At 37.0% G+C, this 112,859-nt stretch overlaps 5 protein-coding genes across 15 annotated transcripts; 2 read left to right on the top strand and 3 right to left on the bottom strand.

Moving 5' to 3' along the window:
* Positions 1-2,098: 2,098 nt before the first annotated feature.
* Positions 2,099-43,440, bottom strand: NLN (neurolysin). Of its 3 annotated transcripts, none has more exons than XM_035553726.2 (13): positions 43,296-43,440; positions 31,501-31,757; positions 29,139-29,287; positions 24,516-24,623; positions 22,954-23,056; positions 21,845-22,005; positions 20,273-20,408; positions 15,359-15,725; positions 13,810-14,011; positions 10,609-10,795; positions 9,135-9,263; positions 8,458-8,601; positions 2,099-4,929 (listed from the first exon to the last, which is right to left on the bottom strand). In XM_035553726.2, the coding sequence occupies exons 1-13, from the start codon at positions 43,319-43,321 to the stop codon at positions 4,844-4,846; spliced, it is 2,055 nt and encodes a 684-aa protein (XP_035409619.1). In that variant the 5' UTR covers positions 43,322-43,440; the 3' UTR covers positions 2,099-4,843. The 3 variants fall into 3 exon arrangements, with proteins under 3 accessions (XP_035409619.1, XP_035409618.1, XP_035409620.1); XM_035553725.2 differs by having other exon boundaries at positions 2,103-4,929; positions 8,465-8,601; XM_035553727.2 differs by lacking the exon at positions 43,296-43,440 and adding an exon at positions 40,683-40,768 and having other exon boundaries at positions 2,103-4,929; positions 8,465-8,601.
* Positions 43,379-66,714, top strand: SGTB (small glutamine rich tetratricopeptide repeat co-chaperone beta). 3 transcript variants are annotated; one of them, XM_035553728.2, is made up of 11 exons: positions 43,379-43,583; positions 44,695-44,847; positions 50,401-50,504; positions 51,180-51,249; positions 53,924-54,023; positions 56,538-56,642; positions 59,550-59,688; positions 59,776-59,838; positions 61,888-61,925; positions 62,171-62,254; positions 63,239-66,714. In XM_035553728.2, the coding sequence occupies exons 2-11, from the start codon at positions 44,748-44,750 to the stop codon at positions 63,348-63,350; spliced, it is 915 nt and encodes a 304-aa protein (XP_035409621.1). In that variant the 5' UTR covers positions 43,379-43,583; positions 44,695-44,747; the 3' UTR covers positions 63,351-66,714. The 3 variants fall into 3 exon arrangements, with proteins under 3 accessions (XP_035409621.1, XP_035409622.1, XP_035409623.1); XM_035553729.2 differs by lacking the exon at positions 43,379-43,583 and adding an exon at positions 43,756-44,581; XM_035553730.2 differs by lacking the exon at positions 43,379-43,583 and adding an exon at positions 43,940-44,354.
* Positions 66,715-67,123: 409 nt separating this feature from the next.
* TRAPPC13 (trafficking protein particle complex subunit 13) lies at positions 67,124-91,595 on the bottom strand. Of its 4 annotated transcripts, none has more exons than XM_035553574.2 (13): positions 91,446-91,595; positions 85,128-85,196; positions 84,102-84,201; positions 83,195-83,279; positions 82,122-82,249; positions 81,871-81,943; positions 79,209-79,253; positions 76,162-76,179; positions 73,855-73,988; positions 71,198-71,396; positions 69,162-69,262; positions 67,541-67,691; positions 67,124-67,450 (listed from the first exon to the last, which is right to left on the bottom strand). In XM_035553574.2, exons 1-13 carry the CDS (start codon positions 91,489-91,491, stop codon positions 67,343-67,345), a joined length of 1,257 nt encoding a protein of 418 aa, XP_035409467.1. In that variant the 5' UTR covers positions 91,492-91,595; the 3' UTR covers positions 67,124-67,342. The 4 variants fall into 4 exon arrangements, with proteins under 4 accessions (XP_035409467.1, XP_035409470.1, XP_035409471.1 ...); XM_035553575.2 differs by having other exon boundaries at positions 67,125-67,450; positions 67,541-67,688; XM_035553577.2 differs by lacking the exon at positions 76,162-76,179.
* SHLD3 (shieldin complex subunit 3) lies at positions 87,673-91,550 on the bottom strand. The gene is made up of 2 exons (XM_035553579.2): positions 91,446-91,550; positions 87,673-89,304 (listed from the first exon to the last, which is right to left on the bottom strand). The coding sequence occupies exon 2, from the start codon at positions 89,167-89,169 to the stop codon at positions 88,414-88,416; it is 756 nt and encodes a 251-aa protein (XP_035409472.1). The 5' UTR covers positions 89,170-89,304; positions 91,446-91,550; the 3' UTR covers positions 87,673-88,413.
* Positions 91,596-91,765: 170 nt separating the features above from the next.
* Positions 91,766-112,638, top strand: TRIM23 (tripartite motif containing 23). 4 transcript variants are annotated; one of them, XM_035553511.2, is made up of 11 exons: positions 91,766-91,926; positions 92,647-92,809; positions 102,613-102,734; positions 103,535-103,813; positions 104,393-104,575; positions 105,245-105,460; positions 106,508-106,642; positions 107,755-107,884; positions 107,997-108,107; positions 109,041-109,165; positions 109,517-112,638. In XM_035553511.2, exons 1-11 carry the CDS (start codon positions 91,822-91,824, stop codon positions 109,694-109,696), a joined length of 1,749 nt encoding a protein of 582 aa, XP_035409404.1. In that variant the 5' UTR covers positions 91,766-91,821; the 3' UTR covers positions 109,697-112,638. The 4 variants fall into 4 exon arrangements, with proteins under 4 accessions (XP_035409404.1, XP_035409403.1, XP_035409406.1 ...); XM_035553510.2 differs by having other exon boundaries at positions 91,767-91,926; positions 104,393-104,584; XM_035553513.2 differs by lacking the exon at positions 107,997-108,107 and having other exon boundaries at positions 91,768-91,926.
* The last annotated feature ends 221 nt before the right edge of the window (positions 112,639-112,859 follow it).

The following is a 112,859-nucleotide window of genomic DNA, read 5'->3' as shown; positions in this document are numbered from 1 at the left end:
ACACCACATTTCTTCCTTCCTCCATGGGAAACTATTATTTATAGTATATTCATGAATAAAATACCGGTGAAACAAAAATCATCTCCAGATGTCAGGAAGAAGCACAAGCACTCAAGCAACAATATGATGCATAATTTCATGTTATTTGGCATGCAAATAAAAATATAAGAAATTCATTCAGAGACAAATATGAGCATGTCTTGTTTCTAAATCATAAAACAACAAAAAGCAATAGATAGTCTTTTATAAATCAGTGTACACTAAGCTATATGCCCTTTTCATTAAATCTTCCCAACATTCACCCCAACCCCTTCATAGCTATTGTCAGAACACCCTGCTCCAACTTCGTCCTTCAACCTACTGCATTCCCTCCTTTTCCTTCAACATGTGGAATCATATCACAGAATCGTTTGGTTTGGAAGGGACTTTAAAAATCACCCAGTTCCATTCTCCGCCCAGGCTGTGTTTGTGCTTGGGATTGCCCTGACCCAGGTGCAGGACCTTGCACTTGGCTTTGTTGAATCTGATGAGGTTCACACAGGCCCATGTCTCAGGCCTGCCCAGGTCCCTCTGGATGGCATCCCTTCCCTCCAGTGTATTGACTGCACCACACATCTTGGTGTCATCGGCAACCTTGCTGAGGGTGCACTCAATCCCACACCGTCCATATCATCAACAAAGATGTTAAACAGTGCTGGTCCCAATACTGACTCCCTCCTCTCTGCCCTCTGGATCCAAAACTGCACCACTTCATGGTCACCGCAGCCAGGGTTGCCCTTGAGTTTCACATTCCCCATCAGCCCATCATTGTTGGTGGGAATGAGGTGCAGCATAGCACCTCTGCCCAGCACTATCTAAACCCACCCAGAAATTGATTCAATCCTCAACACCCCAACACATTTAACTTCCACTCAGCACATTATCAGCTGCCAGCTGTCCTTTCTGCTCCTTACGCAACCAGGTCTACACTTCTAGAAAATTCCTCCAGGAGTCTCCACATAAGCCACGTACCACCCCCACCTCCTCCCACCTCTAAAGGTATTTGGAAATTATTTCGTTTTTCAGAGTGAAAGCAAAGATCTTGACTTTGTGATTCATTTCTTGTTGCAGTAATTTTACTTCTCCCACACTAAACGTCTACAGCCATCAGAAATAGTCACTGCCTGATTATCCATTAAAACAGGGTTTAACAAAATTGTTTGTCAAGCAAGATCAGCAGTTGACTGACCTCAATTACTGATTAAAATGAGTATGTTGTTATATTAATAGCATGCAACACAGAGCTCTCCAGATATGAAAACCGATTGTAGTGGCTCAAGTGATAAGAGTCAATACTCCACTTCATATCTACAAAGTCTCCCTCAATATATTCTTTATTAAGTCAGCATAATAACCAACAGCCACTGTAGCTCAAAGAGCAAAATTTAAACTTTTTCTCCAGATTCTTTTTAAAACATGGCTTGCAAGCAATCCTAAATCAGCCCTCATGCTGCATCTATATCAGATGACCAGCAGCAGGGATGGTGAGGCCACCACCTAGCCACCTTGTGACCCAGTTGCATGGCCAGCCTATTCTATCTTTTGCAGTGAGGAAGCAAAATGGGAAAGCCATTACCTGTTAATTGGCTTTTTAGTGCTTAACACAACTCTCTCCTGTGTCTCCCATTTCACCCTTTCACTTTCATTTGAAGCTTCTGTTGCCAAGTCAATTTGAATTGATGACAAAGGAAAAAATAATTATAAATAAAATGAAATTCTAAAAGATACATTACTAACTTGAAAATGCAGCTGCTTTTTAGACTAACATTTTAAGTTACTTTTTTTTATTACAGTGAATACTTCAAGTTGAGTTGGAATTAACACAGGCTTTTTATATTTTGAAATTGAATTCAATGGAAGCATGAGACCAGTAATTCTGAAACAAGCTGTTTTTTTTTTTGTTTTTTGTTTTCCAAATACCTATATCCTTGTGTGTTTGAACATATGTAATTGTTTCTGTGCAGTGTTAAAGCGATTAACACGTTTCTAAAACAGAAGATTGAGATCATATTTTCTGTTTTCTTTGGGGATTTTATGTCACACACTGGGAATAGTGTCAGAATAAGCTGTTTCATATACAGAAAAAAATTCATGAGTACAATGGAGAGATGCAAAACTAGAAAAGAGGTCTTTATCCTGGTTATCTCTTCCATTCCAAGATCAGGTCTTTACAATGTGAACTTGAATTTGATTTACAAGGCTCTCAAAAGGCAATATAAAAATTAGCAGACTAGCTTGATACATTACCACATCAAGACATACCAGAAACATTTCAGAACATTACACATTTGCTTTCCTGAGTGCAGTTTTAGCTGTAAGACAATCTACCTTAATTATTACCTGATGCAGAGCTTTGGAGCTGGCTTCCATAAAACCAAATTGCAGAAAATTGTATTCTTTGGGACAAGTACAGATCATACCACACATATTTGTGGGGCACAATGTAGTTTTAGTTTTTCTTTTCCGTACACAAATATCTGGCTGATGCTACTGTGTATCTGTACAATCATGTATGTGTTTCCACATACATGTAGGAGCAGATATTTTCCTCATAGCTTCTACGTACTTTGTTAAACACACACTCTAAAATGGAAAAATAAACAAGTCAAATTACCACCAAATCTACATCAGTACTGTTCTGTATTTAACTTTTAAATGTTATCTTAACTTTTAAATGTTATCACTACATATTTTTGTTTATAATTACTGCATTTGCAATTACCTATTTTACATGAGACTGCTGGTTTATGCAGAGAAAGGTCTCCCTCATGTGGAAGTCAATTTGGCAGCTCCAAAGAAATACCATGTCTTGTGTCTTAATAAAAATTCTGTTGCTTAGATTTGCAGATCATGTTTGGATAGTATCTCTAAACAACTTCTTACATTTTAGTTCATTGGAACTATCATTAAAGGGTGAATGGGAAAAAAAAGATGACAGGATTTGCAATAATTTTAAAAGCTTGTTTAAAAATAAAGTAAAATACTTCCAAATGCATTCCGACTGTAAAGAAGATTCATATAGGCTAAATTTACAGGTTTTATGATCTTGCACCCACCAGTTTCTTTAGCTTTCCTGTATAGCTGTTCTGAATACTGTTCAAGAGGTTCTCATATATGTGATTTTCATGTATCGCTTTTCCTTGACACTGCAGAACTGGAGTCTAAAACTGAAACTGATTATGAGAGTTAGAACTGACTTAATTATGTGCTTTGGTGAAACTACAAAATTAGTATGTTTTGGCTAAAAACTTCTGTGTTTCTTCACATCCATAACTAGTGTGGTTCAGAAATAAGTCCTGTCAAATATTCAATCTTGGAACAAAAAATAAGTAGAAACCAATGAAGTTCTTTTGCTTTACTCAGCTTAAATGCTTTAAAAGAAAAACACAAAAAAGTTTCAACTGAACATTAACAACCGTTGTTATTTTTCTCAAATAGATTTGACCTAAAGTGAATGCTTTCAGTTTTCTTTTGCTAGAAAAAAGAGGAAGGAGTCTTTTGAGTTTACCAGGCATATTTTCTTACTTTGTGTTTGAACAAATAAATAAATACCAACCACGTTTACAGCTATGAATCAAATGTCTAAAATATATTAGCTAGTAACCAAAGTTAAAGTTTGATCATAAAAAATGTTGCAATACCAAACCCAAAGTAAGGTATTACATCTAAAGACAAGAAAAGTGCAGTTCAACTAGCAATTTTGTTTTAGTGGTGTAAGAATTGGCATGATCTTGCAGAAAAACTTCAAAATAATTCCTCGATTACTTTCCCACTCCCATAGCTGAAACCATCAAATCTATGAAGTTGTTTTGTAGCACTTCTGCATGCCAGACTGGAAAGGCCCAATAAGAAAATCTTGTGTTGACTTTTACCGTTCCCACTGGGGACACAACTTTCCTTATACATATCTCAAAAATTTTCACAAACCAACCAAAACCATTATAATTGCTATAGTATATAACTTTTTAGTGCCAGTGATGGTATAGCTGGGAAAACAAAGACCTAACAAAGATCTGATTTGAGATCATCAACAAAAAATAAAAAGCAGTGGGAGAATTGAAAAGGTCATATTCTGAATGGTTATCCTCTATGTAGCTCAGATTATAGTTTTTATAATTATATAATTATAATTTTTTTTTTTAAGTTATACTATATAAATTTATAAATAATACAAGAATTTAGCATGCATCAGAATGAAATGTAAAAGTATTACACAAGTATGTCTGCTGTAAAGCTGTCTGGCACAGGTTCTCAGTCTTGAAATTTTTCATAAAGCTAGACTGAACCCAAATCATGATGAAATCAAACACAGTTCCACTCCATCAAAAACATTTGTGAGCCATAAATACAAGAGAATAATATAGAATATAAAGTATTATTTTTTTTTTTTATTGCTGGTAGTGTTCTTTTTATCCCCAGTTTTGAAATTCAATCACAAGACAGTTTAAGTGCATCTATTAAAAGAGAAACAAGGCATCAAATCCCCATGCTGATTAGCATTATCTCACATTAATTCCAGAAAAAAATTACCATCCAAATTTCTCAGTTTCAGCACATCTCAGAATTATTTTTTTTCCCTGTTGTGTTGAATTTTGTAGTCCTGTGCAATTTAAAAATCACATTTTTATTTATACATTTAAAAAATCATGAAAAAGCAACCCGATTTGCCTAAAGTGATACATAGTTAAGATGTGAAACACACTGACATTTCCAGCTCATTCCATACTTATATGCCATTACAGAGAAACCATAATTTTACTGAACACATAGTCCCTTACTCAACAGGAAAGCTCTCTGGCTTGGTTTACGATCCAAGAAATTTTGAAGCATATCCATCCCATCCAAAGATCCTCCAGGTTTCAAAATAAGATTTCTGTATTTCATTCCAGCCTGATAAAAGGTAAAGCAGAATGTTAGTATTTCTTATCTTGTAAACTGCCATTTTTCTGTACCTGTTGTGTATGTAAAAGTCTGAACGTCTTCTCTTTCCAGATTTTCTTAGTACCAAAACAGAATATACCACAAATATAACTTAGATCTGCTGGAAGAACTCAAGACAGGAGAAATTTAACCTATTCCCTAAGAAATCCTTTTTCTTGTGGTTTTACACTGTCCTAGAAGTTAAAATCACACAACTTGTCAAAGTTCTGGAAGACATTCTTCAAGGGCATAACATGACTGACAGGCAGGCAAAGAGAACCTAACATTCATTCTCTCTTAACTGATGATTTCTCTTTCTTTAATCTCTGTTTCAAGAACAGAGATGATACTTCAGAGACAAATAAACACAACACTGAGGAATAACATGGCACATATAAACATTTTATGTGCATAGCAATATATAATATCTATATACATACATATAAGCACATAGAATTTCCCCATTAAAATATATTGAAGTAATGGGAACTTAACTCTACTTACATTTTCAGTAAGAAACATTATTACTTCAGAAGGAAAAGATTCCTTTAAAAGGAACGATCTAAAAGCTTCTGAGACAGCAGTAAATTTAGACGTTCTTAACAAGATGTCATCTTTTGAAGAAAGTATCTGGAGAATTTGGGGCCTCAGACATAAGAATCCATGAGAAAACAGTATTTTTTCATTTAAAAGTCCTAGATACTCTTAATATTGAAGAAAACAATGTTCGTCCTTTCAGTCACTGTATACACACACATATACTTCCCCCACACGTCAAAGCTATGAGATTACAGGACTACACTGTTTCCTGATTGCTACTGTAAAAACAGTAAAAAGCATAGGTCTTTTTAACTGACAGACTTCCATAACTTAACTGCATTACTAATCGCATTGCCTGAGAGTACACATGGAAAAAAATAAAATAAAAAAGATAATACGTCACTGAACATTGCTAATATTTTGGTATTTGTGTTTGTTTCCTGAACATTAGCAGAATAGATTATATTGTTCCTTTTAGTTTAAAAGTGTTATTTGAGTAAATGTGATCCTTTGCTGTTGTGTCTCTGGTAAGCAGAATTCTCAGTTCTAGAGAGACCAGAGATAATTTCAGATAACGTGCAAGAACTGAGGAGTGTGACAATTAACAATGCTAAAGTAAAGTGTTTGTTGAAGAATTGTTATAGATACAGTCACTTAAACTAGTTTCTATAACTGTTGCTCGAAACAGGAAGAGACGTTTATTCTAACAGGAAGAGGTAAGCCAAATTTCTAAGAGTGCTAGTCATAATACCATAACTGTTCTCCTTTCCTGCTGTTCTAAAAACTAGTCTAAATCTAGATAAAATGAAATACAACTACAAAAATCTTACTGGTGTCTAGCATTTGTTTACATAAGATTGTCTGTCCCATCCTGTGGAACTGTATTACACTTACATGGAATGCAAGTATAAGTAACAAGTTAAAAGAGAACCAATTTAAGAAGATGGTATTGTTCTGAAGAGGGAGGGCAAATCTCCAGAGATCCTTCTGAAGTTACGTGAACACCCAAGCAAAGTGTGTGTGCACGCATGTAAGAGAGGGAGCAAGACATACACGTGTGGCCATGCTTTTATTTATGAGTGAGACCCTTCCAATCAAATAAGCAGGAGTGCTTATTGTCACATGCGCATGTTATAAATCCTGAGCACTTCAAAATCAACCTTGACAACCTTTAGTCATCTCTCCTCCCAAACTCTTCAGTTTACTTCCGGTCTTCATAAAACCTCTCTTTCCACAGTCCTTACTCACCTAATCACTGCCAGAGTTTTCTGGCCTCTACCCCATCTCTCCTCTTGGGATGTCTCTCTTTGTCCAGCTCACAGTCTAATTCTATTTTCTTTCTCCACCCTCTAGAGGGAGAGACATTTCTAGAAGTACTGGTTGCTGTGATTAGGAAAGGAAGGAATCAAAGCAAATTCCAGAGAGGAATAGGGAAGCTGAGTACTTTCTACTCTCTCCTTTACTTCTCTCGTATGTACATTTACTGAAGGGAAGAACTAGTGCTGGCTGCTGAATCCAGAAGACAGGTAAGGGAGGCAGGAAAACCAGAAGGTCTTTGCCATAACAGAGATGCAGCATCTTCAGTCACACGTCTAATACTATGCCTGAAAAATAAAAAAGATTGCCAGAATTGGCAGGACAACTAATCACATTATTAGCTGTCCTTCCTTCGTGCCAGAGGCAGAAAAGGCTGAAGAATTACACAACAGTAAAAAAAAGCCCAGTAAATCTAAAACCCATCAATGATTCCAAAGTCATTTGGGAGAAAAACTAAGGAGGAAAAAAATTGTGAGTTATGCTGTGCTGTGAAAGAGCGGCATAACTTCAATTTTCTAAATAATAGCTATATAAAAATTCCACACACTTGAGGCACCATTCATTGAAATAGAGCACAATTATCATACAGCTTTCATAGCAGAATATGCATCTGTACTTACAATGAAGAAGTGTTTTTTCTTTTTGACATTAAAGAAGTATGTGTCAATCAACGCAATGCAATGTCTTAAAAGTCATAAAAAAATATGACCCTGTATAATAACTGTATTAAAATCCAAGTTCTGTCCGAAATTTCAATGATGTTCAAAAGCAATTATTAATATAACACTTTTTTCTGTTGATCTGACCTTGACGGTGTACTGGGTCTGGCTGGGATGTTGACTTTCCCTGCAGCAGCCCATACAGTGCTGTGCTCTGCACTTGTAGCTAGAACAGCAGTGGTATCACACCAGTGTTGTGTCTGCTGCTGAGCAGTGCTGGCACAGCATCAGGACTCTCTCTAACCCTCCTAGGGGGTGGGCAAAAATGTGAGAAAAGAAACATCACCAGGGCAGCTGACCTTAACTAACCAAAGGGATATTCCATACCATATGATGTCACACTCAGCAATAAAAGGTGGAAAAAGGAAGAAGAGGGGTGGGGTGGGCTCTCGTTGTGAAAATGTCTGTCCTCCTCCTGAACACCGGCTATGTGCGTTGAGGCCCTGCTTCAAGGACGTGGTCAAGCATCACTCATTTGTGGGAAGTAGAGAGTAATTTCTTTCCTCTGCACTTCCACATAGCCTTTACCTGTTTTGTTTAGTTTTCCCTTTCCCCTTCCCTTTTCCACTTTCCCTCTTTTTTCCCCCTTTAGTTAAATTGTTAATTGTTTAGTTAAATTGTTTAGTCAATTTGTTTAATTAATAACAATCTTTCCTTAATAATTATTTCTTTTTTCCTTTAATTAAATCATCCTTATCTCAACCCGTGAGTTGTTCTTTCCTTTACTTCTTCCCCTCCTCATCTAAGGAAGGGGAGTGAGAGAGCAGTTGTGGTGTTCAGCTGCCTAAAACCACCAGAGAGAGGTAGAGTAGAAGTACTTGAGATGTTATCCCAATGGATCATAATTGTAATAAATTGTGGCTTTAAACAAGAACAACAAGAGTCTTCAGTAAATAAGAGTCTTTTAGTAGAAAGTATTTACCATGTACCTTTGGATTCATTATGCCTTCTTGCTTAAAGCAGCTGTAAAAGATGTCCATGGAAAACACTTCACTCCACAGATATCCATAGTACTGGCCATCATAACCACCAGCCAGATGTCCAAAAGTAGCTGGCATGTTTGTGCCTTGAAAAGTAGGTTCACATTAATTAATTTAAATCAAATGCAGTCACTTTTTTGATGTACAAAGTGCATCAACTTTAAGAAGAAATTAATAAGGAATTTGTATCAACTAATTTGAAACTTCTAACATAGAGGGTCTGAGTACACCTCCAGAAATACTGCCATATTCTGGTGATTAAAAAGGAAATTTTATTTCAATTTAGTTGCACATCCAACACAAATGTATCAGAACATCTAATGTGATATTCACATCATGCCACTCTAAAATATAACCTGAGAAAGTATAGCTTTATATTTACCTTCATCTTCCTTCAGGAGAGATCATTAAGATCAGACTAAGTTTCAAAGTAATTATTTCAGCTTCATAAAGTACAATCAACAAACAAATTCTTTTACAAACAACAACTTGGTGGTTTGTTGGTTTTTGTTTGTTTGTTTGTTTTGTTTTGTTTTGTATGCCAAGCATTATTGGGAAAGGAAAGCATGTTTAAATAAAGTATTAGGACATGCTGTACAGAAGTTTCATACAGATATACCTGGAGTTGCGGGAATTCCCAGAATCTCCATACAGTATTTGGCATATTCATCTGCTGGGTCAAGAGATGGCTTTGTGTGGAGTGCCTGGTCGACCTTGCTCAAAACAATTTGACGGAGGGTTAAATGACCTAATTGAATAAGAATATTTGATTATCTAACATCAAAGTAGCTGGAGTTTCTTTAGCACCTTTCGTTCAAAGATCTCAACCTACATTCTAAATTATTAGAATTTTAACTATAAAACATTTCCATCTGAACGCTTCAGTTAAAAAAAATAGATATTTTTAGTAAAGGAATTGTCATTATAAGCTCCATATTTTCAAATATTACTTTCCTTACAGATCAAGAACTAATTCAAGCAGGTACTTTAAAAGCAAATTTCAGTATTTAAAATTGTGTTCTTAGCTGTCTTCAATTTCAGTATACCATTTCATTCAGGGCTTGCACAGATGATGGTAAGTATACCTAATGACATTAACTAAGACACCTCAAAGAGTAGCAAGAACTGCTGCTGCTTTAGGCTCTGCTATTTTGAAGAAGCTAAAAGATATGAACCTCTTTCCAGACAAAATTCTCATGCAGCTACAGTGCCTGTACAAGATGGAAAGACAGGCACTTCTTGTTCAGGATAGGGAAGCAGTGCCTTGATGACATATATTGTACCATAAATGGTTACGGCTATGATTTCAGGGGAGCCCTGATTACAGGGACAGAGTGGTAAGAATGACAATGAGATGATGGCAATGACATTGGATTATGGTCTTGATTTGGAGATAGAGGTAAGGTGGTATGAGATGTAGAAAGAGAAGAGAATCAGAATCTTGGTTTGGGAAGGCAACATGCCTACTGGGAAGGTGGGGACCATGGACTGGATGTATTCTGAATGAAGTGTTCTGGATTCAGAAGTTCAGAGGCTGTTTGAGCAATGAAAGGCTACAGTGCTTTTGTATGGGATATGTTACACATGTTGAGTATAGTTGCAAGCAACTTTCATGTCTGTCAAGTCTCGTGCAAGTGAAATGTAAAATATACATGCAGAAAATCTGATACTTCTGTATTAATGCACAGTGTCTGCCCTGGGAAAATGAAAAATGGAAAAACAATGGAAACCCAAAATATTGAATAAGAGAATTTGCTACGTAAGAAGTCACATAGACAAAAACATACAGATATTTTAGTCCTTTGGATAGCCTGGAAAACCAGAGCTGCTGCTGTTCCTGCATACAGTGGTATCTGTCATCATAGCTTTTATTAATGGTTGTACCCAAGCAAATAAAACCAGAAATTATTAATCCAAAAAACTTTTTGAAGTGCTCACTTAATTCTTATTGGCACTGACAGTGATAGCATACACACAGAAAAGAAGTAACTGGTTTGTTATGTTTTACAGAGGATATTGTGTTAAATTTCCCACTAGTTTTTTTAATCATATATTTTTATACATATACTGGGTGAAAGAGAAGGGAGAGATACCTGTATTAGCCAGTCTAGAGGCAGCAAGTTTCTCAAGGAGAGCGTCTGCAACATGGCTCTCATCTTTATAATGTCTTGACATTTGTTGTAGTGGTTCTTTTTCCCACACCCAGTTCTCAAACATTTGTGAAGGTACTTCTACAAAGTCTGTTTCCACATTAGTTCCACTAAACCTTGCAAAATCAGTCTGAAAGGAAAAGCCGTTGTATTAAATGAAATTAGAAACCAGGGTTTCTAGAATAATATAAACTTTCAGAGACTGAAATTGAAGTGTTAGTCACAGGAAAAGGAATAATTTCATTTAAAAAATGGTATTTAAAGAAAGGAGGGCATAAATTCATATACAAGACTACTAAAAAGCAACAAAATAGATTATTCAGTAGTTATTTACTGCATTCTCTGTTATTGATTCTCTACTTCAATTTTCTTAGTATTACTCATTTCACTTCTTAGGTTTTGACAGAAGTACAAAAGTTTTCATGCTGAATTATGACAATGACATAATTTGTAAATTGTTATAGAACTGTCTTATATTACCCCAAAGTAGAAAATAAACTCCAATTATACTCTTGTAAAATTGTTTATTGTATTACAGTCTAATGTACTCATTCAAAGATTTTACTTGACCAACTTTTCCTTTTAAGCTTTTTCCTAACAACTGTCTTCATTCATAAGGCATATAGTTAACTTATTGCAGTTTTTGAGTCAGTAATTCATGGCCAGAAATAAATGAACTCTAGCAGCTTTAGTCATGAAAGGTCTCCAAATCTGACACTCATTTACTGAGAGAAGAATCTTCATTCTGAAAGCCAAGCACATTAGAGCTTTTTAATTTATTTTATTTCACTTTACTATTGTCAATCATTTCATGTTTAAAGCACACACCAGATATTAATTTTGAAGAAAGGTTTCATGCAGTTAAACATCTTCATAAAAATATGTTCTAAACCCAAAATATTCCTAAAAAAAAGATGGTCACTTTTGAAAGACACATGTTCAAATACCAACAGAAGTTATTTTGTCTCACTCTCAACCTGACTTGTAATAACTTTATCTCCTCTTGCCAACCCAATTTTTCCTTTTCAGCAACATTCTAATAAAACACTCCAAGTGCCAAAAGAAAAAAAGAACTCTCAGTTTCCCAACCGCACTCTCAAGGGGTGTACATATTCCACCGGGGAATAGATGCCCACAAGCGGAGTGGCTTTAGAACTTATTTTATTGCAGGGCTACCAAAAAAGGCACATATAATGTAGGGCATACATTGAACTGATGGCTATGTCACATGCGTATCATCTCACATCTTCAGAAGAACAGCAGAAAAGAAGAAAAACATTTGCCTTCATTTAAACTTCCTGGTTACTCCAATCCATTGTTGTAACAGGATGGCCCTTCTTCCTGTATCTGCTGAATAGCAGCTATGAAAAAAAGCTAGGAACCATCAGATAGAAATAAATGGTGATAGAAGTGGATAGACTAAAGGCAGGAGTGCAAGAGTTTGTTGGACACCAGATACCTTCATTTACCCATATGTAACTGTACCATGTTAATAAAAAAATATTTGACTCAGGCTCTTGATTAGCTCTTTCCCTAACACCATAAAAAGATCCATCCCCGCCCTGATATCTCACTTTCCAGCTGACCCCAACACATCAGAAGGAGTAATGTCCTCCAAAAGCTGACCTTTATCAGATGCTCACAGATTCCCACTCAGCCAGATCCCTCTTTACCCTTTAAAAGTCAAGTTTTAACATGCTTAAACAAATAAGCATATGAAACAAGATACTGCTTTATACATGCAAATCCCAGAGGACAGGATGTTCAAATGTGGGACTGAGAAGATATCTGCAGGTGTTTATACTAGTCCATTAAATGATTTACATAAAATACAACAGAAGCAAGCACAGTAGCTGCACACACACAAGGCAGCACAGCAGCGAGAGACACAATCAAAAAAAAAAAAGCCTCGCTGGGTTATGTGGAATTCCATAGCAAGTGGAGTAATACATATGCATTTGAGTTGTTGGATGGGTTGCCAAGAAGGGGCTCTGCAACACCCAGGCACCTCCTTGTTAGCTACCAAAATTTTGCACTAATGCTGAACATGTCTCATTTATAAACATCTTCCGGGTAGTCAAAAAGAAAGAATTGGTTTAATTTCTCAATTTCTGAGCTGAGAAACAACTGTCTTTGAGAGAGGATGATCATGTTTTCCTCAAATTCCTACTTCCAATATGATGCAAAAATATTTATAGCTACTTGTTCCTCAGTTTGCTTGAGCACAATTTCTTTAATTCTAGATTTAATATAGGGATTTTTATATATATGTTTCTTTATTTTGCAGTCCTAGGCTTTGGAATTGAGGTCAAAAATTAAAATTTAATGTGTACTGTATTCCTCCGATTTTTTGATTTGGTACTACTTTATAAAGACCACTGCAACACTACACAAAGTTTGGATTTGGTGGATAATGACGTGAATTGGTGAATGAACACAAGAGAGACTTGCCCCTCTCTCCGAAACATAACATTTTCATTAGGCCTACAAAAAATTCAACATTTAAAATTGAATGTGACAGAGGCAAGTAAAAATGAAACCAGGTATTTTATAACTTTATTTGCATCTTGATGCAGAATCTGCTGACTAGCTTCACTTAATTCTGGTCACAGTGAGAATGCTGACTGTCACATGGGGGAGCAGAAAATATAATAGCTCAGGCAAGACTTGCTTATGCTTTTGAAAGGAAGAATGATAGCTTTCAAGAGTACCAAATGCAAAAGTGCTGGAGTTAAGGGCATAACTACACGGATTCACGAATCATTTACACTCTTGGGAACAGCAAGCTTTTTGTTTCTAATATCTAGCATGCTAGTAGGAGTAACAAAAAGCCATCTGACAGCTGTAGTAACAGAAGTCACCACCAAGTACCCGCTTTATTTTTTGCATGGATCTATTTACTTGTCACTGGTACCCTCATGTTGCACATGCAAAGGTATGCATTCTTCTAAAAATGTTTTTCAAAAGTTATATTCACTGCTGTAGTTTTAAATGGAAATTTAAAAAAAGAAAGGTCACTTAAAAAATAACCAAAAAATGCATATATAGTTTACTAAAATAGAAACCACCAAAATAAACTTATACCTTGCTAAGAGACAGTGCAGAAAGAAGGAAGGCTTATACTGGAACTGAAACACCACTGACCTGTGCGCATATCTGATGCATTACATGACCAAATTCATGGAAGTAAGTCTTTACTTCATCATGTCGCAGCAATGATGGGCGATCTAATGCTGGTTTTGTGAAGTTGGTTACCAGAGCAGCTACAGACATCATTCTGCTTCCATCAGAGAGAAGACAGCCAGGCTGCAGACCAAAGCATGCTGCATGTCCATACTTTCCTTCTCTGTACAAGAAAATATATCAGAAAATATCTGGAAATCACAAGTCTGCTCACCAGAATGGAAAGGCCTACTCAGGAACAATGACAATGAGCTGGTGTCTCTTTAAAGCTTTACGTGAAAAAATTGTGTCTTTTCATTAGGATGATCATATAAAAGTTGGCCTATGACTCCTAAGAGTAACTAAGCTTAAGATCCTGTTAAGAACATAAGGGGGAAAAAACTTAAGTGTTTAAATCACACTAGTTTAAGATTCCCAGCAGCACTTACAAGAATCTGATTTTTACTCAAATGCTGGAAGAATACACACTTTAGACACCAATTCTATTTTAAACTAGTCACAAACTCTAGGACTGTCTTCTATCCTCTGAAGCAATAACTTCTCTTTCATTACAGAAGACAAAAGAATACAGTTTACTGTATCTTCAGTGTGACCCAAGTTTAAATAAGACTGATTTTGAAACTTCTGCCCTAAACCTAAGTGGTTAATGGGGTAGTGAAGGCAGAAAAGTCTTATTAACAAATGTCTTCAGAAATTCACGATATGCATAAAGGGGAGAACAGAAAAACAAGCGAAGAAGAAAACTCATGCCTATTTTTAATGTACCAATTTATGTACTACTGTATTCACTCACCTAACCTTCTTTACCCAGAGAAGCCTTAAATCAACTTATATTAAAAAATGACATTTACAAATTGCTGAAAAATAATTAAAAAACAGTGAGAAACAGTCAAAAAATAATACCTAAGAATAAATCTTGTCCAATTATCCTAGTCTCCTAATCTCTTATGAACAGAAATGATGCCGTGAACAGCTAAAGAAGAGCTACGGTGATCAAGCTGGAAGTACATTTCAAGGTGTGCTCAACAGGAATCTATTCTTGGTCCTGAGCTATTTGACACTTTCATTAGCAGTCTGAAGGCAGAACTGGCTACAAAATATGCATATAAAGTTTAAAGAGGAGCTGGGAGAAACTTAAATGCTTGGCAGATAGGAGTATAACTGATCTGAACAGACTAAAGTAATAGTTCAGCATAAATGAAAAATCAAACATGGTATTACAGTTGGGAAGGAGAAAAGTCCATGAAGGAAAAATGATGAACAACTGACTAGTCAGTAATACTACAGAAAATGAACAAAGTTGTAATGCAAAAAAAAAAAAAAAAAAAAAAAAAGTAAACGATCTGAAAACAGTCCAGAACAGTCCAGAGGACAACTTTATGAACACAGTAATAGCCTTACCAGTGGGACAAATATTTACTTCCAAATGCATTTAATTTCACCTACACCAGCAACCCACTAAGTTGAATTCCATTTTAAGCACATACATAAAACACTGGGCGATAATTACCTGGGGTAGAGGTCCAAATAGAACTGCCCTAACATTTCTCCTGTTGAGTTGTCCTTTACTGTATAAAGAGTAACACTGTCGTGCCAAACATGTGCACTTTCTACTCGCTCAAACACAAGTCCAAGCAGATTCTGGTAAATATTCAGTAAGCCTTCTGTAACAGCCTCAACTGGGAAATATTCTTTCAGCTTCTCTTGATCTATAGAGTACTTCAGCTCTTCTGTTTTGTTCATATAATAATGAAGATCCCATGCATTGATTCTTCCATCATAATCAAAGTTTCTTTCTTTACACTCCTTTTTCTTCAAATCTAGAATGAATTCTCTTTCCTTCTCAACCAATGGCTTTAGCTTTTTACTCAAATCATCTGAAAAAAAGATTGCCTTTGAATCAACTTGTGCATTCCTTACCATAATGTATATTCCTGCAAAACACACTCAGGTTTATACAGTATAACTTTAAGCACATGCCCTAAAAGTGCATTATAGAGTTTTCTATTTGTTGATTAACAAACAGCAAGCAAGCTGCTTTCTTGTCTTAATGAGTTTTAATGCAGGCATGTTATAAATAATACACAAATCTGCATAGGCCTAGCAGTACTATGAAGGGTTCGGGGAAATTTTAGACCTATTCAAAGACACCAGAAATGGAAAGAAACACTTGACGCATTTGTCAGAAAGCTTGTGTTTTACCTCATGTAATCTCAGTTCTCTTGATGTGTTTCTGCAGAAGCAGCTAAAGACTACAACTACTATTAGTTACTGAAGCATAACACAAAATTCAAACACTATTTTTTCAAGGACTTTTCAAAATGGATTCTGACCTATTTCTACCTAAGGTCCTATTAAAAAGCAAGAGACCAAAGAGTTCTTGCCTATATGATAGCTAGCTACTCTCCTACCAAGTATCAGTTTTATCCAATATAGCTTCTCTTGGACAAGAAAGGGTCATAGCACTATGAAAGCAATATATTTAATATAAAATTATTAAGCTTATTGAAGCTCTCATACAGTACATGCAATATTTATGTTATTCTTAGCATTTCTGGACTACCGAACACTTTTCCTTAAGAATTCAGGTTAATGGTCACTATTGGTATATAGAGAGTAAAATTTAGGTATTGCCTCTCCTATTTCTAGAAGGGCTCTAAAGCGCTAAATGCATTTACATGATTGATAAATACTAACAGTTTGCAGCTCAAATTATGCTAAATTCAGAATATGTCATAAGACAGAATGTTTTTCCTCCTAGCCATAAGATCAGCTTATGAACATTGATTGAAAACACGAATATGAGCCAACTAGGAAAGGTGCCCTCCTAGATCTGTTGCTGGAGAACAGAGAGGGTCTTGTGGGAGACGTGGCAATTGGCGGCCATCTCAGTCATAGTGACCATGAAGTGGTTGAGTCTAGAATTTATGGTGACAGAAGGAAAACTGTCACCAAAACTTTAGCCCTGGATATGGGGAAAGCAGACTTCAGGCTGCTCAGGGAACTAGTCAGCAAGGTCCCCTGGGAAACTACTTTTGAAGGCATCGGCGTCCATCAGTGCTGGTCAATCTTTAAGCACTGCCTCCTAAAAGCACAAGATCAGGCGATTCCAAAATATCGGAAGTCAGGCAAGCGGGGCAGAAGGCCAGCCTGGCTGACTAGGGAACTTCTACTGGAGCTTAGGCGAAAAAAGAAAGTGTACGGCTGCTGGAAGGAAGGTCAGGCGACAAGGAAGGAATACAGGGATGCTGTTCATGTTTGTAGGGAGAAAATTCATGTGGCCAAAGCTCAACTAGAGTTGAAGCTGGCCATGTCTGTGGGAGACAATAAAAAAGGTTTTTTTAGATATGTGAACAGAAAAAGGAGAACCAAAGAAAACATAGGTCTGCTACTAGATGGGGAGGGTCTCCTCACAGACAATGACATAGGCAAAGCAGAGACGTTTAACGCCTTCTTCGCCTCTGTCTTCAACACTGATGATGGGTTTCGGGACCCAGGGTACCGTGAGCTGGAGGACCATGACAGTGGGAATGACAAACTCCCAACTGACCCTGAACGTGTGCGGGATTTGCTGCTCCACCTGGATCCATACAAGTCCATGGGTCTGGATGGGATTCATCCCAGGGTGCCTAAAGAGCTGGCTGATGACATCGCGGGACCTCTCTCAATTATTTTTCAATGATCTTGGGAATCTGGAGAGGTCCCATTGGACTGGAAGCTGGCAAATGTTGTGCCAATTTTCAAGAAGGGTAAGAAAGAAGACCCTAGCAATTACAGGCCTGTCAGTCTCACGTCAGTGCCTGGTAAAATTATGGAGAGGATGATCCTTGAAGTTACTGAAGCGCACCTGGGGGACAATGCAGTCATTGGTCCCAGCCAACATGGGTTCATGAGGGGTAGGTCCTGCCTAACAAAATTGATTTCCTTTTATGATAAGATCACCCATCTAGTCAATCAAGGGAAACCAGCTGATGTGATCTTTTTGGACTTCAGCAAAGCTGGTGACACGGTTTCCCATAGGATCCTACTGGACAAAATGTCCAGCATACAGCTAAACAAAAGCATCATACGATGGGTGAGCAATTGGCTGACGGGCAGGGCTCAAAGGGTTGTGGTAAATGGGGCCACATCTGGCTGGCGGATGGTCACTAGTGGGATCCCTCAAGGCTCCATTTTAGGGCCAGTCCTCTTCAATGTTTTTACAAATGATTTGGATGTAGGACTAGAAGGTGTTTTGAGCAAATCTGCCGACAACACCAAACTTGGAGGAGTTGTGGACTCGGATGAGAGTGGAAAGGCCTTGCAGAGAGATCTGGACAGATTGGAGAGCTGGGCGATCACTAACCGCATGAAGTTTAACAAAAGCAAGTGCCGGGTCCTGCACCTGGGACGGGGCAACCCTGGCTATACGTACAGACTGGGCAACAAGATGCTGGAGAGCAGCCCCGCAGGGAGGGATCTGGGGGTTGTGGTTGACAGTAAGTTGAATATGAGCCAGCAGTGTGCCCTGGCAGCCAGGAGGGCCAACCGTATCCTGGGGTGCATCAAGCACGGCATTGCTAGTTGGTCAAGGGAAGGGATTGTCCCGCTCTACCCTGCACTGGTGCGGCCTCACCTTGAGTACTGTGTGCAGTTCTGGGCACCACAGTACAAAAAGGACATGAAGCTGTTGGAGAGTGTCCAGAGGAGGGCGACGAAGATGGTGAAGGGTCTAGAGCGGAAGACATATGAGGAGCGGCTGAGGTCAGTCAGCCTGTTCAGCCTGGAGAAGAGGAGGCTGAGGGGGGACCTCATCGCAGTCTACAACTTCCTCGCGAGGGGGAGTGGAGAGGCAGGTGACCTATTCTCCGTTATCACCAGTGACAGGACCTGTGGGAACGGTGTTAAACTGAGGCAGGAGAAGTTTAGGCTGGACATCAGGAAGAGGTTCTTCACCGAGAGGGTGGTCGCACACTGGAACAGGCTCCCCAGGGAAGTAGTCACTGCACCAAGCCTGTCTGAATTTAAGAAGCGTTTGGACTGTGCACTTAGTCACATGGTCTAAACTTTTGGGCAGACCTGTGCGGTGCCAGGAGTTGGACTTGATGATCCTTATGGGTCCCTTCCAACTCGGGATATTCTGTGATTCTATGATAATATATATGAACAAAGCACAGCAAATCATGCTGTTATGCTTGTATCTGAATATATATCAAAAAAAATAAATTAAAGATGACAATTAATTTGACGGACATTCTACCTCTACCACAGTAACCAGGAAACACAATATTTTTGAATAGAAATATACATGTTCTTGTAATAAGTTAAAGTTACAACAATAACTACTAAATTTTGAAGTGTCAGCTTCCAAACAAATAATTAAAAAAAATACTACATACGTCCATTTAGAATTACAAAAACATAGCAGAAAGGGTTCAAAATATTTTCACTGCACTTAAAAAAGAAGTGATTTTAACAATTATACATCAAAACTAAGCATAGGTTCATTGACAAATATGCGGATAATTGGTATTGATAAATATGGAGCTGAACTCACACAATAACATGAGAAATGTGACAGAATTACAGGTGAAGGAAGAGGTGCATTTAAACCTCTCTATTGTTGTATAAACACATAGGAAAACAAAAAAAATACCACCAAACACTTTATTGCTGTACTAAATAATTTTGGGGCCGCTGATTTATACAATATATAAATACAATCCTCTTCACCAAAAGGACTAACTGGTGTTAGGACACATTAACAAAGGAACACATACTATTCTGTGAAACTGTATAATTCTGGAGTGCAGAGGTTAACTCTGTGCACAAAATGGGCCCACTGAAGTGAACAGGATAACTATACATCTGTGCCATTAAAATTTTCAAAATATTTCAGGTTTCAAATAGAATTGCAGTAAAGGGCTTTTGTCTTCAAAGAAATCAAGACACTGCAGATATATAATTTTTTATACAGCTCATGGAAGCTGCATCATCATATACTCGAATCTTTTATTATACTTAATGCAGTTATATCAGTGGACAGAAAGAGACACTAAGGCTACATAGGCACAAAAAACCGCAGCTAACCTACGGTAATGAAAAGCTGCAAATGTTATGCAGACTTGAACTGAGAGAATATGCTTAGGCTGCACATGTAATTCTGGTTCCAAAATAGGATAACTGCATTTGGGGGCAGGGAAAGACACTACAGTTTGCCTATACTGACTGTCACAAAGCAGATGTTTTCAGATTTTTATTTTATGCTTCCCTGTCTTGGGGCAATTCTATCTGTACAGCTATGGCCAGAACAGAGGCAACAGGGAGTTCCTTTTCCACCTAAACATGACAGACACTATGACGAATTATGTATTTAAATTATCTTGGCTGAGGAGCCATGTTGCCATTCCAAATATAAGAGTATTGTTTATAAATAAGAACAAACCTAAGAAAGTTGTTACGTTATCTGTGCTCTTCGCAGTGTTTACCTCCAGGACAAAGTTGGCATGTGTATTATAACCAAGCAGTTGTGCTACTTTTGCCCTTAGTGGAAGCAATTGCTGAAGAATTTTTGTGTTCTCCTAAAAAAGAAAGGAGGCAAGTTTGTGAAGTGAAACTAAGAAAACTATGTTATTGAATGACTGTATGAAAAATACTTGTAACCATAAGGAACAGCACACATTTACAATGAGACACTTTGAGACATAAATATAGAATATCATAAGTTTAGCTAGATCTTTGTAATTTTTTATAGTCACAGCACTTAACTGCAAGCTGCTAGATGTCCAGTTTTCTAGTCAGAGTCATTACATTCCTTACTATAATTAATCTGTTTCAATTAATCAAACAATACACCATTTCTTCTGAGCGTAACAAACCTTTGACTGTTGCAAAGAGTTTATTTTCTTTGTCGACCATTTAAATGTAAAAGATAAACAAAAAGACAAAATGCTTAATTGCTTGTTAGTGGTTAAGACAGACTGCAAAGCCATTGTGCTATCTTCAAACCTTGTTTGCAAATTTCCCTCTTTTGCCATTCTGACAATAGCAGTCAGAGAAAAGGATCTGAAACACAAAAGCCCCAGGCACTGACCTAGATAAGGTGGAGGATCTCTGAGAGGCTTAAAACGTAATTGTGTTAATTTCCATTTCTAGAAAAGCGAGATTTCTCAGAAAAAAAAAAAAGGAAGAAATTTTTTTTTCAGGGTACGTATAATTGACTAGGTTTGAAGATTGTCCCACGGTTATAACAGTATATCCCTTTAATTCTGCTGACTTACAGCGTTCAGTTCTTGGTACCATTTTATCTTATCTTGTGCTCTTCACATTTCCCAGCATTTCAAGTACAAAAGCACAAATCTGCCTTTATTCTCTAATGGTTGGTACAATTGCCTGCTAAATGACAGTTCTTCTATCCTTTCTATCCTTTTCATCATTTTTGTACCTATCTAGGTGCCGAGCAGGTATCATGAGTATCAAATGAATTATTTGTAAAATTATTTCTTTTTTCTATAAGGTACATTACCAGCTATTTTTCAGATAACTAAATGAATCTTGTATAAAAATCAGAAATTTTTAACATCTAGTTAAAGATGTCCTCAAGATGCTGTGCATTAATTTTATATTTAATCACTTGCATTTCATAATTAAAACACATGCTCAAATAAACACTGTTATTCTGAAGAATAGGAAGTAGTATAGAAGCCATACTCAGCCAGACTTCTCTGGGAAGAAAGTGCCAGCAAGTAGTTACAGAACACTGTAGGAAAATGTGGCAGGTTGCCAAAATCCTACTGCTATTAACAGCACCACTGATATTTTAAGATACATACATAGGCACACAACTTCCTCTTTAGACATCAGAATAAATTGGAGCAAGGAAATATTAGAGATCATACTGGTAAGTTTTCATTTCATAGCGCTAGACAAACTACAGAGCTCAAATCTAACATCTGAATGTCCAGCTCCATTTTTCAGCTCTGTCATTACCCTGCAGAAAAGTCAATTTATGACATACCTCTTTGCATCTGGTGTTAAAGGCAGATTCCATTTTTCTCCTGGTTTCTGAAATGCAACACCTCTTCATAACAGGAAAATAGTGGGGATACTTTAAAGTAACTTTGTAATTGTCTTCCTCAGTCTTCTCTAAACTGTTAATAAAGTCATCAGGAAGGCCTTCTATAGAATACAATTTAATAAACAATGTTTACTAGAATTAACTAGACCACTCCCTTGTCTGTTACATTATTGTATTTGTTCTGCCTGCATCAGAAATACAACACTTCTTTTTGCTAACAATTTTTAAATATTATTATTTACTAATGATTGCTAAGCCAAGCAAAATACATTTTGAAACACTTTACTGGTGAAGAAAATAGAAATAAATGTAAGGCTACCAGACAAAAATAGATTAAAATTTAAAAAGAAAAAAAAATCGTGTTATTAAAGTACATCTTATGCTATGCCCTCCAGAAACTGAATCCCTAAATCCTCTGTCACATGAAAAATGTGACATTGGATATTAGATATTTCTTCACCCAGAGGGTGGTGAGGCACTGCAACAAGGTGCCCAGAGAAGGTGTGGACACCCCATCCCTGGAAGTGCTCAAGGCCAGGCTGGATGGGGCTTTGGGCAACCTGGTCTGGTGGGAGGCGTCCCTGCCCAGGGCAGGGACTTGTTACTGGGAGATCTTTAAGGTCGCTTCCAACACAAACCATTCTGTGATTCTATGACCTCTAGATCAGTTTAAATCACTTAAGTGCCTTAATTTCTTGCACGACAGAAAACTTTTTCAAATAATTTTAATGAACGTAATACCCAGTGGGGTATTATGATAGTGGAGAACTGACAAAAGAAGCAGTGATGAGTAATGGTATGGAAAAAACAGTAAGGCAGATATGTTCACTTCATGCAAGGCAAAACACTTCAGGAAGCACAAGTCTATGAAGAAATCTTAAACACTTGCAAAGAGTAATTTCAAGCTTACTTTGGGGAAGAATTAAAAAAGAAACAGAAAAGACTGGAATACAGCCAGAATTTCATTTGATCATTCAGTGGACCAAAAAAAGATTGCTCAAGTAAAACTGGAAGGCTGAAGAAATGGAAGGAACATGCATGGTACTCACCAAGTTCTTCCTTAGAAAATACAAGATATGTGTTTTCCTCATTCAGGTTCTTGTTAAAGTCTATACACAGCTCGCTCAACTTTTTCTTCATTGTCTTTATTTCCTGTATTGGGTATAAACTTAACTCAGTGGAAAAAAAAATGAATTGACAATTACCACTCTCCATATGAACAGAATTTAATTTTTCTAGTTATCTAGAAAGAATATTGTAGACTACTGTAGACTAGTAGAACACTAGTCTAGATAACTAAAAAATCTTCTAGATCTTTTTTCTAGATTTTTTTTTCTTCTAGATTGCTCTACTAGTCTACAGTGAGTACTAGCATTGGCCAAGTAATACACTGCAGGTAGTATCATACTTCACTCTCCCTCAGGCTCAGTTTTACCTTTATTTTGGTCTTGAGCAATCCTGTTGCCAATGAATCCTAGGTTGGGTATGTTGCTCTAACAACATCTCAGATTTCTTTTCAACTCTGAGAGGACTGAGCATGTAAACAAGTTCACTGAGCAGAATGTGCTAACATTCAATTATTTTATTTAATTTGAAATTTTAAGTGTAAAGAAAACCTCTAAAATCACTGAGAATCAAAGGACTAAAAATGGATGCAACTTGTTGAAAAGTACTTATTTGAATGGAGTACAGATATGACAAAAAAGAGAATAGCCATACAAGACAAAAGCATTCCAAATCCTTTTTAAAAATGCTGATATTGACCTACCTGAACCATTTTTTAATGTATTTTATAGCACGACTCTACTTCTTACAGGTAAGTTCACATGAACATAGTAATCAACAGTAACAAGAACAGAAAACAAATGAAAAATTTGGCATCATTAGTCAAGATTTTACTTAAATGTAGCTCAGCTATTATCTCCTTATAAAGTATTTAAAAATTCCTTCAAAGATATTGGTTGCCATTTAAGTAATGCAAATACACACTAAATCATATTCCTACTAACTCTAGAATGTGAATTAAGAATGATTATTTTCAACAAAGAAGGAAGTCTATCCAAGAGTCACAAATCTAGATTGTTACATAACATCAGCTTGGAATTTAATGAAAATTACACCAGCATCTCAAATGCTGACAATTTTACTTCATCATTTTCAGAAGAGACAAGTGCTTTTATATGCTCGAGTAAATCCTCCCTTAATGGGGTCAAGATTCTTAGTACTCCCTCTAAGTTACCTCATTTTTTTAGTCAAAATGCAAAACTCTTGGACTCATTTTACACCAATGGTTGATATTTGAAATTAAAATAGCTGTGTCTTCTCTTCCAGACAGACATCTGGAGTAAAACAAAACAAAACAAAAGCTTAAAAGTGATGATGCATTCCAATTCTATCTACTGAGTACAGTCAGAGTCTAACAAACTAATTTTGAAAACTTAAAATGATGGAAGTTTAAAGGATGTATATGGAACTAAGAACAGTTAAGATTAGAGTGGTTATTATGCAGGTCCAAAGACACAAAGTTCAAATATATGCTTAGAACACAATCATAATTTTACCCCTTCAACAATTTGTCCCCATTACTTTATAAACTAAGAAATATATTTACATTCTGCACTTCTTTAGGAAGATGGAGTCCATTTCTTTTTCCCACTTGAACCGATTTTTCTAGATACCGTTTTGTTTCAGGCTTTACATTTTCAAGATCACAGGTTTGCTGAAATGACAATATAGGATAATTTAATTTACAACACAGTGAGAGAAACATATTAAGCATTAGAAGGGTCTGAACAGAGTTCTTTAGAACACCACCACAGAAACAATACAACATCCCAGACTTTAGTGTGAAGGATTTTCCAAAAAGTTACCCTATAGTATTTTCACACTGACGTAGCAAGGTTTTAAAACAATTTTCTTTTATTAAATTTCTCAGTCAGAAGCAAGAACCGGAGGCGTGTTCTCTGTACACTTTACCGAAGTAGCAAATTTAGATGTTGTCGTAATAGCAAGCCCTTTTAGTTATTAGTGCCCTGCACTTAAACTCTTTTGTAGAAGTAGCTTTCTTATATATCATTAAATAGAAATCAGTGCCTTATGGTAATATTGAACTTCAAAACTTGGAGGGATTTTAAAAAATAAAAAGATTTAACGTATCTAGGGCTCACTGAAGGTTATCAAATAGCATAAAATTCAAGCTTTTGGATCTTCCTCTTTCAGAAAAAAGCAGTCAGTGGCAACAAATAACACAGTAGCTATATGTCAGGTTATGCCATTATGAAGATTCTCGAATGATCATTTTCTAAATCAACCAACAAGAGACAAAGCAAGTAAAGAGACAACATCCTGCTTGTAACAGCACATGAACCAATAATGTGAGGGTCTTCCTGGAAGCTGACAAAGGAATAACTACGTAATTCAGAAAATTGTGATTTTTGTCACAAATTGTGATTTTATTGTATTATTTTATTTTACATTATAATTTTATCTTCCACCATCTAAAAATGAACATCTTAACAAGGTATAATTTATAGTACTTGTTAAAAAGAACATATTCAAGATCATCTTTAAAGTAGCAAGCTGTTGGAATTAGTTCTGACTTGTCTTAACAACCCTCTTGTCAGCTTACCTACCTACAATTAATTCTTGACTACCATCTCTGAAAAGTAAGGACGTTGAAACATGCAAATTTTATGAAAGAATTACACAACTGTGTGCAAGTGTCAACTAATGATCTGCAAATTACCTCTCTTACTTTACGAGAAAAAATAAGAGAGAGGAACCCACTACACCTAGAAGTGTCAATGCTGTGATATTGAGCAGAAAAATATTTGATATTTGTAATAATTAGAATTTTCGCATGTTGTTTTTTTAATAGACAACCCATAATTCCAGGTGTTTGTTGTTTTGATTTGTTTTGTTTTTAGCAAAGACTAGTGTGATAGAGAAAGCAAGATTTCACCATGGTAGAAGTGAAAAATGCAGATACTGTTCACTACATTAACATTTAAATTGTGCTAACCATGCTGAAGGCTCAGAAATTAAATGGATAAGGAAAAAAAAAACATGGAGCAGTCTAATCTCCATAAAAAGATACTGCTTTTATTATAGTAATGATTAAAGACAGAGGATTGTGGAAAGTTTCACTGAGTTATGCAGGCCTTGTGAGGGATTTCTCAGCCTCAACATCAGAAATATTTGAAAAATGGAACTGACACACTACTGAAAATCTCCTGGCCTGAAATCAACAGAGTTTTAAGGCAGGAAGAAGGAATTCACAAATACTAATTTTAGGGCCTTACAGACAGTGAATATTGGCTCCTTTTAAAGCTAGGAAAGAGAAATACATTATGTTGGGAAAAAGGAAGTCTAAATTGGTGTTCTTCATCCTTCTCTTGGTGACTACATCTCTCTCTCCCATACACTTTACCAGACATCAGTTGTAAATAGCTTCTATTTTAATGATAGCCTTTGTGAAGTTTATTTTCAGCGTAGACATGATTAAGTCAAGAATAGTTCACATTCAGAAAGACCTGTCAGGTCTATAAGCCCTCACAAGCACCAAGGAACCAAGTGTGCTCTGCAGACATCTCTGAACTTCTGCATGGTCAGGATGCTCTCTAAGTCCAATGTTTCTTTGATGAACAACCTCTAATTTTGCTATTTACTGCTAATTTTGAATATACTACACATGAAATTTTGGAGTTTTCCAGAAGTATTAAAATGGTCATCACCAATGATGTTATACGCCATCTCATATTTGTTTTGAACAAGCATGCTACCCAATTCCATGAAGAAATTTTCAGGCAGAATAAGAAGCAGAACCAACTTAGAATATTGTGAACGAAAACTGCAGCAGCTGTTTACATCAGGCTGTTTCCTGAGGGTGTGTGGGTGGAGAAGATTGGCAACATTCTTAAGCATGCCTCTGCTAGCCAACATGTGCAGATGTTAGGAGTAAGAAAATTTAAAAGGACAGTTTCACTACCAAATTCACCTTTATTCCAGGTTTTGGATGCCAAAATTAGTTTTCTAAAGGGCAAGATCCAGGGCATACTTGACAACATAAATTGCAGAAATTTTGCAGAAATCTTTCCCCTTACTTGTGGGGAACAGAAAAAGGCTAGATTATTTTCACTTTTTTTAAGATAAACACAAAAACCTCACACACCTTCCACCATGAACACTACTTAAATAAAGTGGAACTTAGGATGAATTATAAACATAAAGTTTGAAAAAGAACTTATGAAGGTTTGGTCCTTACTGAAGGGAACAAAGACATCCCGGATATCACTAAGATTTGGCATATTTAGTCATCTGTTAGTGGATTGACTGCAGTATAAATAACATGGGAATGTGAGGGGCCTCATAATCCTCACTCCATTTTAACCTGGCCCCTGTAGAGTATCATGAAACTGAATTCACACAAAGAATTCAGAACTATTCATTTCAGAACTATTATATCCTCACTGAGGTGGTGAAATGCATGATTTAGTCAAAACGTTTTTACTGGCTTCTTTAAAATTATAACATGATTTCAGCAAAACATTTCTGTTTGTTGAAGTCCCTTTTTTTCTCCTCTCCAGGAACCTGACTTTTCAATGTAGAGTTTCTAACGGGAGAAAGTGTTAGAAGTTTAGCAAAAACTAACAAGAGCTTTGTATTGGTATTTGGAAATAGTAAGAGTTGATCAGTCCAGCACTGTTGGCAATTTCACATCTGTTCTACAACGAAAATGTTACTACTTTTACAGTTATTATGAAGTTGATATATGCTCTTATCTTAGTGCAGGTCGCATTTCCAGAACATTAATTGAACACTAAACATGCTCACATGCTGCAGTTAAGCCAAGTAAAATCTCAAAAACATTAATTGGAGATTTAAGCAATAATTGTAACTGTTATAAAAGTAAAATATTGCTTCAAAGGAAAACGAAGAAGGAATGCTTCAAATGAAAAAGATATAAAAAAATAATAGAAACTAATGCTAGTTAATAATAGCAATCATCTTCAGTAGCTACTATCAGAAATACCTGTAAATTAAAATTAGATGGATACACTGATATTATCCCTAAATGTGTCCTATACTGGGGGGGTGAGAAAATCACAAAAAATAATAAATACATATTAATCCATGTAATTAATAGCAACTGGTTGGGGGTAGGGAACCCAAGTCTGAACGTAAGGCACTATTTGGGCCTTAAGCATCATAAGGTCCTCAAAATGGGGCTATGAAATACCTACATATACACTTAAACAACAGTACTCAGTTAGAGGAAAACACCTGAAAATATGCCTAGAAAACACAGCAAAAGAAAACAATACTACTGAAAGGCACTTTAATAAGGTGTTGCTAATATTATTTTTGTTCATGGTCTACACTGCAAAAAGCACAAACAATGACTTCAAGAAATAGGGCTCCAAGGTATTACTAGCATAATGAAAAGCTGAACTTTTCATGATGCTAGTGATACCTTGGAGCCCAAACTACAAAATAAACAGTACGAATGAAGAATACAAGATGCATGGAGATGATCAATTAGAAGGGAAACAACAGAAACTCAAAGGGATAGAAACTAGTTCAACAGTATCTTTTGACTTAGTTTTACTTTGAGGCTTAAGCATCATATAAGGAGGAAGCTACTATGGGGTTGCCTATAATTAGCAGATCAAAAGAGATAACTTCAGAGGTCACTCCCTGTTACATGTTCTCAATAACTTTTATAACTTAAAACTCAATTTTAAAATTCTCAATAACTTAACATAGTTTTGGATACAAATTCAAAAGCAGTATAAGTTAATCTAAATACATTGCTATATAGCCTCTTCCTCCCTACTGGGTGATGCTTTGGGCAAACCAGCCCATGGGGATTAGCCAACAGAAAACAGTTCCTTTTATTTTTCTTGACGAGTTTCCTTCTGTGGGTTTAGCTTCCTGAACCAGTTCATTGGAAGTTTAGACAAATCAAAACTGCTGCAATGGAGAGAGAATGAAACACACACCTAAAGATGAGAGGCAAAGAGTGGGAACACCAAGTTATATTGACTCAAGGTTTTATGGCATGGGAACAGTTGAAACAGAGTGATGGGGACCTTCAAAAGCATTGTGCATATTAACTTCTTTAGATAAAAGTTTTTCACTTTATATAACAGCTTTTCAACTATTTTAGATAAATAGTTTTTTCATCTATTTTATCTACATTTCTACAAGTTATGCAGATATCACTGTGATTTACCTGCAAATAAACAATCTTCTGAAATACATCGTCTCTCATGCTCATCTCCACATCGAAATTAGAAAGCTTTTTGTCAGCTTCTGTACTTGCTAAGCGTACCTCTTTGTCCGGTGAGACATGCTGGGGAAAATCCAACATGCTTCTTTCCACTGTTTAAATAAAAGGCAATGAACACTTACACAGAAGGCTAGAAACATCACAGATAAAGAACTTCCACTCTCTTATGATATTTATAGAAGATACAAGAAAAAACGTACCCAAAGCAACCTGACAATCAGATCAGGCTTGAAGCAAATAAAGTGATTACAAATAATGTAAAAATGAATGGGTGAAGGGACAAAACTGCGTACCATTATGGCAAATAAACATTTGACAGAAACCATCTATTACCAAAGTTTAATTATCTTACCTTCATACTTCTACAAAGTCCATTGAAGGGTATACTAATATGATACGTGATTTTTGGAAGATGTACCATTTGTAAGTGAAGACTGACATTTTTTCATAGCTGGCACAAATGCTTCTATGTTAGTATTTAAAGTGAAATACTCTGATTCTTCCAAACATGCCCATCTGTCCTGAAGTTATTTTTACATTGGTATGAGAGAATAGTGTAAAATCCCCAATTCTTATATATGTTTAAGGAAAAATAATCTGGTAACCACAAGAGATGTTATGTATTCTGAACTTCTAGAGATCATAAGCTAATACAACATTTTATAGAATATTTTTCTGAGATTAAGTAAAACCTTACTTATTAAACAAATATTGCATCTTTGTAATGAATAGAAGCACTAAATAGAAATGAATTGTTATGACTAACTGAATGAACTTAATTAAAAACTAATTATCCCCCCACCCCCTTGAAAAAACATGTTTTAGAGTAACAATATCCTAGGACAATTTGCTGTAAAGCTTTTTAATTTTATTTACTCTTCAGTTGTTTATGAAGCCCTGAGATATTCTCAGCTCTTTAGAAACCTTTGGAATGCAAGCATGGGCATATGGCTCTTCTTAAAAAGCATTGGAAACTCTTTTTCCCCCTCCTGTCCTTCTGCCAAGGTGGTTCAAAACGACGAACTGAGTTTTAGCAGCTTCCAAGTAAAATCTAAGGCCTGCTGTCATATATGCTTCTTCAGATCATGAGTTTCAGTTACTGGAGTAAGACTGTTTTTCATGTACCTGTGAAAGGGATACACAGGACTTAAAAATCCAGGTTCCTAATGGAATCCTTGCTGTGGTAATATATCCTTATCATATGCCATGGGGTATTTCACAGGTAAGTCCTGGTAATTTTGCATACATCTTTGATGATTGGCACTACAAGTTAGATACGACCCACTTTTGCAATGGCATGTAGAGTAGAAAGTACATTGTGGAAGATGCAAGTCTCAATGGCTATGCTTAGAGGCTAATGGCCACTATTTTCTGAATCAAACAGATTTGCCTTTTAATTTAATTTAAAGCATAGAAATTTATAATGTGGTGAAAAGGCATACAATAATTGTACCAAATACATTGGTACAATTAAAACTGAATCTGACAGGAAGCTGTTTGGATCAAGATTACTCAGTCTTTCTGCCAGCATTGATTTCAGTCAATGAATTTGATATGCCCAAACAATAATTCTAAGTGATGTAAAAGCCACAGACTAATATTACAGTGCAATCGTTTGTGCTGCAAGCTGCTCTTTTTTGCTAAGTGAAGACTAGGCTCCAAGCCAAGGTGCCTGTTTTCAGCACTTCTGTTGCTGCAGCAGATTTTTTGAGAGGATTTAAGAGAACCTGACATTTTATTACACAGACTACTTTGGGGATCCCATGCAGCCACCACATGATCCATCACCTTTTCTCCACTAAGACCATATCAATCTTTCCATGGCTTTAATTGAATTGTTTGTTTCAGTCAGATTATACAGCCTTTGAGAAAGGCACTGCTTATCAAGCTTCAATGTAATACCTATCCCATGGACACTGTACTCTATACTGTTGCACTCTGTCCCCTAGTGGTTGTACTCAGTTTGAAAATAAAATACAACTGCGCAGAGCTTAACATGCAAAAAATAAAACAGGTGACCACTGCAGTTCTCTGGATTCATCAAAAAGATCAGCAACATAGTTTTTCTAATCCTTATTTTTGCCTCTAGATTAAAGTAGCAGAACTTCATAGCCGATCATGTTACACACTGCAGAGATCCCGAAAAATGACTATGACTGGAGGACCCTTAAGAGATGAGACTTCTACACATTCTACACAAGGACAGCTGAGATCTGAATTGTAAGCCAGAACTATCTTTCCTCATAGTTTCTTCATGTGCAGATGGAATGCACTATGGAGAGAATCACTGAAAGTATGCACTAACCTGCATATTCTACTTCTATATCTGCCAAGGCCCGTACAGTATTTTCATGTGTTACTTCTTCAATATCAAGCATCCCAACGCTGTCATATACATGCTTTGTCTTCCTGATTAGTTCTTCAGTTCTTGATCTAATTTGCTCTGGTGAGAGGTCCCATCTCAAAAGGTTTTGGCCTGATGCGATGTATGAAGAAGCCTTGAGCTGGCTAGTGATTTCTGCTCCTAATGTCATTCTCAACACAAGCCGTGGCCCAATGGACCTGAAATGAGAAAAAAGATCTTTACATAGGAAGACTCTAGTTGAAGATGTAGTTTATAGTAAACATCAGAAAAGCAGTTGACCTTTAATAATCACAGAATGTTTTCATTCAAGCAAGAGCAATGTCTTTTTTAGAGCCATGTATTTCTTGCCCAGCGGAACTATATATAGCCGTCACCCTTATCATTTAAGTTTAATTTAGATAAATCAGAGGTTTGTCTTCTACCTTTATCCACCTAGAGGATGAACAAGTGCCATCTAATATGTTTGGAGACAGAGATAAAAATTTTGGTATAGAAATAATAAAAATATATAAATATAAAATAGACAGGTTCAGTTACTACTCAATCTTCTATGAAAAACAGAATTTCAGTTACTGAAGCTCTACAGAGACAACCAGTATTTGCATTTTTGAAATTAGGAATAAAACCCACACAGTGATTTGTAGATTATGAAGACCAAGGGCTGCAAATATGTATACAACTAGATGAAAAAAAAAAGTAATTTGTTTGTGCTCACTTAACAAACAATTTTATATTTATATTGGATGTCTGCCCCATAATCAGCCATGGGAGGGAAACTTCTAGTTGCTACTCTGTTGAAAATTTATTCTCTTAATTGTCATGGATTTTATACAGATAGCTTCACTTTAGTGCAAGAATTTACATACTATTGAGCTGATTATAAAAATCAAGTATATTTCAGCTTTAGCTAGCAGAAAAGTTCACATACATAACTCATCATAACTGTGCAGTGCAATTACTGGCTGCCTTTTTACTAATTTTTGTGACAATACTAAGAAGATGTACCCTGGAGCAATGAATCCAAATCAAAGTTAAGAAAATACTGACTTTGAAATACTGACTCCCACACTCCCACCTCCATGGCCCAGAAAAGCAACACTCAGATTTGTTGTATGAAGGAGATATTTAGAGTCAGGCAGCTGACTGAAGTTGGGCTAACGAAAATCCATGGTCAACAACATATTAATCTTTAGAACACTGTAATATCTCAGTTATGTATGAATTATTTGCTGAGAGATATTACAACTTGACAGTAATTAAAAACTTGCATTCAAGGAGTAAAGCGCTGCGGTGTTTAGTATCATATGAGGATCAACATACACCTTCAGAAAAGCAACAAGGAGATTCTAGACCTTTGAGCTACTAAGGTCAGCTCTGGCAGGCAGAGACTATCTGCCTCCACGTTTCATTCACATTATATATATATGTAACTATATATATATATATATATAGTTACAGTAATGACAATGATTTTCAAACATAACTAAAGAAATATAAGAACACACAGAGAGAGCTCCCTACTAAAAGGAATGCTTACTTTACACTGTTTTATATGAAATACCTTTTCCTGTTAACACCAGTCATTGTGCATGAACTCATTTTATTGCAAAACCAGTCTGGTATGTGCATAAGTGCTCAAATAGGTTTTGGCATACAATACAGGGAGCATACATAAAAGGACAGGCAATTTTAGCCTGAAGGAAAAACAAAGCACAAGAGTGAAGTGCTAACAATCTGAGAGGAGCCGCACTCAGAGCTTGTATTTGAAGGCAAAACTTTTAATAAAAAGTCTTGTTGGTCTTTAACAAGAATTTTCTAGATATAGCTAACCAAAATTATTTTCATACAAGACATAAATGAAAGACAACATTCCTATCTTTATGTTGAGATTTTATTTCCCTTGTTACTACAGTTTCTTCAAATCCTCCCATACCAATGTAGACAAAATGCTTACTTTTCACTTCCACCGGCATACAGAAGTATCAGTGTCCAGCATATTGACAATTTAACTCTGAAAATGAAGCCTGGATAAAGAATATTCCTTCCATCTCTGCTTTCTCTCTCCAGTATGAATTCAGATGTGACATGACAGAATTACTAGCTCCACCACCAGACTACTGCAACTTGGAATCTCATTTAGAAGATTCTGATAGATCAAACTGCTTTCGTAAAAGCAAAAGGGCATGTAATAGCATTCTCAGAATGCAATAGTCTCTCATTCTCCCAAAATACTGAATTCTATCCTGAATCTACAAATCTATTAAAGAATAGTACTTAATTAAGTCTGCTTCCCACTGGACTGTGCTATGTCTAGTCTTTCACACATCACTAGTGCAGCTCTGGCACAACCTCATGGGTGCTGAAGGGGAATCTCCATAAAAGTAGTTTCAAGGCTCTGAACTCTAACTCCCTCCCCCCTGCCAGAAAATATCAGAAAGAATATAAAATGTGCCAAATTAAGGTCAAACTAGAAGTGGAACAGAATCAAAGGAAAACAATAACTCCAAAAGCATAGAAGTTGACAATTAAGCTAAAGTGCAGATACTCTTCTTTAAAGAGAACTTACAGCTTTCTATAATTCATTACCTTCACACAGACATGAAGAAAATGCAGCTCTGCCACTGACCAACAACATATTATCATAAACAACCATGAAAATAATCACAGCAACAACAGATTACATTAACTTCAGCTGTCAAAAAAGTATAATTAATAAAGTTGGACAAATTTAATTAATAAAGGGTCCCTAATTGCTGCAGAGCACTCCTTTTAAGCACCAAAAAAGATGAGACCACCTGATTTTCTCAGTATATTGGCTAGCTGCATTAAGGAATACACATACAAAATCGATAGCTTCATAAACGATTGCCATGAATGCCATCAAGTGATTGACTGTATCTGTTAGAGACAGCTAAACATGGAACAAAACCAGCTTTGTTTTGCAATGCTGACACCTTGTCTTCTCCTGCTGATACTATGAAGAAGTCATTCATATAGATTAACAAAGCCAGCATAAACTCAGAAGGACCTGCAAGTCTTTCCATTTGACCAAGTGAATGGAGGCTTTCAAGAACAGTAACATAACATTTCAAGTAAAAACAATCAGGACATGCAACAATAACATGAAACTTCAAATAAACATGTAAAAACACCTGCTGTTACCTTCCTACTAGTTGAGCAGACTCACATGAGATTAATGAAAAACAAAATGCAACTAAAGTATACACACACGTGAAAACTCAGTCTTGCTATGTCTTTCAGTGGATTAGTATTTCATATTCTTTATCTACATAAAATTGTAAACCAATTCAAATATATAGTAAACTTCAAGTATATAATAAAAGTGATAATTTGTTTTATTTGTTCATGAAAAAAGCCAAGACATGTCAGATGCAAAATTAACAATTAAACAGACTATAAAAAGAAACAAGAAATGAGAGCATAGCTAAAATAATGAATGTTTAAAAATGATTTGCAACTATATTTGTCATATTATTGGAGAGAAAATATTACTGTAAATTGTACCACTGAGGAAAATTTTAACTTCTCAGATATAGCTTGGAAAATAAATTAAATAAATTATATTAATTATGGTAGGCACCAGATGCAATAGCAAAGAGCATTTTTCAAGAAGTAAATGAACCAACATGCTGCAATTATTATATAAAGGGCTTGCATTTCCGTTAATGGCAGCAACATTACAGAAGAGCCAGCCATTCCTTGGACTGAGCAATCAGAAAACAGTTCAGTTTAAATTAGAAGAATAAACAAATGTAGGTCCATAAATAAGGTTATGTGTATTCTGGGTAAAGTGTTGCTAGAGTCTGTAGTGGCCAGTTCAAACTGTTTCAGTCATTACACTCAACTTTCTGCAGTGCTGTGTAGGACTGTTGACATCCCTGGGTTAGGGATAAGGTCAGTTTTCAGCAGCAGGGTGGGCTTAAGACATTCCTCTTCCTTCCTATTCCTCCCCCTGCTGCTCATTTCTGCCTTTGTGCACCCCTGCATCTCTGATGGCAGAGTAACTACTGGTAGGATCGTACCTCAAAGAGTCACGGTACCATACAGGTGAAGAATGAATCACAGAATGGTTTGGGTTGGAAGGGACCTTAAAGATCACCCTGTTACAACCCCCCTGCCATGGGCAGGGACACCTCCCACCAGACCAGGTTGCCCAAAGTCCCATCCAGCCTGGCCTTGAGCACCTCCAGGGATGGGGCATCCACAGCTTCTCTGGGCAACCTGTGCCAGTGCCTCACCACTCTCTGAGTGAAGAGCTTATTCCTAATATCTAATCTCAATTTACCCTCTTTTTCTCTCTCCCACTTTCCTGTAGGCCCCCTTACGTACTGGAAGGCCCCTGTAAGATCTCCCCGGAGATTTCTCTTCTCCAGGCTGAACAACCCCAACTCCCTCAGCCTGTCCTCATAGGAGAGGTGCTCCAGCCTCTCGATCATTTTTGGGGCCGTCCTCTAGACCCACTCCAACAACTCCACGTCCTTCTCACATGTGGGGCCCCAGAGCTGAACACAGAGCTCCAGGTGGTGCCTCACAAGAGCAGAGCAGAGGGGCAGAATCACCTCCCTTGCCCTGCTGGCCAAGCTGCTTTTGGTGCAGCCCAAGACACAGCTGCCTTTGAGGACTGCAAGCATGCACCGCCAGCTCCTGTCAAGCTTCTCAGCTACCAGTATTCCCAAGTCCCTCTCCTCAGGGCTGCCCTCTAATCCCTCATTGCCCAGCCTGTGCTGATGTTTAGGATTACCCTGACTGAGGTGCACTTGGCCCTGTTGAACCTCATGAGGTTCGCACAGGCCCACCTCTCAGGCCTGCCCAGGTCCCTCCGGATGGCATTCCTTCCCTCCAGCATGTCCATCGCACCACACAGCTTGCTGTCCTCCACAAATGGACCAAAAAATGGAATGGGGTGGGGGGTTTCAGCTCATCACTTCCATCCCGTATTTGATGTGTGACTTCAAAACAGTTGTGCTGGCTTAAGGATCAAAGGAGTGCCAACAGCCACATAAGCCTGCACTACTGCTAGAGGATACATGTGAAATGTATGGGTTTAGTCTTGAGGTCTTGAGATGATTGCTGTCATTAATGATAATTTCTACCAAAAGCTGTACAAGTTGAATAATAACTTAGTAGTTATTATTAGTAGATGACGCTTAGTAGTGACTTCTAAAACAAGATTTTAAAAATGAAAACAGAGCTTCTAAGTTACAGACCACAATCACTGCTATTTTTGCTAGAATGCCAGGTAATTTACTTTGCCAACAAATCTACAATTTGATTACTTGCTGCTTCTGGAAAATATAAATATGATTTGATTTTACTAAGGAGGAGGACCTTTATAATATAAATACCCTATTGCATTAGAGTATTGTGTTACTCTATTACTGTATTGGAATACTCTATTACAGTAATATAGTGGCCAATGTAACTGCTGCAAAGACAATCAATGCAATTAAACTTACAGGTTGACTTTAAACTTGTACAGTAAATACTTTAAACATAATAAACATTTATGTCAGACTGTTTTTGTTTAAAAACAATTTTCCACATCTGGAACATGCCAAACAACCCTTTGTAATAAAGCACTACTATAACAAAATAAGAAACTACAGTCTATGAAGCAGAATCAGCAAATGTTAGCATTAGCTTTAGAAAATACAAATACAAAAATCTGCAACCTTGGTCACAAGGTGCTCCTACTACTGATGATCACTTCAAAATATACTCAAGATTTAAGTCTTCTGTCTCATTTACCTCTGACTAAGTACAGATAGCTTTGATTCCATCCAAGACTCTTAAATGATAGTTTTCAAATCAATCTTTACCTAAACAGTATTAGTTACAATGATGAATGAGATCTTACAAACTAATAAAATATATTTTAAAATGTATTTCTGGGAAACATGCATACAGACAGGTTTATTGTACATACTCATAGATCTGACAGTTCCATATATCCATATAAATATAAGAGTATATCAGCTTAGTGTAGGATGGAAAACTACATCCTCTGCTGGTGAAAGGTCTGGTATAACAGCTTTGGGGATAAAGGGAAAACCAAGACAGAAGATTAAAAAAAAAAAAAGAAATTAAAAAAAAAAGAAGGAAAAAAGAAAAATAAAAAAGACAGAGGCATTAAGATGATTTAGCACTGAATATATACTCCTAAAGGTTTGTACATATCACCTTGAAACAAAATGGAATATTACACTTTCTGTGCACTTCCATAAGTAGAAAAGATGGTTCTCATCTTCATAAAATTATCAAAATGTGAAGGTTTCTTACACACAAAACCACCAGATAAAATGTCATCTTCTAGTTTTTGAATATTCTAAGGGAAAAAAAATACAAAGATGTTTTTCTTGTTGCACCTTATGTACACTTTGGGGGCGTATTCCCAACGATGCAAATGGGAGAAGATTTGGTAATCACAATAAATAAATTTATTTTTCAATTAGTAATTTACTGTATCAAGCTTTGTAAAAGCTCTTAATTTAGAAATGAGAACAGCAACAGGATCGTTCTTTCTTTTGAAATAGCAGCTCTTAGTTAAACTCTTCCTTATCTTACAGGCTGCAAGAGAACCAACACCGCATGCTGGAAGCCAGCGTTGTGGACGTGAAGACCGTTTCATCAGGAACAGCAACTAGCATTCTCACGGCCTCACTCGGTGTTTTATCCCCACCTAGCGGTCATGTTCAAATGAAAAAAAAAAAAAAGTTCCAAGGCAATACAAGAACTGACAGTTTGCCGCAGGAGCAATTATTTAATACCTGAATAATATTTCCCTGAGAGCGTTACCAAACATATATAAACAATAACAGACAGTCATGGTGTAAGTAAACCATTACAACAGCTAAGGCTCATACTCAGTGGAACATAAGGCTTTCTTATTTCCTTTAAGTGAAGACCTATATAATTAAAAAAAGATTTCAGAAACAAACTACAGTCAGTATTCAGTAACAGCTAATATAGTAGAGGATGGTACTTGGCCTCTGTTCTTTGCATGGATTTTAAGAAAAAATTTTATAGACTAAAATCTTTGTACTATTTAGCCTAAATTCTTGCTTGAATTCTAAACACGTCTCCACACTGTTTCAGTTTTGACTCATAGCTTCAGACAATAAGTAATATTTTTTTTTTACTTCAGAGTAAAGAAAGGACTAAAATTAAGGAAAGTCAGCAGAGCACTGAGTAAACCATGGCAGAAAAAGGGAAAGGAAGAAAAAGGGAAAGGAAGAAAAAGGGAAAGGAAGAAAAAAAGACAGAACAAGAGTTATATCAACTCAAAGCTGACTGAGCTAATTGGAGGGGAAGATGGGGGGCACATTATTTCAAGTTGGCAAAAGGAATGAGACCACAACCCCGGAATTTAAGTCAGCACTTTTTCCCCCTGGACAAACACATTTGAAATCATTATTACAAGTGTCTTGAGCAGTGAATACATGCCTTGAATTCTTGGGCCCTTTTCCTTAGAAAAGTACTTGGCTTTGTGTCACGACAGAGTTTGGCACAGACAGAACTCAATATGGCAAGAGGACAGTTTGCTTAGTATTGCTGAATTTTGAGTTCCATAACTGTTACGAGAAACATTTTTTTTCTTAAGCTATGTTTGATGGAATAGAAGAAGATCTAGAACTTTGTAACGCTAAATAATTCATTTTGTCATTAAATCTTTCAGAAAAGATTCTTTGCATCTCAGATCACTGTAAGCTGTGTGTTGATTACACTTCTATAATAGATGCACTTTTAGCTCTTAAGATCAATGGAAGTTAAAAAAGCTGCAAGTTACATGATCACTTTAAAACCTTTATTGAAAAATACATTTCTCTCAGTTCTACTTTTATAATCTTATTATCTGGCAACAAATGTTTACTGGTTTCTCTGGTAGAATTAACATCAACAACAGTAAAGTAATTGAAAAATGAACTCTTGGCTAATGAAAAATGCAGACCATAAGCAGGAATTCATACAGGTGCATAATGTGTTATGTCTGCCGCAAATCCCTAGGCAGTCTTACTGTACTTGCATCCTCTATCCCTGTCCCCTCAACAGTCCTTAAACAAAAGCAATTCGGAAACTGCTCTGACTGACTTTTATAGGAGGTGACTTCCATGCAGTAGTCTGGAGCGGACCACGCAGAAGGTCAGGGTTTCTGCAGACTGCCTCATCTCCTCTCTCCCCAATCCCAGCATTCTGGTACCCATCATTGTTAAAGTCTTACTAGGACCGCTAAACTGGGCTACAAATCTAGCCTGTGAACTGAACCCTTATGGTGTCACTGTAAACTTCCAACATACCACACTTCGGTTGGAGAATCTTAGAAAGGAGCTGAGAGACTTTTCAACACGTACGTGCAGACTGCAGGTGAACTGCTTAAATTACACTGAATGTGATGCAGGAGGCACTCATCAAGAGTTAATTTGATGATCCTTGTGGGTTCCTTCCAACTCAGGACATGAGTCATGATTCTATGATCAGGGTTATCTTCTTGCTTGGTTCTACCATCAGGTGAACCATACAAAACACAATGGAAAAAAATATTTCCAGCTCTCTCTGATACTGCCGCATAAGCATCTAACAAAGGTATATCATACCTGCTATGTAAACAGCAAATGCATGCTATTTAGTGCAAACACCACACACTGTTACAAGGACAGTTCAGTACTTGGACAAAATCATACAAAGCATTAAGAACAGTTTCTTGATTCCAACTGAAAAACAAGTGGTACTGCAAGACAGAAAAAAAGTATTAAGCAGGGTTTGTAAACATAAAAGCTAAATACATTTAAAGTGTACTGCATCCTTTTCTACAGAAGGAACCCGTGACTCAGTCTATTGGAATTCTTTGAAGGACTCAAAATAGACAGAGATCAGTCTACACAGCTAGTGTAGTCTGTTTGGCTTTCAAAGACTAATGAAGAGATTAGCAAAGTTACATTTACTCATGACAATACACATGAAATGTCAGGAGTGAGCAGAAGTGGAAGAGAGAACAGAACACAAAGATTTATTATACCACTCTGTAACATGTGAAGCACAAAGACACTATGCGCAGTTCTGCTCATCCCAACAGTTATAAACTTCCTCATCTTCTGTTCTCCCACCTGCCCCAAACCTTTTCCTCTTCTACCAAGTCATGATGAGTCAATACTGATCAGCTGCAGTGAGAAATTAATTCCATCCAAAGAATAACTAACTAGATGGGGATTCTTCAGCCTGGACAAAAACAAACAAACAGAGGAAGTATTTAAGAAATTTATACAATCATGAAGAGCATGGAGAGAATGAACTGTGATGAATGTTCCCCCTATTACTTCTGACACAACTAAGAAAAAGATCAAACGGTCTTAGGAAGCTTGTTCAATGTAAAAACGCACTAGTGGACTAATTTTTGTACAAAATCCTAAGGCAAATGCTTTTTGTGTAGGGAAGTCCCCAGAACCTAGACTACAACAAGGCACAGGACTGTTCTGAAAAGTTACTGCTGCATGTTTGCCTTGTCTTATGTGCTTTCCTAGGCATCCTGATCCTGACTTCTGTGGGAAAGAGGACAGATTTTTGAAATAATCCAAACCATTGAAAAGAAATTTTTCCAAGCCAGACATTTCACAGAATCATACAATAACCCAAATCAGAAAGAACCCACAAGGATCATTGAGTCCAACTCCTGGCTCCACATAGGACCACCCAAATATCAGACCAGATGTCTGAGAGCATTGTCCAAATGCTTCTGGAACTCTGTCAGGCTCAATGCCATGACCATTGCCCTTGGGAGCCTGTCCCAGTGCCCAACCGCCCTCTTGGTGAAGAACATTTTCCTCACACCCAGCCTGACCTTCCCCTGTCCCTGCCCCATGCCTTTCCCTCAGGTCCTTCTGTCTTCGTAGAGAGAATGTCAAAACAGTTATTTCCTCAAAAGATGTTAATTTCAGTGCTTTTTTTAGTGTGTTCCAACCAGTGCCCTACAGGACAAATTCAGACCACAAAATGCTTATGAGGCTGACATCTTTGACTCAGTAGGTCCAGGGAACATTTTGCTCTGCAAACTCTGCTGAGCAGCCAAATTGTTTCTCTAGAGCCTGCTGCAGTTAGAAAGGTGGCGGCTGTCACTTTTGTCCACAGGAGACCAGTGCTGCTGGGGTACACAGATAAGGTTGTGCAGTCTGTGGAGCACAGGGAAAGTGAAAGATGTCCTGTGCTTCCTGTCTGGTCCTTGCCATCGCTGGTGTTGGACCTGACATTTTAAGGAAAGCACACACACACTAAGGCAGTAAGTATGCTATAGGAAAGCGACTACAAAAGGTCTTCCCAGTTCTATGACCTCCATCCCCATTCCCTGCTCCTCCTCCTGCCTCTTCCCACCAACCCTGTTTCTTGCCAGTTTACTTCCTTGTCAAGAGAAAAAAATGTGTTCAGATTCTCCTTCCAGAGACAAAAATCTAAAATTAGGTCTTAAATAGAAATTCTCTTTCTTCCAGACCCCACATATATCTATTTTGCTACTCAAAACTTTATTTTGAAGATTTTGAAAGAAAGTCTTCAGAATTCTTGAATCCTGGAGAATCATTTTAGGACAATGAAATTATTTAAATCACACTTCCCACTTTATTTTTTTTCCATTACTACTAATATCCTCAAAGAGTAAATAGACTATTGTCACAACTTAATTAATCTATGTGTTAGCCTGCTTTTTTCCTACGCATTTTACCGAAAATGTTACTCCTTGAATCTTTCAGATTCTAATAGGAAAGGTGCTCAATTAGAAATAGCATCCTTCCACAAATCTGCCCATTTTAACTAAAATAGTCAAATGTTTAGTCAATGTAAGATATGTTTGAAACTTCCTAAAAACTGACATTTGTATCTCACGTTAGCATTGTGAGTGTGTTTGCTATTCAACATTTCTGCAGCCATTTGCTTAGCTTTGGAAAATCAGAGGTCTCTATTTGACATCCAGGATCACTCTTTTTTTGAGGGGGAGTGGAGGGGGACAATTACTTGGTTACACTCAAATGATGACTGACAAAAATAATGCAATTAACAAATTGCAGTGATCGTTCCCTGATGTACTTACAACACGTGGTGAAAAAATAAAAATCAATGCCTAAATCAATACCCAACGCTTCCTTAGTATTTAGGAAGGGGGGATCTTTAGTTTCCAAATGCAAATTGGAAAGATTGATCTTTTAATTTTTCTCTGAAGGAATAACTTCAATCCTTCAAGCACTCCATTTCTTTCTTTTTGTCTGAAAAATCTGCAGGAGAAATATGGACAGTCAACACAAAACATGGAGAACAGCGAAAATGCCTGTACAAAAAAAAAAAAAAAAAAAGGATGCAAATGTGCGTTGGGGAAATAAAGTCTTTGTGCACTTAATCTGACAGCAGAGAGTCGATCAACTGATTCACAACCGTAGGGGAAGGGAGGATTACGAGTCCTGTTTGCCCTGGTTCCCCCCGAACAAAGGCAGTGAGGTGGGACGGGAACTGCCGTGCCCCCGAAGCCCACGGGAGCTCGCCCGGCTCCCTGCCGCAGCCCTCTCGCCCCGCGTTCCCCGCAGGACCCTGCTGCCCACGATGCCCGGGGGAGCCTCATGTCGGTCCCCAGATCCTCCCCCGAGGGGACAGGGCACGGCTGGACGCCCCCCATCTTGAGGCGGTGACCCACGAGCCCCCCCCTCCCCCCCCCTCCCCAGCCCCGGTGCCACCGCGCCTACCTGCGAGCCGCGCGCAGGGCCAGCATGGGGGGCGGGGCCGCAGGAGGAGGAGGAGGAGGAGGAGGAGGAAGAAGAAGAAGGAGGAGAAGAAGAAGGAGGAGAAGGAGGAGGAGGAAAGGCCAGCTGCGCTCCCGCAGTCACTGCTGTCACCGCCGGCCGTAGGCACCGCCACAGCAGCCCCAAGCATCCGCTTCCGCCGCCGCCTTTCCCCTCCCCGCCCAGCGGCGGCGCTGACAGCGGCGGGCCCGGTTCAGCTTAACCCGGCTCGGCTCGGCTCGGCTCGGCTCGGTAAGCGCCATGCTCCCCCCCCCCCCCCCCCCGCCGTGCGGGCGGGCCGCGCCTCCTCCCCCGAGACCCTCTGCCGTGGGGCCGGGCCCGAGGCGGCGCCCGGAGGGGCCGAGGGGTACGGAGGGCAGAGGCGGGGTGCGGGGGGGTCGCGGAGGGGGGCTCGGCCCGGGGGGTCTGGGGGTGTCCGTGGGGTCCAGAGGGGCCCGGGGGGATGCGGGGAGACCCGGGGGATCCGGGGGTGTGGGGGGGCTGGTGTTGGCTTAGCCCTTCCTCGGCGGGAGCCGCCTTCAGCCGTCGCTGCCGTGGCAGGGAAGGGGCGTGAGTGACCGTGAGTGTGACCGTGAGTGTGAATCTGAGTGTGAGTCTGAGTGTGAGTGGGGAGGTGGGAGATAATCCCCAGTGGTCTCGGCCCGGTTGTGGCCAGCCTGCGTTTGAGGCTCCCCCGTAGCCTCCCTCCCCACTCAGATCAGGGGGAGGTGGTGCCAGCCTGGAGCCGGAGGGTTTGTGGAAAAATAACTCGGAAAGTTGGAGGAGACGAGGTTTTCCCCAAAGTTACGTAACTCCGCCAGTGGGACGGAGCCACCCGTGTCACGGATCGCGAGTGTGCACCGAGGTCACGGCGCTACAGCCCAGCGAAGGCGAACCTTTCTGCAGCACCGTGTCGGAAAACAGAAGGGCGCGTATGGAAGCATGCCTCCTTACGTCATTGCATCTTTCTGTCAGCGTGGATTGTTAATTGATTACGAGTTACGTGTGTGTTCCCGCTTCGAAGTGCGTATGTCTTAGGAATAAAAGCCAAACTGCATCCTTCAGAAAAATAAGTTGCTGAATGATCCTCGGTGACCTCTCCTGCAGGAACGAGCCTGAGGAAATCTGTCCTCTTTTGCTCATAGACTAGAGGATTGCAGGATTCCCCTGTAACGCTTACAATTCAATGGCTTGTTTCAAGGCACTGCTTTATTCGGCTTTCTCATGAAGGATGATTTTTCGTGTTTTGGGTGCGTTTCTTACTGAGGTTGGTGGGAAGCTGGAATGCTTTAGGAATTCACGACTGGGCTCAAAACATACATCCTGTCATATTGTAAAGCTTTTCTTCCTTTTTTTTTTCCAGAAATAGGAGATCCTATTCTTCTTAAGACATAGGAGAAATTCAACAATTTCAAAATGTCATCAGTGAAGCGCTTGGTTTATGCTGTCATCCATTTCTTGAGAGAGCAGAGTCAGATAGATACTTTCACTCCAGATGAACAAGAAAGCCTGGAAGGTAAGTGATGAAGATAGTAGTACATGGGTAGGTACTATGCATACATATGTTAAATTATTTGGTGTATATTGCCAAATATATTTCTACAGTGTATAGAAAGTAACTGAGGTGACTTAACTGAAACTGCCACAACATATTATATGAGAATAAATTATGATCTTAGTATTTCTGAGATAACTAATTTTAAAACATCTCTAATTTAAAAAATGCTCTTAAGTTGTGAAATTATCTGAATTTTAAGTGACAGATAGTTAATACTTTGAACCACATCAAGTTAGACAAAGCCATAATGCAAGCCATGGGAATGATTTGTGTATGTATCCTGCAACTTTTTGCCAACTGATTCATTTTCATTTTACTTTTATGTTTAATTTCCTCCTGTATTTTGTGTGTGTGATGTGAATAACCATATATTGGTTTTGGCATATGGGAAGAACTCCTGTTTCATACTTAGAAAAATTCTGGGTAGTTTATGAGGGAAATCTAAAAGAACCTAGGAATGGGGAAAATAAAATAAATGCTTTGCATTGCTTTTCCACATAAATAGCAATTCCAAAGAGCACATGGTAGCGAATATTTTCAGTTTAGTATATACCATCTAGCAACAGAAGACATGGCCACAGGAAGATGGACTTTTGTGTGTATTCTTCTGCCAACCAACAGAGAAAGTGAGACATTCACTAACGTTTGAAGTGTCTTCCTCCTTCATGTTGTTCTCATTCCTTTTCTCTAATTCCTGGACACTCCATGGGAGGCATTATCACAATGTGGAATTAAGCAAGAGAAGAACAAAAAGATTCTTAATTCTGCAATAAGCTTTTCATAGCATCTATTTAAAAGACCTGTGCACTGTTCTAAGTAGTCTTTGGCTGTATGACTCAATGGGAGGAAGAACTGGAGGTATAAAGAGGAATGCTAGAACTACCAGGGCAATAAACAACATCCAGGGAGTCGATTATTGAGTTTCCTGAAATTTAAGGAGTTGAGTCTGAGAGGCATAAGCTTTAAAAGGGAAACCTGGAATGTTCTTCCTTCTGCTGTCTGTTGCTTTTACAGGGTAGTTAATTATTTACCAATGGAAGCAAGAAATGGACATTTGTAGCATGCTATTCAAAGGATATTCCACAGATTGGGTTTGTACACTTGAAAAATGATAGTCATCTATGAATTTAACCAGTATCAGGGTATGATGGTACTCCGATAATAAATTTCTGTTCAGCTGATGAAAGAAAGCAATGATTTAATATCATGAAAGTATTTCATATAAGGGGAGACAACAATTTTTCCTTTTGTTTTTATAATAATGCTGATAAACATTGGGTTATGCCTGTGAAGGTTTACCTGATTACCTGTTGCAGAGCAGCCTTAGCCAATGTTTATTTGAAGGAATTAAAAATTTTAAGATTCTATTTTCTGAACAAAAATATTATAAAACCTCACTTGTGCTTAAATGCTGATATGGAACTTAGCATTTTAATACAGATACGAAATCCTAATTTTAGAGCTGTACCCTGCCAGAAGTTTGGTACCATATGCTATGTGTTAGAGGATCGGGGCAAGCATTCTGAATAAATGAGTCATTTTAGTTGTGCAAAATATCTTTATTGCTTATGGAATGGCAATAGTCTGAGTCTTACCCATTGAATTGGCTAATGTCAGGTGAAGACATAAGGGATGAAAGAATTTGACTGTTGTTTTTCGTTGGTACCTTATGTATCTTCGTGAAAAGATAAAACACAGTATGATAAGTATCTACACCAAGAAGTAATTTAAGTAGTTCCCATTCCCCACAAAACAACAAAAAGATAGAACATTACAAATAAAATTGAGACCTTATCGAAATATAAGTCTAGCATGTATTCAAACTCCTGCATTCTGCATGTTTATATTACAAAATGATGTCAATGATACTGTAATTTTCCTCTAGGAATTTTGTGCTTACATAATGAGTAAAAATGACTTAATTTGAGAAATCAGAGTAATCGTAAGGTAGACTGGAGAAATATACTCTTCTGCAATCCAGGATCCAGAGAAGTGACACAGATCTCTGTTCTAATGCTCAACCCTATTGTATGAATTGGCAACTTGACTTCTTCCAAGTTATACTTGAGACAGGGTATTTAAATAGCAGTTGCTTCCCTTTCCTATTGGCAGTATCTATAAGTTTTTCCTGTCTGTAGCACCTGTTTCTGTGGGACTAAAGCAGAAACTCTCTACAAAGTGCGCAAGGCTGTGATTTATTTTTTTTTCTGACTTCAGAGATGATTGTACTGCAGTGAGTCCTCAAAGGCAGAGTTCTCAAAACTGTGGAACATACCCCTTAAGGTGAGGTATGCGTGTAACACTAGAGTTGGGGGACAGTTATGTGTAAGATGCAGCAAGCTGACACTGAGCACTAAAGGGGCCTTATGTCATGATTTAGCCCTGGCAGGCAGCTGAGCACCGCATAGCTCACTCTCCCCAGGTGGGATGGGGGAGAGAATCAGAAAGGTAGAAGTGTGAGAACTCAGGGGTTGAGATGCAGACAGCTTACTAGGTAAAACAAAAGCTACGCACATGAGTAAAGCAAAACAGGAAATCCATTCACTACTTCCCATCAGCAGGCAGGTGTTCAGCCACATCCAGGAAAGCAGGTCTTGTCATGCATAATGGTTTATTGGGAAGACAAATGGCATCACTCCAAATGTTCTCCCCTTCCTCCTTCTTTACCCCAGCTGTTATTGCTGAGCATGACCCCATATGGTATGGGACATCCCTTTTGCCTGCCTGGGCCAGCTGTCCTGGCTGTGTCCCCTCCCAGTTCCTTGCTGGCAGGGCAGCACGAGGAGCTGAAATGTCCTGGGCTCTGTGCAAGTACTGCTCTGTGACAGCTAAAACAGCGTTGTTAACTCGCTGTTTTTCATCAAAAATCCAAAACACAGCAGGTGTGAGCTTCTCTGAAGAAAATTAACTCTATTCCAGCCAAAGCCAGGATACCTCAGCAGCCCAATTAATATTCATGATTCAGCAATCAACAGCTTGCAAGTCTGCTGTTATGCCTTGATGTTGTTCACAGCTTGTGCATGGACAGCAAAAGATCCTGGAGCTGTGTGGCACTGGGGATGCTGAGCTGGGCTCCAGCACAGTCCACATGCTCCTGTTGTCACATAGTAGGTGTTTGTGTGAGCCCCAGATGTTCTCTGAGCTGTTCAGTGGGGAGGTAGGGATCTGCACTGGTTTGCAAGGTGATCTGTACAAGCTGTGGCAACTGCCTAGGTCTCTGAAAGTGTATGTGATGGTGGAGGTAACAGGGAGAACAGATAACTTTGGCCTCATCGGCGAATAGCTCACATGGTGCTGTAAGTCCTACACAACTTTCTGATGACTTTGAGCCTGTGGCAGCTAACAGTGCCTTACTTAAGTAACAGCACAGTGAGATACATTTCTGACAAAAACGTATCTTCACCCCTTTGACTTTACTGGGCCAGGTTTTTACTTGAGTGTGTTAAAACAAGGTAGTTATTGATCTTTTCATAACTTAATATATCATCTGATTTGGAAAAGTTTCAGCTTTGGCAATGTATTTTTACACAGGTTTCTATCATTGGCTTACATGTTAAGATGTGGCTGTTATTCTAACCTATGGATTCATCCCATAAGACCTCTTATTTTAGTTGTACTTTTGAGATATTATAAGGATTATAAGTTCCATTTTTCAGTTAGGAGAACTAAAGACTTCGCTGTAACAACTGGTTATTTATTTAATGGAAATACTTCCTGATAATGAAAATATATTCTGGATTCTTTTGCTTAAGCGTGATTTGCACTACTGCACTTTGCAAAAAATCTCCTGTCAGATAAAGGGTTATTGTTATAGACAATGCCTTAGAAAGGTAAAGATTGTACTTTGAATTCACATAAAACTACAAATGAAGTGAGGCATTCAGGAAAGGGAATGTCTTCAGGTGAAAATAAGTTTGAGGGAAAAAGGGTAGGTATATTTTGGGCATTAGCTTCCTATTAGGTCATGTAAAGAAAAACTAGACATGCAGTTCCACTGATTTTATGATAGACCTGACAAGGAGTTCTGTTAATATACCATTCAGAATTTGGCATAATCAGTGCTCACTTTACTATAAGTTTTTCTACATAGCAGGAGGTAAAGGAGTTTAACTGAAATCCTTCACCACTTCTACTGAGTAATTTAGAATGGGGCAAACTGATGTATTTTTAACACTTATAGGTTATAGGAGCAAGTTGTATGTGTATTTAACCATTCAACTACAACATTTAACCAATTCAACTACTGTTACATATTATCAACTTTAATTTTGTGGTACTAAACATTTTCTGAATAATTTCTATTGTATGTTATGAGAGTTTAAAAAAAATACTTGTTCAAAGTTTAACTACTTATTTTACAAGTTTACTTTTGTCTGTTTTGCTCAGCTATGGTGTAGAAAACAGGCTCCTCAAACTGGCCTTACTGTTGTTAACTTTCAGTAATTTTAATTTGAGATCAGTGTTGGGGTTCCTTATAATTTGAATTCTTATTGGAGTTACATTTATTACATTAACATTGGAGTGAAATTCATTTTAGATTCTAAGATTCAGTTTTTACTGATACTTAGTTTGAATTCAGCTGTCCTCAGTTATCTCTAGTTCAGGTTAAAAATGTGGTATCTATAAAATAAGACATAAAAAATCCTTTTTTGTGCTCAAACTACGCTTTATGAAGATTCTTTGTTCCTCCTCAGTTTTCAGTCTAAAACATCTAGATGATATACCTCAATGGATGCATTCTACTGCATTCTCAAGATGATAGGGAAAGTATTGATACAATTTGAGATAGTATAACTATCAGACTTACAAAACTATATATTACTAATTGCCATTCATCTTATTTTGTCTGGAAACGTGATGACATTTAAAACTTCATTCTGGTACTTGGTTACTTTTTTTTAGAATTGCTTCATGTGAGTGTATGTAGATTATTGCAGGATTGGGAGAGCCATTTAATCCTTATACAACAGAATGTGTGAAAGGATACTGTAGATATATTGTCTTACAGGATAAAGACTAGTGATTAATGAAGCATTTTATTAATAGACAGTGTCTTCAACTGAATATATTTTACTTCAGAAAAGATAAAATTAACAAGTATCCCACATTTATTCTGTAATTAAAGATAACCCATTTTCTTCTGTTGTGTCATACAAACTTTAGGCAGCTTGGCTGTGTTTTGGCGTGGGTCATGTGATGCATACTTGTATTTTGAGTTGTCATACTTTTGTTAAATACTTTTATTTTTATATTAAAAAAAATCAAATGATTGAGAGAATTGAAATTAAAATTATAAATTGTTTTAAGAATAATGTTATAACTATATAAGATTTTGTATAGCTTATAGTCAGTTCTCTGTGGATTGGGTAGCCTCTTTATTTTACGATGTCTTTCAAATTGCTGCTCTTACTAGCTGAATAAGGAAATGAATCACAGCTTTATAAATAAATTAATGAAATTAAACTTCTGTTGTGAAACTGGTGACCTGATTTTTTTTTTTTCTCTTGTAAGTTGCAATTCAGTGTCTGGAGACTGTTTTCAAGATTAACCCAGAAGATACTCATCTTGCACCTCCACAGCATTTGATAGAGATGTTCAGAAATTCTTTCCACAAGGTAAGAATTTAATTTAAATTCTAGACTTACTCTGCCAGTATATGATAAAATTTTGTATTGTATACAGAACCTTGAAGTGCTATGTAGGTCAAAAAATGTGAAAACTTAAGGAAGATGGGAAAAGATTGAAATTTCCATAAAAGCTGGCAGAACAAGAATCTTTAAGGCAGTGGGAGGAATTAATTTGAAGTAGACAAGGACAATTCAATGTAGGATGTTACTGAACGGTGGATTGTCTAGTTCTCACTTAAAGGATTTTATCCCTCAGTTAATTGATTAAGCTCATCAACTGTTTTATGATGCTTCTCATTCCCTTCTGGAAATAATTTAGTTGTTCAGTTTTAAAAACATACCCCTAAGTGCTAACCTTAAAATGCTAAATTTTAAAATCCATGCTAGTAATATGTGTTATCTCTGAGTTTCTAGTACAGGAAGCACAGAAACCACCAGGGATTGTAGAGACTTATCAACTGTCTTCTTCTTGGCTTCCTTAAAATGTGTGATGAGCCGTAAGGTTTCTTTGGTACTAGAAAGCAAGCTATCTTTCTCTAAGTGTTTTAGTGATGTTTTAGGTTTTATACTCTGCAAAACAGGAGATCTTGTTGATGGAATGTTGTCCAACCTATAATTAGGGTTTGTATTTTAATGAAAAAGTATTGTTTTGTTTACATACAGAATGACATGCTGCCTCTCTCAGATTCTTTACCAGAGGATATTGAAAAGGCGGACCAACTGAAGGATGAAGGTTTGTAAATTAACATAGAAATAAGCGTCGTGTGCTCTGAATAAGACTTTTCTGGTTATCATGGATAGTGATAGTAAAGCAGCTGGACTGGGCAACACAACTCATCACATTTTTTCCACTGGTGATTGTTATTTTGTAAGGGGACTAAGTAACTTGGGCCATTCAGGGTCTAAGAAAATACCTGCAGCGCTTGCTGTGGTTATGGGACTGTAGGGATATCCAGTCCTTTCTAGGTGTGGATATTACAGCAATCCATGGTCTAAATTAATGTCTTCCATCTTCTCATCTGGCAGTCTTCAGATGTGTTTGTGAAATGGACTAAGAAAACAAAATGAATGTGTGCTGTGTGTTAGTCTTAGTGTGGTGATACTAAAGCAATTCATGTTTCTACTGAAAAAAAATAAAGGGTCTGAACTTTGACAAAGGGCACTTGAAAGTGTTGGCCGTCAAAAGAACTAATAAGCAATTTGGGACTGCTCGAAATGCTTTTGGTTAACTCCCATAATAAATTTAAAACATATCCTATTTTTAAATGCTGCTCTCTCATATTAGTCCTTTTCATTTTCACATAAGTTTATCTATCACTGGTATCAGGCCTGTCAGTTTTGAGTATTGTTTGCCTGATCTTAGTGAAATAAATTACATCAACTTGTTGAAATCCATTTGAGCCTTATCTTCTACAATACTATAATTCTATCATTTTGTGGTTTCTGTCTGTATGTCCTTACTTATGGAATAACTTCACACACCTTTTCAGCCATCAGCCTGTACCTCCTCCACCCTCAAACTTGCCCTCTAGAAATGGGCTAATGAAGGGTGAAACGAAAACAGATTGCTCAGTTTTCTTTCTTGGTTGTTATGAAACCTGAGTGATGTACCCTCCAGACTAGCAAATACTTGAATTTACTTCCCTGCCCATGTATATCACTTGACATTTTGCTTAATGTAAGCAATGCAGAGTACAGATTATATGCAGGTTTGTGGCTTAATCCTAAACAGAGCTGCTTGGTATTACCACAGTATAAATTATAAGAGTAGGTAATACTTCCATTGTAAAAGGACATGCACTCAAAAGTATAACCATTTGTTTTTTTTCTTAATATTTTTTTGTCCAGCGTTAAAATAAGCTATTACTGTTGCTTTTTCTTTTGTCTGGGATTGCCTAATCTGAGCAGAAATAGGTCTATCTGTTCTTCTGTTTTCCTTTAGCCAATTTTGAGCTGCAGAGAGAGCAATATTGGTGCCCATTGAAACTAGCTCCAACATAGCCTTGTATCTCAGGTCACTTTTGTTTCAGAGCAGTATCAGAAATTCCAGCTTTGATGATCATCAATAACAGTTTTGTTTCAGAAAAACGTTAACTGCTACAGTCTTGTTGAATGCAGCTACCTCGTGATGCTAAACTGCCAGTAGGATTTAGTCAGTAGTCAGTAGTAGGATACAGTCTAGTGTATCACTGTTAGAAGAGGTGATTTTGTAATATATTGATGATACTTGGTTACATAAATCTGATTTTGTTTAATAAGTGTTCTGCAGTCACAAATAAATGCAAATATAATTGTTTTCAGTTAGTATTGTCACCTAGAACTGCTTGCTCCACAATCTTTCTGACTGAAATATTCTAGCATTTGCTTGTGCAGTTATAACTGTAGTAAGTTACAGCTGTAGCAACCTGTTGACCTGTCCCTTCTCTTGCTTACTCTCGGAGAGGGTTGAAATATTATACCAAAATACAAGGAAATCAGTGAAAGTCTGTTGTTTCCTGACATCATCTTGACATTGCTGAGAAACCAAGACTTCTGCAGGATCTAGCAAGCCAAGGATCTATAGCAGTGGCACCTGGGACAACCTTAGACTCAGGCACTTTGAACTAGGACTTTTCTTGTAACAAAGAAGTAGAGAAACAAAGAAAGAAACCACCACGAACTCCTTGTGTCAGGGTGGAAGAAATATGGAAGGTATCTTTCATTTTGAAAGAACTTACTCCAAAATTTTCTTTGCATAGAGAAGTTACTTTATTCTGCCTTTTCACTGTAGTAGACTTAAAAATATCAGGTATGAAACTTTATTATTGAGTAGAAGATCAGAGCTTTGATGGTAAGAAATTTCACCTCTGAATCACTTTAGATTGCCTGTGCTATATATGCTTTTCATTATCTTAATAAATGAACTATGTGACAACATCACACAAGTGGGGCTTGTGTGCTTGGTTTTTGCTTTTATCTCCCATATTAAATGAGTAGTTATAGGGAGATTTTTGGTAGATGTGAGACCAGAAGGGAATTAACATGTAGCCTATTGGACTACGAGGCTTGAAAAGTTAGTTAAAACTGATGAATTTGTATTAGAGTGGAACTGCAATTACAGTTATACTTCTCAACAAAGGGATCTTCACTGAACAGCAGAAACTATCTGGAAAGTGTGGAATAGGGAAAAAAAAAGAAAAAAGAGAACAGGAAGGCGTATGTGGTGGACTACAATGTGCATAATGAATTTTACAGACATAATAGATAGTTCTATTTGCTTTATTCCATGCCAGTTGTATTTAAAAGAACGTATCTTGCAAAAGTGCCATCAGAACTGCCTTATTTAGAATAATATAGTTTCTCTACTTTTTTTCATACATAATGATGTGTCTTTTAACTACTTAAGAGCTTCTTATAATTTATTTCAGGTAACAATCATATGAAAGAAGAAAACTTTGTTGCAGCAGTGGATTGTTACACTAGGGCTATTGAACTGGATCCAAACAATGCAGTCTATTACTGCAACAGGTAAAAGCAGAATAATACACACTTTTTATTCCCAAACTTAATAAACATTATTTTAAAAATAAAATATGAGGTAGATCAAAATAGTGTGAGGCTATTTAACGCGAGTTAAGTGTGAGGCGGAGGTTAACAAATTAACATATTAATGTATTAAATTTGTAACACATCTAAAGCAAACGTGAGGTAATTCGTTGTATCTATATCAGTAGGTGTAATACAGGCCTTAAAATTATTTGTAACACGATGTAAGATTTTTGTAAGCTAGGACATCTATATTAAATCATATGTAGGCTGTGGTTCCCAGTCTGTTGAGAGTAGTAAGAACCTTTTTTTTTTTCTTTCGATGGTCTAGTGATTCAGCTGCTATCTCTGTCACCTATAGTATTGACTTCACTTGGAAAAACTAGTGTTAACGTGTTATAGCATTTTGGGGATTTCAAAGATCGTATAAGTACTCAGCATTTTTATGCATGACCTGTTGGAAAAATAAGAAGACTGTGTTGTAGTTTCATTGTATAATTATTTCTTCAGTGTATTATTGACATTGGACCAGATGAATTCTGGAAGGGCATGTTACCCTAGCAGCAGCATGCACTTTTAGTATACTGCCCTGAGGACCAACATAAGAACAAAAGCAGTGTAATCTATGAGCCCTGCTGAAACTGCCATGCCTCTAGAGCTCCTTTGCTCTTCACTCTTCAGTGCATCTGTTACCAGAAGGACTTATTGAGTGCAGTCAACCTGGCCTTGTGGAAGTGTACTCTATGGATTTTTCCTTTTTGGGGGCTGTGCTTCCATTACTGCAGAGTTTAGTTTGTGATAAATGCAAGTATATGACTCAGTGTTTCATGGCAGGCATAAAGAGAAAGGGAATGCACAGCGTACTGATACTGTTTTACATCTTTAAGAATGGTTGCGTAAGTGATTTTAGGTATCAGATGTTAATATAAAACCTGATTCAAACGCCTCCCCAAATAACTGAAAGATTCCTCAGTAGAACAAGCTTTGGAACCAAATCTATACTTGTCAAAAGAGTGAAAATACTTCACTCTTTTCTGTGCTACATCATCACAGACTACATTTGTGAGCACCAAAATGAATCTTGATGTCAGTGTGCCCAGTATTGTATAAAGTTACTTAAAAGAAGACAGGCAGTTCTTTGGAGTTCTCAGAGGGATACAGTATCTGAATAAAGATAGGCCTTATCTTTATTTGAGCTAGCTTGGAATCCATCAAGAATTACCACCTTTAACAGCATTGCTTTTTGCTTACAGCAGTGGGGTAAAGAGAAGAGGTTAGATACCGTTGAAATGGTAACTGGCCACACAATTTTTTTAAATATGGAAAGAACACTTTCTGTTCAAACACATGAGAGACTAAGCATTGTCCCCAGTTCTTATCCACAAACGTTACTGGCATCTACAGAGCTAGACAACTGTTACATAGCCTAAAAATTTAAAAGCTATAAGTAGTCCATTCAGAAAAGATTTTAATCAAAGTCAGAGAAAACATCCAATTTGAGGTTATCACAGGAGAAGGGATTGAATACAGTGATGATTGTAGCATCTAGTATTCCTAATTTAAAAAAAAAATAGTGCTTCATGCAATGGAAATATTATCATTTCTTCTATAGCTTTTTAGTCAAAGAAGAACTAATTAGAGTATTTTGAGACTTTTCAAACTGGGAAAATTTTGAGTATTAGTTATTACAATTGCCTTTTTAGTTTGGGGCAAGTCTTTAACCTTATTGTATAAATAACCACAGCATTCGGTATTTCTCTTGTGTGGAGATACAATTTTAATTTAGTAATTCAGAGATTAAGAAGTGTCGTCCCAATTTATTTGCAAGCATGAGTTTTGCTGAGGTACAGTTATGCATGTAAAAGAAATATTGCTTCAGTTCAGAATTGGTGTGAAGCTGTTATTTTCCTTGTGATCATTATCCTGAAGTCAGTTTCAGAGAGCAAATGGGATGGTTCATACTGAAAGGCAATTCTGTGCTTTCTGAATCACAGACATAACTGCTTTAAGGAAAACAAAACAAAACAAAAAAAAGAGCATTGAAAAATCACTGTATTCCTTCAAAATGCAATAAAAGTATAGTCCATATTGGAAAAGTGCAATTGTGTAGAATACTTCTGTTTAAATAATGATTTAATGTCAGCTAGTAATTCAGAGTTTCACTTCATGCAATAGGTTTTGTGATGTGTTTTGTGCATAGTCATATACTAGGTATGAAACAGTTTTAGAATAATTTCTCCTTTGTGTCCTGAAAGGTGAGTCTTTGTTCTCCAAAGCCGTCTAGCAATGCACCTAAGCACGGACCTAATTCAGAACATTTGCTTGTCCTGCTTGAGTGAGGAAAGTTGAGGCACTGCCTAACTAATAAATAATAAGTCAGTAAGACAAAACATGTCTAAAGTCAGTAACTGACATGCAAATACTTAAGCTTTTTTGTTCTTGCTGTTACTGTATTTTGACTAAACTCTCTCTTTTCCCCTCCACGTTTCCTCCTAGGGCTGCTGCTCAAAGTAAACTCAACAAATACAGTGAAGCAATAAAGGACTGTGAGAGAGCCATAGCAATAGACCCGAAGTACAGCAAAGCATATGGGAGAATGGGGTAAGCCAATAGAAATCTGAGTAAATGCTGAAGGCCCACATGTAAATCACCATACATTTTCTGAAATAAATGGAGCTATGTTGTTTTGCTTAACTGACATTCTTGTCCTGAAAGTGTAGCAATTTTCTAAAGATGACCCTATCATGCTGTCAGCTTTAAGTTTTATATCGGTGGTTGATTTCAACATTTTCATATCAGACTTTTTCTGTTAGCCCTTTTTTTTTTTAATTTCAGTTTATCAACATTGTAAATTTAGGAAGTCATGCTGTGTTTTTCTTTTTAATCTCCTACCTAATCATGAGTTATAAAAATTATGCTGTTGGAAAAGTGAATCTGTTGATGCTTAGAAAACAGAATCCTTAAAAAAGGATTTCTGTTAGAAAACAGAATCCTTAAAAGTACTGGGCCTTCAGTGCTAGCACTTGAGGCTTGATTTTTCTGTTCAGTAACTGTCAAGAAGCAGATATTTGGGCAAGACTAAGCTATGTCCCGTTAGCATTTTTCCCTCAGTCCTGTCTGAGTGGTTAGCAGATTTGTCCTTCTAGGCAGAGGGTCTGATGAAGTGCTATCTAAAAATGTCAAGAATGTTCTCCTAAATGAGATGTCTACTTGAGTCACGGGACACTCTTCTGAGATGTGTAGCTTTGCATTGTCAATAATCAAGCATATTATGAAGGCGTAGGCTGAATGCTGCTTCAGGCTTTTGGCTTTTGTGGTTTTATCTATACTACTAAATTAAAAAAATGCTTAGGATTGTTCTTTGGGGTCAGCTGGCACAAAATAGCCTGTGTCTATATTATTAAAATCTTGTTTGCAGTATGGAGTGACCACATCCAAACTGCCTATTGCTAAATTGCCTTGGCCTGTGTTAACTTCTGAACCATGCCCTAAAATTGTTTGGGCTAGTTGGCCAGGGACAAGACCGTGCCAGGGGGCATTTATTTAAGATCAAAGATGATGGAATTCTGTCATTTGAAAACCTCCCCAGACAGAGTTTATTTTAATACTACAAATGTAGCCTATAAGATCATCTACTGCATAGCTAATTCACTTTGAAATTTTAAGGACTTTTGAATTTTTGTCCTATATAACTCTCTTTAGATTGTTTCTATATATAGCAGAACCCAAGATCCCCAGATTTCAGTGAAGTAGAGGGAAACCACAGGTTGATTTAATTGGAAATGGGAGGTTATTTTAGAATTTTGGGTGTAAGAGCAGTGTACACTTTGATAAACAGTGTAAGTGGGATCATTCTCAGGTATTCTCAAGCTTCTCCTTTTTTGTCTGACTGCTTTAACACAGGATGTATTCTTAGCTACAGGTTGTTGCTTAACTCAGCAGCTTGAAAGAATAATCTATTTGGCACAGGCTGAATGAGGAAACAGTGCTTGTTTAGTAATAACGGGAAAAAAGTGCAGAAACCATCTCAAAAAAAAAATCCTTATGAGAAAGCTAGGATTTCTGACTGCATTAGAGAGGCACATCAGCTTTTCTGAGGACTTCATGGAATCTCTGTATGTGTTGCAGAAGGGAACAGAAGTGCCACAGAAATATGCAGAGATGGGAGCAGTGTAGACAGTTAAAGACCTGCTTCCAGCATGACTCTGAGAGAGCACTCTTCTGGGTAGGAGGTGGGTCTGAAATTGCGAGCAGAGAAACTTGCCTGCTCTTCTGAGTTGTGTGTTCCAAGAAGCGGAATTTAACACGCTTTCCCCATAAATAAACACAATTGCATCACAGAAATACCTGATGGCATTTCTCCTCTAGTCAGAAACTATTTCGGCAAATTAATGGGCCAAAAGGGAGAACGCTGCAGAGCAACTGTGCTAAGGGAGAAAACATTAATATTGCATGGGTTCCTCCAGAAATTTTACTGGAAAACCCTGGATTTTCGTACTGTTACTGAGTTTGTTATCACTGAGAGTAATGACTGTGACTGATGTGTCTAACACTGAGCTCTCTTGCCTTACATGAAGGACTAAGGTCTGTTAGTGGGTATTAGCACAGGCTTATTATCAACACAGTCTGTATATCTATCTCAGCACATACTAAAGGGAAACTGGAGTACTAAATAGAAGTTGAATGTAGGTTACACAGATCTTTCACAAAATGTGGAAAAAATTGGGTTAGCTTTGAGATCAGCATAAATTGAATATATAGCAGAAGGCAGAACTGAAACTGCAACCAGATGGACTTCTGGCATAGCTCAAAGAAAGATAATGCTTTAAATGTAGGAACTAATCAAATTTGAAAACAAACATTGTTTCAAAAGTAGTAGATAATCCATGCTGTGCTCTCCTGAGCTGCTGGAGAAGAATCTTTTTCAAACGATTAAGTAGGCTTCTCTGACACGTGGGTTTCTTACAGATATTGCTACTATCCTGTGTAACCCATTTGTCAAGCGGTGAAGCAGAAGGTCCAAGAGAACCTTGCAACTGATCCAGTGCAAAAAGCTGTTAGACTGAAACTTGTGGTCCTACTGTTTGGTTTCTTGAAACTGCACAACTTACGTAAAGAGTATCTTCATCCTACTTACCTTCTGAATATACCCTTCTGAATAATGTATTGGATCAAAAGAAATGGAAGAAACATTTAGAGGAATTTCTGAGCTCATGTTGGATCCAGCTTGTGCTCTAAAACAGAGACTAAATCACTTGATAATGGCAAAGAGTTTTTTAATGCAACTTGCATACATACGGATGCAGAATGAGTTCCTGAGGGATCATCTGTTCTACTACACTAAAGGCTTACTCTAAGCAGCAGTGGCACAACAGCAAAACTTCTTTTAACTTAGTGCTTAAGAGAAGAGTTAGTTGTGAGATACTGTTTTACTTGGAGCAGAAAAATCTACCATTATCTTTTGATAGTCATGTATGTTCTACCCAGGATTTCTTTATTTCACATTAGGTTGGCTCTGACCTCAGTGAATAAGTTTGAAGAAGCAATTACCAGTTACCAAAAAGCACTGGATCTTGATCCAGAAAATGACTCTTACAAGTCAAATTTGAAAATAGCAGAACAGAAACTAAGAGACATGTCCAGTCCTGTAAGTTAGCTCTGCATCTATTTATTAACAATTGTTTTAACTGGGACTTTGGAGGTAAACTTACCTTCAGTTTTTACTTGTTTTTAGACTGGAACTGGACTGAGTTTTGACATGGCAAGCTTGATAAATAATCCTGCCTTCATTAGTATGGTGAGTATATTTCAAGCTTTATGTTGCTTTTAAGACTGAATTCTTAAGAACAACTCTTGTTCAATAACACAAGGGATTTTAATGTTTATTATAATGGACAATAGTTGCACTATGCTGAATTTAATTTTTTCAAAGGCATTTTACACTCAAACCGAGAAGTGGAGGATAAATCTCCTCTGATGCCTGTCTGATTTCGAACTGATTCTGTCCTACTTATGAACAATGATATGTGTAGATAGCTATGCTGTTTTTACAGATGGAATGAACAGCAAAACACTTGTCAACAGTATTGTGGAAATATCTTTTCTATTCGCCACATAATAATTAACAGTGAATACAAAGATAATAAATGAATAGCTGTTAAGAAGCTGTAACAGCTTCTTAAATGAATAGCTGTTGTTTCAGATGCAGTCTACCAAATGCTGAAGTAACTTCCTGGGGAGAACTACCCAGAATACCTTTTTGTTCTTACCTTTTCAAATTCTCCCTGACATCGTTAAGTGTTTAATACTTCAAGAAATGCAAAAATAGTGAATGTAAGTAACTCATAATGCTTTCCTTTACTTCTAATGTGCTGGCAAATTGTGATTTTGTCCCTCAATAGTTTTCTCCATGCATGGTTGTCTGACCCAGTTTGTATGAATTAACTTCAAAGAATGGAACTTGAAGGAAAAAAAATGCAAAAAATATTTATTTTCTTTGAGATTCCAGTTAAAACTTTACTACCCTTCTGGTAGCTTCTCTAGGGTAGGACATTTCAACCAGTGCTCCCGCATGGAAAACAGATCAATGCAGCTGATACTGTGGTATGGAGATGGTAAGCAAAGGAAGAAGCAAGTGAATTCTCCAATGGCATTAGTGATGAAATAACACTGGAACTCTGTGTACAGCTTCACTGGCCACATGACTTACTCAGACAGTCTGCATCTGTTTAGAGTCGAAGATGTACTCCAATGTGGAGCTATGACGAAATGATTGTTTGTATCATTTCCAGAAGATGCCAGATCAAATGAATAGAACACAGGGCATTCAGCCAGGAATTAATTAACAAACTTTTCCTGTGGTGGTTGTGATGGGAGGTGGGGGTGGCTTTTTTGCTGGTGGTGGTTGTTGTTTTGTTGTTGTTCTCTTAAGGAAAAAAAAGTGACTTACTGATCTCGAGAAAGCTATTTCTGGCCTCCTTTTGAGCCAGATCAAACTGTTACTGATGGGAGAGAGAAAAAATCCTGTACTTCCCTCAGAATTGATCTTTATTTGGCATTTTTTTTATCCAAATGTTGACTAGAGAAAACAGATGACTTTCGAGAAGTTGTATGGAGATATATTGGCCAACTGATATTATGCATGTCTGGTTTTTGTATTACATTTAATAAGATAGTGAATGAGCAGATACAGCTTCATGCTTGTTGATTTCTACAGCCACTAATTTCTGTAGGAATTACACTGCTAACTTTAAACCATCACCTGGCTTATTCAGTCGTGTCTATCCCTATACACTCTTACACTACAGTAAACACAACAGAATTTTTGAGGTACCTTATGAATGAGAAATATGAATAACCTCATGCTTACTACAAAGTAAGAAGATAGACAAGTTATCAAAGAAGATACACGTTACGGCAAAACCATAATACAAAGTAAGTCCACAATCTGGTTTGTCTCTGTAGTCTCAACAGCTTATTCTTACTAGTAATAATAGTTGGAAAACTGATTTATCCAGTTGGCAATCAACAAAACACAGACCTTTGTCTAAAAAGCCCTACTGAAAACCTTAGTACCTAGAAGTCTTATGTTAGTCTTTTTTTAGCTTTAGAGTACAGGGTTTTATGTTTGTCTTGTTGTCGTATTTTTCATGTCCAGTGAAAATTTGTTGTTTAACGTATTAAAAAAAAAAAAAAACACCTTTCCCTGCAATGATTATTTTTGTTTGGGACCATTCAGCTTTGTGGACATAAACTTACCTTGATTTTGTAATAAATTGTAGAATTCCTTCAGTGATACCTAAGTAGTTAATGTGTTATAATTTCAGCTATATATTATCTATTCTAGGCAGCAAGCTTAATGCAGAATCCCCAAGTTCAACAACTGTAAGTATTAAAATGAAGTACCATTAAAACAAATATCTTCAGGGCTTCGAATTAAAAGAGAAAAGGTAGATGGTACTGAATTCCTGAAAACTTAATCTTGTTTTTGCTTACTGTAAATAGAACTACTGCAGTTTCTTCTTCTTACAGCTTAGTTCCTCCCAGCAATTCAACAAAGAACTACAGTTTATTGCTTACTGTAAAGGTTCCTGCATACCCCAATGCCAACACTGTGCTAACTGTTCCAGGATGTCGGGGATGATGTCAAATGCCATCGGTGGCCCTGCTGCAGGTGTTGGTGGCCTGTCGGATTTGTCCAGCCTGATCCATGCGTAAGTATTACGAATCACACAGTTTACTGTTACATTTGTAGAAACATTATTGTGCATCATCTATTTAAGAGGGATAGTGTCAGACCAGTTAAACTGTGGCCTTTACTCATTGTATGCCTGATTATTATTAAAACAGATCTTAAAGACTTTCCATCTTGTTTGTTTGCATTGTACATTTCCATCAATTGGAGTGACCGTGTGCTCAGTTTCACTTTTTAGTTCTCATGCACTGTTCATTTTTCAAATGCCACCTATTAAAAGTGCTACTGGAAACCTTTAGTTGCTTATACATTTGCTTTCAAATTGTATTCTATGAGTCTACTCAGTGCAGGTTGCAAGAAGTTCTAAAGTTTTCTCTTGACTGACAGTGCTCTGGCATCCCTCCATTTAGACTGAAAGGGCTTCAGGGAGCTAAATATAATAGGAGTGAGTTTTACAAAAGCCAGGACCCAAATCTTTTAATACAAGATAACAATGATGCATCTGGAAGAGTCAGCACACTTCAGGTGTACTTCAGTGTAACTGTATGCATGCTTTCTATTAATGACCTATGGCTCATAAATACGAGTTGCCACCCTCATCATGTTAGTTTTTCTAGAAATACAGGAAGTTGCACTTCAACTAGAAGAGTAGTTGCCTTTAACTACTGGAGTGCATTCTCTCAAAGAGAAGGGAGCAAATCATTGGAATAGATTTGTTGCCAAATTTTGGGTTTAGCGAGTAAGGTAATACTTTTCATGTTACCAAGTAGATGCAGTAGTCTGAAAGAATTAAGACCTGATGATTAAGATCCTGTTTGGAGAGACTTTAAGTAGATAGTCATAATACTACAACTAACTTGCTGTATAGTCTTAATCAAGGTGTCTTTAGTCTCAACTGTCATATAGTGCAGCTTTCAGTTACATTTGGATGTCTTACTTTGTTACAAAAGCTGCCTGTCAATTTTTTTCACTTGGTGATTTTATTTACAACTGTTCAACACAGGGGGCAGCAGTTTGCACAACAGATCCAGCAGCAGAATCCAGAGCTTATAGAGCAACTGAGAAATCACGTCCGGAGCCGATCTTTCAGCGGCAGCACTGAGGAGCATTCCTGACTTAAAAGAAGGCATGTGAATTGGAATGGTATATAACCTCAAAATGCATACCATAGTTAGTGGCAAAAGCACCATTGTTAACTCTTCTGCTTGAATAGAAGACAGAAAATTCTTTGTGTGTGTTTGCAAACAATAATAAATCTGTTAAACAGATCTATTGCACATAACTTGGAACATATCATTTATGTATACTTAATCCTCTGAAAATTAATACACTAAATACATTCAGTGGTCTGTTAAAATCCCTATGTACAAGTCATTTTCAGTATGTGCATTAGATTGATCTCCAGAGGTGTCCAGTGTCAAGGAGTTTTGGAGTGGGCTGACTTTGTGTAACAACTTAATTCTAAAATCCTAGTGCAAAAGGCATGTTATTCTGATGGTGAAAATTGTTACAGCTGTAACTCCCTGTCAGATACGCTATTGAAACAATAGATGCATCAGCCCTTCTGATGTACATCTGATGTGCCCTTCTATAATGAGCATAAATCAGTGTTGGAGTATATAGCGTACTTAAATCGCATGTCTGAAATCTGCTTATATCTGTGGAGGGGCCGTCATTGGTACTCTTCAACTTCATTTGGCAGAAGGGAGGGAAACGATTGCGAATGAAGGAGTACCATAAATTGTAGATGGAAAGGATGGAAATCCTGAGTAGATACCACAGATACCAAAATGCTACTTGGCTAGGGAAAGGAAATAGCATTAAGAAGTTTCAGGTACCTCTACTACCATGTACATTCTCAAATCATCATAGTCGCCCTGGAGGCTAGCAGTGTGGCACTATTTTCGTAGGGATGTCAAACTGTATTACATTCTGTATGTATGCAGGATTTAACATAAGCTTAACAGTCATAACTATAATAAGCTAACACTGATTCAATGACTGTATAACTAGTATTGAAAACTTATCCCAAAATAGCTGCTTTAGCAGGATTCTCTTTCTATTCATGTGTGATGAATCACTGGCCTGAACAACGAAGGATTTTTTTCAGTTTCATTGTATGTATCTCCTTTAAGCAATGGGTGTGTGGTCAAGCTAAAGATTTTTGCCGTCTTTGATGTTTCTATTTCATCTTTTTTTTACTTAGCACATCTTATTCTGAAAGAAACCACTGTTTTTCTGTATTTTTATTATATTACCTTTTCTTTTTAATTCTGCCTGGTGTTCACATTCCTTTCTGCTACAAGGTACATATTTTTGTCTCCAGGGGAGTTCTCAACACTCACAATTTTCTTTGCATATCAAAATTGATTTGAGGAGCCTGCTTTGATTCCTAAGACAAAGTGACCTCTGCTGGCCAGTCAGATTGGAGACAGTATGTGGACGAGTAAAACAGAGACTCCCAAATGGAGAAGTACACAGGAACTCCTATACTTTGAATTGGATATAATACATATTGTGTGGTCAAAAAAAAAACCAAAACACCTCAGGTAGTGGCAAATAAAAGATGGGGACTAAGTCTAGGACTTCAAATGCTAGTTGTGCATCTATTGTATGAGCCTTCAGCTATTAAGAGAGGAAAAAATGCAGCTGACTCCAACGGAAAATGAACAGAACTGGTGAATACACAAAACCCAGGAAACTCGTATCATCTTTTGAATAAAGATGTAAAGCTTAAAACAGCAACTTCAAGACATTCATAGTTTCACCAGGGCTTGCCTACATACAGCATTGAGATGCTTTCTTTTTTTAATTTCCATGTGTTGCTGTAGCTGCTTTTCTGAGGCTGTAGAGATCTTTAAGCTTCACATTAAATACATTTCCAAATAAAAACTTATAACATCTGATGACAAAGAAATTTATTCTTAACATGATCTTTTATCAGAGGTAGTTCAGATTTTGAATCTAACTTAACTGTGATTTCAGTTTAGTCACAGTTAAGAGGCCAGGATACCATTTACAAGAAGGGTCAGTGGAGGTGCAAAGTAGGTTAAAGCTACTCTACAGACATTACTTGAAGTAGTGTGTTGTGTCAGGAGAGAAGCATTGCTCCTAGCACCTATCTCTTTGCATTAATCTTTCTGGTTCCTCTTATTTTTCTTTCATATTCTCAACTAACATGGGTCCTACTAGCTTTGATGAGGGGAAACCAGTTAATCCAGAATGGACTGGACAGCACATCAAGATCTCTCACACTCAGTTTATGCTTGCTTTGACAGCAAGCTTCATGTAGTCAGTTTTCTTTCTAATTCAAAACAGCAAGAGTGTCAAGAACCTCTTGAGAACTCCATAAGAACTACAATGATAATTGTATTATAAGACGTAAAATCTGCTGTAGAAGTTGTACTGTATTCCGTAAACATACTTTTTTCTTTGTAATTGTTCACATGTGCAGCCCTATAGCTTACTGTATTTATGGGATAACAATCCCTAAGGTAAAATGGAATTGAAGCATTGGTTAGTTGTTTGAACTTAAAGATGATTTCAATGTAATTTTGCATACTAAAATACTGTCATGTTTAGGTTTTAAGTCAGTACAGATCATATGTAACCAGAACATTCATTACAATGATGGCATTAGCTGACCCTTTTGGAATGCGCTACAATTAGCATAATACTTAACTTGTAAACATTCTTTGTTTCTTGTATATTAACAAAAAGGGCTTTATAGCCTCAGTAAAAAGAAAGACGGCGTAACCAATAACAGGAGCTGTCATGGTGTGCTTTTCCATTGAAGCCAGGAACAGAGGGATCATTTATGCTAAAATCTATTTTGCCTTGAATAGGTTAAATTGTTTCACAAAGTCATGCAATACGTCTCAATCACAGGGTGAGGAAGGAATCTTTTCCTGTGTGATAACTGCACTTTTGTTTTGCACTAAAATTTTTCATTCTGCTTGATCAAGTGGTAAATCCCAATCTCAGTAAATACTACTTTAATTTAAGGTCAGTTACAGTTCATCATTTTAACTGAACAAATATGCATTTATCACCTAACTGGTTTTGTATCATTACTGTTCCATCAGTATTTAAGTGTGATAATGGTTAGAAAAGAAAGTGTTTTGCATTCCAGTTGTAAATTCCTGTAACTTGCTTGCATGGAAATATATTCTAAGTATGCCTGATCAGAGAAACATCTAATGAAATACTCAGCGTAGAACTTGTTTCAGTTGCAGTTTTGGTTTTGTAATGAGTATAAAGTAGACTCATTTGTCCTGAGACAGAATTAAATCTGCAAGTTCTGAAAAAATCATCATAATACCGTTTGAAGCTACAGATAGTCATACTGGCAAAATGCAACTTGGCTACCATTTCTGTATCTCTCCTACCTCTTACTACCACATGGTCACATCTCCTTCAATTTGTGTCAACTTAACTTGAAAACAGATTATAAATAAAGTTATTTACATTTTTTGCGTTGATGGCTTTACTGTTTTAGTCTGTTGGTACAACTAGAATAACAGATTATACTGTGTGGTTTTTTTAATACCTTTTATGTTGTTTGGTATGCATTTTATTAAATGTGTAAGGTATGGTTTCAATTTTTTTTTGTATGAGCTCATCTCCTTAATTTAGTTAGCTGGTCATAAATTTATCTAATATATTAAAATTGAAAGATTCTGGATATAGGTAAGTCTAAAATAATTTACTTGTCCATAAAAGGTTAGTTCCTTCACCCTGAAATAGTTTTGTCAGAACCACAATTTAATAACTTCACATATTTTTAAAATAATAACAGCAGAGTGCTGCTATTTGAAAGAAACTGCCTATGAATCTTTCCCCTCACCCAACATGACATTAATGCAAAATAATTTGCTAGAGCCACACTTTTTTCAAAGGCTTTATTTTCAGTAAATAAAATGAATATGCATCTATTTAAATGATTTTAAAACATTCAAAAAATGCTTAGAGAGAAGTTAAATAAGCATACTTATGATGATGAATACATAGGGAGTTTTTGTCTTTACACCTTTTAATATGATTCAACTGCAAAAACATCAGAAGTTGGTCCAAAAAAAAACCAAACCAGCAGGAATAAGATTTTTCTTCAGCTTTCTTGTTTGACTTTTGAAGAAACTACACAGACTTGTGCAATATCATCATACTCATATGTTCTCTTCAAAAATGTGTCTGTAAGTCTTAAGCCAGAAACACTCTAGAAGGGGAAAAGATGTATAAGAGTTATTAGAATTACTAAGCTTATAAAACAGCTATTTGATAACAAAGCTATGCCATGAAGACTTACTTGTAATCCCTGCACTGAAGACAATAACGTAAGTGCAAGATGGAGAGATGTACTTGGGTGCAGCTTTCCAAGTTGTCTTCCTGAAACTCCACACCAGTGGATGGAATTCGTATTGCACATTTCTAAAACCAGATCCATAGTCCTTTCACTGCTAGAGGAAAAAGAAAAACAAGAATAAACCTGTGGGCTATTTTTAAGCATTCAAGAACTGCAGACATGTAATAGCTAGATTACTTTATTATTCAGGTTGTTGTTAATCAAGCACTTAATAATTTATATAATTACAAGAAGGCAAGTAAGGTATACTGTGATGTGCCCCAATTTATTTGCATATACCTTTGGCTGATATATAAGTTTTCTGTCATGGATTCAGTTATACCAGAGACCATAATACTAGTCACATTTTGGATGGCCTTCAAGATTTTCTGGGAGAAATAACTGCAGACCAGGTATTTGCTTTAGTCCCTGGCTTCAAATTTTATTTAGAATTACTTTACTTAAATATCACTCTTGCAACCCTTTTATAACAGACTACTGTAGATCATAGTGTAAATACAAAGAAAGTCAAAACATCGATAAAGACACACAAAAGACTACTTTGACAACGTTCAGCAGACATAGGAGTGGTACAGAACTAGCAGTAAAATCAGACTGGATACAAATGGCATTTATTCTAACAAAAATTGCCTGTAGTTTAAAAACAAACAAAAAGCCCCAACAACTACTTAAGAACTAAGAGGACTTTTGATGTAAGTATGCAATTTAAGCGTGAAATCTTGCATGATATTGCAGCCAATTCCACAGAATTCTACTACTGATTTTTGACAGTCTCCTAATTCAAATAGTATTAACATATAATGGTGGAAGATTTGTTCATTCATTTAAAATCACTGTAATCTAAAAGATATGTTTAAAGTAATGAACCAACAGTTTGGTGTTACTAGAATTCATAATAAAGTCCAGGTCTGAATTGTTTCACGAGAAATCACTGAAAAATTGTCCTGGTTTCAGGTAGGACAGAGTTAATTTTCCTCCTAGTAGCTAGCAGGGTGCTATGTTTTGGATTAGGATGAGAAGAGCGCTGATAACATGCTGATGTGTTAATTGTTGCAGAGCAGTGCTTACACCAAGCCAAGGACTTTTCAGCTTCTTGCTCTGTCCTGCCAGCGGGCAGGCTGGGGGTGCAGCAGGAGCTGGGAGAGGACCTAGGACAGCTGACCCCAGCTGGCCAAAGGGGTATTCCATACCATCTGACGTCATGCTGAACAATATACAGGGGTGGCTAGCCGGGGGGGGGGGTGCGGCTGCTCGGGGATAGGCTGGGCATCGGTCAGCGGGTGGTGAGCAATTGCATTGTGCATCACTTATTTCATACACATTATTAGTAGTAGTACTATTATCATTATTATTATTATTATTATTTTCCTGTCTTAATAAACTCTATCTCAACCCACAGGCTTCACTTTTCCATTTCTCTCCCCCATCCCAGAGAGGGAGCAGGGAGGGTGAGCGAACGGCTGTGTGGTGCTTAGCAGCCGGCCGGGTTAAACCACAACAAAAATGTAATGGCCACAACTTACCCACTCAGGAAAAAAGCATAAGCATCACGTGACATCATTACCTGCAATTTGTTATTTTACATGTAATATCAAAAGGTTCTTCCAGATTAACGGTGTCTGGTATTGTCTCCAGAGAAAGCCTTACATCACCATAACCAGGTGCCTGGGGAGGTACAAGAATGCAGATTTCTCAAATGCTGGCTAGCAAAGCTGGAGTTGTTACTATTCAAGTTTTCATTTACTGCAACAGGCTTAGAATAGCAGGAATGTGAAGACAGGAGGTAACTCTTCGTGCTTTTGACTTATTCCCATATCACAGCAGTGCTCCATCTACTACTGACCATCACCGTGAGAGATTTAACAATGCATTCGACAAGCATGATCTGCATATCAAGGATGATGACATTATTTATACGGAATGATACACACTTAAGTTTTTCATATAATTCACATCTTCAGAGACCACATACTTATATACTGCTCCTGAAAACATCAGTGTCCATTCTAAGACCTCTCTATTAGATGGATAACAGAGAAACTATGGACAATATTAGTATAGTTTTCCTGCATTAGTCCTTCACTCTTCTTTGCCTTTAGAAAAAGCATCGTTCCTAAGAAATTAGATTGTTCATTCTCCTTGCCATTTCAGTCCCCCAAGCTTCTGCCAAAATAATCAGCTGCCACCAGTAAGAATGGTGCATGATATTACACTTTGAAAATCTAAAGCAAGCTACTGACTTGAATCGGCCCAAGTTCAGAGTAACTAGGGTTTGTTAGTAAATAACAGGGAATGTATTTGGCTCTTGACAAAATTTGATAGTTGACAATCTCCACAAATAATAGATCCTAAGGCAAAAACAAGGGAAAATTTTGTCCTGCCTGACAAGCTGTAGTTGTGAAGCATGCTCAAATTCAGCAATAAATAATGCTGTGGTAAAAGTTACATTTACAACTTGATTAAAAGGCCAAAGAGGCCCCCAAAACCAGTGATTTGACAGCTTGTGAACAGTTTTTAGTTATATTTGGCTCCTTACATACTAAAGACATATGGCATTTTATAAAGCATATTAAATTATACATTAGAGACAGTAGAGGGATATCAAAACTGACAAAGAATTTCCTATCAGTAGAGCAATGAATGTAAGTTTGGAAACTTGCAACAAAGAAATGTAGTTAGTGAATTCCAAGAGCAGTCCACAAAACCAACCAAATTACGTTAAGTAGAAGATTCAAGATACTTGTTTCAAAAGTACATTCCTGACCTGAAACAGGTAATGAAAGAAGTAGTGAAAGTAATGAAAGAAAGTAACAGTACAGTAAAATTCTGTGCCTGTGAGGGAAATAATGGTTGTAAGGCTGGTAAATGGATTAAGAGGAAAATGACAGAAGGTGAGTGGAATCTAGACATGAAATAATCTGACAGCACTCAGAAGATAAAACAATGTGAGGGAGAAATTGCAAGCTTGAATTTATAAACTCGTAAATCAACCAGATACAATAGCCTGAATCAAAACTACAGATATGGAAGTTGAATATACTATATATTCTATACGTAAAAATTACTACTCAAAGAAGCTAAAATGTCTGAATGAATTAGGGAGCAGACTTCTGCGTCAAATGTTGGCATACATAAAGGAGTTCTTTTATCACTGCTTTTCAGTTTGCTGCTGAATGGCATCCAAGAATTTATTTTTATTCTAATTGAAATATTTTACTACACTTGTTATTGATTCTGTCAATTCAAGTGTACAAGCCACTAAGTTACATTGTTCAGTGCTGTGAAGAAAAGGAAAAGACATGTTATGTATCGCAGAATAAATCCTTAAGAACAATAAAAAGTTGCCATTCATAAGAACAAAAGGAATACTTTTGTTCAGCTACAGTTCCTCCAAGTAGTGCTTCTGCCACACTTCATAGATCAAATGTGTGCTCAGTATTTGTATCAAATAACTTTCCCAAATATACATAGACGTGAATTCAGAATGAGGTCCACAAAGTAAGCAGCTTGAACTTTTCCTTTGAGACACTACTGAATTGTTCAATAGGTTCCCTTAAAAACGGATGCTCAATTAAACCAATGCTTAAGTTAAAGACTTACCATTCTTTGGAGTTGGCTAGTTTGCAGCCTTCCTCGTTCACCTAGATTCGTTTTCCATACGATGTCTAGTTTTCCAATCACTGTTACACCTTTTATTACTCCAGCTTTCTCTGCAAATTCCTGCTTTGGTTTTAGGCAGTATAAGTATTGACGTGTATCCATAGGTTGTAAATAAGTCCTTGAGCCAAAAGTGGACTCGCTGAAACAAATAACATCGTGCCTTAATTTAAACACTTATTTTTAAGAGGACTTAAAAAGAACCCTACGTTTCTTCTCCATTCTCCCCAGTTTTACTGTGTGTGTGGTATTTTATTCTACATCATTCTAGTCTACATTCTATTTTTTATATCTTCACAACAGAAAACAATTATACAATTTATGTACATCGAAAGGACCATTTGTAGATAAGAAGAAAGTCATCTCAGCTGAGCCAGAGGAAACTGAGGTGCAAATCCACTTTGCTAAATTACAGTTTATTATCATCTGGCATCTTAGCATTTGAACAACAGTGCTTGTAATTTTTAAAAAGTAATTTAATCTCATTAGTCAAGGCTAGTATACATCTCTGAAAAAAAAAAAAAGTAAACCACAATAATTGTAATTTAGAATTGTATGTTAGAATATTGATTTAATTATGTCAAAAAATCAACTGTAGCAATGTTTCATCTACCTCAAACACATACACTAAACTTAACTTCCATTTCTGCCTGAGATACTGACGGACTGAGACACACAGGTAAAACAAAGTGCAAAAACAGCTTCATTATTTCACGTATTTTTAACCCTCATTAAGAAGATCAAGAAAATCACTAAAAAAAAAAAATCAAAAACAGCTATACAGAAACTGAGTAAACTGAGTATCTGATCTAGGGAGAGGCAAGCACTGGTACAGAAACAAAAATGAATCTGGATGCCAACTCTGATTTTTGCATTAATTTGGAGCTTACCCAGACAGATGAGAGTAGAAAAAGCAGTTGCTGTAGTTCAGACTCCCTGTGCGTGTTAGCATTTTGAAGTAAACAGTTCTTCATTTTAACAACGACAAGGAGTTTAGAACTTACTCATGGAATGAAATAATCCAGAAAATAAACACTTAAGAGGTATATACCGAGGACTGTATATCCCTTGTGGAATGGATTTTATGGCAAAGGGTCATATAGTCTGCTTTACAAAGCTGAATACATTCATTAAAGTGCTATTAAAATGCTGAAAAATTAGCATTAAAAGGCCAGTAGTATAATGGAGCTACTTACAAAAAACTAAGTTTACTGCTTGAAATGTGCTGAAATGTTACTTAATGAACAGATCAGGGTACTATCATATAACCTGAAGGCAAGGACAACTGCGAAGATTAATTAAATTCAGTTTCAGCTTCCTATTTTTTCAAGAGTTCTTTCGACTGCATACTCAAACAGCAGTTTAACCATCTTCTCAAACATTAGGAAAAGGGAGGAAGGTACTCCAGATGCTGAGAACCAATGGTGTTTAGCTTCAGAGCATGAGGAAAGCTGGCATGTAAATATGATATTCTTAAGAAAAACAATCCCTTCCACAGACCACAAATGAACCTAATACCAGCAGCTTATTCATATTTCAGTGTTCTTCTCAGCATTAAATCTTTAAAGAAATAGATAATTATGACTGCCAGGAAGTATAGAACTTATTTTGGCGTTGAATTTCAATTCATCTGAAACTACTTGTGACAAGAACTTGACGCACTGCAATTTTATGTAATCGCTATAGGCTCTTCCATTTTTTAAGCACAGACCTTTAAGTTTTTTCCATCAAGACTCACAGTCCCCTCAGTATCTTACAAAAACATTTTGTTTAGCCTCCCTGGCTCCCTCATTCTTTAATCTTCTCTCTACTACTGCTGCCAGCCTTGATAAGGTTTTCTTAACTGCTTAGATACTAGATGGCAGTGACCACCATGTGAAATTTGATCCACAAGTGCAGAAGTGTAGCTCATTCACCACATTCATTACATCTCAGTATGAAAAAATCAATTAATTCTATGTCTTTCTAAACACTTCTGCTACGTAAACTGCTATCTGGTTCCTTTCCAGTGAATCTCAGACTCTCACAGTCTCACAAGCTGATGATACTAAATCAGGGCAAGAAACACTACAGTGGACACAAACACTTTGTATGAACGGCACTCCACTATGCTGCAGCTGAGTGCTTTGACAGTCAGGGAGAAGACAGAATTTTCACTTTAGCCCCCACTACATAGCACCCACACTACACCTCCTCAAAACAAAAACAAAAACAAAAACAAGCAACTGCAAAGCACAAACAGCCAAAGTTGACCTCCACCCAGACATTACAAGCTTTTGTGTCCTCAACGGTTTTACTGCTAAACATATACATAAACAGATCAAGTCAGAATCAGACAGGGGCTGAATTTTTTAAAGGTGATACTGCAAAATATACTAGGTAGATACTAGGTAGAATTACAAAGTTTTAAGAATAGTTTCTATAAAATTAAAACATTTACAGCTGAATTCCTAACAGAAATTTGACCTTTTTAATCAGGCGAAGAAATACAATCCTACAGTTACAGACAACTCACTAATTGTAATGCTTGTAACTCATGAAATCACAATAATGCAAAGTTTCAAAGCCAAATACCAACTAATTTCTGAGTATCAACATACCTTTCCCCTGCTGTGTCAACTGTGTTCAGTTCCGCAACATTGTACATAATGGATGGCTCTAAAGAAACCTTCTCCATAAACATTGGAGAGGTAGTGATATTCTGTATCTGAGCTTCCAGAAACACTTCATCTGTCTGAAAAAACAGAAGAGCAAGACCATGAAAATGTGATTGATGTTATTAAAAAGAGAAGACAGTCCTATTGTTAAAAAAAATAAGTCATGTGTGTTTAGTTCATGCCTGCAAATCAAATTAAAGTAATTAATGCAAGAAAAACCTTAATCCCAGTTAAAATTAATAGGAGCAAAAGTGTTAGTCAACAGATACCGTGCCAAACAATGGATGTGGGATAATTTTTCTATGTTCTAGCTATTGCTTATTTGTAATACTTCAGATTGCCACTTCCCAAGACTTTCACCAACTCAGTAAAAACTCAAGTTATAATACAAAATATTAAAAGAAAAAAAAAATAAGGAATCGCAGTGCATATTAATGCCATGCCATGCCAGATTACTAGTGCCTCAAGCTGTGTAAAAAAATGTAAAATACGTGTGTTTTGCTTGAACTGAAGTATAATAGTTCAGGTACATGCTCTGAGATTTTCTCATTATTTTGAAACATTTATGTACCAGCTAAAAAGCTGGTAAAAAGCCTCCTCTCTCATCAGCTTCATCATGCCTATGGTCACCAGCATTATATGCATCCATCAGTTTAATTGGTGCTCTACCTTCAAAATGTCCTATAGGACACACCTGTGCAAATGAAGCTAGTGCCTGAAGATGGTATACAAGTACCAATTCTAGCACAGGAATGAGAGGTACAGACATTTTAACTCAATAAACTGAAAAATCATGAAACTTGAGGTGTTTTTTGCCTCATTGCTTCTGTGGAATTGCAGACCATTAAAGTCACTTTGAAGCTTTAAAACCTCAGGATAGAATAATTATTGAAGGCTCAGTCTACTAGAAATATAAGCCCCTGGAGAAGTGCCAATTATTTAAAATTAAAAAAAAAAAAAAAAGTGTTTGTGGAAATACCAAATCTGTATTTCCAAAACAGCTATTGATAAATACAATTACAACCAGTTTAGGTGTTTTATTATAATTTCAAAAGATGTATTTTATGAAGAAGATGGAAGGAAGCTTACAGTTTCTTTTTAATCATTGTAAATAAGTGACGTCATTATGCTAATGAATTCCTGCTTGTAAATTACAAAATAGAACTCTGAATTTTATTACTCTCAAAAGGCACTGTATCACAAGGAGAAATACAGAATGGTACTGGAACTATACATTGTGCTTTACAAACATGTTATGCACTAATCACGTGTATATACATATAGGAATGAAAATTGTGCAAGCTTAACAGGTTATGGACAGACCTCGCACTTGCAGAAGGAGTTGGAAATACCCCCAACTAAAACATGGCTCCTAGTAGTCATTACTACTAACACCACCTAGCTGTCACTTAAATTGGTATTGTTTATATCCCATAAATCCATTGCTCAAAATCTCCATTAACCCAGGTTTTAGTTGTTTTAATGCAGCAACCATAGGCAAAAATTTAGAAAAAGCTAGTTTGAAAGGGAAAAGAAAAAACAAGCAGCATAATGAAAAAGCAAGTTAGCTTCATGTTACTCCTCAGTTGTTTAAATATCACGTTTTTTAAAAGAAAACAACAAAAAAACACACTTAAGTACTTCACAAGAATGCAGCTTGCTTTAATACAACGCACACCTTAAAGTGAGATCAGACTGCTGAAGTACCATACTAACTCATCGGCTGTTACATGCAGTTAAAAGTCAGAAAGCACAGCTCCAGCCTGGGAAAGGAAGAACATCCAGCCGCTGCTCTCTCCTCAAACCCACTGTCTCCACCAACTGGACGGGAAAAGTTCTGTCACAGCTCACACAAGCAGTGCTGTAGTTAAACCTATGCTTCCAGGGTTCAGTACCAATAAGGTTTTAAAAGGGATTAACTCCCACTTTCAAATAATGAATCCCCTTGTCCAGTTAAAAAGGAAACTTCTGTGTCATCAAATTTTGGTGAGATGTTTTATAGAACGGCCCACACAAACAAGAGTTCAAAATAATCAACTTTTAGTTTCAACAATGGGTATTAAAGAAAGAGCTAACCATTTAAATGATTAGCTGCACATATGCAGGACAGATGACAAAACATCAGTTCGTGATATGCAGAACAAACATTGCTTTTCCATTATGTTTTTAAAATAATGTCAACAACAAGCACAGAGACAGACAGACAATTAAAAAAGCATATATATTTATAAAAAAATAAATAAAAATTACCACAGAACTGAGGTCACTCTAATGGGAAAATAAAAAAGAACACATTAGAGAAATTAGGGTTAAATGTTAAAGAAAAAGGAGGCTAACTTTCAAACAAAATGCATTTCTGCATTTTTTTGCACCATCTAAACAAGAGAGCATTAGTAAGACAGAAATGTAAATTAAAATGGATGCAAACAAAGATGACAACTACATTTCTAATAAGTTGTAGCTAGTATTGTTACATGGTTTACTAGCTTTGCTTCAGATTTTACTAACTGTAAAACCAATCCAAAATAGAGCCTAGGGCACACAAATCACACATAAGGCATGGTAGAATATACTGATGAAAAAAAAAAAAAAAGAAAAAAGCAGTTAGTTTTAGAGCAAGTTTAAAGTTTGTCCTCAGTTTAAATCCATGCAATCGGTTGTATATGAAATGGAAAAACAGTCCTTGTCATTTTACAGATAATGTGAAGTATTTGTATTTTTAAGGTCTCAAAAATAAAAATTGAGTGATAATGGGTTCTAGCAAAGCGACAGTACTACAGATTAAAACAAGATTTCAGATAATTTAGCTGGGAAAAAAAACTTTTTGGGGGGGAATAGCCATCATTCAAAAAGAAACCAACATTAATTGCAAAATTTGTTTTCTTAATTGGCTGTGCGTTTGTCTCCCTTGTCTTGTTTGCCAGAACAGAACCTTTTATAGAGTCTTTTCGAAGGCACACCAAAGTCAGTGAAGCACCTTCTACAGACTGTGGCAGGTAATTCAATCACAGGATTGCTGCAAGCTAGGATGACAGGGCATGCATTCGATACACAGATTTCAGTGACCACCATGATTTGGATGTTACTTCAACATGAGCAACAAGCAAGAAGATTAAAGTTCAGCGCTATTTTTTGTCTTAGAAAGTTGAAAAAAATTTACTAGAAATTGTGATCCATAATTTTAGTGACAAATTTTATGAATTGATAGCATCACATTTGTAATGCTAATGATAATGGTTTAAAACCTTTAAAGACCTTTAGTAAATCAGTAACTGACACATACGATTGTTTCCCTTCCTTATTCCCAAATAGGAAGGAAATTCTTAAATTCTTAAAGTTCAGGATGATGGTGTTGGTGTTTCTGACAGAAGTGTAACAGTACATACTATATGTACACAATTACTTTATTATTATTATTTTATTCATCTTCCGCCATCACAACACACAGCAGCACTTTATATACTTTCAGAAGTGAAATCACAATCAGCTTGCTAGGCAAATGAAAATCTCTCACTTAATATCATCCACAATGTTGTTTTTTTTTTTAAAAAAAAAAGTTTTAATCAATCATGTGAATACTATGATAATGGCAGTAGCATAAACAACCAGACAGAAAGAACAAAAGGCAAAAACACGGCCTTTTTAAACCTTTACGGATTAAAAATAATAATAATAAAAAAAATAAAAAACACAACACCACCAGCTCAAACGCCACAGCTTCTCATGAATCTGTATCATGAGAAATTGGTTGCTAATTGAAGAACAGACATACTTTATTCAGTCCCTTATCAAGGCCAGACAGTAAAACATCTTTTCAATAAAAGAATAATTTTGATTTACATCGAGTCTGCCCAAAATTTACTTTAAGTGGCTTTTATTTCTATTTTTTTAGGAAGTGTTCCAGTACAGAACAAAATTTACATGTAAAGTACAGGGAGACAGCAACATTTACTTTAAGATGCCTGTCCCTCTTTCACCCACCATCTATTTTCCATCTGCAATAAAATCCATGGAGAAAATGGAGTTTTATCTCGTTCCCAAAGGAATTACCTTGTTTTTATATCACAGCAGAAGATGTTTCCAGATGTTCGCATTTATGGATAACACCAGATCTATGAAGCACTCAACTACTGGTACATGGTAATATTCTTACTCTGCTCAGGTATCTCACTCTTAGTAAACCTAAGAACCGAAGCCTGTAGCCTAATGTAGCCAGGTATTTTTAAGAACACATTTCCTTCCTTTTCCTCTGTACTTCAATATTTATTCATGATCTACAACTCCCTCTAAATAAATCTCTCTATATTAAATGGCTCATGATCTACATGCTATTCACTCTCAACAGAGAAAATCTTGATGGGGAATTTCCTATGCAATGCCGAACATGACAGATCTTTGCACATGGAATCCTCATTTGTAGATGAGAAATTGTCTGCTATTTCTCCCTTCTGTTTTCTCTGTTGATATTGTTAGGAAGGGAAAGAAATATACTTTTTGTACACTCTACAACAAAACTGTTCACAGAATCATAGAATCATTAAGGTTGGAAAAACCTCCAAAATCATCTGGTCCAAACGTCCTCCTACCACCAATATCACGCACTAAACCATGTCCAACCATGTCCAACCTTTCCTTAAGCACCCCCAGGGACGGTGACTCCACCACCTCCCTGGGCAATTCAATACATATATATGCAGACAATGTCTAAAATTGAAAGTAACGATGTATGTAATTTGTAAGAGTTTCCACTATCAGCATTACTTTCATTTACAATTCTTCCTGGAAATAGCTGTAGACAGCTATACCTAAGTATGTCCAAATAAATATTTACTATCATTTAGTTTTGCAGTACTGTCACAAACCTAAAAAAATAAATTATGTTACAGAGAAGTCATATTTACATTGGAGAAAAATAAATTTAAATTTCCCCAGTCTGGTAAACTATTGATTGTTTTGCATACAATTAATCTCCCTTACAGTAGGTAGTCTATCAAACTAAAAATACAGAACATAAATGGAAGTATTTGAGATTATGGGAAAGCAGAAAATATGAAAAAAAAATCAGTCAATTGCATTAAGGTCCTGGCTTAGATACCATCTCCTTCCCCCTTCATCATAAATATATCTGTGTTTAAACTAATGGCATAAACCCACCACGTAAATGTTTCACTTCAGAACAGATCATCTTGCTAAGAAATCTGGTGCTTAAGAAGTTCTTTGAATTTTACCCAACCACCTAACATGAAATAACAAAAAAACAAGCATACCAAACCCAAACACAAATAGCTCACACTTACCTCTGCATTGTAGAATTTGGTTTTGACATCTAGTGGTTTGAGAACCTGAATGAAATGAAAAAGGACAGATCAACAGTTGGTTTCTCAGTCAACTCCAGCATAAACTGTTTATAAGTGTCAGGATCTCCATTGTGTTGATTCTGTTATTTTGATCTTAAGCAGAACAGATGCATAAAGGAAGACACAACAGAATCAACTCTGGTAAAACCTCACAATTAACTATATTCTGCTTCTTATTAACAGACTTGGCTGCTTTGTTACTTTGAGTAGCTTTCTCATATTGATAAAAAATACTGCTCCACTGTCCTCTTAAGAAATGAGACAAATACAATGCAGTGAGCAGAATATGTCTTTAGAATAACATTACATCCACCTCATATCCTGAAGTGCTCTCCGCTTGCTTTCAAGTGGGAACAAGAGCAATGTAATATTTACAAGTCCTTCACACCATTTTGCAGCAAACAAATGTTGCTGAGGACTTTTAAAAAAATAAATGAAAGAGAACTATCCATATGATTAGTTTAAGCGATGAACCATTACTAGCCTTGACTTCCTTCTTGAAAGTACAATTGTTAAAATTATGAAGAACTGAAAAAAAAAAAAAAAACCCACACATTTTAATCATGTAAAATTTGATCTACAGAAAACAAATAGACTACCAAAAGGGATAACTAAATGCTGTGTTTTAAGTGCTTGAATTTTGTGCATAAAGCCACTACACTTAAGTCAAAATAGTTAATATATATGAAATGGATATATGTTGATACAACTGAAAGAAATAAACTTCTATTATACTTGTAAGGAAACAAGTTTAAATTATCTTGCTGAAGACATTTATTCTGCTTCACATATGGAAAAATTTATTTTACGTACAAATAAGTGTACTGCATCCTAAGAGATGCCTAAAGTTCCAAGTTGTGAACAAAGTTTCTAAGTTTTTAGCCCTGAAGAATTCAAGGTTAAAAAAGAGTCTTCACAGAGAGTTCTGTATAAAAGGTAAAACTGTTCAAATCTTTCCAGTAACAATTACTACCTCTCTCTGTAGCCAGGAAAAAAAAATTACAATTTTAATTTATATGTTTGTCAGGTTTGAAGGTTGTTTTTTGTTTGTTTTAAGTATTCTTCTTATTATTAATTTCTCTAAATTTTGATGTTTTCTATCTCTTTCTGACAAAGTCCTTCTGTTCATTCCAGTAAATTTCAAGTGGCGTACTAGTAAAAATCAAATAATTATTTTAATGTTCCCAATTAAAAGAAAACAAAACCCAACAACAACAAAACTCTAAACATAATCATAGGAATCCACAGGAACATAATGGTCTTAATTAATCAGTGATAGCTCTAGAAAAAATAGGCATTATTCATCAATATTAAAGCACATAACTGCTAAAAAAGAAGCTGTTTGAAAGCAAACTGTAACACCAGTTCAACCAAAAAGAGCCTAGGAACTATAATGGAAAAAGGTCAGCCTCTGTCAAACAGTAAACATTTTTATGTTATAAAGTAGCTGGTGGCACCTCTCTCACCAAGGAGCCATCAGTTGCCATTGTAATGTCACTATTCAGTTGTGTTTAACATTTTTGTTTGTTTCTTCTCACATTTTGTAGCTAGCATCTCCACGCCAAATGCAAAAAATAACAACCAAAGTATTACATATTTTTCTTATAATGAATCTGAGAGTATTTATAGAACAGTGACAAAGTGATATATCTAGTGATATTTATACATGTATACACACACACACTTTCTGATAATGTCTTATACTGCTTTCTTTAAAGGAAGAGTTTCAAATTTGACAGATAACTTGCCTGAGCTACTCTGAGATTAAAGTTGACTGTGTTTGATTAAGTTATAAATTATATAGAAATTAAAACATGCATGTAGACCCCTAAAAATGTTTCCAAATAAGCAACTGTATCGAGTGTAAAGGATTTTGAATTAAAATTGACAGTCTTGAACTAGGTTCTACCAAGAAGTTTAAGTAGGGAAGAGAAGATGAGAACTCTATGAAAGAATCCAAAAATTTATTCAGTAAAGCACATCACCTAATCCTCCTTTATTATCCCACAGTTATCCAAGTCCCAGTATATTTCTCTAAAAATAAACATCCATTACGTATACAGCTAAAGTACACTTTCCTGCCAGAACCAGTCCACAGATGATAGTACTTTCCTGCTTTCATCAGTTATTATAATCAAGTCTTGAAACCTGTGTGGTGGAACAAAGGGTTTCAACTCCATCAATTACTTCTACTGATATATATATACATAAGATACAATATGTTAGAATTCTTTTCTTATTTTCCTTTGAAAAAAAAACCATTATGTTCCATTTTTAAATGGTTACATACACTAAAAGAAAAATCAAAATTTTATAATCTAAACTCAAAGGTTAGAGGTATTAAAAGTCAGACTGACTTGTTTTGTTTAAAAATAATCATAAAGCTGGCTGCTATGAAAACATCTTTTTAAATTAATTTTTCTTTCTGAAATGTTTACCTGCATGGTAATTAGAAATCCTCAGTTCATTCAAAGTTCTACCAGTTCTATTTCAAATGTCAAATATTAGTATGTAACAATGCTTTTAAAGGATCAAAAGTTTTAAAATTATTTTCCATATCTACCCACTTATTACAAGTAGACTAGAATACTTTGTACAATACCTGAAATTTGAAGAACTTTCTGAAGTACATCTTCTCCCCTGTCTGCGTAGTGTAACTTACTGCACAAACTAAGCTGAAAGAAACATTTTTAAAAATAATTTTGAGTTACTTTAAATTTTGCACTATATCAAAGCAGAAATAAAATACCATGCATGTGCTGCAGTTTCTTTTAAGCCTTATTAAAACTCTGTAGTGCTATAAATAAATAAATAATCAGATAAAAATGCAAGTCAGAAGATTTAAAACCTTACATGTGTGTTCCTATTTCCTTCACTTCATGATGAATCACATCATCAATACAACAGTCAGGTTTAAGTTCTGCCACTGCAGCACTAGAAGCTGAAAGATTCAAACGCTGAGAACTTGTCTGAAGATCAGCCTAGGAACAGAAAAACGAAGCACTGGTTAGAACTACAGCTGCTTCAGGCAATCTAAGAAGAAACAGCGTATGCTGAGAAGTCTTAGGTTTCACTTAGGGTTTTGTATGCTTTTATACACAAAATACAACAAAGGTAAGTTACTTGTCAAAGTGAAAGACAATTTCTAAAACATATCATAGAACTACAGAATGGTTTGGTTTGGAAGGAACCATAAATATCACCCAGTTCCAACCCCCCTGCCATGGACTGGGACACCTCCCACCAGACCAGGTTGCCCAAAGGCCATCCAGCCTGGCCTTGAACAGATGGGGCATCCGCAGCTTCCCTGGGCAATCTATTCCAGCACCCCACCACCCTCTGAGTGAACAACTTATTCCTTATATCTAATCTAAACCTACCCTCTTTTCGTTTAAAACCATTTCCTTTAAAACACAGCTTATACAATCTCCATTTACTTTTGAGTTCCACAAATTCTAGAATTTCTGTTCTCAATGGATTATTTGTTCAGCAGCAAATGCAAAAAATGATGCAGTAGGAAAGAAGTCATTTGAAATATAAGCAAAATACACGTCAATACATGCCTTAAAGAGACTTTATGTCAAGGATTGGATGACCTTATTGAAAGTGCAAGTAAAAATACAAATTCAATTTGTTTTGACTGCGGAAGTTTTGCTACACTAAATCTCCAGAGAAGCTTTACAACTTATCCATTTTTTGAAACAATCCTATCTTTTTATTTTAATCTTAAAAGATTTCTATCATCACTTCTATTTTTATGTATTTTTGTTTCCAGGGATATTTTCTGGGTCATAAAAAGAATCGACGGATATTTCTTAAAGTCTGTGTATAAAACATGTTAAATGCATCAGATATTATCAGAAAATCTATTTAACTTTTGTGTGTTTTTTTCAATAAACCCAGTATATAGATTTATCTCTACATACCTTCACCAGTATGTCCTTGACAACTTGGTTACTGTCATTATGTACACTTATGTAACTGGAAAACGTTTCTCCCAGAAATATATTTCTGTGATTAAAAAAAAAAAAAAAAAGAGTATGTTTAGCAACAACAACAACAAAAAAAGAATATTTCACTAAAGCCCCTTTAAATTCTTTTTTATTCGTTTATTCTAAGCTGTTCAGCAACCTTGCCAATGTCAATTACTAGACCCAATTCTTAAAATGCTACAAAGAGGTAGACTGTGAAAGTCTTAGAAGAGACTTACATAGAAGTTGCAGTAAACCCTGCTCAGAGTACTCCTAGTCAAATACTGTGCTTAAACTATATTGCAACAAGCTCTATTATGGGAATCCTATTTGCTGTAGTTACAGAGCTGCATCAGACACAGTAATTAAAAACATTCTAATTTCTTTTATATATTTCTAGTAAACAGCAGGCAACAGAATTCTTACTAAAATTCAAATATAAGAAGAGCTTAGGAGGTTGCCAGATCAAATCCTTTAAGTATGTTGGCAATTTTACTCCCATTCTTCTAAATGTCATCCTAAGAGAAAATTTCATAAGAAAACAAACGTATCAGCACACACAAAAATCTGTCAGTATAAGCCGTGGTTTACAGTAGTGTTTTATGTCAGAAATTCATCCAGAGCTGTAAATTTATTTCAACTTTGCATACTTGTTATATTCAGTCAGGCTACAGACAACAAACATTAGGCAATATACATTTATATGTTATGTCCTGTTATAAATCAAGTTCCTATTTTTAAAATGATTGAACATTTTATTGAATAACAATGATATTCAAAAAGAAAGACAAGTAATAATTACATTGCTGTTAAATGAATCCTACAACTTGCGTGTTAAATGTTACAACAAATTCATTCTTACCCAAAATTTTGAGGCAAAGTCAGCATTTCTCCTAGCATCAAAGCTTCTGCTCCTTCTACAGTAGAAGGATCATCTTTCATGAGCTGGTTAAATAGATTACCTGTGGAAATATCAAATTACTAGTATCAAATACATGCCAAGCCTAAAGCTTTGCCTACATTTAAGATATGACACAATCACTTATCTAGATGTAACTTATATTTGGCATACTTATTTTACAAGCAACTTATTTATTCAAATCTATATGACCTGCTTATAAATTATAACCTACTTCCAGGCATTTGTGTCCAATAAATCATTCTGTACACATGTGGAAGGGCCTAATCCCAAAGGCATTCTCAAATTACAATTAACCTTTAAGGGAAATTCTGCCTGAATAGAGCATATTACATAACAGAACTAATCAGTCTCACTTATTTTTTTTCCCCTGCTTGTTTTGCATTTCCACACAGCCTTCTCTTCCTGGATCTTTCTTTTTCTTCTTTCTTATACTTGGCTTCTACCTACTTCTTGCAACTACTGCTGAGGAACAACCCAGGAACTTCTAATTCATGACTATACCCCAAGCATTATGCCATTTGAAAGCTGTGATTCTTGCAAAATCATTTGCCATAAAACATTAATGCACTGGTTACAATTAGCAGGGCATTTTCTTTCTCCAGATGAAGCAGATACTAACACCAAACTTTTGTTTTCTACAATTACACATTTCTTTTATAGTTGTTTTCCATTTTAAAATAACAGCACGCTCCTTAAGTCACAATAGCATCTATAGGGATAATCTTAGTATCTCAGACTTTGAGTTCATGTGTGCAATGTAATTACCAAATTTTCAAAGCTGTAGGTCAAGTGTTGTACAGTGTACCTGGGCATTTTCCTGCAGGTATTGCCAAAAAAAATATATTGCTGTTTCAGGCTACTTTCTCTGGGATGTCTTAAGACTCCTTTGATATCTAAGTCTCAGACACTCACATTGGTTAAGCCTGGCAATGTGTACACAATAATATGTCAGTACAGAAGACATACCTGGCAAATCTCTCTCTTCACAAGTCACCGGAATATTAGTGAATAAGGTAGGTTTGGTTAGCCTCATCACTGCAAAATCAGAAAATAAACCATAGGTCAACGAAATGTTTGTTTATTTGTTTGAAGTATAATTTTGTCTTGTTCTCCTCCTACATAAACAAACAAACAAAACCAAATAAACAAACAACAACAACAAACACCAAGCCTCAGCTTGAATGATGGTAAGACCTTTTTAGATCATCTGGTCATTTTTAATACAACAAATTCCCTTGTACCCTGAGACCCAAGAGCATCGGTGATGTTATTACGCCCCCCTTGGCAATCTGATGTGCTTAAGGTCTTATCTGTTAAAGTGCTTTGTGGACTTCAGAAGCAGTACAGAAGTTTACAGAACTATTCTAGGCTAAAAGTCTGTCCTATGATCCTGGTTGCTATATAACTGCACAAAATGACTAACCTGGACACTTTCAGCCATATACTCCAGGACATAAAGAATAGCATTTACATACTAATCTCCACAAGATACACAAGTCTGAGACCCCCGATTATTTACACAACTGTTTTTTTTCTTGTGATCACAAACTTTAAGAGGAACCTACTTACAAAACACTCTTTTATCAATACTGACAAAATCAAAATCACTGAGATCTTGCTATTAAAAAGACTCTAACTCCCTGCTATTAAAAAACAAAACAAAACAAACAAACAAAAATGAAACCTCTATACCAAGAAAGTGGTATTTTCAAAGGCTATTTCTCCTATGAAGACAGGCTGAGGGAGTTGGGGCTGTTCAGCCTGGAGAAGAGAAGGCTCTGGGCAGACCTTAGAGCAGCCTTCCAGTACCTAAAGGGGGCCTACAGGAAAGCTGGGGAGGGACTCTTGGTCTGGGAGTGTAATGACAGGGCAAGGGCAAATAACTTTAAACTAAAACAGGGGAGATTTAGATTGGATATAAGGAAGAAATTCTTTACGGTGAGGTTGGTGAGGCGCTGGCACAGGCTGCCCAGAGAAGCTGTGGATGCCCCATCCCTGGAGGTGCTCAAGGCCAGGCTGGATGGGGCTTTGGGCAGCCTGGTCTGGTGGGAGGTGTCCCTGCTCATGGAATTAGTGGGCTTTAGGGTCCCTTCCAACACAAACCATTCTGTGGTTCTGTTTTAACTCATAACACTTAAAGTTGCATGATTTACATTTACTTTACGTATTCTTAAAGAATTCTTAAAAAATTTCCTCCCTACTCATATAAATCAATGTTCCCAAACTTGCATATTCCTTCACATGAAAGCAATCATATGAAATTTATTTGCATACAAGCACTTGCAACCTGAGATGTTGCATGTGATATGAATATGAAAAAGGCACTAATTCATTTTTCTTTTAAACTTATGAAACATAAAACCACATTATCTTCTGTAAAGTAAAACAAACAAAAAAAAGGGATTTCTCATGAATGCAAGAAGTTAATCAACAACCTTGCACCAAAATATGGACTGTGCTTTTACCTTCATCGTACACCTTATATGCTGTCTTATACGTCCAGTCAGCTTTTGCTATTTGCAACTACGTAAAATATTCTAGTGTTTTGATATACATTAGGGTGTAGTGGGTTGTATTGGCTCACAGTAATTTATACTATCACCCAGCAAACCTACGCAAGTTAGTATTGACATGAAGAAACCTCAGTTTTCACATAAAAGATAATTATAATAATGATAATACATTCTCATTGATATGGCGAAAAGTTGAAAAGTGTGAAGTCTGAAGGCCATGAGGTAAATAAAAATGCACAGAACAGAGTAAATGGAGAACCTCTGTCAACACTGAAAATCAAGGAGATACCGAATTATATGTGCATATTAACTAAGCATTTCTGGAATAGTTCAAAAAAAATTTTTATATTGCACATTGTACTATTGCTTGTACATCGGTGCTACCCAAAACCAGTAATTCTATAGAGAAACAAAATGTGGCATTCAACTTTTAGTACATTATAGTTTCCAGCTGAGGTGTGCCCAGCAAACACTGTGTGTATCATTAATATCATCATTTGTATACACCAGCCAAGTCAAAGCAGCAGAAAGCTGACAGCTACTACTGAACAGTGACAGTGATCTCTGCTCCAGTTTAGAAGGATCATAGAATGACAGAATATCTTGAGTTGGAAGGGACCCACAAGGATCATCGAGTCCAACTCCTGGCTCCACACAAGACCACCCCAAAATCAGACCAGATGTCTGAAAGCGGTGTCCAAGTGCTTCTGGAACTCCAGCAGCTCAGTGCTGAGACCACTGCCCTGGGGAGCCTGTCCCAGTGCCCGACCACCCTCTGGGTGCAGAACCTTTCCTAACACCCAGCCTGACCCTCCCCTGTCCCAGCTCCATGCCGTTCCCTCGGGTCCTGTCACTGGCCAGCAGGGAAGAGAGATCAGCGACGAATGAAGTCAAAACACATAAATTAAGATATGTACATTTTTGTATTTAATGGGACTACCAAAATAATATTAGAAAATATTAAAAAGTATTTTATCCTTGCAGGACTACCTATCATCTCCTGCTTTTCTTCTCACATCCTAGATACAAATATAAAATTAAATAAAATCCTAATTACTCTGCATTCTACTCCATTATATTTTTTAAAATTCTGACAGCACAAAGTAACTTCATTAGTACTGTCCTTAAGATCAGAAAAATAATTTCAGTGAAATAACTTGGCTATACAAACTTTAAAACTAATAATGACCATTAGTTACTCCAGCCATAATTTTGTATCAGTTTTGCTAAGCGGTAATATTAAATCTCACACAAACACACCAAATGTCAATACAGGATGTTTAGCATTCAGTCAAAGTTTAATAATACATGTCAATGACCCAAATTTAGAGATAGCCTTAGATTTAAACTACAACAAGGCACGTAATGCCTACAATAAATTATTATTATTCTAACATATGATTGTCATGCCAAGAAAAACACAAGTAAAGTTCCAAGGGAATTATTTACTTTTCTGGAAAAATTAAGTGTGGAAACTTAATTTTTTCCTTTAGACAACTGAAGTAGACAAAAGCTACAAAACAGAGTACTAAACCAAATAAATGTACTAATCTTATTAGAACCATTCATGAGTTTCCTGGCAAAACAAATATATTATTACAGCTTAAAAATTGTAGCAAATTAATATTAAATAGTTTTCTGCTTGTTAATTCATCAGTTGTTCTAAAGTTTATATATTATAAGCTGCTTAAAAACTCTAGTACTTCACACAGCAATATTATTATGAAACTACTGTACATTTATAAACTAAATATAATTCCAAATTTATGTACAAGTAAATTCATTTTATCAGTAAGACTCAGCTTCTCCCTAAGAATATTTCTAACATATTCACAGTATAATATATCACAGAAAATCCATATCTCTCCCACAGATCTTTGGATAGTAGCATTGCAAGACGGCAGTTCATTATGTTTGATGAGTCTGTTCAATTTTATCCAGACGTCCTCCAAGTTCTGATTATTACAAGTAGACTGTTCGATTGTCCACTTTGCTCTATAAAATGCATGCAGTTTTAGTCTTTCCAAACTGTTTTGCAGTTCTCGAGATAAAGGAAGAATCTTTTCTTTAAGCTTAGGGCTATGGACAGAGACACTCCAAGACCTTTTCAACTTTTGTTTTCCATTAGATGGTGGTTCTCCTTCTCCTTGATTATCCAAGTTAATTGGTCTGTGAACATTTTGTGTTTGGATTAAAGTCTGACCATGATTCGTGTTAGACTGAAACTCAGGAAGATTTTTTGTGCAGTCATAATTAGGAGATCCTACAATGTATTCTGAGGGTGAAGAAAGTTGTTTTAGTTCTTCTGCTTCTTCAGAAGAAATAACAGGTGGTTGCTTTTTTGGTTTGAGGGGAAGTCTGCACAAATCAGTTGGAAACCAGGGTGTAAATCTTGGTAACTGACGAATAGGAAAGTCCTTCACTGCCGCTTCTGCAATTTCCTGCAGTTCTATTAGATCTCTCTGATGTGGTCGATAATGCAAGACCACTTCCATGCTTGTACAGTAGAAAACCACTTACTCTTAATAAAAGGAACAGTCTCTTGATTAGGATTCATAAATCTAGACTGAAACATCTTATTTACAAGAATTTCCTTCCCCCGTGCTGCAAAGATCAGTGGAAAACAGGACCTAAAGCAGAAGTATTATAAAAAAATAAGATACTACCATATTACAAACAACAGTGCTAGGATATTTTGTTTTGTTTTGTTTTGCTTTTTAAAAAAAAAAAAGAAAAGAAAAAAAAAAGATAGATCTAGATATCTAGGTATAGACATATATATGAAAACATTTCTACTTTACCCAGGCTGACTATAGTAACTGTATTTCATCATTGCCATCATAACTTCACTACACCGAAAATTACCCGTATGAGCACTGTTTACTCAACAGCATCCCTCCCAAGACTAATCCTTTTACTGTTACCTTCTCATACCTATCCACCTGTCATTATTCTTGCTACATCTTTTTTTTTCTTTTTTTTTTTACCATCACACACCTCAGAAGTTCTCTCAGATATCCAATTTTACATATTAAAGCAATAATTCTCTTTTCCTAGAGATTCTATTCTCTGATCCCAGAGACCATTTACTAACAAGCATGTATCAGGTTATGAAGTAAAATTAAAAACAAGAAATCATTTAAAAGCTTATCATCTTTAATATGATATACCACTACCTATTTTATCAAACTCATCAATCAAAACTGTTATTTATTTAACCAAGAATTCTCCTTCAAAAACATGCTAAGTCAGGGCATATAAATGAACTAGCAAATATACTATGCATTACAAAAACTCTTCCTCAAATAGTACAGACAGATGTAGCAGTTTTTAAAATCTCAGGCTAACAGGGAAGTGTTATGGGCAAGCTTAGGTTGTCTGCTTTTCTTCCAGCTCATATCAGAACTGCACGTTCGATTTTGATCTCAAAGCTTCCAAGTGATACATGCAGCTATTCTTTTGGAATAATTTACAGACACAGTAAGTTCTTGAAGACTTTATCCTCTGAAAGTGTCTGTAATTTCTTTCTTTCATACAATGACTATATTAAATTCAGGGGAGAAAAAAAAAAACAGCTACACATACTACTATGAAACATGATATAATATGCACTAAAACATGCCCTCTCTTTCTCTCCAGCTTCTCCCCTCCCCCTAACAATTTTGCAATCATTTAAGGTTCCCTGCCAAACATCAGCAACATACACTAACATCAAATCAATAAAATCTAGCATTGCTTAGTCATTGCACTGTCAATATATATATATAGTTTTACGTAGACAAAATGCAAAGAAATTCAGATACCTTTCTCATTTCTATTTGCAAAATCTACGGCCTGGGCACTGTACCAAATTCAATACAAAGTCAAGTGTTCAAGTGATACCTCATAAAAACATCACAGAACGTGTTCCTTTGTATTAATCACTACCAAAATGTACTTGCAATGGCACCTGACATTGTTTCATGTTCTCGGGGGTTTGCTGTTGATTTTTTGTGTGCATGTACATGTGTGAAAGCGGTTGTTGAATTACGTTTATCACTGAATTCACTGAATTACGAATTATCACTGAATTACGTTTAGTTAACAGATTTCACTGTGAGACGCTGACACCGTAAGAACTGTCCCCAAGAATGCTGGAAGGTAGAGATCGGGCAGAAAATGGATGCTGACGGACGCTTTGCACCAGCACTGTGTTATGCATCCGAGCAGTCCCACTCGTTTAGAACACACACACAAAATTGAGATTTTAACTATTTATTGCTACTACCTAATGAGGAATATTTATTTTCAAGCCAAGCATTGTCCAAGAAATAGAAGGTATATTTTACTTCTGTTGACTGAAACAAGGGGCAATTAGACTCAGGCTTTTTGGCGTCTGAGTTACTAATGTACTGGTACCCTACTGCCAGTTGGTATGACCAGCTTCTCTGCTGATTATTTATACCACGATTTTCATGCGTTATTTTAGTATAATAGTATTATTACTAATAATTCTGGGAGGCACACGGGGGCCATCCACTTCTCTATTTTCACTACCAATAACTCTTGAATCAAGGACACAAACCCAATATCCACTCGTTGAGGCCACACGCCTCAAATTATGAGGAAAAAAATAACTAAACTAGCGAAAGGAGACCTTTAAAGCACACAAAGAAAGAAAATAAAGGCTGAAACCCTCCCGACCGCCCCTTGGAGCCAGGCCCTGCCGCTGAGGGCGGCCCCCGAGGGCCTGGCTTGGGGCCCGTGCCCCCGGGCTGCGCGGCGCCGGTACCTTTCAGGGCCAGCAGGTGCTCCTGCTTGGGCTGCGCCACGTCCATGGTGCCCGCCGTCCCCCCGCGGGCAGCGCAGGCCGGGCAATGCCTGCGCCAGCACCGCTCAACCCGGAAACGCCTGGCCTGCCGTCACCGGCACGGCGGGGGGGACTACAACTCCCAGAAGGCATTGCCTCCGCCCGCCAGCTCACAGAGGGGAGTCGGGGAGGTGCATCGCCCCGCGTTGCATGACGGGAGGTGTAGTCCTCGAGGAGAGCGGCGCGATGGGAGCTGCGGTTGTCTGGTGCGAGTGGGCGGGGAGCGGTGCGCATGCGCACAGCGGGGCGGTGCCCTCAGGGCGGCGGCCGGCCCCTTCCCGCTGCCCGCCCCCACAAGATGGCGGCGCTGGCTGTAAACAGGGCCGGGGCAGCGCAGGATGGAGGCCGCGCCTCCAGCACCGTTGGCGGCGGCAGCCGGGGCTCGGCGGGAGCCGCCGTGAAGGTGAGGCGGGCTGTGCCCTCCTGCGGCCGGCCGGGGTCGGCGTGAGGGAGCTGCGAGGCCGGGGGAGGCCGCCCCAAAGCCGGGAGCTGTCCCGGAGCGAGCAGGCGTCGCATCCCCGGGGGAGGGCGGCCCGGCGGGGAGACGCGCGGTTATCTGGCACTGTTGTATTACGGGTTGTCTTGTTTTTGTTTTTTTTTCCTCACGGTGATCGATTTTGCTCTTTTTGTCAGCCGTTTAAGGTGTTCTTCTCCCCCCCGCTGTTTGTTCCTGCTACCTCGATGCTGCGTTTGTAGCTTCATAAGTGGCTGGTTTGGTATGACTGACCTTTTTACGCGGATCAGATGTGAATAGAAACTTTCTCCGCCAGCTGCCTGTCTGCTTTGGCAGGGTCTTGCCCCTTGTTTCTTTTTTTTTTTTTTTTTTTTTTTCTGTAAGGAAGCATCGACTTTCTTAGGTGTGCTGATTGACAAGTGGGCTCTTCTTGTGGTGGTGCATGAAATGAAGTGAACTAGGGGTGATCTGGCAGGATGCTGGAGAGTTCTGGTCTCTCTTCTTCTGTTATTCTTATGATCATTCTTTATGTGTCAAAATTAATGAATCAGCCTATCTGCTGTGATTGCAGAAACTGTTATAAAATAAAATGTGTCAAATGGCTTATTGTATGAAGTCTTCCCCTTTTCATCAGCTTGAAAACAAATATGGTCTCTTCTTAAATTGTAGGTTCTCGAGTGTGGAGTCTGTGAAGATGTGTTTTCTCTGCAAGGTGACAAAGTTCCCCGACTGCTTCTGTGTGGCCATACTGTCTGCCATGACTGTCTTACCCGGCTTCCCCTTCACGGCAGAGCAGTTCGTTGTCCTTTTGATCGGCAAGTTACTGAATTAGGTAAGGAAAATTAAGTCTAAAGTTCTTAAAAATGGTCAGCCCAGGATATTTAGAGTACTGTGAGGTTGTACCAAAAGCAGAACAAGAACTGATTTCTGTTACAGGCCTGCCTCCAGACGGTTGTATACTTGGTCAGAATCTACAATTTCTTGCTTCGATTCTGCTGAAAATTGATGATGTACAGTAAAATGAATAGCTAGATAGCATATGTAGATAGTGCACAGGACTCAATAATATGCATGAGCTAAATGTGTTGGCTTTTTTTTTTTTTTACAGTGGAGGACATTCCTAGTGATGTACTTTAATATTTCCAATTAATAAATGTAGTATGTTCTTTTTCCTTCAGAGAAGCTTGTAGCACTGTTAAGCATTAGTGAGATAGGTATCTCAGAAAAATGAAGTCCTAAGTTTTTTAACATTATCTTCTTCTTGAACTTGGGCTTACAAGCTTCATACCTTAAAGCATTTTTGTAAACTTCTATTTACAAAGTGGCCAGTCTATTTTAAGCTAGCATTTTCAGGTTCCTGTGTGGGTGTTGTTTTTCTGTTATCCTAAATACTAAATAAGCTATGCAATTAAATAGATTTTCTTTGACAAACAGTTTTGTCTAGATTCATGATGAAGTGATATACGGGAAAGTATCAGTAATACAAACCTCTTTTTAAAATATAGAGTAGTTCTAAATATGAAGTAACTCATACTGGAGTTGTCAAGTTTGAAACTCATACTTTGAACAGGAATTTCATTATTGTGGAAGTGTATGCAGTGAGTATTTGAAAGCATAAGAAAGCTTTTATCCCACAGTGGGAGTTTATTTTAGGCAAAGATGACACATGCTTGTAATTCCTTTAGAATAGGAATTGCTTAGTGAGCATAGGGTTACAGAGAAAACAAGTTATCAGAAGAATTTGTACCAAGATGAACTTGTTTATAGAACTGGCTACAGTAGCTTTGAATACCACAGTGGGAAAAGAAGAGTTGGATGGAGGAGAATCCTCAGAGTGAGAGATCTCTAGAACAGTAGTCTGTGAAAGGAATGTATAATTATCAAATTAGCTTGAATAAGAATTTACTTTGAAGTGAGAGAATTTGCTAGAGTGAGACGAAATATTAAGGCACATTCTGGGACACTTTCATGGAAACAGAAATCAGGAAAAGAATTATCAGGGTCATATATCATATGAAAGAGGAGTTTGGGGTGTGGGGGAAGACAGCAGGAGGGTATGTGGTTAAAAGAGTTACAATGTATTTTATATTTTATCTATGACTGTACAGCTGAAAGTGTGCTCTTATGAGGAATAAGTTAGTGCACAAGAATCAAACTTGCTCTTGTGAAACTTCTGTTTAAGACCTCTGCTTGTATCTTGTAAACTAAAAGCAGACGCTTTTTTTTCCTGTAATAGGGAACTTGTCACTGAGTAATTTTTACTGTGTGATTTTTATCAGACAACTGAAAGTATCCTGTAGTGTCTTGGTTTTTTTGAGTTTTAGGTTTAACACAGCTGAAAAAAAGTGTTTTTATAAAAGCTTCATCTTATATAATAATTGGGAGCTTCTGATGAAATAAAAGCCTTAGAAGTTTAGTAATGCTTCTATACAGAGGAAGAGGAAAGAAATGGCTAGTTCTGAAAAGACAAATGATATGCTATGAGCAGCAGTTGCTCAAAAAAACCGTAGCAAAACAGCTCGAGGGTAAAAATACTTCTGTGGATAAACATGTTCTGCTTAATGATCTGGGGCAGAATTGGGCCATCCACTTTGCAGCTCACCAGCTCTGTAAGAATTGTCTCAAGAAATATTGTTTACAGCATGTAAAAATGTGCTTTGTAGAGGGCATCTTGTCGTGATCCCTTTTTGAGGAGTCTGTGCATTTGTTTTGTCCTAACCACCTCATCATTGCTGGTGTTAGTTACACCTGCAGAGCTAGTGGCTCTTTTTCCAACAGAGAGCTCAGGAGCGGAGGTGGGAGGGAGGTATGTCAACCCTGGATATGATAAAAGCAACTTCTCGTTCTTCCTTCCTGTCCATATGATGGCCAGTGAGGAAACAAGCTCTGTTCTCGCACATTTCTGCAATTGATGTTCTGCCCTTTAGTGAGTTAGCCTTAGGCAGCCATGTAGTATCTAAACCTAGCTTACAGTACTGCTGTCAAAAGAAAGTTCTGTCAGAAGAAAAGTTTTATAATCAAGGCATAAGGCTATGTGCATTGAACAAAATTCCTTAGTCAGTAGCTGTGGATTTTATGGATGCTTTTAATAGTCATTTAACCTGTGCTATAATTAACCTATAATTAAGCAGATAGAATTGCTTGTTTTCCCTTGCTCTTACTAATATTAAATTTTATTACTAAATCATTTAATTTTACATTTTTCTAGCTTTTCAGAAGGATTCTTGAGAACTCTAAGAGGTATGCAGGGAGCTATACGAAGGCTGTCTTTTGTGTTTGTTTTTTTTTCTTTTCCCTCCCTTCTGAAGTGGATGCTTGGTTTGAACTTGCTGGCCTCTTTCTTCTATGAGTATGTTACCATTTGAGAAGGCAGGATTAGAAGTATTTTGTCAGGATACATAAAGTCTGCGATTAAGAACTGGCAATGTGTTTACGTGTTCATCAAAATATTCTGATAGTTCATAAAAATCTTGCCATCAAGGAAAAGGCTTAGTAAAGGCTTGACCTAGTAAAGAACTGGTAATACTGAAGCCTGTCCAAACCACATTACTTGCAGAGTAGACTAAATAGATTTATTTGTTGTTTGAGACAGAGTTTTTTTTAATGTGACCAATCTTCCAATGGACAATTTTAAGTGAGCGTATACTTGTTGAAGGTATGTGAGCTGTCAACTGAAATAACATTCTTTAACAACAAAAAAAAAGATGTAATAGAAAAGATTTCTCAATTTTCAGACTTCTGAAGCTGTATGTTCTGGAGATAGATTATGCTGTGTAAATAAACAATGTAACAGTCTCTTTAGAAGAAGATTGCTTTTAGAAAGTTTTTTTCCCTCAAAATATTCTTACGTGGGAGAAGAGGTGATTCATTTCTAGCAACCTGCTTTTTCTCTTCCCTATTCCCTGTGGGATTGGATTTTTTTGTGCTTTTTTTCTTGTTTTTTTTTTGTGTGTGTGTGCGTGGGGTGGTTCTTTGGTTTGTTTGTTTGTTTTGCAAAAAGTACGTAGACCAGAGAACTGTTGAGAAGGGTGTGCTTATGTCGGAGACTGGCTTTTCACTTTAGCCAAGCAGCTCTGCTAAGGAGGCCTTTTAGTAGTATGGCTCAGGCGAACTCTTCTGTGATCATCATGTTACAGAACCTGAACTACTTTCTGTCATTAAAGCTTGTTCAGCTGATGTGTGCAGACTTTGGCATACTTCAGGGAATGCATCCCATTGTTTTTTACATTTATATATTCTTTTGCTAGTGTTTGAGTGCTAAGATAAGATTTCAAAACATTGTGCAAGAAAATGTGGCTATAACATAACATTCTCTCTTTTTTGTTCAGGTATTTAGACACCAGTTGCTCTTTTATTACTGGCGTTATTTATAATCCTTCCCCAGACAAGCTTCATGCATTTGAAAATGGCATTTGTGCTGCTGGCTGGACTCCATTGTAGTGTCTCCATGCAGCTCTGTCGCTATCTCATTCCTGGCTGACATACTTCCTGCTATTCATGTCTTCTTCATTAGAAAAGAGACAGATTGTGCGATGGCTTTGTAGTAGGCACAAACATCCCTTGTAGGCATGAGGATGAGATCACTAGACTCTTACACTTGTTACCAAAGCAGAATTTGAACTGAAGTCTAAGAGACTAAATAGATGTATTTACACAACTCATGTTTTAATGTTGTTTTTTTAATATAAAATAAATACTTGATCAATAATGTTGAAAATGTATGCTGAGTACACAGCATTTTTATAGTAGGTTTAGTATAAAAAGAAGCAAAGTGGCTTTTTCTCAAACATGTAAACTTTATGGTAGATACTAGTGAAATGAGATGACTTTCTATATAACAGAGAAGGTTTTGTAGTTGCTTACTGGTTATAAATTGTTACAGTAAATTAATAGTGGAGATTTATACTTGTAAGCTTTCCTGTTCTTCCATCTGTGCCCAAGATTAACAGTACACTGATCCTTAATGTATACTAGCAAATTTCAGGATATGTAATTTTAAAAGTATAGTAAGATTGTAAAAATCAGTGTGACTTTGTTTCTCCCAAAGTTTAATTTTTGTTTCAATTACAAAGTAGAAAATAGCTTGTAAGACAGAATACCTACAGAGTTTTTTTCTGATCTCTTCTGTTGGTTATGTTTCTATAAATTAATTCTGCTTTGCCTATTCTGGCTTGGCTTTCTCTTCATGTTAGACATGGAACAGGAGAAGACTAACGTGATTAAAATCAGACACTAGAATGTAAGCCACGGGGAATACTCTTTATCAAGGCTAGATTGTTTTTTTATAAACGTAGAGGAAGTAGTTTTATAAGGAGCTCTGTAATGATTCTGCACCTTTGTCTTCTCTCAGCCTTATCTAGTGTTTGCTTAAAGGCTAAAAACAATCTTTACTTAACGGTTAATTTGCTATATATCTGTTTGATAAGTAGGCTTATTGTTTTGGTGAGCATGCATCCATATATAGTGTACTCTGCTATTAAAGAGCATTGGCATAATGGCTAATCTGGATCTTTGAGGTCTGCATCAGCAGTCATATTGATTCACATTAACAGTGCATATTATATACTGTAGTAACTGAGGGTTGTGCACAGTCATTTTGCTATGGGACAGTAATGTACTAAACAGTGCAAAGAGAACCATCTAGCCACTTTCCTCTGGTTTGTTCTCTAGGAGATAGTGTTCAGAAATCTTTCTAGATACAGTGTCAGAAAATCCAGGTTCTCATTACAAAATTATTTGAAAGAATTTAGATTTTAAAAAAAGGATGTTGCACTCTGTATTTCTTCAACTTGTAATGAGATTACTTTCTTCCTTGTTCCGTTTTTCAAAACACAGCGATCCTGGTAGGAGTACTGGAGCTAAAACGTAGCTAGGCTCTGAAGTCAGAATATATCAAAGCAGATGACTGTGCTTGTGCTCACTGTAGTTGTGGAAGACCAGAACATAATCTTTGGAAACTCCTTCAAGAACTATGGCAGACAAAAACTTAAACAAGAATTAGGGGTTTTCTTCACATTTGGTTTTGGGAAGAACACTTGGCTTAGACTGGGTGTTGGTAGTGCTACCTGTAGTGGAAAAAGCTTCTATTGTGGAATTGGTAGGTGCAGAGATCAGTGACATGCCCTTGCTTTATACCAAGCTTCAAAGTTACCAGCCAATTCCTGATAGGCCCTTTTCCAGAAACAGAATACTTGCTAAAATGTGTGGCCTTTTGCTGATCACAGAATCATGCAATTGTTTGGGTTTGAACAGAACTTGCAGATCTGTTGTTGTCACCTTTGTGGAACCCTTCCTTGCAAGCAATATTGTGACATATCTGACCCTTAAAAGCATTGCCCTTTATGTGGTGAATATATTTGAAGCATGTGTGTAATTCTACAAAGATCCTTTTTGGCTTGTATCTCTGTGTGCTGCAAATCCAAACTGCTTGGGAGCTGGAGATCCCAATGATGAAAATGCTGGTTACTGTCTAGCTGTGGGTACCAAGCTGAGGAGCAGTGAAACGTGAGTATTTGGGATGGGTAGATCGTTCTTCTGGTTACTATAACTGCATGCAAATCACGGTAGTCAGTGTCTGTTTGGAACAGTACTCTCACTAGTACTATACACCAAAATTTATGGAGTGTTTGCCAGATCTCAGTGCTGAGTGAGAAAGGCTGAATGCCTGTATAGGATCATTGAGATGACATCTGAATTCCTGAAGGATGCAGAGGTTGTACAGCTACCAGGCCACCACAGGGCAGCATAATTCAGAAGAGATGAAACACTCAGGAGAACCAGACAGTTCAAGTGGCCTGGACTTCCTCTTTGAGTAGACACTTGGGATGTAGTTTCTGTGAGTTCATGTCAGATGCAGACTCCTGTCAGACACCAAATATGTGGGCTGAAAATGTCAAGAGCTTTTAGAGACCACCTGATCTCTGAACCAACTTCTGGCTCCAGTTGCTGTTCTGCTAATCGTTACATCTGAATTATGAGAGGCAGCCCAGCTTTCTTCTGGATTTGGCGTTGCTTTCTAAAATTGTATTTTCCAGATCATGCTTGAAGCAAAATTTAAGTTAACTAAAGCAGTCACAAGTGCTTCTATCTTTTCTTGTGAACACAGTTCAAAAGGTAATAAAATAGATGAGTCAATATCAGCTAATACAGGTTATGTACAAATACAACAAGGCACTTCTGGATGTTTCCTTGGTTATATAAAAGTATGCACATCAGTACCCCTGCTCTGCCTGTAGCATTGCGAGTGTTGTAGTTTCTATCATTGTACTCAAAGCTAGCAAAATCCCCATATTTGTTTTCCTACAGTAAACAGTCTGTGTGTTCTTCAGTAAACATCTGAATAACATCAGTGTTACGTGAGAAAACTTTGCCTTTCTTTCAGTGCCCAAAGAAGTGCTCTCTTTGTATTCAGCAGTCATGTTGGGTATAATTAAGTATCTTTTTAAGCTTGTCTTTAATCATAGGTAGGTGGTTTCAAGTGCTGGGGAAAATAATTTATTATGAAATCATAAGCATTCATGGATTCTGTGATACTTGTTAGGAAAACAGGATATTTGGAGGTTTAATTGGGATTTGTTTTCCCTTATTAGCTTGAGAATCACAGAATCATTTAGGCTGGGAAAGACCTCCAGGATCATCTAATCCAACCTTTATCGTAGCACTGCCAAGTCCACCATTAAACCACATCCTTAAGCTCTGTATCTACACATTTGTTGAAGACCTCCAGGGATGCTGACTCAACCACTTCCCGGGCCAGCCTGTTCCGATGGTGCACATCCCTTTCAGTAAGGAAATTTTTCCTTGCATCCAATCTAAACCTTCCCTCAGCACAACTTGAGGCCATTTCCCCTCATCTTATCAGTTGGTGCCAGGGAGAAGAGACTGATCCCCGCCTCACTATACCCTCCTTTAAGGTAATTGTAGACCAATATTTATCTATGTTCTACCAATTTGGGTGAACAGACCATAATAAAGTCCATATACCAACAGCAGGAGACATCTTCTTTGAGTTTATTATAGTGTGGAGGCTGGAGAAAGAGCACATGCTTCTTGATTTGTCCCTTTCAAATTAGGAACCATTAACAAATAATTACAACCTGTACCTGGATTGGCTATATGTGCTGTATATGAACAGCCTTGTTAGGGTTAATTAGGACTTAAACTGATCCCAAACTGTGCAGTAATAATGCACAGTTCAGGCTGTAGATATCATCAAAAACTGATCTGCCCCTGAAATTAAAAACAACAAGAATACAGAAATGGTAATGAAGTTCTGGTACTCTAGAAACCGTAGAATATAGAATACTCTAGAAAACAGAAATGGTACGCTAATATTTCTTCTGTGAGGAGAGCCTGAGTGAATTCAACACACAGCTCCTTTAAAAATAACTCTTGTCAGATCATCCAGGTTTCTGGAAATATATAGTTGTGATTCAGCTGTGGTAGTCAGCCTACTGTAGCTAATCGAATATAACTCTCTAGATGTATAGTCACAAAAACATTGGGTTCTGTATACTTGTGCTGTGGTTCAACCCAGCAGGCACCTATGCACCACGTGGCCATTTGTTCACTCCACCTCCCCACACTCCCCAGTGTGTTGGGGGGGGAGAAACAGAGGGGAAAAGGGGGCAAAAACATGTGGGTTAAAATAAAGACAGTTTAATAGGACAGAAAAGGAAGGTAGAGGAATACTAATGATAAAAGAATATACAAAACAAGTGATACACAATGCACTTGCTCGCTGACCGATGCCCAGGCAGACCCTGAGCAGTGTTGTGTCTGGCCCAACTGTCTTGGTTCTGTCCCCTCGCAGCTTTTGCACCACCAGCCTCCTTGCTGGCAGGGTGGTTTGAGAAGCTGAAAAGTCCTCGAATTAGTTGTGGCTGAGAAGTACTTGTATTAAAGCATTGGTGTGTTATCAACATTATTCTCATCCTAAATCCAAAACACAGCACTAGGAAGAAAACTAACTCTATCCCAGCTGAAACAAGGACAACTCAGTCCTTGAAAATAGCATGTATCCCATTTGAGGAATACCTGATAGCATCCTATTAGAATGTGTACTATTACATTTCTAATATATATAACCTCTTTGCTGTGAGGAAGATGCTAGAGGTTTTCCACTTAAGAAAGTAATTATGTGTCTCTCAGGAAGAGAATGACAGAAGAGAACGGGCCAACCAGCTGGCGGGCAGCTTTGCAGAAAAGGACTTTGGCATCTTGGTGTGCCCGTGAAGCAAGGAAGGGTAATGGTGTCTAGGGCTGCGTTAGGAGGAGTGTTGCCAATAGGTTGAGGGAGGTGATCCTTCCCCCTGCTCAGCACTGGTGAGACACCTGGAGAGCTGTGTCCAGTTCTGGGCCCCCAGTACAAGAGGGACATGGAGCTACCAGAGGTAGTCCAACAAAGGGCCACAAAGATGATGCAGGGACTGGAGTATCTCTCCTATGAGCAGAGGATGAAGAGAGGTGGGACTGTTCAGGCATAGGGTTGTGGGGGGAAATAGGAGGTCTTATCAGTGTGTATAAATACATGAAGGGAAGGTGCAAAGAAGATAGAGCCAGGCTCTTTTTTAGTGGTGTCCAACATCAAGACAAGAGGCAATGGGCACAAAATGGAACACAGGAGATTCCCACTGAACATCAGAAAGTGTTTCTTCACAGTGCGGGTGATAGAACAATGGAACAGACTACCCAGAGTGGTTGTGGAGTCTCCTTCCTCTGAGATCTTCAAAAGCCATCTGGACATGGTCCTGGGCAACCTGCTGTAGGTAGCCTTGCTTGATAACTTCCAGAGGACCCTTCTAACCTTAACCGTTCAGTGATTTTGTAATGACTGAAAAGTAGACATGTAGTAGTGCTCACAGGTGATGCTTCAACAGAGAAAATGTCTTTATGATACTGTTGCTGAAAAAAGTCAGTGGGTGATATTTTCTTGAAGAAGTAATCACTAAGGTTTTCATACGCTACGTAGCCTACTGAAGTAGCATTTAGCAGCAGTCTCCAGGATGCTATTGTGTTTTTGATGTTCAATGAGTTGCTTCTTATTAACCTCTACAAAATAAGGGTGATGCAGCAGTAGACATAGACTTCTCTCTCTCATGCTCCCTGCAGGAAAATAGATCTTTTTCTCTATCAAATAGTTCTGAACATTGCTCTAATTCTTACTTTTTTTTTTTACTGGGATGTGGTCTGCAGTAGGTGTTGCCCCTTGTGATCAGGGAATATGAGGTTGGTCAGTGTGAATTCTTCATAGCTTCTGTTAGTACAGTAGAAATGTTAATGATGTGCAAAATTTATTAAATTGTATAACATGCATTATAGTTTGTGTTCCTTATAGTCCTTAGTTGTTAGCTTTCACAGATTATTTTACAAGTGGTCTTACTGAGTTTTTATAAGCATTTAATAATCTTGGCGTTTCTTAAGTAGGGAAAATCTGCATAAACAATAAATAGTTCCATGATGGAAGGAAAGAAGAGGATAGAAAGGTAGCGTGAGCTTAGATAGAAAGTGTGATAGTGGTATCTCACCATAATTATATGTCCTAGTATTTGTCAGAATCTTGCCTGTGGATTGTGGAGATTCTAATGATTCTATTCTTCATCTCCTCCCCCTCATTTAATTCTTCCTCAAAAATAGGAGATTCTGGTGTCTGGGGCTTGAAAAAGAATTTTGCTCTGTTGGAACTCTTGGAACGTTTGCAGAATGGACCTGCTGGGCAGTGTGGGACAGCAGAAGAAGCCATTGGTCTCTCTGGAGAGGTACTGAGTTTGAAAAAAAACAAACTTTGTTACGTTTGCTTAAAATATCCTTTAGATAGGAAAATAAAAAAATAACTTCCTTGGCAAATGTAATTTCACTATTAAAGCTATTTTCTTTTAGTATCTAGTATTAAGGTTTTAAGTAATTGCTTCATAATTCAATTCTGACTGACTAAATCAAAAAGGTAGTAGTTCTATGAAGCATGTTTATTTCCCCCTTTTTTAGACTTCTAAGATTTTTTTTTTTAAAGTTTACTCATTTAGATAGTTACAATAATTTTAGAAGAGTTTTCTAGAACTTATTAGAAACTCTTCCTAAACACTTCACGGCAACTCCTTGTTCCAAATAGTTGCCTTCTATAGTCTTTTGATATGACTACATCATGTGATAGCAGTTCATTATCAAAATTGACTGACTTAGCACCTCATTATTAACAACTGGTATGCAGAAGGTATTCTAGGAGTAGGTGATTGTTCTAAGTATATATTTTTCTGTTGGTGTTTTGTCTCTCTGTAAATTTCTGTCTGTTGAAGGAAATGTCTGGAGCCTGATTTATTTCAGCCTTCAAATCTTTATAACTTCTACTGAAGTTTATATTATAGAATCACTGAACACTCCGAGAATAATATATTGGAGTTTATGGTAAAGAAAACTGACTTTTATTTTGTAAAGATCTACTAGGAACTTAAAATGAAGTTATCAAAGCAGTCCATATTGGTGACAGGTCTTCTGTTTTTGTTTGTTTGTTTTTTCCTAGTAATTGGCATGAAATATTAACAACTTTTTTCTTTGTTTTTAGAGTATCATTCGTTGCGATGAAGATGAAGCCCATGTTGCATCTGTTTATTGCACTGTTTGTGCCACTCACCTGTGTGCAGACTGTTCCCAGCTTACTCATTCTACAAAGACACTAGCGAAACACAAGCGTGTACCTCTTGCTGATAAGCCTCATGAGAAGACCATGTGCTCCCAACACCAAGTGCATGCTATTGAGTTTGTTTGTTTAGAAGAGGGCTGTCAGGCCAGTCCTCTTATGTGTTGTGTCTGCAAAGAATATGGGAAGCATCAAGGTCATAAGGTACTACTAAGAATTTGTTTCGTGTCATGCCATGGGATGGGTTCCATAATTTTTTTATCCAATTCAAGTATGAAAGATTATCAGTAGAGAAGGATAGATTCTTGATATGTCTTTATAGAAATAACACTGTGCTGTTCTTTCCTTTTTCCTTCATTTCAGATAACTTCCGTAGTAAAAATGACAAGGAAAAAACATTCATTTTATGACCTTAATAAGTTATTTAAATATTAAGGTGGACTGTCCCTTTATTTGATACTTTTCTGAACGTGTTATGGTATTTAATCAGCTGTCCTGAAAGTTGTTATTCGTGATGTAAACACTAGGTTCACCCAACCTGGTTTGGTCCAACCACCTTTTTTTAGAAGTAAATAATGTAAACAGGCAAATTTATATATGTACTTGTGTAATGGCTAGATACGTATCTTAGTGTCAACATAATCTGTAACTCCTGATTAATGCATTTATGTAATTTATTTAATGCATATAATACATGTAGATTTTAATATTTAGCAGGATATAGAAGATGAATAAGGAAGATATTTATGCTTGATCTTTGATACGTTGCTTTTTAATTAATAGCATTCTGTCTTGGAACCAGAAGCAAACCAGATTCGTGCATCCATTTTAGACATGGCCCACTGCATACGAACTTTCACAGAAGAAATCTCAGATTATTCAAGAAAATTAGTTGGAATAGTTCAGCATATAGAAGGAGGAGAACAAATAGTTGAAGATGGAGTTGGAATGGCCCATACAGAACATGTATGCTATGTTGGTGGTTGTTTTTTTCTTTACATAATTGCTGTTTATAATAACTCAAATATGGTTTATAAGGTTGCTCTTAAGCTTCTAACAAATGAAGAATTTTTTTTCAGAGCAGTGAATTATAACATACCTTATTACAATGCTTTCATTTTGAGGAATTGCTTTGAAAATTATACATAGGCTCAGTAAGACAAGACCTTAAGTTCTCTCTACCAAGAGATGAGACTACTGTCTCTACCAAGTTCTCTATCACTATTGAGACAGCAGGGAACTTGTAGTCCATCACAGCAGTTCTTAGCCTGCACGAAAATAGAGAGGCAGTAGGAAAAGCTGTATATTACAAGTACAATATTGAAGTGCAGCGACAGATTGCATGTCTGTCCTCGGGTGCTGTGATATTACTGGGTCAGTAATATCTGGTCAGTAGAAACTTTCTAGTAGGGTGTGTGTGTGTGTGTATATGTATGAATAAGCTACTTGATTATAGGAGTAAGTTCTTGGAGGATCTTGGGTTTAATACTGATAAGACTGTATAACTGGGTCTTGAACTTTGATGTAGCTCAGCAGACCTGAACATAATTTACAAATTAGAATGAAATGAAAAATATGCTTCTGCAATCAACTGGTGTCCTTATTGCTCTTGTTCTTTTGATTGTAACACTGTAGGTACCAGGGACTGCAGAGAACGCTCGCTCATGTGTCCGAGCCTATTTTTCTGATCTTCATGAAACCCTTTGTCGTCAGGAGGAAATGGCTCTTAGCGTTGTTGATGCTCATGTGAGAGAGAAATTGATTTGGCTTAGGCAACAGCAAGAAGACATGACCATCCTATTGTCACAGGTTTCAACAGCTTGCCTTCATTGTGAAAAGACTTTACAACAGGTAAGTTGGCAAGTGAGCCATAACATCCCATAACAGACCTAGCACCGTGATTTAAGTTTAGGCTACAAACAGTTTGTGTGGTACTCTGCATTTATTTTCCTTTAGAGTATTTATCTTAAGACAATTATATAACGTGAGATTGCCAATGTTCTTTATAAGGGGGTGTTAAACAAGGATAGTCAGTACAACAGCATCAAATTGCCCAGTTGCTATAAATTTTGTGACATGACTCTCTAGTCTAGAGTAATACGTTTTTGAGGTTTGTGGGAAGGAGGAGAGAGAAAAGTGAAACAAGAAAAAAAATTATGGGAAGGATTTTACAGTTGTAATTACTAATATGAGTGTTTGAAGATAGTTGTCATGCAAGGCTGGTAGGACAAACTGTGTTTGGACTAAATAACTGTCTCTAGCAGTGTGGGCAATTCAGTATCATACTAAACGTGTGAAAAAAGCGGCTACATAAGAATATCTGGTTTGTGCTTTATTCTCTGAATTTAACCATAACAAAATAAATTGCATATGTAGTGAACAGTAAATTGAGTGTGAGAAATCACTTCATTAATGTGATATTTATACAAACTTTTAAAATTTGTTTAGAACTAGTGTCTGGTTGCTTAGTCAAATGTATGTTTTAACTATGCAAGTCTTCTTATTAACAGTGGATTTTGATCTTGTGTTAAGTACGTTGGTTGCAAAGCAGCAGCTGTATTCCAGCTGCTGGAATGATATGTGAATGATATAAATATTCTTTATGTATTATATTATTCTCTTTTCTAATCTTTATTCTTAGAGGACTAAGAAAGGTTAAAGAATATTTTTTTTACAACCACAGAACCATTTAGTGTCTCCTAGCATTAAGGAAGAATGACACGGCCTAAGTATTTGTATCATAATTTTAAATACGTTTTTTGTAGGTGTTTCTTTAACCAGAGTATTTCTATTTAAAATACTTGATTTCCAATTATCATCTTTACTTATGTCCTGATTTGTTTGTACTAAGTATGTTACTGAGAGAAAATCATGGTTTTGTGTTTTTTATCTGTTTAGGATGACTGTAGAGTAGTGTTGGCCAAACAGGAAATTACAAGATTGCTCGAGACGTTACAGAAACAGCAGCAGCAATTTACAGAACTTGCAGATCATGTACAGCTGGATGCTAGCATTCCTGTCACTTTTACAAAGGTATATTTAATCTCATGGAAATTACAGCTATCCACTTTATGAAGGCCAAAGTGTATTTTAAAGAAAGCAGGAATAATATATCTTCACTATGATACTGTATTTGTTGCAGCAAATTCAGGCAGTTCAGCATCAAGCCACAGTACTTTATCAGATGATGAGTACTGTCTGGTATTTGAGCAATAAAACCACTGTGCTATAATTAGTGTGAGAAATAATAATTTAACATTCAATGACTGGCTACATCAGTAGCTTTCTTTGAACATCAGCTGCTTTCCTTTAAATATTCAGTTAGTATTTGTGAATGCTAGAAGCACCTTTCTTTGGAAATGTCCCTGATTTGCTGTATATTTAGCTCAGACTATGAAATTACCCCTTCTGTCTTTTGGCTTTTTCATGACAGCAGCATAACTCCTGCAGAATGCTTATGTTTCTTGAATATTGCAAATCTGTATTTAAAAACCAAAAAAATCTATTATATATTTCAGTTCATAACATGAGCTTCAGTTCATTCAGTTTTCGTGGTAGCTTTGTCTGAACTACAAATAGGGATTCTTTTCCTTGCTTCCAACCAAGGCTTTATTTTGTGATATGTTTGGTTTTTAAAATCACTATTTCAGGTTACTGCTTAAAGCAATTAATGTTGCTGTTTTCAAGTTGCAAAGGTCTGGAAATAGGTTGAGGTGAAGAAGTATAGCAGCGGAGGCTTCAGCAATGAAATAACTGTAGCTGGGAGCATTGATGTGACAAAATGTAGTGGAAAAGCTACAAAACCAACAGTGTGCTGGTCAGAGAATTTTAATTGCTATAAGCAACTTATTGTGGTGTTTGAGCCACAAATGATGATAAAAAAAATCTGAAATATTAAGTACAGATGTACAAGCATGAGATGTCTTTGGATGGCTTTATAAGAGATGTGATAACACAGGTAGATGTTACAAGTTAACATCCAGTAACTTCTGTAGTGGTGATCCATATTATTGACAGAAGTGACTTGCACTTTTACAGTCCATCCATTTAATGACTTCACAAATAGTGAGAACATAAGTATCTTACAAATACAGGTTTTCTAACATTAATTTCCAAAACTTGTTTGTGTATGCTGTTTCTTCCAGGACAACAGGGTACATATTGGACCAAAAATGGAAATTCGGGTTGTCACTCTAGGATTAGATGGAGCTGGCAAAACAACTATTTTGTTTAAGTTAAAGCAAGATGAATTCATGCAGCCAATTCCAACAATAGGTTAGTCGCAACAACTTAAATGTAAGGATTTTCTGAATGTTTGACTTATCTGTAAAATTTGACTAGCTTATATTCATAGACAAGATTATAAAACTCAAATGTTTTTATTTAGGTTTTAATGTTGAAACAGTAGAATACAAGAATCTGAAGTTTACTATTTGGGATGTAGGAGGGAAGCACAAGTTGAGGCCCTTGTGGAAGCATTATTATCTCAATACACAAGGTGAGACTAATACAACTTATAAACCATATTTTGTCTTCTGACTTGTATTTCAGAGCCAAAAAGATAATTAACAGAAATCATTTATAACAGTAGAAAATTTTTCATCTAATACAAAGTTCAGCTGCTACATTCATGAGCTAACGTATTTTAATCTAGTTGTTCATTGTGTCTGCTGTATGATAAGGGTGTCTTGTCCACAAATCCATCAGACAGTTCATGAAGCCAAACAAAATTAGAATTTCTGTTAAATCTGGTTTTGTCTGAGAACAGTCAAGGTGCAGTGTTCCAAAGTTTGTGTAGTGAGAAGTAGTACTTGTCAGGTGCAAAGTTTAAATAGCACTTGAAATTAAAATATTAGTGGTGTTATTTATTTATCCCTCCATGTATTTAAAACACAGTGAGTTTGAATTCTGTCCACCTAACTCTCCGGTCTTTCTGGCACCTTGGTTACTTTCTGTGGTGCGTAGTAAGACTTACTGTCTCTGTGTCGAGTCCATCGTAGTCTTCTCTGTAATATCTAGTCCATAGCTCAGGAAAGCTGTGCTGATTTGGCTTAACTGTACATTTTGCAGCCAGCTAAGGGAAATTGAAACCATTGTGTGTGAGTCTGAACATAAACGGATCGAAAATGATTTGCATGGGGATACTCAATCCACACAAGGTAAATCTGGTTTTAGACCAAAGCGGTTAAAACTTGCACAGCCTTTGTGTTAAACTAGGCCTAAAACTGCAGACTTCTTCCTCGTTTCAAGGTGAATTCTAGATTTTTGTCAAAAGTATAGAGGTATGTAAGGCATTTCAAAGTCTTCCTGAAATTGAAGTTGTGTGCTGCTGAGAAACTTCATGTAAAAGACTGCTAGGAAAAAAAATGTTAACTGAAAGCTAACTTGACAGTTTGTATTTGAATGTGTAAATATTTTTTTTCTTTCACAGCGGTTGTGTTTGTTATTGATAGCAGTCACAGAGACAGGGTCAGTGAAGCACACAGTGAACTTGCAAAATTGTTAACGGAGAAGGAATTGCGGGATGCCTTGCTCCTGATCTTTGCTAATAAACAGGTACTTGTGACTTTTTTTTTTCATTCTGCTACTCTTTACTTGAGTTTGTGTATCAAATTCAAACTTCCTGAATTCTCCCCTACAGGAACGGGAATGGTAATACGGAAAGGGTGAAATATAGATGTTTTCCTTATATTTAATTTTGGTAAAATAATGCTAAAGGGCCTAGTAGATTTAACAGTCAGTTTTTGTTTTTGTGATAACAAGTAGTGAACTTGTCACTGTTTTATTTGACTGACTTTGAGATTTGGAAAGCTTTTATGTAATCTGTAGCCTTAATCTAAGCCATCAGTTAAAAATGCTTCAGAGTGCAGAAGAATAATTGAGTCTGTATATCTGATTCTGTTGCAGGATGTAGCAGGCGCGCTTTCAGTGGAAGAAATTACGGAACTGCTGAGTCTCCATAAACTCTGCTGTGGCCGTAGCTGGTACATCCAGGGTTGTGATGCCCGAAGTGGTACAGGACTTTTTGAAGGATTAGACTGGCTTTCAAGGCAGTTAGTGGCTGCTGGTGTCCTGGATGTGGCTTAATTTCAGAACAGTCATGTTTGTTGTTCACTGTTTTGTTTGCATGACTTAGGATGTTGTAACCAGGTCTGCCCTCTGAAGGGGCGAATTTATTTAAACTTGATGGTTACAGAAAAATACAAGCCTTTATTCAAGACTGGATAATTGGTTCAGTAAACTTGTACAGTTAGTGTTTTTGACGTTTGATACGTGTACAAGTGATGAAATGGGCTAGTTACACAGGGGCCTTGAAAATTCTTTTTGTTGAAATTAGGTTGTTAAAACTTAAAGTTATTCCCTGATAAAATATGCATTAGAGTTCATCTAACAATCATAATAAGGTTGTGAAAGTTAATGTCAGAAAAATTATGTGCAGTTTAGAAATGCTTTCCCAAGAAACTATTCCAAAATCCATCTTAGGTTATTAGAATAGTCAGCTCTGGTCATTAGTCAGAAATAAATTATGCTACTTTTTAATATCTTAAAAAATGCATTCAGCTAAAGCTGGCATTGGAAATTACATGCAAATACACTGCAAAAGGAAAATGCTTCCCCTGTTATTTATTAACCTCTCTGTTAGTAGATGGGAGCATAATGGCAAAGAAAACCGAGAATGGGGAACTATGTAGTACTAACTGGCTGTGACATTGTTTAGTTGGTTGTTTTTTTTACTTTTTTTTTGTAAGTCTACACATGCTAAATTATTTATGGACAGGCTATAGTGATGTTAAGGTGAAAATGTTTTGTGAATTCTTGAGGACATAATCTGCCTTTAGAGATTAAGTTTGCTCCTCAAGAAGTCAAATGAAGCTTAAAAAAAAAGGACCACCTTAAAGAAGCAGTGTGGTGTAATATCAATCCACCTATGTACTCTTATGTAGAAGCCAAGCTTCCAGATAAAGGTAGTGGCCTTAAAATAACATAATGTAAAAACAATGTTCACTGATTATAACTCTTACTTACAAAAGCTGATAGCAAAATGTGATGTAAACCTTCTGTATTAAGATTTTTAATTCTTACATCTTCTACAGGCAACTGTCACCAATGCCTCTGTTTTCAAAGGTCACTCATTCACAAACCCATGCGATATATGTGTAGCACTGTTTAAATTTAGAAGAGGTTTTGGTCACTTAGTGGTATCTCCTTTTCTGCTGAACACGCAGTTCTGTTAACAGTTTTATCTGACTAGTGTGCATACAAGAAACTTTGGTCTTCTCCTAAGTGCACAGCCACTGCCAATTGAAGAAGCCATGCCACAACCCTCTTCACATCAGTAAAAGAGCAAGGAAGAGCATAGCCAATAGATCAAAACTGCAGAGCACCTTTTCTTACCGCAGTAGAGGTAAACAGGAAGAATCATGCAGCGGAAACAAGCAGCGTTGTTGCACAGATAGGTAGGTAGATCTTTTTGACACACTGAAAAACATACTAACCTGTGAAGGCTGTGAATCTCACCCAGTGAGGAAGAATAATCTCATGGTCTGTGGCTGTGGCTTTCTTGTATTGTCAGCTTTATGATGTTTTCCCACTACGTACTTTAGGTAAGGCCAAGAATGTATAAACAAAAATTTTAGTACATTTGCACTTTTTTTCAAGAGGAAGTAGTTAAAGAACTACTTCCTCATAATGACACTTATTCATAGTTTTCTCTTGTTACATGTGTTTCATGTAAATGATGTTAAATGCAGCTTCAGTTTAAGCAGGTCTAATTACTTGAATAGTAGCCGAAAGAACACTAAGCTTTAAAATAGTAATGTTTGTGAAACAAGCTTCAATGCCTACATAGGTACTGAGAAGGGGTAGTTACTCTTTCTGCAGATTACCTGATTAATCTAGAAATAGTTTACATTGGGCTGAAGGGCATTTTTTCTGCACCACCGAACTTAAAAAAAAAAAAAAAAATCATCCTCTCCAGCCTGCAACATCTTGCACGATACACAGTTGGCTGCTCTTGACTTGAGCATCTGCTCAGCCTGTACTGCAGAGCAGTTCCAGATATAGTTAGTGCTGACTGTCTGTTCGTAGCGCTCTTTTTAAAACATTAATAAGGTCTGCTAGTGTGGTAGATACTTTTTCCAGGAAGACATCTGTTCTTAAGAAAAATCTGAACCTGTAACTTTATTATAGCTGGTTTCTGTGTCAGTTATACAGTGCCCTCATACTCCGTAGTTACGTTTTTAATTACTACTAAAAAATGCTCAAGGTGACCAGTTTGTGAGTTGGTGGAATGTTTTTGTTTTTTGTGGCAGTTTATTTGTGGGCAGAGGAAATACACTCACTCATGCATATTTTTGAGTACAAAGGATTGCTTGCTTGTGACGTAGGTGGAATACTACCATACAGTGTTTTTAGTGGAATTTATTTAAGATGACTTAAAGTAACTGTGAAGGTGTTGCGTTTGTCTGTGAACTCTTTAGTGTAAACAGGTACACTGAGAGGTTTATTCGTATTATAAGTTAATACTATATATAAACTGCTTCAGTTAAAAATTTAAGCTTGTTTCACCAGTTCTGTTGAACTTCAGTTTTAATGTTCTGACTTATGCAAAGAAGTAGTTCCTCAACTAGAACTTATTCAAGTGTTACTAACTATGAGGATTATTTAAAAAGGCTGATTAACGTTTCATAAGATTTTGAGTTAATTGTGAAATCGAGTAGATGCAACATCTAGTGACAGTGTTGTGGCATTCTTTAAACAATCTTGGCTCAAAAATAGTATGTCTAGGCTAACTGCAAAAATCAAGTTTTATCACACGATGTGGTCTTTCTGTATGTTATCTTCAAATTTATTGTGGAATGGGTGGTACTTGAGGGCTTTCTTCTGAGATGGTTCCAAATTCTGAACCGATGGATGTTACATAATTATTTTTGGAAAGAAAGGGCTCTTTTAATGGAAACAATTCATGAGCTGCAGAGTTGTCTGGAAAAATGAGTTGTTTTTCAATAAAAGTATCTAAAACTTTTGGAGATCTAGTTTTCTTTTAATAAACTTGCCTTTTTTGATAGTTATCTAAGAACAGAGGTGTGCTACATCTAACATACTATAATGTTCTTGTTTGATGCCTGAAGATAGCCTTTTATCTCAATAAAGTAAGCCTCCTCAGGATAACAGCTTTCGAGGGACTGAATTTGCTTACCACATATCTGTTTTTGTGAACTTGCCACAGTTGTAAACTGCGGAGTGTTGT

Source organism: Cygnus atratus, chromosome Z (assembly GCF_013377495.2).
Source record: "Cygnus atratus isolate AKBS03 ecotype Queensland, Australia chromosome Z, CAtr_DNAZoo_HiC_assembly, whole genome shotgun sequence".
Classification (NCBI taxonomy): domain Eukaryota; kingdom Metazoa; phylum Chordata; class Aves; order Anseriformes; family Anatidae; genus Cygnus; species Cygnus atratus.
The sequence above is the reverse complement of the archived record's forward strand: the minus strand, read 5'-3'. Positions and strand labels throughout refer to the sequence as shown.

Bases quoted from the DNA above. Each gene is read 5' to 3' on its own strand.
- NLN (XM_035553725.2), bottom strand. From the start codon at position 43,321: ATGCTGGCCCTGCGCGCGGCTCGCAG. The intron at 15,726-20,272 runs GTTTGTTCTTAT...TCTTTTTTTCAG, and splicing joins TAACGTAACAACTTTCTTAG to ATGATTTGAGTAAAAAGCTA. The intron at 10,796-13,809 runs GTCAGTGGTGTT...TTTTCCTTTCAG, and splicing joins TGCATCAGATATGCGCACAG to ACTGATTTTGCAAGGTTTAG.
- SGTB (XM_035553728.2), top strand. From the start codon at position 44,748: ATGTCATCAGTGAAGCGCTTGGTTTATGCTGTCATCCATTTCTTGAGA. The intron at 59,689-59,775 runs GTAAGTTAGCTC...ACTTGTTTTTAG, and splicing joins TAAGAGACATGTCCAGTCCT to ACTGGAACTGGACTGAGTTT. The intron at 62,255-63,238 runs GTAAGTATTACG...TGTTCAACACAG, and splicing joins TTGTCCAGCCTGATCCATGC to GGGGCAGCAGTTTGCACAAC.
- SHLD3 (XM_035553579.2), bottom strand. From the start codon at position 89,169: ATGGAAGTGGTCTTGCATTATCGACCACATCAGAGAGATCTAATAGAA.
- TRAPPC13 (XM_035553574.2), bottom strand. From the start codon at position 91,491: ATGGACGTGGCGCAGCCCAAGCAGGAGCACCTGCTGGCCCTGAAAG. The intron at 85,197-91,445 runs GTACCGGCGCCG...CTGATTTTGCAG, and splicing joins GCACCTGCTGGCCCTGAAAG to TGATGAGGCTAACCAAACCT. The intron at 81,944-82,121 runs GTAAGGTTTTAA...TGTTTCTTTCAG, and splicing joins AAGGAAATAGGAACACACAT to CTTAGTTTGTGCAGTAAGTT.
- TRIM23 (XM_035553510.2), top strand. From the start codon at position 91,822: ATGGCGGCGCTGGCTGTAAACAGGGCCGGGGCAGCGCAGGATGGAGGC. The intron at 102,735-103,534 runs GTACTGAGTTTG...CTTTGTTTTTAG, and splicing joins CCATTGGTCTCTCTGGAGAG to AGTATCATTCGTTGCGATGA. The intron at 107,885-107,996 runs GTTAGTCGCAAC...GTTTTTATTTAG, and splicing joins GCAGCCAATTCCAACAATAG to GTTTTAATGTTGAAACAGTA.